Source organism: Mercenaria mercenaria, chromosome 3 (genome assembly GCF_021730395.1).
Source record: "Mercenaria mercenaria strain notata chromosome 3, MADL_Memer_1, whole genome shotgun sequence".
Classification (NCBI taxonomy): domain Eukaryota; kingdom Metazoa; phylum Mollusca; class Bivalvia; order Venerida; family Veneridae; genus Mercenaria; species Mercenaria mercenaria.
This window is the reverse complement of record NC_069363.1, coordinates 45,259,695-45,403,873: the sequence shown is the minus strand read 5'-3', so window position 1 is coordinate 45,403,873 and position 144,179 is coordinate 45,259,695. Positions and strand designations below refer to the sequence as shown.

At 34.3% G+C, this 144,179-nt stretch overlaps 6 protein-coding genes and 2 long non-coding RNA genes across 8 annotated transcripts; 1 reads left to right on the top strand and 7 right to left on the bottom strand.

Annotated features, from left to right (window-relative positions):
• Positions 1-465: 465 nt before the first annotated feature.
• On the bottom strand, positions 466-6,728 carry LOC128555589 (scavenger receptor class F member 1-like). Its single transcript, XM_053538337.1, has 5 exons — positions 6,548-6,728; positions 4,771-6,176; positions 3,901-4,003; positions 2,838-2,935; positions 466-2,550 (listed from the first exon to the last, which is right to left on the bottom strand). The coding sequence occupies exons 2-5, from the start codon at positions 6,065-6,067 to the stop codon at positions 2,063-2,065; spliced, it is 1,986 nt and encodes a 661-aa protein (XP_053394312.1). The 5' UTR covers positions 6,068-6,176; positions 6,548-6,728; the 3' UTR covers positions 466-2,062.
• Positions 6,729-19,892: 13,164 nt separating this feature from the next.
• On the bottom strand, positions 19,893-23,860 carry LOC128555882 (cell death abnormality protein 1-like). Its single transcript, XM_053539673.1, has 5 exons — positions 23,833-23,860; positions 22,587-23,009; positions 21,899-22,001; positions 21,613-21,713; positions 19,893-21,132 (listed from the first exon to the last, which is right to left on the bottom strand). Exons 1-5 carry the CDS (start codon positions 23,858-23,860, stop codon positions 21,035-21,037), a joined length of 753 nt encoding a protein of 250 aa, XP_053395648.1. The 3' UTR covers positions 19,893-21,034.
• An 8,477-nt stretch (positions 23,861-32,337) lies between these two features.
• LOC128556028 (uncharacterized) lies at positions 32,338-37,446 on the bottom strand. The gene is made up of 2 exons (XR_008370401.1): positions 37,314-37,446; positions 32,338-33,837 (listed from the first exon to the last, which is right to left on the bottom strand). It is a non-coding gene; the product is annotated as an uncharacterized LOC128556028 (long non-coding RNA).
• Positions 37,447-42,112: 4,666 nt separating this feature from the next.
• Positions 42,113-46,109, bottom strand: LOC128555881 (uncharacterized). The gene is made up of 5 exons (XM_053539672.1): positions 46,056-46,109; positions 45,698-45,899; positions 44,248-44,350; positions 43,748-43,836; positions 42,113-42,894 (listed from the first exon to the last, which is right to left on the bottom strand). Exons 1-5 carry the CDS (start codon positions 46,107-46,109, stop codon positions 42,404-42,406), a joined length of 939 nt encoding a protein of 312 aa, XP_053395647.1. The 3' UTR covers positions 42,113-42,403.
• A 4,546-nt stretch (positions 46,110-50,655) lies between these two features.
• Positions 50,656-135,743, bottom strand: LOC128555588 (uncharacterized). Its single transcript, XR_008370201.1, has 3 exons — positions 135,546-135,743; positions 51,189-51,309; positions 50,656-50,809 (listed from the first exon to the last, which is right to left on the bottom strand). It is a non-coding gene; the product is annotated as an uncharacterized LOC128555588 (long non-coding RNA).
• Positions 57,581-63,927, bottom strand: LOC128555586 (multiple epidermal growth factor-like domains protein 10). The gene is made up of 5 exons (XM_053538334.1): positions 63,800-63,927; positions 62,115-63,161; positions 61,792-61,894; positions 60,947-61,041; positions 57,581-60,353 (listed from the first exon to the last, which is right to left on the bottom strand). Exons 1-5 carry the CDS (start codon positions 63,864-63,866, stop codon positions 59,743-59,745), a joined length of 1,923 nt encoding a protein of 640 aa, XP_053394309.1. The 5' UTR covers positions 63,867-63,927; the 3' UTR covers positions 57,581-59,742.
• LOC128555587 (multiple epidermal growth factor-like domains protein 11) lies at positions 73,061-77,973 on the bottom strand. The gene is made up of 4 exons (XM_053538336.1): positions 77,399-77,973; positions 77,076-77,190; positions 76,237-76,334; positions 73,061-74,316 (listed from the first exon to the last, which is right to left on the bottom strand). The coding sequence occupies exons 1-4, from the start codon at positions 77,961-77,963 to the stop codon at positions 74,147-74,149; spliced, it is 948 nt and encodes a 315-aa protein (XP_053394311.1). The 5' UTR covers positions 77,964-77,973; the 3' UTR covers positions 73,061-74,146.
• LOC123523535 (uncharacterized) lies at positions 97,914-113,953 on the top strand. Its single transcript, XM_045301202.2, has 8 exons — positions 97,914-97,997; positions 99,119-99,256; positions 99,981-100,429; positions 100,927-101,035; positions 107,976-108,071; positions 109,750-109,845; positions 112,626-112,721; positions 113,522-113,953. Exons 4-8 carry the CDS (start codon positions 101,004-101,006, stop codon positions 113,616-113,618), a joined length of 417 nt encoding a protein of 138 aa, XP_045157137.2. The 5' UTR covers positions 97,914-97,997; positions 99,119-99,256; positions 99,981-100,429; positions 100,927-101,003; the 3' UTR covers positions 113,619-113,953.
• Positions 135,744-144,179: the final 8,436 nt, after the last annotated feature.

Genomic DNA, 144,179 nt, shown 5'->3' with positions numbered 1-144,179 from the left:
TAAGTCTAAAACCCTTGATGGGATCTGGCCAGTTTTCGAAAGGAACCAAGATATTATTCCAATACAAGTTGTGTGCAAGTTTGATCAAAACTGATTGCAATGCGGTCTCTATCGTGTTCACAAAAATTGTGAACGGACGACGGACTAAATGCGATCACAAAAGCCTACCCTGTCAGCTAAAACAATATAAATAAAACTACTTGTAAACGTTTTTCCAAAAGTAAGAAGAAATAGTTTCAAGTCATATGTATGTGGGAGAACCGTTTAGAAAATCGTATAAATATATCATGCAACAAAAATAAATGACATTTTGTATTTCAGCGATGAAATTAGTATGTTAAATTTATAGTGCACTCTGGGTAGATCTCATCATTATTGGTTGCGTTGTATGCAGCAGAAAGGAGAAATATTTGGTACGATTTTTTGTTAAATATCTAAGAATTTATGAAATCGTAACTTCTGCTCTAGTCTAGCTCACTTTTAATTTATTTGTTACCTTTTCTTGTGAATATTCATTATTGTTACTTTAGACTTGTATTTACTGTATGAAACATTGTTACATGTTTTTGTCATAATGATTGTAGATTTATCTCCATTACCTAATCGTTTTTATAGAAACACGTGTATTCTAAATTCACTTACTTCTTCTAGTACCCTAAAATAACAGCAGATTAAGCATAATACCCTGAAAACCTCCACTGCTAGTCATTTGGTGCACACTTTCACAAACTGTCTTCAAAACAGCAGTATTTAAATACCTTGGACGGCCGAAAAATGTCTCGATGTTGCTATATGTTCTGGTCGTTTGGAATCGTTCAGTTCCATTTCTATTCGCGTATAATAGAGTTCCGCTAAAGCCCATGCTATGGGGCGTGAGAGGTGTTGCGTATTGCATACCTCTAAAGAATAGAATCATTCTAAACAGGTCTGCTACTGTTTGCTTTACTGGTTCTATGCTTCGAAAGGATTTTACAGACTTTGTCTTTAAGCATATTATATCAAATTTGTAAAAATGGTACACCAGTGATAAACACGATAGTATAAATTATTCATTTAATTTTGTTTGGGAAATAGATTTTTGTTTTGCGTGCTTTGCTGGCAAATAAAACATGGTTTTGAGTTCAGATGTGTAGTAATCTAATCACAAAGGGCGAAGGCCTGAGTGATTAGTTGCGACGCATCTGAACGAAAGAACGTGTTTTATTTGCCAGTAAAGCATGCAAAACTAAAATCTATTTCCATTCCAACACGTTCGAATTACACCAGGAAGAAATACTAATGCGGTTTAAATACGAGAGAGTAAATCGAAATAGCCTAAAGTAGGTTTTTTTTTCGAAACGTGTTCTAATTGACAAGACAATACACGGTAAAATCCTTCTCTGCCTGTATAAAAGAAAATCTTAAAAGTGTTTGAATATCTATTATTATATCACGCTAGTTTTTACGAATTGTAAAAGCTATGAGGTTTACACGTAAAAGAAGTATACTTTTAGAAGGATGTGGATCTTAGACGAAAATATCAAAAAATAATCCAAATAAAATATTGTCTGAGTAAAGTAACAACAATAAAAGGTGGAATTATGCAATATCTGTGTTTTCAAAAAGATACTGACTTCAATCTTTACTTAAAAAAGTTTCATTTGTGTGCGTTAATTTCTGATATATTTTTGTGTAAGATCCGGAACCTCCTTTAGTAAATACCGCAGTAACAAAATTACTAAAACAGTATATTGGTGATGATAATCGGGTATTGTTACATCTTATTTATATGGTATTACTTTTATTATAAAATTTGTAGTCATTTATTCCTGTTGGAACTTCTTTTATTTTTATTAACGAAAACAGTATTTAACGGTATGCTTGTTAGACCAGGGGCTACCAATTTTATTAATAGTCAAAACATACACATAGTCGGACTTCCTTTCCCCTATGGAAATGCTATTCAGAAACACTATGGGTCAAATGATAGCCTGGAAAACTCTAATATTGTGGGAAACTGGTAAAATATATGCAAATATCACACGCAAAACTTATTTCATAACTCAGAACAATTGTCATATCGTTATGTACATGGATGTATATAGAACGCACTATCACGATTTTCGCCGACGCTTTCAACAGGATTTTCACTGGAATGGAATGCATTATCTTCGTGCCCGTTCAAAACAGAACTTTTAAGTTTTATACCTAGACACTCAAACGTTCTTACATAGCTTTTGCTTAAATCTGAGCAATCTTGCTGTGTTCTGGACAGCGGTCCAATATTTCTTATATTATCCGTACTACTGTATGTCACACTTGAGATTTCGATTATACTGTTACTTTGATTAAGGTGAGAATTGATTTCTTGGTTCATTTCATAGTTATTAAGACTTTGTGTTCCTGACAATTCACTGTTTGTTGCATCTACAGCTATCATTATATCTGCAGCTATCATGCCTGCCCTCTCGCCTGGAACATTGCTAGTTACACTGAGGTTTGAACTGCTTTTGTGTAAGTGTGTGGAGTCGCTGTCAAATTCTATGTATAATGGTTGGCTAGTTGCGCTATCTGCAAAATGTATATTACATTTCTATCATCGTTTATGTTTGGAAAGCAAAATGTCCCTTTCTTTTTTGTGATAAAAACTCACGATCAAAATCTACCAATATAACATCAAATTTAAGCTTTACTCTTGATATTGTTTCTATCTTCTACGGAAAGAAAACATGAATAGAACACGAATCAAATGTTCCAAATGATTCTTCATTCAACCAAAATAAAAGTGTCAATTCCAACAGGAATAGATATTTCTAAGTTATCTAGATGTAACTGTAAAGCTTCGCGTATTTTCTTACCATTTGTGTCGTCTATTTCTTCATAAAACGGTTCCGAGGTATGTAATGCGGGTAGTTCAATGCTAGTTTGAAAGTTTCTTTTTCTGTAAAGAATACTCCTGAAAATAAAAATTCTTATTCAGAATTTTCCATTTTCGAGATTGAATAAATAGATAAGCCAACGATTTGAAGCCGAGCAATATACTAAAGTTTATACTTTTAGTTTAATTTTTTTATTCCTTTTTAGATATTAATTAAATTGCAGAAAGCAAAGATGTAGATGCTAGAATCCTAAGAGGGGTTTAGAAGAAATGAAGTGTACACTAACAGTCATTTAATAATGAATCAATGATCTTAAGTTGACATAACCTGGTTATTAGTATTTTGTCAAAAGACATAGATATTCATCTATAAAGTGTATATAAATACATGTGTTCCGCCCGCTTAGCTCAGTAGTGGGAGCGCTGATCTACGGATCCAGGGGTCTTGGGTTCGATCCCCGGGCGAGGCGTGTGTTCTCTGTGACGACTTGATTGTGTATGAAATCATTCGTCCTCCACCGCAGATTCATGTGGAGAAGTTGGCAGTTACTTGCGGAGAACAGGTTTGTATTGGTTACTTCAGTTCTGAACATGGTCCTTCTACCTGTGTTTTGTTACAGGTTAAGGTGGCTGACTACAAATCACTTGCCCCACACTGATGTGGGTTCCAGCCTCACTCGGGGCGTTGAATTCTTCATGTGAGAAAGCCATTCAGCCGGCTTACGGAAGGTCAGTGGTTCTACCCAGGTGCCCGCTCGTGATGAAATAATGCATGAAGGGGTACCTGTGTTCTGACAACAATCTCAAAGCTGGAAAGAAAGTCGCAATATGACCTGTAATTGTGTCGGTGCGACGTTAAACCCAACAAAATAACAACAACATAATAAAACAAGTTATAGAGAATCACACAGTGCGATTTAAATGTCATCATCTAAATGGATATCTGTAAAGACCTATTAACTTGATGTTTATGATTGTCTTTGGCCAACAGTATTTGCATTTCACAAGCTTATTTAGTGTTCTCAACTAATCGGTATTCCTACCTTCGTATGAAACCAACAGTAAACGTACAGGCCAAAGCAGAAACGACTCCGACTGTACTGTATGTTATTATGGTATCGGTAGAATCGTGATCATTAGTCGAATCTGAAATTAAGTAAATAGTTACAGTAACTTTAGTAACAATACTCACATTCAATTTTATTGTAATAGAATTCCACTAATAAGTTAAGCTGAAGCTGCTTGGTTGTGTTCTATGCTTCCAAAGAATTTTGTCATAGACTTTATTAACTATCACAACAGCAGTCTTTAAGTGCCATGGGCGGCTCTAAAATATCTCAAAGTACTTGGACTCAATGTTGTTATATTTTCTGGTCTTTATGGATCATGGATGGAGAACATTCAATTTTACTGTAATAGAATTCCGTTTAAGCCGGTGCTAGGAGGCGTGACGGGTGTTGCACATTTCATTACCTCTCATGAACAGACTCTGTGCTATTTTGTTACTTGGTTGTGTTCTATGCTTCCAAAGGATCTTTTCACAGATTTTATTATAAGCGTAACCTTCTTTATTCCTGTTTTAGAATATTAGCATGCTTCCTTACAAGTTTATTTTTGTATGTCAATCTTTAAGTAAAAATAATGTTTAGTTTATACTAATTTGTTTTAGATCGATAGTGATGAAAGCGTCCACTCTCGAGTCTGCTCCCTGGAAAAACAAGTACGGGTGTCATATGAGAAGTCATGATTGTGACCCCAGTGGGGCTCGAACCCGCGACCCCTGGATTAAGCGGCCGACAACTTATCCACTAGACCACCACTCCCCTTAATAATAATGTTTGAGTCTATATAATGACATTTTATGCACCGGATTGTAAATTTACAATATAAAATACGTTAACTTTGTGCATTACTTTGGGTCCAAGGGTCTCCGAAAAAGCCTGGCTCGCATCCAGGGCACCTAGCTGTACTGTTGTCACATATTCTGAGCACATGAGCTTCACTGCAGTTTTTCTCACATTTTTCACCATAATATTCTAAAATACACCCTTTTTCACAAAAACCTGAAAAATTATCACATGATTTGTTGAAACATGTTTCGCTGCAAGGGTCACCGCAGGTGTTACCGAACCAACCGTTGACGCAGCCAAATTTACAGTGACCACTTATTTGGTTGCAAGTATTTTTTAAGCATGTGCTACTACACGTCATTTCGCACAAGTTACCATAACTGCCAGGAACACATCCATTTTCACAATGTCCGGATGTTTGGTTGCAAGTTCGGTTGAGACACAAATTGCTACAAGATGCTTCACACTTGGGACCATGGAAGCCATAAAGGCAGCCATTATCGCAGTGACCTGATAGTTGGTTACAAGTGTTATTGTTACATGTACTTCTGCAAATCTCTTCGCACTTGTCACCATGTCTACCAGGAATGCATCCATTCATACAATGACCTGTATATTGATTACAAGATTTGTTGGCACATGTTTCACTACAATTCTTTTCGCATATGTCGCCATACCAGCCAGAAATACAGCCGGCGTTGCAAGTTCCAGATTGTTTGTCACAGGATCTATTAAAACACGTGTTGCTGCAAGTGCCTTCACATGTGTAGTTATATCGGCCAGCAATGCAGCCAAATACACAGTCACCTGTGTGTCTATCACATCTTCTGGTTTTCGTTTCGTGATCGAGACAATTCTTATTGCATTTCTTGTCGCAGCGAGTGCCATAATATCCATCCATACAGTCACCTGGACAGCTACCGGTATCAATATCACATTCTACTTCGCCTTCTTTATCCGGGCGACAATTCCCACACTTCTTGTCGCAGTGTGTAAGTCTGCCGTAGAACTCTTTGGAACATTTCAAACAGGGACCATAGAATTGCGAGCAGTTTGAACAAGAACTGTAAGGTGGACAGAACATGCAACATTCATCACCAACATTCTCTGCATAGCACCCTCTCAAGAGTGTTCCATGGGGAATGTACGATACGACACAACCAATTTTACACTTAGACCTACACGAACTTCCCGAAGCATTTCCTTTGCACAACATGCATGCGTTATGTAATGAACATTCCACACAATGTTTAGGACACAAGTGAAAGTCCTCCATACTAAAAGAAATGTCCTTACAGTTATAACAGTCTGCGACATATGGACACGAAATACACAGTAGAAATTTTAAAACTGTAAACATTCTAATGGCCTGGGAAGTAAGGTGACTTGATTCTCTCGACCCTAGGAAAATAAGATCAGTTTAAGGCTTGTCACGTATTCACTTTCCGTCAAGTCTTCTTACTAGTTTACTGAAAAATCAAAGTAAATTTTTTCATCATTTTATCACCATAATGATTTTACAATATGAACATAATAAAACCAAGTTCACTATTAGTTTTATTTCCAGATTTGATTACTTCTGCCATGACAGCACCAACAGTTAAAATAATAGCATTTCAACTGATACGTAAGATTAGTATTTCCTTTTTATAGTATGATCGTTTTATTTCTACCCTCGTTAACGACGAGCGGTACTGTATTTTTTATTATTTCGAATGTTGTCAAATCTACTAGCCGTTTACTGAGCTAATCAAAATGCGTACTAGTCATCGAGTTCACTCATTTTAAAAGATTTATGAAAGCATTCAATAACTGTATCAAAGACGTATTTAATACATACCATCTTTATCATACTATGTCGTTATCCATTAAGAAAGCTCATATCTTTATTGAAAATATACGCGTTCAATTGAATAGTAAAAATAGAAGTAATATGGAATTATAAAATAAGCAATCATTTTCCATTTTCCATTTATAATAAACTTTGGATAACGCCTCATGTCCTTTAAAACGGAGTCCAATTTTACAATATGCGACGAGGAAATAAAATAACTTGTAACTGTGGATGACAAAGACTTTGTATATGTAGAACATGAAAGCGAGTTTAAAGTAGTTTCTTATGGCCCCATTGTACTAGTATTACTGGATGTAGTATACAGTTTTAGTCATTTTTCTTCATTTGTTTTCAAGGGAAGACTAGAAAAATTAACCGGATGCATAGATATGCACTAAAAAGGAATGATGATTCGCCTTGGTCTTCTTTTACCAAATATGTTAAAGTATAGTCCAGCTTTGCAAAGTCAAAAATCACTTTTTTTTATTACCGCGAAAACTCGTCTTTTGCAACTAAATTCGTAGTAGAACAATTCATCACGCGGCATGCTGCTAGTGTAAAACAAATCCGGATTCTGCATTCAGTCGTCAGCCCAAGCTATTTGCCTGAAACATTTGTCTTGACATAAACTTACACTTTTTATTAAAATAAAGGGACTTCGCAGAAATTAAAACAAAAATGACTGTCTTAGGTACTGTTGTTCAAGCTTTGTATTATATTTGATCTGATTTACTGTTATGATTAAATTGAAAGCGGTGCCTTTAACAAGATTACAATATATTTGTCTTTCATTGCCTATTTACAGGAATGTTGCTGTGGAGAATATACAATTTTGTGAAACAGAAATAAGTTTCCATTGATTCACGAGCATAAGCACGCCCTTGTTAATGTACGTAGTAAGAATGGAAGGAAATAACAAGGAAGTTAAGTAATATTTAAAGGTGGTCAATCGCTTAAAAAATTTCACTTTGATTACTTTAAGATTTAAACGAAACAGAACGGTCAGTTACAAAAAGCTAGACCCCAGAAATCATTATTTTATTGTTTAAAACGCTTTTGCTGAAGATAATTAATATAACCTAAATTCAGATGATCAACTCATCTTCACAGCTATTATAACAAAATATTATTTTAAAACGATTCAGAAGAGACGCTTCAGATTAATACTATACTAGCTGAGTATAATAATAAAACGGTACAATTCTTACTTTAATGTTTGGCAGAAAGTGTAATACTAACGCCGGAAAAACCTGAGTCAAAGCAGCTTTATTTGCTTGGTTGACATATGGTAGGGGAGATAAGCTGTTGGATGCATAAGGTGGTAAAGTTGATGTGTGAACGGTATACATATAAACATTAACATAGATCAGAGTAAAATAAATACAGTGGAGCTCATTTATTATCCGCACCATGTTCCACAGTTACAGGACAATAAAATAAAAATTACGCCGACAGGTGAATGCCTTACATACGTATTGGTAACAAACGTATGACAATAACAGACGGCAATCGCTTTGACTTAGAAGAATCTATATTGATTAATGGGCCAAAGAAACGTTACGTGTTTTGTATCATATGACAAAAATACAGCACATACCTCTTTCGTAAGTTTAGGTTTTACATCAGGTTTTAACCATTATGTTTCGAAGCTAAGCTTTATAAAGTAGTAAACTTATACCCAGGAAGCATTGTACCGTTTTGCTGTCACAGTGGTGTCATCGGCAAGTAACAGAATAATTATATTCGCAAACGTCCCGTCTTAACATGGAACACAGCCAAAATAACCGTTCCCTGATCCTTTGTCGCATTTACTCAAGTTTGTATTTAAATCTGTGTCCTGATATTTGATGTTGCATTAGTCGTTACAGTTACTACCAGAGTAACCAATGGCACAAGCGTTAGAACATTTTCCATTGTCAATGTCACATACCATAACTCCTTAATGTCCGACTGGCAATGTTCACATATTCTATTGTAACAACTAAGGCTTCCATATAATTACATTTATTTAGAACATTTCAAACATTGACCATTTAATTTATGTTTCTAAGTTCGTGCAACCACTCTTGCAATGATCGCCTTGTTTTCCTGCAATACATTCGTACATAAATGTTCCGTTTATGCCACGCCAATCGTTTATTTCTCCTTCTTGTACAACAGTTTGACTACAGTGACAATTCCAACATTTTGACTACAGTGACAATTCCTACCGAATCAGCCTTCATTGCAAGATATCAAAACTCTGTATATGTATATCATATAGCCGATACACGAGCCACAAAATATAAAGTAGTTCCAAAGTTTTCCGATTGAAGAATATTGTCTTTTTCGGAAATGTAAACATATTGATTCTTTAATGTACATATTGTATTTACAAAACGAGCAAATTCAGCGGCAGCAAGACTGCATCACACTGTCCTCCGAAAGAGCCATACTAACATTCTCCGCATACACCCTCGGACATACATACCTTGTGTTTATCCCCGTCATCTTTAATTACCTTTGCGATTACATAGTAGGCAACTGAAATGCCCTTTCTCCGGGTTAAGATCGTTTCGATTTCAGTTTCCAAAGCAAATTTGTTCTTTCAGTTACTTACTTTTCTTTCGTTATTCGTCCGGATTAAAGTTTTAAAGAATTTACGAAGCTGGATAGGGAAACTTTGGGGTTTGAACGCGTTTAGGGCATGCCAACCTCGCACTTACCCTATTTTCAATAAGTTAGACAAGACAATGTATAAAAAAATCACTCCCCGCTGAGAAAAGCTCTAACATTAGTGACAAAATACCAGATCATATCAAGTCACATTAAATTAGGGTCAATCTAAGGTATAATTACACCAATGTGCTCAACAATTTGTCTGAAGTCAGAGCACCAAGAGCCTTACTTTTAAGGGCACGACTAAACAAGCTGCAACACAAAATTCCACTTCCTCCGTCCTTTTTGTATGATTTAGGAGAAAAACATCAAGGTGTCTTACACTTTATTAGTCATCGCATCATCAAATAGGAAAGCGTAGGGGGTCAATCACCAAACATGCACTGTGCGTAACGATTTTCGCATTGTATCCTCTTTTGATAATTTTTTAAACACATTTTACACATATTTGATTAAAATAAGCATTATGTTTAAATTTCAGAATTTTTTAAACTACATCTCCATAGTATACCGGTTGTGTAAGACTAAGTTTTAAGTGTTTAAAGGTTATTATTATACTTCTTTAAAAGTTCGGAGATCTGTAATAAAGTTCTAATAATATTTTGGTGATATGAAGATTTCTATCAATAAAATCCTCTAACTTTGAGCAAGCTCTTGCGAATAAGTTGCGACTGATGATAAAACTTCATAATATATTCAAAGGAAATGTGTTTAATAGATATATTCATCAATTCAGATGTTATTTCACATCAAAGAATTTCTTCCAGTTGGTGTTACTTATGTCTTACTATTGAGTGGCTTTCTCAGGTATCATCATCCTGATACGGTCCCACGGTCAAGGCATAAAGTTTTGAACGTCTTTTACCGCGTGATAATTGGTCTCAATTAAGCATTTATGACTGTTCAAAGATCATCCGCCCCATCAAAAATCAAGTGTCAGGTCGCTGATTTCTAGTAAACTCTTCAATATTCTTATCGTACCTAAAGAAGAAAGTCACTTATGTCAAAATGGAAGATATTTATGTCACTTGTCTGTCATGTTCAAAATAGATCGCAATGACAAATAGATTTGGGTATTTTCTTGCATTATTTATAATGTTTATGACGTCATAACAGTGCTTTTACTATGGGACGTCACATAAGTGCACGCTATTTTAGACAAGGCTTTTCCCTGTGGAAAGACATGAATATCTGTACCTGGCGCGAGCTCAGACAAATGTATACTTTCCCCTCTAGGTAGGCAAGAAAATATTGTCGCGGCAGCTTCATTACTTATCAGTGGTCGCAAGGGTATTTGAATAAAGCTATGACATTGCCTGTTATTACCATTATTTCTGATTGATATAAAATATAAGAAAAACATACTGAAATCTAAATATTAGTTACAGAACAATTTAAACGCTGTGGTGTCACTATTTAATCCGTTTTTAATTCGCTCCGAACATGAACTTCATGTTCAAACTACTAAGCACAATGGTTTTGATACGATATTGATGTCTTCATACTTTTACGCTTGAATCCCGAGGTCAATCTTATTTTGACTGACATCATATTCTGAACTGTTATCTTAAGAAGAGTGTAATCTTTTAAGTAAGTGATCGTATAATGTCAAAAAGAACAATGATGTTACAGTGGCCAGATCTTCAACATTTGCTACTTCTTCATGTTTTCATTATAACTAAAAAATTTGACATGATTTGCTGAGTGGTGTTTGCAGCACACCGTTTGTGTTTGTTGTATCTTTCCATAACAGTTTCAAATTGTTGTGAGTGGGTAGGGGTCGGCCTTACGTTATGTTATGGTTTCGTTTACCATGGTCAATTCCTTTTTGATATCTACTTTTACCATTATTGTTTAGGGGGCTGCGTCCTTTGAACGTGGCTTTTTCCTTATATATATTTTTTTTTTTGAGTTTGATCATGAGCGGTAATGGAAAACACAACATACACACGACCTGTATACAAGCTTTAAAAGAATGTTGAATGGGCACCATGATCCCAAAGTGGAATAAGAACTCAAGAGCCCAGTTTTCGACAGACATAATTGCACTTTTAGTCTGCTGTTGTGATAGAGCTACTCAGATTACAAAAATTTCTTTACTTTCCGACATCCTTTTGTTTTAGTCAGCTCCAATTTCCATACCCCGTATGATGCTGTAAGTTTTATGTTTATGTCCATGGTTTATTTACTCTATTTTTTCATATTTGTCAATCACGATTTTTATGCTTTGTAACTATGTATCAAATAGAATATTTAAAATGTTTTCTTCAAGTATATGTTCCGGTATTATACAGTAATCAAGGGAGACAAATTCTCATGAAAATCAAACTTTGTTGTTTTCCTTTGTAAAACAGCAGATTACACGATTGAGAATAAGCTTTACAGTTTCACTATTAACAGGTATTTCAACTAAGAGCATCTAATGAACATGTCTTGACAGACATTTTTTACACCATGATAATTTATTTTATTCTCTTTCTTTGGATACAAATTAGGCTTGATGCTAAGTTATATTTCTGTCGAAATAGCTACAACAAGAGGCTTGTTGCGTTCATTCTAGCACGAAACAATTGACGGAGTTCTGTATATTTTTTGGAGCGAATAAGACATCGCCATTCAGGCACTAATACATCAAACAACTGAATTGCTGCTTTCCGAGGGTTTTCATTTAATGCCCATTTCCTGAATAAATCATATGAAAGAATTGTTCAATATTTGATTTCCACTAACATCAATATGTAAGTGTTGTATAACGATCAGTTCTTGCTTTTCAACTTGATCTCTCCACGTACTATAAAGCATCACCTTTTCTGGAATTGCGACCATACGTGAAATAAAGTTATACAAATTTGGAATCCTCAGGATAATAGCTCTTCCCTCTTCCAAAAATTCAGAAAGCAACTGTTTGCTTTTCTCCTTTTCCTGCCTGGACACAACAGCTCCCAGAAGATTTCTCTCTGGTATCATATAATTTGGTAAATGATTATTTTCGAAACAGGCTTTGATGAAAATCAGTGATGATTGCAACATGTTTAATATATGTTTCGGATTGTTTTCACAGAAACGTGTTCTTTCTAGCAACCAGAAAACCACATTTTTTACAATATAAGAAGTAATTGCTTTACAAACTGGTTTTAAAAGTTTTAGCAAGACGTACAATTTTATCTGTACATCATTTAGAGTTGATACTAATTTCTTTTCAGCAGTAGTAAAACATATTCGCCACTCAAGGGTTTCATTTTCACTTTGTTTATGCCCAACAGGCACAATATATCCGTCCATTTCCGAAATTTCTTTTACATTCTCGCTTGAAGGCCAACCACACAGTCTATCCCTGATTATCCACTTACGTAAGTATTCGCCTCCATAGTAGTATACTGAAAATACAGCGTCTATTTCACAGTCATATGCCGAACATTTTATACAATTTGTTACAGCAGGACCATTTTCTGACATACTGTATTTGGTGTCCAAACCATCATACCATGTTCTTGGCAAATAATCTCTTCCTGCATAACTTCCTTTTCTTGTTTCTTCACTGGCCATGTAATGGTACCCTAACTGAGAAATGTACATGCTTGGATTACCGAATAGTAACATTGAAATCGGATTGGCTGTATGCATGTTTATCAAAACTACTTTTGTGTACCCAGGAGCTGTATCAGTGTAATCAGATTGTAGTAGAGTTAAATGTCTATCGACACTTGCCTCGTCTAGACATATTACATCATTAAAAACTAGCATCTGGTCCATATCACTCCTAGATGTGTTGACACCTTCACCAAAGCTGCCAACACTTAAAACTGTCATTGGTAAGCCATTCCTTTCAAGATCAGCAGAAAATCTCTCCAATATGGAATCCAAGCATTTTGATCTAGCAGATATATTTATTCGTTTATATACAAGAATATCAAGTGCATAGCAAATTAACAGAGATATATATTTATTTTCTTCACAAGACATGGTTTTACTACAGGAGAACAATGATGGTCACTAACATGTCTGTTGATAATACTGTAATACAGTATCCGGTTTCCGGATAATATCTGAAACATTGTGTATCAATACTCAAGTTGTAATCCGGGTATCATAATAGACACCGTGTATACCAGGAAAATTGTTTGTCGTTTATTTCCACCTGCACAAAGAACACTTGTAATGCATGCGGACCATTTCAATAACGTAACTTAATATAGCGAAGCAATTTCAGTTATAAAAGTGACAGGGAGGTTAATAAATCAAGTCGAAATATGAACCCTAACACTCCCACTAGTACATTTTAGGCTAGATGTATTTTCTTGTTAGTATTATTGACAGAATGTTACAAAAATAATTTCACTGTAATCAAAGACGAAATTAAATTAAAGGATAATTAGGCATAAAACAAGAGAGATTATTCTAATAAGAAACATATAAAATTGATGGAAGCTTTCATTTCAGAATACCAAACAAAGTGGTTACAGACAGGGCATTTATTAGAACGGATGAGAAACAAACAAGATAAACTGTACCCGGGGATGTTATCATCAATAAAAAGTCAAAATGGCTCTTTAAACAGAACCAGTTTACGTTTATATTCTTATTTTGTGTTGCCTCATTGTTTTTTTTCTATTTCATGGAACTTTGTACCAGATGAATTAAATAAACTCTGAAGAATGGTTGTTTTTATCGAGAAGGGACTACTTTTGCATGACTCGTCTCGTGGAATTAAACCTGTCAGTTATGCAATTATACGAACCAACTGAACCTGCCACAAATTAGCAAAACAAATGTAAACATGAACAAACAATAATATTAGATTTTTAATTGGCAATGTAAAGGTTGCTACAGACGAGAAAATGTAGAAAAAGAATTTAGATACATTTTTTCTTTTATTTGCAAATGTACAAATTGAGTTTCTTCCCAATTTTTGAGGAGCACATCAATACAATTATAGGTCATAAGTCTACTTTCAAAGGTGCCGCTACGGGCATTGTTTCATCGCGGACGGGAACCTGTGTAAAAAACAAAGATAAGTATCAAACAGGGAATGCCACGCACCAAAAACGCAGCCTCCCCAAAACGAAACCCACAGCACGCAAACGCGAAATCAACAGCACACAAACACACACGCACGCACGCACACACACAAACACACACACACACGTGCGCGCGCACACACAAAGCCAACACACGACGACAAAAACGAACAAACATAGGAACACAGTGGGGCACCGCCTTGGAACGGCCAGTGGCAAAAACACCACTGGGGAGCTTAAACCGGTTTATGGTGCGCACCCAACCTCACTCTTACCCCCCACCATGTTCCAAAGACACGGGACAGTGTAAATAAAAGTAATCCCCTCCAGGTGAATAAACCTATGACGTTTCATAAACCAGTTAGACGGCTTCCCCACATTAAAGAATTCTAAATGAGGTTTTCAAACCACAGGAGTGAAGGGCTAAATCGAATTTATTATGATACAGGATAAATTCGTGTTTTCAATATTCACAGTCTTTTTTAAAGTTAAGATATTTCCTGTATTGACATAAAAGATCTAAATTGGAAAAGATGTTTTCCACAACAGAAGAATCAAACACTTTGTATTTCATATATATTCTGAGAGACGAAATTCCGCCGTATAAGAATGTTGTATTATTTTAAAATTTCAACTCCTGCGAGATTATTGGTGTTGGACGCCTTATTCGGCTCGTCTTTTCCAGCCTTTATCGTCCGTATTATTAACATCCTGTTACACATTTCCTGTTGTAACTGTTATATTTTAGAAGGTGAAATAACGACTATTTTAAACAATAAAGCATTTTGTTCCTCTTCACGGAAAGTGGATATCCCTGCATATAATACACCTTTTTCCTTGATTGCAAGAGGCATTTAAAGACAAGGAAATTCACGGGTACACCGCCCATTAAAAAGAACTATTCAACCAAATTTCACCGTCTGTACATTACTAGTGTAGTTCACTGCGTGCAACATACGCGATGAAACAGCAAACAGAACATGCTCTATTATCCATTCCAAGCCACGCAGACCTCCCAGAATGATAAACCCTATCATCCTAAGTTATCGATTTAAAATGTTCTACTTCAAAAAAATTCTACAACAGATAAAAGAGTTGTATATTACCATATTTTCATCAGTTTCTGAAAAAATATATTTTAAACTTATATTGTTTAAACTTTACCATGAGTAAGGTGTAATTGATTAATAATTAATTGATTAATTTATTTATACTTAATAGTTATATTATAAGTACTCTGACAAAATTGCAGGGTAAAGAGTCTGTGTATTATGGAGAAGATTTAAGGTTGTAGAATAGAATTCAGTTAAATTCATTTATTCTATTTGCATATGTCGAAATTGTAATAAACACAGTAATCAATACAAAGTGAGTTCAGAAAGATACAGGATAGCCTGGTGATTTCAAATTAAACCTTTTAATTAAAGCTATTTTGTGTTGATAAAATATATCTACACTGTGAAAGATAATGTGTGTATTCACAACAGAGCAAAATGTTTGATGTTTGCATTTTCATGCACATTCTGTATATGCAGCTGAGTACAAACGACTTATGGTTCATGACTGAGCAAAATGTACAACAGAAACCGTACATAAATATTTATGCATAGAGTACTCGTTAATATTTACAGTCCAAATGCATTTCCATAGACGAAGATATCCATAACAATTCCCATGAATCATAGGTGGTCCGATGGTCTAGTGGTAACGTGCTTGACTGTCTCTCCAGAGGTCCGAGGTTGGAATCCCGGTCCAGACACTGGAAATACCCGAGACGCTCTTGAATGTCTCCCACCTAACTAAGAGGCCAGAACTGGCTCCTCCCAGGAAAGACGGTTTCACGTGTTATACATTGGGCACGTTAAAGAACCAGACTGTCTATTCGCAAAGAGCTATGCTAAGTTTGATGGACAGGCCTGTATCTTAAAGGGATTTCTCTCTTTCTGTTCTGAATGGGTCTCATTCTGTCCCTCTGGTCAGATCGCTCTGTGTCTGTACTAGTAGAAAATGAATTTGGCGCCCTGAGTGGGTTACTGCCTTTAAGCTAAGTAAACGCCTTTGAACGTTTTTTTTTTTCATGTAAAGGGCGCTATATAAATCTGGTATAATATATTATATAATATATGCCCCACAATTTCGAAGCATTCCAGGGATCACAAAGCTAAGATTATTTTTACAAACATCACTTCGTCTTGCCTATCAAAAGAGTGAATAGTGATGCGACTTAAAACGCTTTTCTAACAGTCGCTCTGTTGTTTCAGAGATATATTACGTTAGACGTATTCACACTAATGTGAAAGAAAGAGAAAACAAAATTTGAAACGTAAGTAAATGGAGATTCCGTATTAAAAACCGAAATTGAGATAATACGAAGACAGTGACAAAATCGATAAATTTTAATAGCTAATCTGATTGTTATGCATAAATCAAACAAAAAATATCAGGTTGTATCGCCGATTCGGGCCATTTTATTGTTTATAAAAGGCTTGAAGTGTACAAAATCTTGTGCTTACTTATAACATCAACAAGCTTCCGGTGTGTATATTTATAAAAAGCAATAATTAAAAGTAAACGAAAACAGTAAATATGTTGTTTGGTCTTCTTTGTCTGTGGAAGAATGGACATTCCTATTGACAGAGGCTTTACCTGGAATTTAAAACAGGGTCTTGAAGAAAACGATTAGGGTTTCATGATATCATAATTATTATGATGTATTTTTGCCCTCTTTAAGGGAAAAACAGTTGTACTAAACTAAGTAGGAGCTTAAAAGATATTACATGAATATAAAAAGAACAATACCTTACTACCGCTTTGAAAATAATCTAATCAACATTATGCATGCTTTATCCTTGCTGGATTTTCCTCTTTATAATGTTAAGTTTTTCAAAATGCGTTCAGGAGATGGTATATAATCTGTACGTATATTTATGTTTATTTTTCAAACATAATTCTGTATTCCGAGGGGCTAATGCAATACCCCAGCATTGACATCGGTGTCATCTATAGGCACCTTGTTAACTATTAACGACAAGCTAATATTTGTGTCAATACTCATTACAACTGATAAAACTCAGTGCAAATCTATTCGATGGTCATTTCAAGAGAATGGCCTAGGTTCCATAACTCTTGCTATCATTTTAGTGACATTATGCCCCTTTTTGTATGTAGACATTGTAGAACTTTTTTGTTTTTGAAAATTTTACGTCGTTTTCAAAGGGCGTTTTACTTTAACATTTAAATATATAGGTAATAAAAATAGTAAATAATAAGATATGAAAGAAGATCCATTGGAAGCATAGAATGCAATCAAGCAAAACAATAGCAGATCCAAAGGATAAATATAAACTACCGGTATAACAAGTCACTTTTATTTATTACCAACGTTTCGGCTACATTAACCTTTCTCAGGGAACACAATAAGCATGATCAATCATAAGGGAAACGGCGTCAACGTCAAATGTCGTCAATAACGAAGACGTCACAATTTAACAAAACACTTAGCGTATGAAACAGATGCAAAATTAATATATTACAAAACATGCTGTATTTAACAACAGATAATTATAAAAGACATTAATATAGAATGTAGATTTCTTTCCTTGGAGTGACATAGTATACAAGTAATACATCCAGGAAATCTCTTGTAGAAACATTTCCCAAGGATTCATTAGTATGTCAATAGACATAAAAGAGAAGTCCTCGAGATTATGTCCTTGAGAGTTAAATTGTTCAGAAACGTTACTAGTTGCTCTGTATAATACTTTATATAAAATCTATGACTGTTTCTTTTTTGTGAACATTACTGATGTGTTTAACCAACATACTGTTTCAAACACTAAGTACATGTTCTAACGTATATTGTAAAAAATGTCAGTTGAAATGTTTCAAACACTAAGTACATGTTCTAACGTATATTGTATAAAATGTCAGTTGAAATGTATTCATAAGAAGAAGAGCTAATGGTACTAGAAAATGAATTAGATTCATTTATATTTATACAATGGGTACAATGATGAATATAATACATTGTATTTACATACATTACCAGTTCTGTTTTCCTGCCCAGCTTAGAATGATCTAAACATCTGGAATATTCTTAGGTCTTTTATATGCAAACAATAGGTTTATAGACGATTTTCATTTGGAGAATACTTTAGAAAATTCCAGTAGTGATTTATCATTTAACCAATATAAGGCAAAGATAGGTTGTAAGTCAATGAATTATCAAGAGACCCAATCTGACTTGCTGGTCAGTGGTCTATCCTGCTGCGGTGCCGCCTGTGCCTGAAATAAAGTCCGATGGGGAATCTGGGGTGTTGTTCCACCATTAGAGTATGACATTCATATGACAGTTATCCAAGAAACGGCCCTTATACTTCTTTTCAGTATGGCAATTGTATCTTTGATAATTTATATACAAAGATATTTTATGCTGTATATTTGATGAGAGTATAATACATTATTGACTGTGACCTAAAATGTTTCGAAGTGAACTAAATTTCAATAAAAACATAATAGAATATATGCTTCACTTTGGTGTACTTGAGCGACGGAGGCACTCATCTATAAATAAACAACATGAATCCAGCAACACATAAAATCGTCAATTAAAACTTGAAAAAAGACCATTTGCTGACATTTATAAAAATCAAACCTGCATTATCACGAGAAAAATGTCCAGTAAACTTCTTTATATGTTGTATAATATAAACGAGTCGTTCCATGACAAAACCTGTATTAGTGACGAAAAGTCAAAATTGAGACAACAAAATATTCATAAAGAACATTCTTTTACCTATTAAATCAGAAAATATGAAGTAAATATCTTCACTATTTCAAGACTTACAATACTTTTGAATACGTCACCGAATGTATTTAGAGACGTGACGTTAAAACATTTATATTTTGACTTAGTTAAAACAAGGATTTGAAAAAAATTATGTTACTACTTGACGAAATAAATTAAGAGCTGCAGTTTGAAAGATAGTTTGTTAGATATGACTGCGGCTATTGTGGATAGTATAGGCGAAAGTGTTGGACTCTCAGACAGTGATTCAGATAATATGACTGTATTTGAAAATGCGCTTACAATAATATGATATGTTGTGTTAGAATTCATTCTTGGTTTTAACTTTCTTGTTGTAAGCCTGTTAATTGACAACGAACGAAAAGTGACGTACGGAAGCTACATGGAACAGACGCACATTAATGAAGTGAAAAACATCGATTCGCCACTTCAGTGTTTGAGAAATCAGCATTGATCACATGTTGCTGTGTAGGTTGGCAATGAATTTAAATCATCTGTTCATATCACATGTCATTGAAAGAGGTATACCACTTTGTTTTAGAAAGATAACAATCTAAGACCTTATGCTCACGGAGATATCTACACAGTTTCTCGAAAAAATATTTGCGTTTTAAAATTTATTACAGTATCCATATTTTCGTTTTTTAACTGTTTGTTGCAAAAGAGGCCACACCTTTTGATGTCAGTTAACAAACAGACCTGCATATTCTTCAGTGAAAAGACATATCTGCAAGTGTTGATAAAATTTCTTATAATAAATCGCAAAGCCATTTCCTCCATCCATGAGTAAAGTATGTTAAGAAAATAAATATGTTTATTTCCCTGAATTGTTACAGCTCAATATTGAATAAATGAATCACTTCCTGCGAAACAATTGTGAAGTTTTATTTTTTCATGCATATACTATACATACATGTACATATTGTGAGATACATTTCAACAATAACTGTTTTTAATTCAAATCTCGTGTTGTACCTTAAATTCCAGGTCAGGCTAGTTACACTTTCATCGACAGTTCAGTTACGTAGAAAGACAGCAATTTAAGGTTCTGATCTAGGTTTCGTTATGAAAAATGCTACAACTATGTGTCATATTTCTTTCTTTTTTTCATGCATATACTATACATACATGTACATATTGTGAGATAGATTTCAACAATAACTGTTTTTAATTGAAATCTCGTGTTGTACCTTAAAATTCCAGATCAAATTAGTTACACTTTCATCGACAGTTCAGTTACGTAGAAAGACAGCAATTTAAGGTCTGATGTGTAAAGGTTTCGTTATGAAAAATGCTACAATCATGTGTCATATTTCTTGTTTCTTTTCTACTTGAACCAGTAAAATTATTTAATTTTATTACACGCTTTAAAATATCAATTATAGCTCAACATGTGATCACGTTAAGAGTCTTGTCTTTTACGCCTAATTAATGACTCCATTAGTGGACTGGATGTAAATAAACTGCGCCTGTCTCATCTTTGAAGTGCTCATTTTCCACTTGCATTTCTGTATTGTCTTCGTGCTTCGTGTTCAGACTATTAACAATAGTGTCTGAAACCATTGTTGTCTTACACAAAGTGTTGGAACAAGCCTTGCGGATAGGGTTATTCCGAACGGAATGACATGTACTAGCACAGTTTTCAGACACGTTAATACAGATTCTTGAAATACAAGTATTTTCTGTTTGGAAAGGTTTATCTATAAGGCAACATCCTGTACTAGCATTTGAATAATTGCCATCTGCATATTCAAGGATGTTGCTTCAATCATGTACTAAACATTCTTCAGTTCGCAGATATGCGGTATTGCGGGATGTATTTCCTTTGACTGGGAAGCAATGACAGTGTGTATTCAACAGCGATATGCCTTGTATGGTTTTGCATTGTTTGGTCTCTGACGTACCATTTCTTTCATTTACACCAGGTTCAGAAAATAGAACACTTCTAAGGTTTGTTAAATGGTCACTGTTCGTTACTGTGCTAAATTGCTACTACTGTCGACTTGATGATCACTGAACTTCATCATAATCATTGCTGCTTGAACCGGATCCAGTTTGGTGTGAATGATCAGTATCAATAATATGGTGATAAATTTCTACTGTGTTACCTGGAGATAGATGATAGTGTTCAACATGTGTTAGATCAAATCAAAACCACATCGGTAACATAGTGGCAGAAGGCCCGAGGTCAACGATTTAATCCCAGAACGCGACATGCTAATGGTGTCTACGTTAGAGCAATACACTGGTTTGCTGAATATTATTGTATTAAGAATGCAAAATCCAATAATTGTGACAAATATGAATTATTTATCTATTTTCTAAAATAACTGAGAAGTGATAACACACGACAGTTGCAAACTACATCAGTATATGAGCGATGGTGTTGTTCAACGGAAGTCCATTACTGTCTTCATCGCATGTAGTATTCTGAATCGGTGTAAAACCTAAAAGTATGACCATTTCCATGACAACTTTACATATCTGACAATTATTGTAAAGCGCTATTTTAACCCGACCGACATGCAAAAATTAATGCCTTTAATAAGTATTGATTTTCGACTTTTTACAAAAAAAAAACGTCTTACCTAAATCCTCACTATCACCATCGAAAAAAGGTGCGGTTGTCACTGGGAACGACACTTCAGAATTACATTTGCTATTAAAACATTTGCCACTACATACTCCTCTGGAAATAGTTAAATATTTAATTAATACTGTGTATAAATATGTTTGTAAAACTTTCCATATTTCAAATACAAGTCAACGTTTTGTTTAAAACATAATACCGGTATTAGAAGTATATAACATTAAAAGAATGCCGTTGCCTACATGTCTGATATATTGAATTGTGTATAAATGAAGTGCGTTTACCTTTTTATAAACCATATCGTAACTGCACTAAAAAGTATTATGAAACTTCCAATTAGGCATCCCACAATCGTAAACAAATTATTTGAAGTTTCAGTTTGATCTGCTGAAATGAGATAAATGTTTTTGATTGTGTGTATTCGCAGCAGTTTATATATCATCAAATATAGCTTGTAATCCATGTCCTTTTTTGCTAGTTATATGTATCAACAGAATACAAGACAGGCTATAGAGAGTTATTGCTGTAACAAGGACAAAGGTCCAAAAATACATAGATCAGAATGAAACAAATAGCCAAGAAATGACAACACAAACATTTAGGAACGCGTTGGGTAGAACAAGCTCATTATCTTAACTATGTTCTAAAGTTAAAGAACATTGCAAATAAACGTTATACCGACAGGTAATTCCCTTACACACACATTGGTAACAAAAGCCTGGCTGCTCCATTGCTGTAATAACAAACAGCAGTTGTTTTGATTTTAAAGAATCGTACAGCACTGGCACAACTAACACTTCCTCTACTTAGAAGAGTCTAAATAACTGGGTCAAAGAATCGTTAAGTGTTTTGCATTAAATGCCATAAATAATGCACAGACACAACAAATACTTCCTCTGTTTGGACTGAGGTTTTATATGAGATTTAAACTACTAAATTTAGAAGGAATGTTTTCCAAAATATTAAACTTACATCTAGAAAACCATTGTGCCATTTTGCTGTCACAACTGACCCTTCGGCAAGTATCATTACAGTTATATTCACAAACGCCTCCGTACCGACCTGGTACACAACCAAAATTACAGTGTCCCGATTCTTTGTCGCATGTACTCAAGTCTGTGTTTAAAACTGAGTCAAGACAGTTGCCGCTGCATTCCTGGTTACAGTTACTACCATAGTAACCATTAGCACAAGCGTATGGACAATTTCCAGTGTCAATGTCACATACCACGACTCCTTTACTGTCCGACTGGCAATGTCCACATATTTTATCACAAAGTCTTCCATATAATCCATTAGAACATTTCAAACATTGACCATTAAACTGATTACATTGTAAGCAAGTGCCTATGTTCGGACAGTCGCTGTTACATTGACCACCTTGTTTTCCCGCAACTCAACCGTTCAAACACGTTCCGTTTATGCTACACCAATCGTTTATTTCTCCTACCTGTACACAGTTCTGACTACACTGACAATTTCTACCTAACCAGCCTTCCTTGCAAGATATACAAGACTCCTGTGATAAACATATCCTACACAGTTTTTAGGACACGGGTGAAAACAGTCTGATCCATAGTAACCTATTTTACATTCTGTGCACATCATATAGTCGATGCACGAATCACAAAATGTAAAGCAGTCCCAACATTTTCCTTCCGCAGAATATTGACCTTTTGGGCATCTTAAACATACTGATTCTTTAACCAACACATTGAATTTACAGAAAGAACAAATTTTAGCGGATGCAAGACATTTTTGGTCACATTGTTTTCCGAACCAGCCATATTCACATTCTCTGCATACTCCATCGGACGTACATACTCTGCAAGCTTCCGGACATGCATCTGAAAAAAAATCATGAAACTGGGGACGGGTACGATCACCGTCACTTTTTCAGCTAAAATACAATTCTTAATTTATCAAGTTAAAATGTTTTTTCTTTATTCTTTTATGTTATTTCCTGGTTCTCAACTTTCGGTAACATACTTGTTATTATTATGCGGGTTGCCTAATTTGTAGCAAGCCACAAATTCATAATCTTAATAGATTAACCATGTGAACCGCTTCGCCTTTCAGTACTACTCGGGTGGGATCAGCAGTGTAGACAATGAAAACTAATTTCTGAAAGCTAATACATTTTCAATACCCAAATTTTTAAAACATTCACAACCAAAAATAGTAACTTTAAAAGCACCGGAACGACAAATAAACGTACCGATACGACAATGACGGTATTTAATCATATTGGCGCGCTAGTTTGTCGCTCTGGGTTGTTGGCGCTCTACATGCCAGAATGAAATAATAGAAATCAGCCGCCATGCATAATCTATTCAGCTAGATACGATTATTAATTGACTATTAAATGAACCGTTCTATGACAAAACCGGCATCAGTGACACTGTCAAACTTTGACGTCCCAAGCATTTACTTTTTGACGTCAATATTTTGCTACTCTCAGTTTATTGATGTTTACATGTTTTGAAATACACTATATTGTGTTGTTCTCTGTACTGGCAGAAATCTTAATTTGGAAAAAAATCTCACAAAAATGCATAAACAAGTTTAAGTTTGTTCATTCCCATCATCTTTAATTATCTTTTCTACTGAATGATTAACATCTCAAGTGTTTTTTCCGGGCAAAGATAGTTTCGGTATCAGTTTTTATTGCACAATTGTTCATTCAATTAATAATCTTCCCTGTATTATTCGTCCAAATTCCAGATAGTTATGTTCGTTTCAGAGTATCTGCCAAGAGGCCTTTCTGTGGTATTAAATGTTTAAAGGTTTTAAGAGTTTCATTTTCTATTGCGGAAGTGTCTATTTAATTAATGGCTTTGCGGTTTGACCCAGGATGTATGGCAAATATAATATTTGCATATATATATATCTTAACTGAAAATGTCAGAATAAAAGAAACATATTAAAGTGTTTTTTTGTGATTTATATACAACAAAGGGTGATTGTCAGCTAATGCAGTCTAAACTACATTTGGCTTATTTGTTACCGTTGAAACTTTCCACTGTTTTTTCTCCAGGTCAAGTGAGGTCAAATCCAACACGATTAGATTTCAAAAATGCAAATGCTTAATACACACCTGTACTGTAGAATTGTGACCAGTTCGTAACCAGGTTTAACGAAAGCGGATTATAATGTTTGAACTACTAGTGTATGCCTATTTATCGTCATTATAACTCATGTGCAGTTGTCATTATTTGTGAAAAAATACTTTAAGATGAAAATGATCGAATTCGCTTGAATTGACCTATTGTCTATCAATTAGCTTAAACTTAGTTTGACATTTTAATAAACACATTAACTGGAGAGATCTTATATTTAAATGTTATATTTGATTCAAACAGATCGTAGACTTTTACTCGTTCGTTTAAACGCAAACCATGATGACGTTGAGGTTTCCTGTTAACTGTGGATCTCATATTAGATCCATGCTGGAACTAGATAACAACGTTAAATCACGTATTAGTTAAAGAATAGAAAATTAAACATCTATTTATCTAAAGAAAATGTAAGAACGAGAAGTTTAAATGTTGTTAACTTATACAAGTTTTCCAATGGAACAGCCAATATATAAAATGTTTTGTTTATATGAAATGCGATTATAGCACTTTAATTTCAGTTAATTCTATACTTGAAATTTCGTACATATTGTTTGCCTATTAATACATTTCTTGTATTTTCAAATTATTTTCAAACGCTTTCAAAACATTTCCCATTTTTTGTACGGCAAATTTCAAATACACTGGTTCTTAATATATCAAAATGAATACCAAATTAAAAATCATTCCAGACACATGAAACATTACCTGCATACAGAATGGAAACCAAAAGCAAAACGAAACATATACATGCCATATATTTTCTCTTAACACAGGCGATCACCGAACATTTATTCACAAATAGATAAAATCAATGAACTTTGATGTAAGCTGATGACAGATATATATATGAGAAATATTCATTTCAAAAGTTTTAATTTCCTTTTTATTAGTCGGTTCCTGTCGTTTGACAATTATACATAGAAAGTTTAAAGAAAAACATATGCTCGGTTTTCACTTCTTTATGAAGAATTTTATGAATGTCGATACATATTTGGGAAAGGACGTCGTGTTTCTGTTATGTGTCTTCATGGTACGGTTTTGTTTAAAAATTCACACTTCCTGAAGGTTCAGGATATAACTTCTAAATTTATTCCCCCGAAATCTCCAGTTGAAATTAAAAACAGGTGTTTTATGCATGTAATACAAACTCATAATTCCTGGTATTTATGAATTATTAAATTTATAAAAATGCCAGTAATTGTATGTTCGAGGGAAACGTGATTAATATATATATCACCCGGTCATTATCTCAATTTTATTAAACATCAAAGAATTTCATCCCGTGTGTGTTTCTTTATTGCTATTGATTAAGCCGCTTCCTCAAATAACATCTTTAAACGGTAACACGGGCACGGTATTAACCTTTGAAATGTCATTTTTCCGCATGATAATTGGTAACAATTTAACATTTGACTTTCTAAGAACATAAATCATAAACAAGTGTCAGATCTATTCGTTTCTAAAGTATAAAGCCATTTACTAGTATGTCAAAATGGAAAAGATTTAATACGTCATTTGTTTTATCAGTTGTCAATAAATTTTCTTTAAATTTGTTCTTTAATAAATTGTGATTTATGCGATCTCCTTAAGATTAAATAAAAAATTTTAAATGATGATAGAAAATACACATATGAGTTTTACAGGTATATAGAGAGAAATGCGGCAAAAACTGACTTTTGTCAGAAATAACAGTAGATAAAGGAAATGAGCCAATTTGAGACAGCATTTAGATGTACAGACAAGGATTTGGTGTGATATGTATTGTCAGTAAGGGGAAGAAGTTTTTGTCTGGTTGTCAAGAAATTTTCAGGGAAAATACGGATGGGATAAACAGGCAAGTCCCCCATTGCCCACTTCCCCTCAACATTCAAAATCCAACGCCAATGACTTGTTCTTTTTCTGCCCATGCAAACACATTTCGGTATGGAAACTTCATACCTTTTCTTTCGGTTTATAGATAGTACAAAGTCATTTCATTGTGAAATTAACTGGTGGTCAAGTCATATGAAAGTCTTGTATTTACAAGGTGACTGAAATTGGTTCAGATTTGCATTTAAAGTATATCTGTTTCAGTGAAAATCGGCTGTTTCTGGTGTATGTATTATGTATCTCTTTGATTTCCAGAAACGGCAACTTAAGAATGTGCAAAGATGTCACCTGCATTAATCATTATTACATTATAAGCGAAGGACAATTAGTAATATTTATTATGTTCCATTTCTTGTTCTAAGGCATATGTCAGGTATGTATACAATCCTATCTATTTGTTTTTCGGAAGCATGAAACAAAGTACTACGAAATATACGGAATATTATAAGGATCTCACAGCTTGTCATCTGATCAACGTGTTTTGTGTTGCCTTTCATCAATGATACTTTTCATTCATTTTCAGCTTCTAATAATTGTTTCAAGGCAGTTGTCACTTAGCAACGCTTTTCCTGTTTTACTCCATGTAGATGTGTATTTAATGTTTGTAAGTATATTTATTATTCTGTTTATATAATGTACTTTTTGCATTCAATTATAAACTGTGATAGTCTCTATGTTTCCAATATGGAATGCAATATACATTTGATATGTTGTAAATATACAATAACTACTTGTATCATATGTATGTATATAATTGAGACTTAAAAAATGATACATTACTATTATTGCTATTGTGTAATACTATGTAAGACAAAAGTCTTGCCCGCCCGCTTAGCTCAGTAGGTAAGAGCGTTGGTCTACGGATCGCGGGGTCGCGAGTTCGATCCTCGGGCGGGGCGTATGTTCTCCGTGACTATTTGATAAACGACATTGTGTCTGAAATCATTAGTCCTCCACCTCAGATAATTCATGTGGGGAAGTTGGCAGTTACTTGCGGAGAACAGGTTTGTACTGGTACAGAATCCAGGAACACTGGTTAGGTTAACTGCCCGCCGTTACATGACTGAAATACTGTTGAAAAACGGCGTTAAACCCAAAACAAACAAACAAAACAAAAGTCTTATTTCCAAACACACTTATCTCTGAATAGGATCACGAAACTTAATAGGGAGGTTGATCATGGCCAGCAGATGACCCCAATTGATTTTTAGGTCAGAAGATCAAAGATTTAGGTCTCATTGACCCCAGAACTTTTGAACATTTTTTTGTTGTTTTACTAAATGCTTAGAGAAGGCTTTTGTCTAAAATCACATTTGATACGGATGTCTCTTATGACTGGTAAATGACCCATAACTATTGATTTGAGGTCAGTACGTCAAAAGTCTAGTGCACAGTGCATACTTTCTGTTTCTTGTGCATTTACTGAATGCATCAAGGAGTGGTGAGGTGGCGGGGGTGGGGGCAGCATTTCGTGTTCTACGAGCTCCTGTCACACTTTTCTTTACCACCAGTTGTACACTTTGCTCTAATACTAATTTATCCAATAAATGTTCACCTTAAACGTATGTGTATAATAGTACTTATTATATAAATTGTATGACAAAAATTATCCATTTTAAGTTCAGTTTATTGTTTATACAAAACACAGGTCTTTGGGTCCCTGTCTTTCAGACTAATAAGGTAGATAAAATATCAAGTAATGTTTTGCGAAATGAAGTACTCTGAAATGTATTTCTATGCAATATCACACCCTATAAACGACTGTATTTCCCCTCTTCCTCTTGCGAGTGATCAAAACAATAAAATGACAGCTAAACGTTGAAAAACAACATTTTAAAGTGACTGATTAGCTTTAAAGGTATATATATTTTCATTTTATTAGAACCTGAACATGACTTGTTTCTGTATATAATGTGCTAGTCTGATGACAGGTAGAATTATAGCAAAAACTCGATTGATCACTGATTTTGTCCAGAAATTATACATTGTCGGCGTCACAAGTACTTATTTTCTTGCTGGAAGAATGACCTATATGTAAATTCCACTGTTTCATGGATAAAGAAACAATACTAGTTTGGTAAAATTAAATAAAATCATTGATAAATTCTCGAATTTGTTTATAACCGTAAAGGAAAGAAGATTCATTGCTATTTCCTGACTGTATGCATGCTTGCTTAATTTCTGTACAAGTGCTTGCGAGTTCGGTAGATAGACTGTATGCCTGTTTGTGAGTGACTTCTTTACAAAATGTCGGCGTTTCCTATGCTCCTGTAATATTTCTTCATATTTAGAACCCGCAAACAATGTTTGAAGGAGGGCGGTATAAAGCAGTCACCATGCGGTCTGTCTGTTCGATCTGTTTGTATATGTGTCCTCATATATTTGGTCGTGCAATTACTTCAGTGCTATTGCACCTACCTCTCTCAAAGTTTTCATACAAACATCGGCCATATGTAGTTAATGCCCATCTTATTACTTTCCTTTTTCTTTTTAAAGTTACACTTAAAGGAGAAACATGGTCTGTGTTTCGTGTCAGTGCCATAACTTCTTTATACATTAAGGGATTTTGAAATAACTTGGCACAAATGTTCACCATCATGAGACCGTAATGCGATGATGTCTCATACAAGACTATATTTTCTAGAATTTCAAACCAACTAATATATAATCGCAACTGCAATTAATAACATGTGAGAAAATGAACAGTAAATGGGGTGAAGCGGCGCCAGATTGAATTCACTAATCCTTTGTGGATCGCTTTCTTGACGGCGTCGCACAGTAATCAGCTTTATTTTAGGTTTGTCTTTGTATTTGCCATAAACACATGCACTTTAACATAAACCTTGTCTTAATGTACTGAAAATACATTCTGAGAATGAAATAAGTCCCCATTTTACAAGCAGAAGTGCCATTAGAGGAAAAAAATGAGGGTCTATTACCTCACCTGAGCAAGAAGTGCTCTAGAAGAGCTTTTGTGATTACCCTGTGTCCGTCGTCTGTCGTTGTCGGGTATTTTTCCCGATATCTGGAGTAATGATGTTATTTACCTTTGTACAAGAACAAGGGTAGCATTAATAACCCTGACAATTACAGGAGCATAACTATATTAAGCTGTTTTGGAAAGTTGTTCACATCTTTATAAAACACTAGGTTAAACACTTTTGAGGTCAATAACATATTGTGTGAAGAACAGGCTGGATTTAGAACACATTATAGCCCTGTTGATCAAATATTTTCTTTAAAGTTGTTAATAGATATGTATTTTGTCAATAATAAAAAACTCTACTGTGCTTTTTTGGATTAACCAAATTTCCCTCAACTCAGTCAATCGTATTGCTCTGCGGCGAAAGATTCTAAGTTACAATATTGATGGTAAATGTTTTAAAATTATTCTCAACATGTATGATAAAGCGAAGACTTGTGTATAATCAAACAATACTCCAGACAAGACAAGGTGAAAATCTCTTTCCTATTCTATTTTTTTTTATTCTGGAATGGTTAATAGCTTTTTGTCTAGTAAATTTCATGGTTTTCAGTTATTTTCTGATAATGCTAGTCATATGTTAAGTGATAACGATTTTGAAGTTTTCTTCTTCAAGTTATATTTGCTATTGTATGCTGATGACACAGTAACCTTAGCAGAGACCCCTAATGACCTCCAGTCAGCTCTTAATGCTATTTCAGAGTATTGCACCTCATAGGGGCTTAAGTTGTCATATTTTTGAAAAATAAGAGAGGTATACGTAATGCTTCAGTATTTCAATTTGAGAGTGGTAATATTTTAGAAATTGCTGGCTACTTCTCATACCTAGGTATTCAATTTTCATTCAATGGCAAGTTCGGTAGAACTGAGGCTCATTTAGTTGATCAAGCACGCAAAGCTATGTTTGCAGTTATTAGTAAATTCAGGGAGTTTTTGAAGTAAGTTAATAAGCTCCAAGGAAAATAAAATTTGTAATATTTTGTACAAAACTTCTCTCACTGTCTCAGAGGCAAAACAAGAAATTTAACTGGTTATGTTATTTTAAAAAAAGTCTTGATTCTCTTGGTATATCTAATTAGTCGTTAGATCAGAAGATTCGCTCTTGTAACTCCTTCTAAAATGCTGTTAACACTTGAATTAAAAATCAGTTTATACAAAACTGGAACTATTCAGTTAATAACCCAAGCAAATGTTTAAATTATAGAATGTATAAACACGAATTTGTATTTGAAAAATATTTCAAGCTTTTACCTTTTGACCTTAGCATTTCACTTTGTAAATTCAGATGCATGAATCATGTTGCCAGTAGAAAAGGGTAGATTTGAAAACAATGCAGGAGAACAAAGTACTTGTCATCTGTGTAATTGTAACATATTTAGGAGATGAATTTCCTTTTTATTACAAATATATATTTCAAAGTTGATAAAAAATGTAATATATTTTTTTTCTATCAACATAATATTCATCTATATATTTAATATATAGATGAATATTATTTTAAATATCCAGATACTCTCAAATTGTCTGACCTTATGAACAATTACAATAAGAATACTTTGTTAAAACTGACTGTTTTCTGTAAAAAAAGAAATGATGTCTACTTTTAGATAAATAGTTAGTTCTCATCCTCCACATCATCAGTTACTTCTGCAACGATTTGTCAGATTTTACATGCCAATCTGATTTTGTTACTATGACTTGTTATTGTTACAATTGTTGTCAGAGGCCCTTATGGGCCTTGACTTGATTAATAAACTGTAAACTGTAAAAAGCAATGAAAACGACCAAATCCGCAAGGACATATTCCTGGCGTTTGTGCGTTATCACTATCAAATGCAAACTATTTCTAACATCAGAAATAGCGGTAAATCTTGACAGTCAGTAAACATGTCGGCTGTATTTGTAACGATAACATGTTTATCAAAGTTTATTATTGAGAAACGAGGTTAAACCATTAGGCCATTCGGCTATTTTGTGCTGCTTTTGAATCTTGTTGACTGATTCACCATGAAGTTAACTCTGAATTACTAATAAGGACTTAATCGACTTTTCCGATAATATATTCGTTATCCTTTTCTATTTATACGTTCATTCGCATGATACTTGCGGGTGAAATAGTTTTGTTTGTTGTTTTTAAATCAGAGGATCATTTTCTTGCAGACGGACAGACAGACGGGGGTCAACCTATAGTCCTCTCCTGTCTCATCTCACTGATATTTTGAAATCGTAAGGTAACATTACTTCTTGCGATTTCCATAGGGGATCGACGATTAATTTCTTTCAAGACATGGTAGGGACCTTGTGTATACATTCAGTTTCTAATTCGTATTTTATGATAGTATATGAGTGTAAAGCCAACTCTGAACACTTGCATGTAAACGATGCTGAAACATTCAATTAATTATTTAAGTAGGATAGCGAGTCACAGACACTCGAATCCAACCACCCAAATGGATTAGTTTAAGCATCGCATGGGGGGGGGGGGGGGGGGGGGGGGGGGGGGGGGGGGGGGGGTCGACATTTAATGGCAGTATAAACATTACGACTGATTAAAAGAAACAATTTTATATGCATATTTTTTATTTCATTTACGCATTTCAAGGACATAAATCGCCTTTTGTAATCGCAAGATGGAATACAGTATCATTCGCAAATACGAATTCAGATCAAATATCAAAATTGGCAAGCCGGCATACAGTAAATGTTTTTTTACCGACTAGAGAAAAATTAATTTCATTTAAAAAACGCAACAGAAACAAAACATTTTATTTACATACATTTATGGAGTATGCATACTTATTACAGAAAACAAAATGGATAATTGGATTACAAATCAATTTGGCGTGATATTCATCAATTTCTTGACATCGTCGAGAGAATTTTCATGCAATGAGTGTGATCAGTCAACATTTTTTAAACATTACCTGTCAGTTGCATCTATTATATCATCATATACACATATTTATGTTAGACTTACCGTTTAACTTAAATACACATAGAGTGTAAAGCCAAATAATGAATTTAATGACGATTCGTACCTTTTCCGTGTCATTTTATTGTTTTGATCACTCGCAAGAGGAAGCGGGGGATACAGTCGTTTATAGGATGTGAATATTGAAACTCAAATACTTAAAGGTTCTACCTAATACATTAATTGGGACTCCATTACTATTTTCTATGGTCTCTTTGCATCTCCATATAGCACCATGTTGTAATCGGTCTACTCTTTTGAGAAGTACAGAATAGGTTCCATTACCGTTACAAATACCATCAAAAAGGTCACTGTTGCTCAAAAATCTTGTCATTATGCATTTCCCATTGTACAGCACCAAATTTGCGTCTTGGCTTGCAATTTGTGAGTTAGTCCACCGAGTTTCTAAGAGTGATCCATTTGTCTTTGAACACGTTAGTGTAACACTTGTATTCTCCACAGCGACAACATTTGCGGGTGACAGAGTTACTGTGTTGGTATATACACTTTAATTGCAATAAAAAGTTTAATTTTTGTGCAGAAAGTATACCAGCCTTTGAAGAAAATTGAACTGTGTGAAGTCAAAGCATTTAGTGTGTTACTCTCCTTCTCATGTTTTTGTTTGAAGTTTTATAGAATAAGCGCTGCGATAAAACATACGAAAAGATAATTATTTCATCTCACATATAAAAACCGATATAGGCAATGACCAAATGTTTGATACAATGTATATCATACATTTCAAAATGACAAAAACTGTAAAGAATTGTTGACGAAATACCACCTTTTCCAATAAAATGTGTGGTTGTAAAACTACCCGACTTCATTGCAGCTGGAACGTTTATATTTGCATCTTATAGGACCTTACATATATAAATGTATGTAGTGCGAATGTATAGTAACTGAAAACTAACGAAATTGCAAAACAGAATTTCTTTAAAATCATTTTGTCAGGAAGGTTAGAAAATAGAGCTAGCTTATTTTGAAGAAAACATTGACACAAAAAAAGACAGACATGAAGACAGACTGGAATGTATGGTGTCCTTTATTATGAAACTGCGAACAGGTTAAGATAAAAAAGCGCATAACTTTTATTAACTTATTGTAACTGTAACATGTGAATAACACATCAAAATAACTTGCTGCTACAGTTATTAATTTCTGAATAATAAAATTTTTGAAGTTCATAAATACCTTTTATCTCATTTCCGCAAAAGAAGTACAACAATATACAGATAATCATTTCGCTCGTCGTTCAGTCAGAGAAAGTCCTCTCCCCAGCTGGAAAAATATTTATAATATAATAAAAAAATGTCCGTTTTATTATATACATGTAACTATATTGTAATTATATAACTATATAACTGCATTCTTTAGAAACACTGTCTGCGGCATATACTGTATATGTACCGCTGTGTTCTTTTTATATAAATATCTATATAGAACAATTTGATATTCAAGCACAAACACATTTTAGATAAATGACCTCAGTATTCTTGTTAGTGTCTATTTCAACACTGAATAAAGAAACGATCATCCATTATTTATATAGCTTTAAAATTGATACACGTGTATCTAAACAACATTAATATGTACTTGGAAAGTTAATTTTGACGGTTACCGCGAAGAGTCCGTTTTCTTTATTAATTTAAAAATATAAAAAAGAAACTTCTGATCAAGCATCGAAAGAGATGGAAGAGATGGAAGATTTCTAAAAATGTCATTGTATTCTCTTACATTCATGTGAGTGTTCATGATTTTGTTCTGGAAAAATCGTTATGATTTTTATAAAAGGTTACTTTGTTCTTGCGGTAAGTCTCTTTTCATTAAGCTTTTTTTTGTTTACTTCGAAGATGTGAAGAGTATATGCATCCAAAAGTGAGATTAAAGAAAAACCTTGTTCATATAGTAGGGTTGCAATCAGATATTGAAGATACTTGAACCCCGCCTCAATTCTTAACAAATCAAGTTATATAAAGATGTCCGTAAATGTCTGAAATTTATGTCTGCTGGTAAAATTTGGCATAAATGGTTCCGAGCTGAGAAATCCAAGATGGGGTCAAAAATGACCACCACAAAAGTAAAGGGGATCGTTTTGTCTATCATAATAAACTGACCATTATCCTGCATTATTTTATTTTCTGTGAACTATTTTACTAAAATATGTCAAATTTCATGAAGTACAAATTGTTTAAATTTATGATGCAGAAAAAAATCAAAAGCTTAAATAATGATAAAATTTAAATGTCGGAGAAATAAAAGTATGCATTTAGCATTATGATTTCAATATAATGTTAACATTTCCATTGTATTCATTGAAGGATTTTAGATTCTTTAATTCGGAACTTTTGCACACTAGCTAACTATTCATGAAATGTATTAAAACTTGATTATTACAAAATGCTGCAAATCTCAATTATTATGCTGTAAGCAGATCCTAGCTGAAGAACGGAACAAAAAAGTTATTCTTCATGCTTTATTTTTACATTTTTTCCAAAGCAGTATACATTTAATTCAGCAGAATAATCTTATATTAATCTGTTCTAGTTTTATCCAGTTATTTAAAGGTAGGATTAAATATCATAGATATTATTTCTTCTTGCTTGTTCAACACAACTGTTCTTAAATAAACGAACAGGAGTCCTTTACTGCTGTTTAGGTGGGAATGGACAAAGATTTGATTTTGTTGAGTTTACTTATTATTATCAATTAAACAGTCAAGAAAAACTACACAAATAAAATTGTGTGTACATGAAAGTGCCGAGTTACTTCACAAATCAACGTTTACACTAACATAACCCATTCTTACATTCTTCATTGATATCAAAACCACAGTGCTACAAAAATTGACTTTAATTAAGTTTATTTTTTTCTCTAAAATGTTGTAAAATGAGAAATTCCATCTTATTTGTTTCACCAACATGTCATGTCTTTCGAAGTTGTAACATCTATTTGTTCCATTCATACATACATATATTATTCTAGTTTAATACTATTCTATTTGACGATAAGATAAATTTATGTACCACATTTTTAAATACTAAATTTATATAAATTCTGATAAAATACAAACGACCCTACCTGACCGTGACCATTTGACCTTAAATATATGTATGACACACTGAATGGTAATATCTGCGTCTAGCATTAGGTCATGTACCCGTATTTGAACATTAAAATGATTCTGCATACCATATCTGATGAAGATCAGTCAAGAAGTCGTTTATTATTCATTATTTTAGCTCTAATTGCCCCTAGAAGGGGCCAAGTGCCCCTATTTGAAAACATTTGAAATGGGAGTGTCATACAGTGATTTCACAGACCGAGTTTGATGAATATCCATTCAAGTGATTCGTGAGAAGATGTCGTTTGAAGATTTTTCTATGCAACTCCTTGTTGCCTCTGAAATGGACCAAGTGTCCCAATTTGAAAGAACTCGAGAGAATACCTAAAATGATCTACATACAAAGTTTGATGGATATCAATCTAACTGTACATGAGGAAAATTCATTAAAATATAATTCTACTTTTAGCTCCAGTTGCCAAGTGCTCCACTCGAACAAAATAGGCAGTATACCTATTAATGATTCTACAAACAAAGTTTGAAGAAGATCCATCAAGAAGTTGTTTACAGATTTTTTCTAGTTGCAGTTCTAGCGGCCCGTAAAAGGGGAAAGGCAACTCCATTTGAATACAATATAGAGACGATCTTATAATGCTGCAAAACAAGTTTGATGAGGATCAGTCAAACAGTTTATACAAAGAAGTTGTTTACATTATTTCTGAGTTTACCTATAGCGGCCACTGAAAGAAGACAAGTGTCCCAATTTGAATAAATATGAGAGAAGACTTAACAATGGTTCAACAGATCAAGTTCGAAGAAGATCCATAGAGCGATTCATGAGATTCCAAGGTATTTCTATTGTTAGCTCATGCGGGAAGCGCCCCTCTTTGAATAAAATTGAGAAAGGACCTTATAATGACGCTACAAACCAGATTTATCAGAGATCCATCGGGCGGTTAATGAGAAGAAGTTGTTTTAATTTCTATGTTTACCTATAGCGGACCCTGAAGCCAAGTGCCCATATGAACTTTAATACTGACCTTGTCAGGATGCGGCATTCCTAGTTTGGTGTACTTCTAAACAGTTGCTTTGAGGAAAAGATATTAAAGTAAAAATGTTGACAACGGACGCCGGAAAACGGAAGACCGACTATCCACCTATATTAATAGTTTAACCCATGGTAAATGCAGAAGTATTGATTGTCTAAAAAAAATTGACACTTAAATGTATAAGTTACTTAGATATGATTATCTTTCTACACATCTTACAGGTTGTTATCCTCTGTGATGGTTTTGTACATGTAACATTTAGCTATAATACTAAGCAGAACATTTCACCATAGCGCATAAGGTCGCTAACATCGAATCACTAATGTGGATTCGAACTTTCGTTTGAGATGTATAATTCTTCTTTCATCTGAGGAAGCCATCTAGCTAACTTACGGAAGGTCGGTGGTTCTAACAAGGTACCTGCCCGTGATGAGATAATGCCCGAATAGGACCATAAGATTAGTCAGTCGCTATATGACCTATATTTGTGTCAGTATAAAATAATACGTCCATATATTTCTACTACATTTGTGTACATTGTTTTATCTACAAACATCATTTCATTTGAAATAAATTTCCTATTATTCTTCCATACATTAAAAGTAATTGATTTCACGAGATTTAAGTGTTGAACATTAACTTACCTATACTATCCATTACTATTCCACATAAGAAAAATAAAACGTTTTATTTTCAGATAATTAAGTTTTGAAGTCATTCATAACTTCCGGGTATGTCGACATGCATAAAACCAGTTTTAAGCTAGCGATTAATGGCTATAAAGTGTACTAAACATAGATTATAAATAAATGAAATCTGTAAGGAGGTCATTTGGACGCATAATAAATAATAATTGTAATGGAAAGTTGTACCCCTCATGCCTCCTATCACCGGCTTACGTGAAACTCTATGTGTTAAACCAACGTATTAGAAATCTAACTGTTTTGATTATATCTTTGCTGTCGGTGCAGGATGTAAATGCAAACATAATGCAAAGTCAGGACTTCACATCGTTTTTGTGATTTCTTACCATTTATTTATAATAATTTGTAAAATATCTGCATATTAAGCTTTATGTTAAAGATAAAGGATACTACAGCCTCACCTTAGATTCGTTAATACTTCTTGAAAAGAGTAATCTAATAATTGTTTCTGCAAAATTACTTTAAAAACTTGATTTAGCAGCTTTAGAGAAGTGTTCAATAGAACACCTAGAATAGAATGCCTTCTCTACCTAGCCAGTTTGACAAATCAAAATGGCTGTAACGATTTCAATTAAGGATCAACCAGTAACAATTTCTCTGAAAATTATTTAAATTTTGACTAATTGGAAATGGAAGATATCTTATTTATATATATAGTACTGACGGCCATGCTTTGTGACAAATTAAAATGATTTGAACACGTTTGTCAAGCAACACCCGTTATTATACAGCACAATATTTGGTAAACGAACAACATCTTTGCAAACAATCTACCTGTCCAATTCATGTTGCACAGAATTGTCCCGTAAGACTGGATACTTAAAATATTCTCCCCATTGGACTATGCAGGTGGGTCAATAATTCTTTTTTATTGTTTTTATATCAGGCTAAAAATCTGGCTGCAGTTTCCGAAGAGTGCTATTTTTAGATAAACACAACCAATGACTTGAACAGAAGCCTGGCATCTTTTATCAATTAACGATATCTTATGGAAATTTATTGATCGATATGTTCAGCGTTCTTCAGATAACCTAGCTGAAACTTCATTACTATGAAATTTGTAAAAAGGAAATATTGAAAATAAATTGATGACGTCACAATATTTACGTTGTGTACACATGTGTACGCAAAAATAACGTTGCTTAGCAATTACAAATTTTACGACGTCATATTGTATTATTTGCCCTGATGAGTAATAAACGCTACCGGTAGGCAAATATTAAGTAACTCATGTAAAGTTGTTTATTTTTTTTTTATAATGTACTTGATTCGGCACAGATTTTTACATACATAATATCTACAGTCCTATGCCAGATATCATTCAAACAATTATATCAAAGTAATAATAATTTTAAATGTATAAAAGCAAGATGTTTGAATGTTTTTATTAAAACGACAAAAAATGTAATTTACTATGAGATTTCCTCAGTGGAAATACTTTGATTTCAATTTAAAAAGACAACCATCACAAAAGTAGAAGTCCTACAATGTGTGTTTTATTACATAAAAAGAACAATTTTAATTTGTTTTCTCCTATAAGCAATTAATATCAAAAGAGAAATAGTCAGTATAAATACATGACTCGCGAATTGTACATAGAAGAATTAGGGCAAAATATGTTTTTATCCATCAAGTTTACTGTATAATGAAACTTTTTTATCATATGTTTGACCTTGTGAGGGTAAAATAAAGCCCTTACATAAGTTTGTTATTACAGTAGTGTAATAAAGCTTTGGCGTTGATGTCGCTCTAAGTATAGGAGACGTTAAGCGAATTGACTTGATCTATAATAGGTAAATAATGAAGAAATTGTGGTGTTTCAGCAGTAATAGCTTACATGTAATACAAAGAATATTACATTTGTGTTTTCAACATTGAATAAAATAGATAAAATGCTCAATAGAACCTCGCCTTTTATTCTTTTTAAACACGAAAAGACACTCATGTAATAACCTCTATTTGTGGCTTGTAGTAATCTGATTTTCTTCCATTTTATGAAACATTTTTATTGCATGATTAATACTTTTGAGAGTTGTCTGCATGTTTCTCTGACTGTATAAGCTTTCTATTATTTTGATATTAGAATAAATAACTCTGTTTGGCTGTGTTTGAGTTCATTATAACCAAAATTTACGGTATATTTGAAAATAAAACTTATTTCTGGTAGGTTTATAATAAATTGAAATTTATTAAGCAATTTGTTATTTGAATTATGATGTCATAATCATAATATTTATGCTTAGTATCTATTTTTAAGCCTATACCGAGTTTAGTATTGAAAAATATATGTTGAGATTAAGAATACACAAAGTACAATTTTGGTATTTCTTCTCCTCTTATTGCAAAAGACAGCACAGTATATTAGCAAAACATTCCGCAGTCTGCCCTGTGGAAGATAAATGGTCCGAGAGCAGATTATGCCTACAAATTATGAATTCCTTATAATCAGTTATCATGCTAATTAGTCAAAATTGCTCATTTTGAGCAAGGTAGTTGTGGCCGTGTAAAAGGTTATAGGATCATTGATTTGATTGTATGCTACCCTTGAAAAGGCTTTTTAACAGCCGAATGCTCTCGGGTTGATAATTAAACCTTTGACACTGACTGGAGATTCACTTTCTCATATCCTATAATTATTTTCATGTTATTTCATCCTTCTCGGATCCAGTATGTTTGAAAGGCATTTCGTTGATGCTGGACTCAGATAATTAATGATAAAGATTTTCTACATTGAATGTTACCATCTTACATTTTTTCTAATGGCAAATGGGCATAGTCCACGGGTGGTAATTTGCGCTGGGAATACGCTTAAAACGGGATGCACGATGTCCCGGAATTGAGTTGCCCGAAGGAAAAGACGAAATTCAGGTATTTGCTCAGTATGCGTGCATGGTGCATCAGGACGATATTACCTATCATGTAATTAACTCCATTGATATCTTCTTACAGAAAGAAATTCCAGAATACTAATGCATAATTAATACGGCTACGTTGATTTGTTGTATACTCAGCAGTGACTCTACTGAGAGTATATCAATATAAAAATGAAATTAGAAATATTGGTCATTTTATCTCGTTTTTGCATTTTCTCAACCGAAGCAAAGTCTAACATGTACACATTGTATTCCGCTTAAGCCTGATATGAGGGGTGTTGCTCATTTTATTACCTCTCATGCTCAGACTCATTCAAACTGAGTCTGCTTTTAATTTGCTTTGCTCGGTTCTTTGCTTCTAAAGGATCTTTTTACAGATTTTATTGTGTATCAAAAATATAAATGTTAGTGTGAATTTTAAAATGTAAGTATATTTTTCGATAGTTATGCGTTTGTACACTGCCTAATTTCAAATCTGAATACTCTGTGCTCAAAGCCTTTTTCAGTTGTTCCTAGATCAGACATACATTGTATGTACGTTCATTCATAATTATGATATAGCCAGATAACAAGCATCCCCCGAGTGCTCACACTATGACTGCAAATACTAAGGTTGGGTGAAAGTGCCAAACTCGTAATAACGTTTAATTCTTGCATACCACTCGGGGATTTCCGGTATTTTTACCGGTGCTGGAAAAAACCACCTTACACCCCTGGATGTAAGATGACTCTCGTGCTTTAAATGACGTATTACGAACTATATATATGTAGGAGATTTATGTAGTTATTTATATTTTCTTTCGAAAAACGGAATAAAAAGCCAGTACCTTGACAGTTCCTCTTTGTTCCTGATAGTATATTTCTCGATTCAATACACGTTATTTTATCAAAAATTCAAAACGTTACGCTGCAACTGATAAAACAAAACCGGAACTAAACATTGTTATTTGTCTTTGAAACGTCATGACGTCTTTCCTGTTTACGGACGTTGGTTTACCGCGCTGTGTTTAAATACGCTGCTATATGAAATAGTTCTAAAGAAAGCCGTTCAACTGATTTTATCTAAAAAAAAAAATTATTATTTCTTGATATCGGTATGCAAGAAAAAAGATTCTGTCACTGGTTATAGGTGCAGATGGGAATATCCGGCTCTCGGGTAACTGTTTAGGCGGTAACTCGGTAGGAGCCTCGTTACCGCCTAAACAGTTACCCTCGAGGCCGGAAATTCCCATCTGCACCTATAGCCAGTGAAAGAGTCTTATAATACGCGACAGTAGTCTGGAGGATATAGCACATTAAACTAATGCGTAATACGTTATTTCAATATGAAGACATTCGAATAAAATCCCAAGTAACATTTCGTATGTTTAGGAAAAGTTATTAAACTAACTATTACATTCAGACTGCCACCCTGTAGTGACAAAGTGGTTTTTGTAAGATATTTATTCGCAATGAAACAAAGTAGACAATTGCGTTCAAATTAAATTACAAATAGCTCGGATACATTACTTTTGATACGATCGAATGGTTCACTTTCACATTTTTCTCTTTATCTATAATCAAATGAAAGTACATCTATATGATTGACAAGAAAGTAGTCTTATATGTCATTTTCAAATATGTATTCTAGCATAAAACTGCTGTTTTGTCGTTTTAGGAGTGTTTTAATTAACTAGGTACTTATGTGCATTACAGGGACAGTTTATGTTGTTAAAATAAAGTTTTGATGCGCATTTCATGGGCCCTATAAGGAATAACTAAAACTAGTTTGAGAGGAAATGTAAGGTATGCATAACATTAGTTTCAGGATAGAATACCGTTATCACAAGGTTGCTTCTCCTTTCCAACTAACTGATGACAGTTTGCAAAAACAAGAAGAAGAAGACGAAGAATACAAAACAATAATTTCAACGTGTGGGCCATAACGTCAGTGCATTTCATTAATGACAAACGCTTGTCATATTCCTTAGAAAGACGTTGTATTGAAATGATAATAAAACATTTGTAAACTGAAAATATGTCTGCATAGATTTGTTAACACATGTTGCAGAAAAATATGTAACAAGGGAATGAAAATAAATTCATAGAAAAATACCTTTCACATCTCACATGCAATTTTCTAGAACTTCTTTATACTAAAAAGTACGGTGTGTAGTGTTAACTGATTGGATGCAAATAATAGACGCTTCCACTATCTTCTCCCTCATTTCTACCCATATGTAGTTGTACTTGCTCAAAGGAGTTACATTTCATATCCCTGTAATTGATACAACTGTCTCGTGCGCCATTATCTAAATGTGTTATACTTCTAGATCTATTTACAGAACTAGCTGATACGTCACACTTATAACTAAGATGTTTTGTTTCTTGCTGTTTTGTCAATGTTGTGGGCCATGAAAGTGCGACACCTCTTCCATCGAGACTGTCTGTATTTACCCTAGAACTCGTACCTACTACATGCTTATCAGAGTGAATAATGGCAGCTTTGTCATCTATCTCTAGATGATGGCGTGGGACTGATTTACTAGTTCCAATGTCTTGTAGTTCATAATATCTGCTAAAACGAGAGCTAGATTCTTCAATGTTTTCTACTGTAAGTTCAGACCGAATGTCCGTGTATGTATTGCTAATTGATCCCAGAGTGCTACCTACAAATGAAATGATAAATACATAGCACAGTCGGAGAATATCTTATTTTAAGGCAGAAAATGCTGGCATTTCTTTTGTACATATTTTCACTACTTGCCAAAAACATGCACTGAGTTAGTTTCTTACAAAAATATTCTAGATCTAATCCTTTAGACAAATGCTTATGGATAAATCTTGAAAGAAAATGTCAAAATAAATGACCACGTTTCATCAACGAATAGTTCCTTGAATTCAGTCCAATACTCTCGTCTAAGTACGCGATTACTGCGACCTCATAATGACCTTCTAGTCAAGTGCTCGAGACCCAAACCTATGTACACATCTTCATCAAAATATACAGATTATAAACTACATTTATTTAAGAAATAATAATTTCCAAAACGTGGATTATCATAGAATAACCCGTGTTTTGAGTTCTTATGCGTAAAAATATATCACGAAGGCCAACGACATTAGTCCTCCACCTCTGATTCATGTGGGGAAGTTGGTAGCTACTTGCGGAGAACAGGTTTGTACCGGTACAGAATCCAGGAACACTGATTAGGTTAACTGCCCGCCATTACATAACTGAAATACTGTTGAAAAACGGCGTTAAATCCAAAACAAACAAACAATCTACGATAAATCACACTTGGGAACTTATTATTTCGATTCTAACACGACATACTAGTATCAACAGTGTTAGAAAAAAATGGTAAGTACTTTTTACGACCGTGCTACGCACCTGGATCGGATGACGTCATTGCACGCGAGTGGGTTATTGCAGAATAACCCGAGACAGAGTTTGCTCTACATGTATGTAGGTTATATTTGCTGGTCGTGTTAGAATTGAATATAATGTTTATTTCTTACCGCTGCTCAGCACAATTTCGTCGTAAATTTGGGTTGAGCTTTCTCTCGCAGAGGTGTCAAAATTATACCACCTGCGTTTTATAATTGCTCTGAAATGAATCATACCGCAACACATTAATTGACACGGGATAAATAACGTAGATTTTTAAAATTAAACATTCCATTTCCAGTATGTCTTACAACTTTAAAAAATGTACGAGATTTTAAATATTATTCCGTTTATTTATCTTATTTTATTTACTACTAAACCAACTAAATATTTTTTTCATAGATCTATAATGTAAATTATGTTTGATAATAAAAAATCAAATACATTCACTTATATATGTATAGACGAATACCTGTCGGCTTAGCTTATCTTTTTAGCCTGTAACTGAAAAAAAGACCGAAAGAAATAATGCATACTACCAACACTTTCTGAAGTTATTTTACTTTTATTGATAGAATTTTGTTGTGTAATACAGTAATAGTCTGTCCTTTTATTTTCGGAATATACTCACTTCCGTATGTAAACAATTATGACTGCACATGACAGTGATACTATAACTCCAAACAGGCAACCACCAACAGCATACACTACTGGATCAATACCTGAGTTTAAGACTGAAAATTACGAAAATTAAAACAATTATGTTTGTTTGTTGGGTTAAACGTCGCACAGACACAAGTATAGGTCATTTGGCGACATTCCAGCTTCGATGGTGGACGGAGACCTTAGGTGCCCCTCTGTGCATTACATTACGAGCGGGCACCTGGGTAGAACCACCGACCTTCCGTAAGTCAGCTGGATAGCTTCCTCACATGAAGAATTCAATGTCCCGAGCGAGGCTTGAATTCACATCAGTAACGGCAAGTGATTCTAGGAAATGATTATACCATGCCTGAAATGTGGAGGTAAATGAGTGAGTGGTAAATAAATATAATTTTTGGTTCTTTTGTTCTCAATGTTCATGAAAATTTAACAGTAACATGATAGATTTCTATTAATTATTAATAAACTAAGAAATATTTGCAATAATATGCTAATTGCCATGGAGTCGTTAATATTTGCTTTCTCTCGACCAATACAGGATTTTCTGGGCCAAAATATTGTTTTAAATTTGTTATCAACTCGGCTAAAAGCGATACATACTGATGGGTTCAGCCAACTCGACCAATATCAGAATCCGTTCTTGGCAGAAAAATAGACACCATCTTGAATTTTTTTAAGTTTCGTCACCACATTAAAAACGTTACTAATATTTGATGAAGTATACAGAAGAAAAATGTTTAGTGCGCCATAGCCTACAGTTATTTGTGATCACCACAAGATGTTAAAATTATCGGAAGACGAAGGTATATTGTAATTGGATTTAGGAAGGACGGTTGATGACCGGAGGATTTAGTAAACGGGCATTCATTTTCCCATTTAAGTGGCATTCTATCCTGTATAACTGAACCAGGCATTGAGTTTACTTTAATCGTGCATTAGTGTCACTGAACTTGATCTTAGCCCATTTTCGATCGCAAAAACAAAAATATTAACACTACGGTTAGTCAAATAGAGGTTTTCTTCTTTGGATGTAATCATAACAATAAATTACTCGTTTGATACATTCATGTATCAATAGAAAAAAGGAGAGAAAAAACAACAGTATACTCTTTTGATTATAATTTCTAGAAAAGTATAACAGGGACAAAGGCTTGGTAAAATAACAATGATTTTATAATGTTTCAAGATAAAAATCAAGAAAGAATAGATATAAACCTAAATTTCTTTTTTCCTTTTCTTCGGAGCCATCTTCAATACTTCTATCAGTCATAGATACATTGCTAAATTCTTTACATCTTTCGTCACACATGTCACCTTGAAAACCGTCAGCGCAACCAAAGTTACAGTGCCCTAACACTTGGTCACAAGATCTATTGATACACGTGTGGCTGCAGCTCTTTTCGCAGGTATCACCATACCAGCCATACAAACAACCATTACTACAATTACCGGAAAGTTGATTGCATGACCTGTTATGACAGGTATTTGTGCAGACATTATCGCAGGTGTAGCCATACCATCCTGGAATGCACCCGTTGCTACAAGCCCCCGTAAGCTGGTCACATGATGCTTTGGTACATTAATCGTTGCACTTTTTCTCACAGTTGTCTCCATACCAACCTGCAATACAACCTATATCGCAATATCCGGATACTTGATTACAAGAGCGATTCAAACATGTGTTACTGCAGGTTTCATTACATGTATCATGAAACCATCCGGGGACACAGCCGTAAACACATTTTCCTGATGGTTTTTCACACCTATTTGAGTTACCTGATGTAAGGCAATGTTTGCATTGTCTTTCACAGCGTCGACCAAAGTATCCATTCTCGCACGCATTTATGCATTCGCCAGTGTATGTGTTACATTTAACCAAACCTTTATTATCTCTCAGGCAGTATCCACATTTGTTATTACAATGACTACCATACATTCCATTGTTACATTGTAAACAGCCTCCAGTTAATTGTAGACATTTGAAGCAACTTTCCTTGGTAACACATAGATTTGGTCTGTAAGGGGGAATATCGCGCAGTAAACTACACCCTCCCAAACAAGTTCTGTTCAGAATGCACTGATCTCCACACCTGGAACTGCACACATAAGAACCAATATCTGCGAAATTTAACTGTGTGAATATACACGTAAGGCACGAGTCTTGTGATGAGCATTCCCTACAGTTTAGTGGACAGGGTTGCCTACAAATAATTTCAAACTCTACAGTACATTTGGAACAAAGCAAAAACCTCAAATGACAAAGACAAAGATAGAAACACAACTGTAATACTAATGACTGGTTAATGAACACGTTGATCATTTTAATTGAATATGTCCTTTACAGCACTGCAAGTTTTTGTTCTGTCTTACGTGTTGACACTGTCTGCAATTCTGTCTCTAACTATCCTGGAAAATAAAATTTAGGTATTTGAAAAATTCCAATAAGGTGAATGATTCATTTTGTCACATTGCTATTGACTTTTAAAGATCTTTTAAAATCTATATAGCTGACAAACAATTTCTAGACTGTAAGCTGTAAATAACTATTTTGGAAAATGCGTAACAAACTATATCATGTTAGAATGAAAAAACACTGGACAATGTTATATATTCCATCTTGACTGAGCATGAATCTTAAACCATTGTAAAACACATGTCACTCTAGTTTAAACATAACTTACTTATTTACCGTCTTTTTTCCTGAAAGAGAGATGTCACATATAACACTGTATCACACCATTCCTTATAATACATTTGTTTACATAAACATGCAACTAAATGCATCATTTCCTTAAAGTCTTACACTGTATAGTCATGTAGATCAAACTCATAAAATAATTGTATTAATTTCCTTGTTAATGGACACAATTACCTTAAACATGTTTGTGAGTAATTTATTGCGACTCAGTCTACCGTGACAACCGTTCCAGCCTCATTATCAAAATTAATCAACGTTATCATCGGCGAACAAGTATTAATCACCTACAGAAGTACGCCACGGTCTTTCTAGCATAAGTCACTCATTCTATATTTTATGAGCATTTCGGCCTTTTAGTTTGAATTAATAAATTAGAAAAAAAATGTATTCCAACCAATTTAATTCAGTTTCTACTTTTGAGCATCGTATTTTATTCAGTTCAACAATTCTCACAAATTATGTAGTCAGCTATGCTAGTTTGAATATCAAAGGGTTAAAAATTTGTGTCATTTCCATATAGCATGACTGATGTATTGTAAATAACAGTTTACGGACGACTATATTTTATTTCTTTTTCGTTCGTTCTTGTTTTCTCTCTAAATTCCGTGGCTTTGTGGTGCTTTTTCTTTTTTTTTCTTCCCTTTTTAGCTCACCTGTCACGTAGTGACAGGGTGAGCTTTTGTGATCGCCCTTCGTCCGTCGTCCGTCCGCAATTTCCTTGTGAACACGATAGAGACCACATTTTGTATTTGATTTTAATCAAACTTGCACACAACTTGTATGGGCATAATATCTCGGTTCCTTTCGAAACCTGGCCAGCTCCCATCATGAGTTCTAGAGTTATGGCCCCTTAAAGGGCCAAATTTGTTATTTTTGGCTTGTGAACACGATAGAGACAACATTTTGCAATCAACTTTAATCAAACTTGCACACAACTTGTATTGGCATAATATCTCGGTTCTTTCGAAAACTGGCCAGATCCCATCATGGGTTCCAGAGTTATGACCCCTTAAAGGGCCAAAATTTGCCATTTTTGGCTTGTGAACATGATAGAGACCACATTTTGCAATCAAATTTAATACAACTTGCACACAACTTGTATTGGCACAATATCCTAGTTTCTTTCGAAAACTGGCCAGATCCCATCATGGGTTTCAGAGTTATGGCCCCTTAAAGGGCCAAAATTTGCTATTTTTTGCTTGTGAACACGATAGAGACAACATTTTGCAATCAACTTTAATCAAACTTGCACACAACTTGTATTAGCACAATATCTCGGTTCCTTTCGAAAACTGGCCAGATCCCCTCATGGGTTCCAGAGTTATAGCCCCTTAAAGGTCCAAAATTTGCTATTTTGGCTTTTGCAGCCATATAGAGACTTCATTTATGGTTTGATTTGATAAAAACCTGCAAAATATCTCCAACAACAATAAGTCTTGGATTCCATGATGAATCTGTCAGATCCAATCATAGGTTCTGGAGTTATTTTATATCTGATTACCTCCCCTGATTTTAATCAAAATGGATTTATATCAGTAAGTACTTATAGGACTCATTTAAAATTTCATTATTGTTATTAGTTGGACTCAGACAATCAGGGTAGATAACTATGGACTGGTTTTATGTCAAATTACCTCCCTTTATTTCAAATTAAAATGGGTATATCTCCTTAACTAATGAAGATACTGATCTGAAATTTCATTTATGCCATCAGATGGACTTGGACAATCAGTGAAGATACATATTGACTGAATTTATGACAAATTACATCCCTTTATTTTTATGTAAATGAATATACCTAGCAGCTTCTAATGAGATTGGTTTGAGACGTTATTTATGTCTTCCATGGTAAGAAATGTCTACTTTTACTTACTTTTCTAATATATTGTTGTAAAGGTTTGTAACCTGTATCTTCTACAAGAATGCATGATTAGCTCCCCTGATTTTAATAAAAATGGATTTATCTCAGTAAGTATTCATAGGACCCATTTGAAATTTCATTATTGTCATTAGTTGGACTGAGACAATCAGGGTAGATAACTATGGGCTGATTTTATGTCAAATTACCTCCCTTTGTTTCAAATTAAAATGGGTGTATCTCAGTAATCAATGAAGATACTGATTTGAAATGTCATTTATACCATCAGATGGACTCGGACAATCAGGGTAGATAACTTTTGACTGAATTTATGACAAATTACCTCCCTTTATTTTATGTAAATGAATATACCTCAGCAGCATCTAATGAGATTGGTTTTAAATGTTATTCAAGTCTTCTAGGGTAAGGAATAGTCATGCTAGTACAAAAATGCAGCATTTGAGCCTACGACCCTCAAACTTGTTATGGAGATTGGCCCTGACTAGTACGTGATCCACAAGAAAATATTTATCCTGATGATATTTAATGTGTATGCCTATGTGATCTATATCAAAACTTGATCTTATCATTAAGAGCAATGGTTCTCAGGTGAGCGATATAGGGCCATCATGGCCCTCTTGTTTGTTTATAATAATACAAATTTTTAAGGAATATTTGTACCAATTTGTACCAAAACAATTGTGTTTTGTTTACATATAATACTATAAAATCATTAATTTTCGTTTTTACGACAATTCACTAACAAAAAGCCATACAAATAAGCAAATTTTTCATTCATTTCATCTTTAGAATTTGAAATCCACGAAAATAAAATGATTTCACAGTATGTTTGTATTTTATTTTATTGTTGAACCATATAATTGTAATGTATTTGATTCAAATATACGTGCTACCATTTTCATGTAGGGAGCCGATAAATTTATAGTTTATACTAATTTAATTGAGGTCGATTGTGAAGCAAGTTCTACAACTTATACTAATCACTCTCGACACCTCATTCCTGATGGAATTCATCGCCACGAGGGTATGAGAAAAGAGGCCAGTTAATGCTGAGCGCCAAGAAAGGGAGCTACTGGATCGAACCCACGACCTCCCGCTTTCGAAGTCTATCGAGGCGGTTTAATTTGACAATTTAGTTCCCGTTTTATATTAAAAAAATGACAAGTGCATGAAATAAAATTACATATCTTTTATTTTCTTTTTATACTTCTAATTTTAAAAACACTGATAAACTGTAATATATAGTTTACAAGGATTTCTTCCAAATCTTATTTTCATTTTCATACATTCATGTAATAACAAAAGCGAAAAACAGTCTACCTTGTACTGGACTACATAATCCTTAAAATACAAATTCACACATATAAAACAGGCAAATTGAGACACATGTTGCACTAGTATAATAAAGATATAATATAAAAAATAAAGATAAAACAATAATATCATGATCTGAGGGTGTAAAGTTAAATTGTTTCTTAACTGATAAATAACATTAAAACCAAAACCATACAACAGTCAATAAAAAAAGCTTATTATATAATAACATCTTAACTATTAAAACAATGTGTCACCAAAATACAAAAACACATTAAAATATTTGCCCATTTAAAATATTCTCTCTCCTAACAATTCCCGCTCGCAAAATATTTCCTTAATAGTCTCTCTTCACATGATTTCTTGTTTTACTCTAACGATTAATTTATATTGTGTTTTGGTTTGACTTTTATTATCTTTTCACGTTTTAAATTGTTCATTTTCTGATTCTAATCATCAAAATGTGGCCATGATTTGATAAGATCGTAAAATTGATCTCCTGGACATTCAGTAGTACTTTTCACTTGTAGGTGGAATTAAGCTTTCTTTCATTTACAGCCATTTCCAACAGACTCTTTACAGCATCCTGGGCTGCTGTAGACGGCTTTTCGGTCATGAAATTTCCAATGACAGCGATTCCTGTAAATATTCAAGGTGGATCTTCGTCATTTATATAATATAAAAATAAAATCTCGATGACGAAGATGATGACTGTGATTACAAAGATGATTACAATCATTATTTTCATTTTCATAAATTCATCTTATAACAAAAGCGAAAAGCAGTCTACCTTGTACTGGACTACAAAATGATGATGATGGCAACGACGACGATGATAATGATGGCAATTATGTAGTTGTTTGATGATTATTATAAAATGATTGCAGTATTAAAATAAAACTTTAGATACAAATAATTAATCATAATAATAAAATAATAATTACGATGATGTTTCAGGTTCCATTGAAACTTAACGGAGGTTTTAAACTAGTATGAAATCAGAAGGTTTATATCTTACCAATACTGTTTTTATTAATTTTCCATACACCAGCATGATAGCCAACTTTATTCCATCCTCTTCCTTCGTAAACGTTTCCGTTTTCATCCACAAGAAAGTTGTAAGCGATATCAGATCCAATCTGTTATATAAATGTTAATACACCACATATTTGTTTCTATTCTAACATGCAGCCTTCGAGTTATTGTCGTATAAAACGCTAGCTGTTCTAACAAGTCTTAATTAGTAATTTATGCAGTAGTAGAACAAAAACGAGTCTTTCATTATATGATAATTTTCAACTGAGCTTCATGGTATGAAAAGGCAGTACATTTCGTCTAAAATATTTTAACGAAAACACGCAAAGCGAAATTTCAAATTGAATATGATAATTTGAACAAAATCAGAGACAATCACTGCGAATATTAAGAGCTTTTATAACACTGCAGGAAACAAACACGTATTGATGAGCATTTAATATAAGCTGCTTGTGTTTTTCTTATATCAAACACCATTTAACTATACGAAAACAAAGTTACTAGTGAGATTTAAGAAACTTGATGATACCTTTGAACTTTTGATGTGATCAGCTTGTGTATTTTTGATATACACTTTGCAGTCATCGGTAGTTGAACAACTCTGGGATGCTGTATGTCGAATTAGTGCGTAATCAACCGGATGTTTAAGGTTAAGGATGTATTTACTAGCAGATTTAGCACCCCAGTCGCTACGGGATATATTGTGGATATGAAAAGGCCACACTGGTGAAGCATAAAACCAAAATGAGAGTAGCGATATGCATGACTGCGAATTGAAATGTTAGTAAATAAAATTAACATAAAATAATTAAAAATGCCATTTAAAATTTATCAGTATAAAATGAACTTAACAATATGAATCATCGCCCACTGAAATAGTATTATAAAACCATGCGAATGAGTAGAAAATGTAGCTGTATATATAAATTAAAATTATACTACATTAAAAATTGTAGATACTTGTTAAAATAAACTTTTTTTTCGATTTTGTAGTCTAACGACTTGTAACTCGCACAACATAGTAATTTGTCTTTCAATAATCCAACTACCTATTTATACTATACCATACATCTTCGTCAAACCATGTTGTTTTTGATAATGTTTAATATTTGCCTGACAACCTGCTTGTGTTTCAGCACATCCTGATCAACAAGACGGTTCACACTTTTGCTTTAACTCTTAGCCTGCTAATTTTCTACAGTGGACTGGCCCATCATTCAATTTGGGCAATACCATTTATTATTCAAAGGGGTGTTCACTGAAAATTTACTGACTGAATAGCGAACAGTGCAGACCATGATCAGCCTGCACGGATTTTGGTCTGTACTGGTCGCAAAGGCAGACTCACTTGCCGCCAGCAGGCTAAAGGTTAATTTAGCTTCAGTATCATAGCGAGTATTCAAAATGTTCGTACATGCTATCGCACATGAACGTTTTCTATCCTACCTGAAAAATGTCCTTGCACTAACGTAAATATAAAAAAACGATGTATATAAGCCACCTGCAAATAAACACGAGTATTTTTTAGAAGTAATGAATAACTTGACGGATGTAGTTATTGGTGAAAAGCCTAAATAGGATACTACTACCAATGGTAAGAGGACACGACGTGCTGAAAACAGTTGTTGTCGGAATGTTATTGTTTGTCTGCTGTCGAAAATTTGTGCACCAAATGGCTTTATGAATGTGATTTCAAATTTAAAACTAGTACGACAAATCTATATCGTCATAATAATTGTACTTCAATTCAATTTTGAATCATTCCTGAAATATGAAATATACCATAGGATATTGTACTGCGGGAATGTGAAAGTGGTGGTTGTTTCTTTCTGTTTTTAATTATAGTATGTATATACCTGTAATGAGGTGTCTACCAACAAAGTTGTAAATAAATTATTAGAGGCGAACAGAATATAGGGACAATACACGTTTGTTTTGTGTATTAACGTCTGCGAAGGCCCAAGGAATTGTTAGAGACTGATGGTTCAGGTCACAAACATATCCCAATGCATAAAACACTACTGTATTAATAAAATGTGATTTTAATACTTTTTCTTGACGCATTATTAATCTGTACTCGCAATTTCCTGGAGTATGTTGACTGACAAATTCCAGTTTTTTAAACCGCTTGGCACAGAGTGAAAATCTGTATGTTAAACGATTTAGCGGGTTTTAACCCGGAGCTATAGCTTCGTCACAGTTCGGTGAAACATGTATATAATAAACAAGTAATATATCCGAACAAATCTATTCATCTTTATTAATGGTGTCCCTCGGTTTCTGCGTTCCATAGAATTTTAGAAGCTAATGACTATAGATCTAACCATACATCAGTATCTTGTTTGTTTAAATGAATGAAGAAGTTTTTTTTTGCAATGAAAATAGACTACAATACGTTTTGTCTTCGTCCACTAAAGTCAGACTCCGCATGACTAAGTGTACACATTGAATCGATCTACGCTATAGTTAAAACTAACTAATGATTTCTAATTAAAACAAATGACGCACTGTTTACTTATTCTTTTTTCAGATTGTTTAAAAAACTATAAATCTTTTTGAAGGACAGAAAAACATTAAAATAGCTGCTGTTATTGTTTTATGTTAGTGAAGGTCAAACCGCTTCGACTTTAGACAAGATTAATTTCCTACTGTCTTACTAAAACGACAAGGACAATATTCATATATTAATTCAAGGTTAGGTCATTGATTTAGAAAAGTAGTAACGATGATAATATTGACAAATTCAATATATAAGTTCAACTAAGATATTTAAAACAGGTATTCTTTCAGGTTTCATTACATTTGTCATGCATCCATCCAGCACTGCTTGTAATTAACTACGTTAAATGCTTGTTGATTCTTAACTATTCTGCCCAAACAAAATTTAAGTATATGAATTTGTTCAATAGGGTAAATGCTGCATGGATTTTATACTGTGAAAGCATACATTTTCACGAGGGTTTAAATTTCGCTAAATTCGCGAGGCCCTACATATCGCGAAAATTAATCCTCGCGTACATGTATATTCACAATTAGTATAATTCTAATTCAAGTAGGATACCATATTTACAATTTCGTGGATATTAAACCTCGCAAACATACTCAAAATTTCAAATTCGTGAAATTTTGACCCAGCAAAAAAATATGTGCTGTTACAGTATATATAATTGTTACTGGCCTTTGACAAAGTACTTTGCTAGTGCATTAGTTCTAGACCCGTCATCAAAGGAGATGTAAGTAACATTATTTATTAAATCATGTACGTTTAGATATAAGATTAGAATATGAGTACAGTGAACTGTGTCGTATTATATTTAGAATGAATTATAGACCAATTAGACTTGACATTAATAAATATGTTAGTTATGTTAAACAATTAAATATATAGATATTAAAACACTTATCACTATAGACAAAATACTTCTTACATCTCCTATGTTTTCAGAATTACTGTCAGCAAGTTTCAATTTATCGCATTTTAGGAGGTCGGTTAGAGAGACATTTATCGAACTAATCTAGGGTTGAATAACAATTATTTGAATCTACAACTGAAAGAAGTAAGAACCATTTTCTGCGTTGCACATTTTCCACCATCCATATCTTTTATAAGTAAAGTCTTTATGAACCTTCCAGTCTTTAAAATTCAATAATAAAAACATAGGTAACGAGATCAAGTATTACTAATTTCGATCAGCAAATTACCTCATGAAACAAAAGAAATGAAGATAGATAGAAACACTAATTTTACTTTATTTGATTGTTAAATGATATTTCTTAAGGTTAAGGTGCACTGAAAGAAAAAATGTGCAGCAGTGGTAATATTGGTTTAGTTCTGCAGTTGCACTTATGTCATTAGCATAAAGTTGTTCATATTCAAGCTGTATTTAGTCTTATGTTCTAGCCGACAGAGATGTGCTTGTATTCAGACAGTGTTTAGTCTCATGTCTTAGCAGAGGTGCTCACATTCAAGCATTGTATAGTTCTAGCAGGCAGAGAGGTGCTTGCATTTAAGCATTGTTTAGTTGCATGTGTTAGCAGACAGGTGCTCGCATTCAAGCCCCTTTCAGTCTCGTGTGTTATCAAAGGGGCCATTTCCGTTTCATGTGTTGTCAGATAGATACTCGCATTTAAGTCGCTTTCAGTCTCATATGTTAGCAGAGAGGTGCTTACATTCAATCCGTTTCGCAGAGAGGTGCTCGCATTCAGCATAGTCTTATGTTCAAGCACAGAGTTGCTCGCGTTCGAGAAGTGTTTAGTCTCATGTTCCAGCAGACATTGCTTGCATTCAAGAAGTGTTTAGTTCCATGTCTTAGCAGATAGGTGCTTGTATTCAGACAGTGTTTAGTCTCATGTTTTAGCAGACACTTGCTTCCATTCAAGAACTGTTAAGTGTCATGTTCTAGCAGATGGGTGCCTGCATTCAAGCAGTGTTTAGTTTCATGTCATAGCAGATAGATACTCGTGTAAACGAGTGTTTATTCTCATTTTCCAGCGGAGATGAGCTTTCATACAAGGGATGTTTAGTTTCTGACAGCTAATACTGCCAGTTTCAGCCCATTAAATTTTCTAAGTGTCGCCCCCTAATTGTCGGAGTGTGTGTTTGTAAAAACTGAACAAAAGTACAGCCAACAGAGAGCTTAAGTTTACACCTTTATGCCCCTTGTGTCGGAGACCCGGTAGCCATATTCCTGTTATGGAGAGCTGTTTGGTGAACACTTAAAATTCAAAGCAAATAAGCCGAGATATACTAACTACTTGGCATTTTAGGTAGCAATAAATACGAAAAATGTTTGACTATTGTCGTCTGTTGGTCTGTTCAGATGAAAGTCAAACAATAAGTTTCATGTTATTTTGTGATATTCATATATGGAAGTGGATGTGCCTTTATGAATATCCTTTAGTTGTTAGACTTTTCACCGTTATAACATTTAACGCAAGATGTTGTGTGGCGATTTGCCTTTTCCTATCTAAGTTCTATATGAGAAAAAGATTTCGGGCCAATTTATATGTCCCAAATAGTATAAGAACTTTTGAAAAGACATTAAGAAATCAAGAAATAATATGTGAATATTGCGATTAAAATTAAAACTGATCTTCTATTGCATTTGGAAATAATAACCAGTTTGATACATGCTAAATTTTACCACAGGAGATGTCTGATCAGGATATGCTGATGGCTTTTACCTAGCGCGTTTTGGTATATATGTAAGTATCTAACTTTATACGTATGATCACTACATCAGTCCGAGGACGCCCGACGCTCACTAGATCAAATAAATGCATCATTTTTGTATGTAAGAAATTGTTCGTCAACAGTTACGAGAGAAATTGTAAGTAAATTAATTGAGAAAAGGTTCAGATGATAACATGGTTGGCGATCCCAAAGAAAAACTGCCTATTCTCTAAATTGAGGGGTCTCTGAAACTAAATCACCATCCTGGTTGTAGGCTCTAGACATGATCGGTTAAAGACGGGCAGTCGATACAAGGAAGACTATTACCAAGGAGTATGTTTGGAGGGTCAAAGCAGGATAAAACGAGCCCAAATAGAATAGAGGTAAGGACAGAATGCATAATAGGTCGAAAACTAATTATATAGTTCGTTCAGGTACAGCTTGTTATTTATACTACACGGCATATCCTATTTCCACACCTTGTTTGTTCTAATCTCGATCTTTCGTAGATATTTACAAAGTTTACGTGAAAATGAGCCTGTTGATACATACTCCGGTAAACAATCCATGATTTATTTTGTTTTTGTTGCCTATTGAATCGCCTACTATGTGCCCGAGATATATGTTATTCTGCATGTACGTTTCCTAACACACACGTACCATAACTATACAATAATGAAAATAAAAACAGATTGTTTTGAGATTACGGCGAATGTCAAGCACAAAAATATCGTTGAAAATCATTAAGGAATAATTTATAGCAAAACCGTGCTTTAACTCAATTTATACATGATGGGCGGTTACACGTCGGGCGTAATAATCTCACGTGGACGTAGCCCGATTTAAACTAAATCGTACGACGCATAACCGCAGAAATAATTTTGCTTTTAATATGTCTTTTATTGTACAATTTAGGGTATAGATGTCAGAACTGTTTCTTTGCGCAAATGTGGCGCCAAAGGGTAGGTTGTCAAGCTCCTTTGTTTATACACGCCAGCAAAGGAAATGGTAATAGGTCTGCTTTTCATTAGAGCGCAAATGATGGTGAATTATTTTGCAAAGCAAATAACCTACTTTGTGTGTGTGTGTGTGTGTGTGTGTGTGTGTGTGTGTGTGTGTGCGTGTGTTTGAATTAATCAAGACAGATGTTCTACGTGACATGCTTTACATTTTGAGAAAACAATTCAAACAACACCAAATCATAGAAAGAAAGCGTTTTATTCACAAGAAAATTGAACAGCATATAAAACATGTATATTACTCTACAAAACAAGTGTCAGTATACTGATATAAACATTGAATTTCGGAAAAGGACTGCACAAAAAGGCCACACTTCCGGACAGTTTAGCGCATTTAAAATCTCGTAATTTTCAAAGAACTGTTACATATTTTATTTTCTATGCATTTGCAATAATATCCCAGTATTGAAATTTCACATAACAAGGTGAAATAGTTTTGAACAATTGGTTATTTCATATCTTTACAAATGGCATCCATTTTTAAAAGGGGGATGGGGGGGGGGGGGATATATTGTTGATAAAGATGACTTTTATTTATAAAATATTTCTGTGTTTTGATAATATACTCCTAATCCTTGAATAAAATATTTGATCAAATTTAAGCGCTATTTAATGGCGCTAAATAACAAGCATTGCTAGTCATATTAGAATATACATTACGTGATTTCGTTAAAAAAGCTAACGCAGAAATTAATAGCTTAACTTTGAATGGCACAAGACGGACACATATGGAAAAAGTTATAGTCGACATGTTACTGTTTGTCAGCTTAACTGACATTGCATATAAGAAAATATATACTAAATAATTAAGCAAGTGATGGTGTATTATTCAAACTTTTGAGGCTCCTTCGGCATTTAGGGCTGACAATTTTAAGAAACATTAAATTTATATTTCTTAATAATAATGCTTTCAATTACATTTTTCAAAAACATAAAAGGTAGCAAACGTGGTATATTTTCTCTGACATTGCAATGTGATGTTTCCCATCCGTACATAGTCTTCAAAAATCATTGATATATTCATTTTAAGTAGTTTGTATATAACTATATATAACTAATACAAAATGACTAAAGCCTATAATTTTATTCATTTTATTTTGAAGAAGCAAAAATAGACGAAAATAGAATATGATCAAGTGTGAGAATTTAAAAAATATTTAATAGTAATCATTGCCAGACTTAATGGATGTAATGCGTTGGAGGGTCACATCATGCATACCCATCCAGGCATCTCTATTCTTGATGTTCGTTTTTTTTTTGGGATCCTTGGAGCATGATACTTAGTTCTATATGAAAATAGTGACCGTAATCAATCTAAAGTGACACAGTCGTAAGTGGATGAGCAAAATGCTTTAGCTTTCTAGAGTTATAGGCCATCAAAACTTTAGCCAATTTGCTAATCTAAGGTTTAGTTCAACTGAGAATACTTCCCTTACTGTTTAAACACCTCATAGGGTAACAAAATCATACAGGAGGGTAAAGTGAAATGATGTTGAATAAAATCTGGAAAGAAGATCCCTCGGAAGTACCGAGAACAAAGCAAACAGTGAAAATTGCAGACTCGGTTTGATTGAGTCTGTTCATGAGCAGTAATGGAAAATGCAACACCGCCCACGCCACCTAGCATACTTGCCAGCAGAGCTAGAAGAATTACCATGGAGCCGTATGGGGAAAGCTAGAGTCACCCATAGCAGTTATGTTTTGTTTTTAACAAAGATGATTTCAATAATTTTAGTAGAGCGTCAACCAAAGAAAACGAATCGTAATATCTTGAGCAAGGTCCCGAGGAAGGAATGTTCTTGAACACAATTTTAACAACGTGTAACAATCCAATGAACATTGACTGTCAGAGGTTAGAATGCTTTGACATTTTAAAGAGAGGTTTCTGCCGCATAAAATAAACAAACAATGATACACAGTGACCAAGTGACATGTCCAAGCGACTTGAGATATCCAGGGTAATATATGGGTAAAAAGGAAAGCACAATGAAGGTGGTGATTTAAAAAGTCACTGGATGCTTGAATTCCCTTAGAGAAAATACTAAATATGAATTTGAAATCAAACTCGTGTACTTATTGGGTTATTTACTCCATGAATGTTACGGACAGTCCTACTTAAATTGATGAATGTTCGTCTAATAATTGGTAACCAATCGCGATTTTAAGCAAACATACATGCAAACAACTATTCAAGTAAGACATGATATAGAGAGATAAAACAATAAAGTTCCTGTTTAAATCTTTTTTTTGTATCTCGTGCAATCAGTACCATGATTGCTAAAGGAAACTGTCTCTGTTTTGTAAACAGAAAGTCCTAACTTTTGTCAAAGTTTATTATTACTTTATCATATTACTGGGTGTAAGTAATTACAACTATCATTTTCATTCACTATGATTGCTTCAGTTTGCATGTGTTTCAAGTTCTTGTCTGTTCCGAATGAATTCTTTTCAGTTTGTATCAAAATGCAACCACCGGTATACGCTGTCTTTCGATACTTCTTAGGCTCTGTATGTCTAACAACGACTGTTTCGGGAACATCATAAATATTATGGTTTTCATTGGAAGACCTTGCACTGACACATGCGCTTTCGGAAGAACGTAATGAATTAACACCCAAGCCTCGTATTTTACGACACCCAAATAAGGTGCTTGCACTGGATACCGCCGTGTTGGTGTTTACAGAAACTGGAGTTTCGTAACCTCTGTAAGATTCTTCAGGGTTGATTTTTCGGTTCAATGCATTCACACATTGAGGTTGTAAGTTCCCAGCCGTTTTAGCTAAAATAGATGCAAGATCAGTGTAACTGTTTGTTTTACTTCTCCTGTCAGCAAGAGTGTCGTAAGTTTCGTTGATATTTGTTATACTCCCACATTCATGCATAGTTCCAAGTAGAGAGTTAGTACCAACTTCCATATGTAAATTCTCGGCAGTGACATGTGTCTCCATGATGTCGTCTACAAAGAAACAGGACTCGTATAAATAAAAAGTGATTTCAATACTTTCTTTATAAACGGTGTTATAGTAATGTCCAAATTGTTTTCTGGACAATTTATTAGGCAGGGTATTTTACCATATAAATTTCTTATGCTTTAAATATTTCAAAACAAGTTCAATACACGTAAAACCGAACAAATATCGTTAGTATTAATGTACCAGTTACAGAATTAACTTATTTTTTTCAAGCATTCCATGTATCTACGCCGCCCATAACTACATTTCGAATAATATACCTAACTTTTAAGTATATGTTACATAAATATACTGCTAAGAGTGTTGTTATCATTTTAAGCGCTCCATGTATTTACATCGCCCCTGACTACGCTTTGAAATGTGCCCTGTTTGTTCCCTAATAAATTGGATGTATAGATATTCCAATCCCTGCATTAACTTGATAACCTTTCACCTTTTAAATAACTGTAGCAGTTCACTTCATAAACATTTATACAAATAATGAAATGACTATAAAATGTAAACTTGGCATGACCTGCTTATTTTACCAACTGACGAATTCAAACTTTATCATACTGATCATAATTCAGTTATTTACCGTGTGCGTCTTCAGAAATTTCATCGTAGACTGGCTCAATATTAACTTTGGAGGATGCATTTACAGCATGATAGCGCTTAGCACAGAGAGCAAACCTGCAAAACGTTATGTTGAACAATTAAGACGATTTTGAAAGGGGGCAAAGTTTTGTCACATTTTAATGTGTAAGGACTTGCTTAATAAAAACAACACATCAACCAATACAATTTAACAGTAGTAACTAGTACGCATAATTCAAACCATGCATCAGTGCTTTGCCCATTGGACTGACCTAGTCATATTCAGTTGTATGTAAGGTATATTATACTGCACTTTTAGTTCCAAGTGAATCTGTTTTTGTCGTCTCACGCTTTAGTCACACGCTATTTCAAATGGCAAAGCAATGAAGTATACTCAAGATTGCGCATTGAGCTCTGTTAAACAAGCCTATTGAGGCCTTGGTTGTTTATTTTTTGGATTAAACTTAGAACATCTATTATCAGCAGAGTATTGTTTGTTTTGTATTTGTGACAGTCAAACATCATCAACTTAAGACAGGATTAATTTCCTGCTTTGCTGATTTCAATGACACAAGGAAACTATTTGACAAATATAGATCTCAAGTCATTGTTTCGCAGAGAAGGAGTGGTTATGCACATCATATTTACAGAATAAGTAGGAATCAATAACTTAAAGGCATTGTTGGCGTTTTGACCAAATGATTTTCATCGTAATTCATATTAATTTTAATAAAATTATTCATAGTATTTGAATAAAACTGCTTTTGATGAGAGACAATGTGCTATCAAGTGTATTAAGTAGTATTGTTTAGAGGTGGGTTATATTAACCAAAGGACGGTACAAACCTTATTGCACACCAAGTCATCACAACACAAATTGATAATGTTAAAACTCCAGCAAAACCACTAACTGTTCCTATAACAACAGGACCAAAATCTGTCTGCATTGCTAAAAAGACAAAATAGTGTCAAGAAAGAAAATATTAAGTAATGCTTAAAAATACATACTTATCAATGTAATAATAATAGCAAACTTTTTATTTTTTAACGTAGGTTCAAGAATCTTTGTAAAAGCATATAACCACAGACCTTAACACGATGTCAATTACTAATATTTCATTAATGACGAACATACGAAACCAAAACAATCGTGCACTAAAATATATTACATTCATTACAGAACGTCCCTTCATATCCTGTATCGCATCCGGTCAAACAAAGTGACGTCTGTCTGTCACAAATATCGTCCCTGCAATTGCCAATACAGACGTGTTCACAACTTTCGCCGAAATATCCATCAGCACATCCATGTTTACAATGTCCTAACTGATGTGAACATGATTTATTAAAGCATGAACTGTTGCAAGTTTCATTGCACCTGTCACCATACCAGCCGGTAATACATCCATCGTCGCATTGGCCCGATAGTTGATTGCAAGACTTTTTAGAGCAGCGATTGCTACAAATAGTTTCACATATTTCTCCGTACCAGCCTGGTACACAGCCAAATATACAGCTTCCTGTTTCTTTATCACATCTAGCTGAGTCTATTTTGGAATCAAAACAGTTCCGACTACACTCTCTGTCACAATTTTGGCCATAGAAACCGTCGATACAAGTAGTATTACATTCCCCAGTGTCAATAGAACACTTAACCACACCTTCCCTATCTGGTAAGCAATGTCCGCACTTTTTGTCGCAACTACTGCCATGATATCCATAAATACAGCCATTGTTACATGTTCCGTTATCAGTGTCACATGTTTTTACATCAGAATCTTCCGACAATGGCATACAATTTGCACATTTTCTGTCACATCTGCGACCAAAGAATCCATCAAGACACCCATTGTAACATTCCCCAGTCTCAATGCTACAATTGATATCCCCCTCACTGTTTGGCATACACCGATCACACTTCTGGTCACAATAATTGATTCCATACAGTCCATCAGAACATTCCAAACAACGTTCAGAAAACTGAGCACACTTGAGGCAGATTTTCTTTTTCAGACAGTCGTCATTGCACATACTTCCACGTTTTCCATTAATACATCCTTTTAAACATGTCCCTTGTATACCGCACCATTCAAGCTCGTTACCTTCTTGAACACAATTTTGACTGCACTGACACATACTACCTACCCAACCCTCTTTGCATACAGAACACCCTTCGACAGATTTGCAAAGTCTGCAGTTGTCGATTGGACATTCACCTAGAAAAAAGATACAATGCGTTTTTCTAATACTGATAATCACATCAATATGTATCTCCTTGTCCTAGAACTGAGTTTAGCTATTTTAGCAAGTATATATATGTTACAGTAGTTTATGCCTTCATGTACATCCGTTCGTTAAATATGGCTTTTCCTGTAGGACCTGTATCATTCTGCTGTCCAGTTTTACTAAAATATGTTAACTGCTTTGTATACCGGCAGGATTATGCAATATGAAATGTTGAATGCTGAACATTTAATTCGTTTAAATCAGGTTCGCTATTGAAGTATAGAATTATATATGGATTGCAATTCTTTTGACACTCGCTATCAGAAGGTATACCAGTCGATTATTGATGACCAGATAACATATTTAACTTACCAACTTAATCAATTTTCAGTATTGTTGAAATGTGCACTTGAATACAATTTTTAACCATTGAAAAACAAATCTCGTGTCAAAACATAAACATAAATAGTTTTAAATGCAATAGTATAGTATATACATCTGCAATCATTAAAGTTTGCAAGAAGACGTTTAACTTTGACAACTACGTAAAATATTATCTAACAAACTTATATGAAATAGCAACTAAGAAAATAGATAATGTCAAAGAGAGAATAATTAAAGAGAATACCTGCATTATATAAATTCATATTTTGTAAAACGATAATTGTAGTCAACAAGAAAGCCATGCTCAACATTGTTGCCACACTTACGTATGAATTATTTTCTTCATCCCTGAATGAATCAGCTATTTTTTTGTATCAGACAATTTACATGTAAACAAATGTATGTATCATATCCTGCAACCAATTAGTCTTTTGTAGGAAAACATGTATATAAAGCATGTATGACTTTCTCGGTCATTTTAAATTGTTCACGCAGTAAAAATAACTATCACAATACATTAATTAATTCTTACTAATTTCCTTCTATTGACTCATGAGGAAAAATTATTTTAAAACGTCATGAAAAAGAATCAGGCTAAATAAATTCGGTTGTTTTGCATTTAAAAATACAAAACATCCCAATGACAATATGTTAAGGACAGTAATATTTTAGAATTATGATATCTTAATTACAAATACTGTAATCTTTCGTATCATACCTTAGATGAAGCATAGAAATTTCTCTCCGTAATTTCAATCATTTCGATCTGTTAAGATCGTTCAGCATGCCATTTATGTTCTGCCCGTTGTTTTCTCGTTTCGGGCAAACCAATTATTTTAAGTGGGGACCATACTCCGCTTTTCATGGAAATGCACTCTGTTTCTATGTTCACCTCCGAATGTAAACACCTACAGGTGTCTCTAAATATATTTTGGTACTTGTTACATGTGCTAATGTTGAGTTATGCTCAACCCGGGGCTAGAGGGCATGGACTGTAGCTTACATTTTCATTTATAGTGTGGATTTTCCAGTCTTTCTATTCCGTATTTTAATTCAATTCCTTTCTATTAATGGGAAATCATTAGTATTCGAAGGCGAAACACGTTTGTGAGCCTGGTGTTTGCATCAGTTTGCGAAATCAAAACCAAACGAACAATTATATGCCAATTTATTTTATCTCCAAAAGTTGACGAGGTCAAAAAAGGCGTCTTTGACAAAGCTCGATGATTTCAAAGTATGCGCTGAAGACAATACTTAACTTGCTGGCATTTGATGAAGCAGATCATATATCGTGTGATCATGTTAGATATTTGTTCACTGTGACAGTATTTTGTCATGTCAGATAAGTCTTTAGTTATTCTTTTATAATATGTTTAATCTTTTTAGAGAAGTATGATAATCAAAAAAAAGAAAACAAATAACTTTTCTACCATATATGTAAATGGACCATCCATCCATAAACTAAATAAATAACGTATGTACTTTTATTATAATACAATTATGTTGTTATTTCTTATTGTTTTCTTAGTTTTCTTTGTTGCTGTTAGGAGAAAATTGTAATGCTATAACAGAATTATTTAACAGAATGATATCTATAAAAAAAATCCTAGATACACAGAACACAATCAAGAAAAAACGTTAGCAGATACGAGGGCTGTTCAAAAATAACAAAGATTTTGTCTGTAGCTTCTAGATACTGTAACGAAGCAAAACAAGAAAAAACATTATCACAAATCAATCACAAATCAATCGCAGCCCTTCTACTAGCTTCTCTGCACACTTGACAAGATTATGATTATACTGTCATAAGTTATGATTCCTCGAAAGCAGTTACTTACACTAAATCGGTGCATGGTGATAATATTTCAATGGCGTTAATAACGTCTTGACATGAGATGCTTGGGTAGCCATGGTAATTAAAACGTTCTGCATCGTTTGACTATAAGAAAACATGTTACAAAACGTATATGACCAAACAACACAGCGAATTACAATGCTATATTTCACATTTTACCATACCCAACAGACGGCGTATGAGAGCAAAATCACGTAATTTTAACCCTAGTATGGCTAAAGTGAGCTTGTTTCACTGTTTGAAAATTAAACAAATTTATTCCTAGAAATTGACTGCAATAGACCACCGGACAAACGGCATCTAGCGTAACGTCAAACATTATGCTTGACGACGCCACGTCTTTGCGTTCTAAGCGTTGACGGTAAACAGCTCGTATGCTGAGGATTTAATTTCGCATCCAGATTTACGTCACACTTAAACAATTAAATAGCTGCTTGTAGTTCAAGAAAGGAGTGGTTTTAACTACTGCCTACTTTATATATTTTTCTGCTATATTCTTTTCCATTAAAGCTAGAATGAACGCACTGAAGCAAAAACAAATAAATATTTATTTATTTTAGAGTAAAAATATGTCTAAGATTTTGTCAGCATTTAGCGGTAATCATATCTAAGACTCAGATAAGTACTTCCGCTGTTTTATTTTATGCTAACTGATGAAATACTGTGTTTAATCAGTGAGATATAATCCATATCACTCACTGCATATCACTAACTGTAAATGCCGATGTATTTGTACATTGTGTATGAATTTTAAACTATTTGCTTAAAACGGGATGAAAATTTTAGTCGCACTTTGTTCTTTATAGTATATTTCTCGATTCAAATTATTTTACTTAATGAGAATTTCATAACGTTATGCATAAAAAAATGAATAAAATGGAACTTAATGTTGTGTGCGTCTTTCTAACGTCATAACACGTCTGAAGTCATGTCTGTGTCTGAAGTCATGTCTGTTTACGCGCGTCGGTTTCCCGCACTGAGATGAAAATTTATTTCAAAATGCACATCTCAACGTAATTAAGCAAAAAATAAAAAGTTCGTGAATATGGAATATTTCTCACCTCGAAGTGAGAAAATTTCCGCATAATATTTGAATGAGATATATTCCATATTCACCCAAAACAAACAAATATCCTTTATCAGTATGTGTAGTTTTTCAAATTTGAATAACGTGAGTATTTTATAGCTGGATATGGCCGCAAAACCGCTGTCCTTGAAACAAAGCCGGGTGATATGAATGAAATGAAGTATAAACTTTTACGAAAATATTTAGAACCCGGGTCCCTCGAAACATGATCGCTCAGAGTCTGTTTTAAAACGGCACCATAAAAATAAAAATTTAATATGAATTAACGGGAGCGGGTAGTGTTAAAAATGAGCTTTCGCATTTTAGAAATTAATTGCTAACTTCATTCTTTTTAATTTAATCACATTTGATGGCTCTTTGTTTCATACATACACTAATACAAGTATATCTTTTCAACACAGAAAAAACAAACAATTAGATCGGGCTAAAAGTTATCTCAACATCGGCAAATTACCACAATGTTAACTTTCATCTTTCAAAAAATGAACATTTCAAACCATGGTTAACAAATATGTGCAATTCAGGTTTTAGAATAAATCCCGTTTTGAAAACTTCAAATACAACTCAACTTTAAAATAGTTTCTTGTCTACTAGGAATTCATCTAGTCTAAAATGACGCCCACCCCTCATGTCGGACCGAATGACACACTGGTTGGAGCCGTCAATCGAGCGGTCATAGGTTTGGTGTCCGGTAGGTCACTTTGTCCGTGACTAATATTTTTCAATGGGACAGTAGTAAATTACTGTGAAAAAGGAGTTTAGTGCTTGTAAAAAATAAAATGTTGACGAAAACGGGCGTAAAACCCAAGAACAAGCAATAAATATTCCCGGCTAATTCTGACTTTAAAACGGGAAATCATTAGTATTCGAAGGCGAAACGACATGAAGTTAGGGTCAGGCGTTAAAATTGTACGGACATGAAATAAATAAGTTATTGCCATTATGCATTTGATAGCCATTAATTGTGTTGGGTTTACGCCGTTTCTCAACAACCTTTATCTGCTCGTGAAGATGGGGGTAGGGGAAAATTTAAAACAGTGCAGTGAAAACGAAATCAGAGCTTAATTTTGTCGAAACATATAAAGCTTATACAAATATCCATTTATTTCTTAACAAGAGCACCGCAGTGCGGAACAATATACGCCAAAGGTATGACCTTGGACCCTTACGTGTGACATTGACCATCTAGCTAGCCATCCAGAACTTGCGCTCTGCACATCGTCTCGATGTAGCAAACATTAGTGCCAAGTTTCTTAGCAATCCTTCAATGGGTTCAAGAGTTACAGAGCGATGGCCTTTGACCCCTAAGTGTGACCTTGAAGTCAGCATATCGTCTCGATGTGGTGAACATTTGTGCCAAATTTCTTTACAATCCTTCAAGAAGTTCAAGAGTTACAGATCGGACACGAAACACATTGATATGACTATTGACCCCTAAGTATGACATTGACCTTGAAACGAGCCATCCAGAACATGCGCTCTGTACGTCGTCTCGATGTGGTGAACATTTGTGTCAAGTTTCTTTGAAATCCTTCAAGGAGGCCAAGAAATACAGAGCGGACTCGAAACACACTCATATGACCTTTGACCCCTAAGTGTGACCCTGACCTTGAGGCGAGCCACCCAGAACATGCGCTCTGCACGTCATCCCGATGTGGTGACAATTTGTCTTAAATTTCTTTGAAATCCTAAAAGGGGTTCAAGAGTTAAAGAGCGGACACGAAATTGTTAACGGACAGACGGACACAAAATGATTTCTTTTTTTACTTTTTTTCAGAGCGACACCATTTTGTTTTTGAGAACAACTACTTAAGCAATTGTGCTCAAACGATTTTATGAACGAGCTTTTATTAGGTACATGAGACCGGCACGAAAAATGTATACTTGTAATTCCACAAGAATTTTTTAAAACGGACGGAAGATTAGTCATCCAGAGCTTTTGCGAGGTCTTTTTTTTATTTCTGCATTTTAATCAAGGAATATTGCATTTGGAAAGAAGTTTATTGAATCAGATCGTCGAGGAAACATTTATCAATCTAACTATCAAAATCAATATGGCTTGTCGATTCATTTGACCCAGGTCTAATGTTGGCTTTGTAGAAATTAGTGTCCGGCTTGCAATTGAACTTTGGATAAGACTTCACTTTGTAGCAAATTCAAGTTATGTCACCATGTTTACCCGTACACAGAAGTCGGGTACAAATTATAACGTTAGTTCTAGTCTTTCCTCTTTTAATTTTTGTTAGGGATTTAGAGGTAGAGCTTTTTCAATTCCAATTAACAAAGAGTCTGTGTAGATAGGCCGCATACATTAGGGGCGTATTGAACTTTAAAGTGTTGTTTAAGGCTGACACATACCTAGTTGGTGGGTAATTTTAATTCAACATTATTTGAGATAAGAAGGTAGGATAAATAGACCATTAGGGTTCTATCAGTATAAAAGATAAAAGGTAAGGATAGATTTCCCAGAAGCCTCGACTTTAAAATTTCCTTCGACTTAACCTGATAAATTTATATTTATTAAGACAGTGACTATTCTCTTTGGATATTTTTCTATTTTGGTTTAATTCATTTACACTCAACAGTGACTGGATTGTTAAATTAATGGCTGAGTATACTGAATGATGAAAATACATTAAATATAGTCAAGAAATTGATTTCTAAGTCCTTGAAATAGCCAAAAATAATTTTACAAATGTGAAATTTATGTAACCTATGTTAATATCAATAACAGAAGTTTTGATATTTAATATAAGGCTGTGATCCGGAACGAATGACAACTCTTGCCTTAGACCAGTATTTATAAACAGAGATATTTCCAATACCTATGCAAGGCAGTGTAAGTGCACCTTTATGTTCTGTCCGGCTACATTACGTGAACTGGAACTATTTGGTGAATATGTCATGTTCAGAGTACTCCTGATCAACGACATATTGACATATTTACGCTAACCGCAATTTTCATATAAACAAAAATTTTAATCTAATTTTCTACCAAATATTGGCCAGGTATCTCGTACGTGTTTTGTAGAGTATGAACTTAGTAACTGGAGGTGTCATTTAAATACAACTTAAACCGAACCTTTCGTATTAGTCCTTTTAGCAGCCGGGAAAACAGCACGGTTCGTACAACTTTCAAGAATGATTCTATGAGTTGTGATAAGATTTCAATCGTTAGGAAATTACAGTGATAAACTAAATACCTCACTACATCACACAAATACATAAGCATACATTTGCCAGTTCATGTACATCGGTATGTTGACAAACTCTCGGTTGTTATTCATTCCTTCCAAGAGAGAGAGAAAGAAAAAAACATTGTAAGAATGATTAGTTACATTTACTCGTTAACGGTGCACGAATAAATAACAGTATATTTTCATCTTAATACGGTCTCTAGAACATGGAGTGGTGCTCTGCAGCCATTGATAAAAATACTCCATATAAGAAGAAAAACTAGAAAACCACAGGTCATCCACCACGACAGAAATGAAAATATTGCAGGCTTGGTTTGGATGCAGTGTTGATAATTGGGATCATGGTATCTATTCACTATCTGTATAAAAGAATTTCGCTTATGCCGATGCGAGGGAGCGTGAGGGTGCTACACTTTCTATTACCTCTCATGAACAGACTCAATAAAACTGATTCTGCTATTATTTTTGCTTGGTTGCATTTTATGCTTCCAAAGGATCTTCTTACATATTTTATTAACTATCACAATAGCAAAGTTTATTTGCGTGTGGCGGCAGTAAACATATTCCCGTATGTTATATTTCTGTTTTTCTTTGTTTTTTGTTGTTTTTTTTTTTGTGGGGGGTTGGGGGATCACGGAGTCCTTTCATTATTCATTTATTAGAATTGAGCTTATGTCGCTGATGTTTCAAGGGTAATTTCCATTACCTCTCATGAACAGGCTCAATCAAAATTCCATATTGTGCTAATATGAATTGCCAGTTGTGAATAAAAAAAAGCACCAAACAAATTTTAAATGAAAAATGGCAAAGCAAATAATCAGACTACTGTATAAAGATAAAAGGTAAGGGCAGATTTCCCGGAAGCACAGAGCTCCCCAAACACAACCATAGAGCCATGCAAATGAAATCTATCTAGTGTATCATTTTCTAAATCAATTGAATTTTAAACGTTAAGATCTCATGAATTTTTAGTGGCCATTTATATATTCCATAGTAACGTCATACATCAATGGGTCGGTCACTGGTGGGCCCACACGCTTAGCTCAACAGGGAGAGCTCAGATCTACGAACTGCGAGGGCCAGGCGTATATTCTCCGTGTCGATTTCATAGTTGTTCTTTTCACATTAAATCCTGTTTGAGCGGCTTACAAATATAAAGTTGTCCATCTCAATGATTACACAGCGATTTCTTTTTACAGTCAATATATTACCATTTTATATCACTCAAAACGTTGCTTAATAAAGCAGCACTATTTCAAAAAACTAAATATCGATTAACAATCTTCACATAAATGTTCAATGTACCCGGTTTAAATGAAGGTCATGTGATATTTGTACACATATATAGTAAAATGAATTAAAGATGTTTTAAGCAGGTCTAAATGCTGCAGTTGTTAAAAGATAATTAAGCCTATAAGAATAATAAGCTGATTGTATTTATCAAATATATCTACACATTCAGGGGCAATTATCAGTAGAGGACAATTTCCTATGTAGCTACAAATGTAACCCTTTTCTAGCTTTCATACTTAAGGGCTAAGGTATTATGCACTAAGCTTGCAAAATCAAATTGTGCGATATATTTCAATTTTTGAATATGCCGGTAAGGACATCGGACATTATGCTAGGGATTTTGCCCTAAGTTCAATGCTATTTCTTGACTTCAGTAGCTGATAGTTTTATATAACAGCTTCAAATACTGATAAATAAGTTATATTCCTATCAAACTGTCACAAAAAATAGTTTTATTTTATATTCGTTTTCTTGAAATTCGAACAGTTTGTAACTAAGGGTCATATTTTTGAAAAATTTAAAATGTGTATTTTTAGTTAAAATAAGCATTGGTATTTAAGGAATGTCTGCTATGAAATATTTTAACACAATAAATTAACTGATACCATGCAGATTATCAGTTTTATTGACATTTTTGAAAATAAACGAAACGGAAAAAATAAAAGTAGAACAAAACATTTGGTCCCTGACTGTACTTCAGTTATTTCCACCTGAGTGCCTATGATAACACTGATGCATTGATCATATCCTATTGTTTGTTTTCTATACATCTATTGCTATACTGTATTTATACACATGTACAATACTGACCGGGCATTATGTGGAGGATTATTATTGAATACATGCAGTGGTGTAGCTGGCCATACATTGGCGTAGTTGGCCTTTTTCAGTTGAAACGGAGGGGTGCAGGAGACTGCCTATTCCACTGCGGGTTCAGGGATGCCTTATTTTCAGCATTTTATATCAGTGAAACTTCACTAGCTAGTATCAACATTTATATAGATATTCTTGTGGTGTCTGTGTTAGTTCTTTGAGGTCCTTACTAGTATTTCGGTTGGCTTCGAAATAAGTTTCAGACGTGTGAGCGAATTGATGTTAATTCTGGGGGTGTCAGTGTTAGTTATGGGCGAGTCAGTATTAGTTCTATGGGTGTCAGTGTAAGTTCACGAAGCAATTAGGTTAATTAATGAGATGGTGTCTGGTGTAGTTCTGTTAGGGTATAGGATGCTGGATAGAATAAAAGCAAATGTTGCTCTTAAAATGCATTCTAGGTTCGCTTCAACTGTGTCCTACAAAAGGTAAAAAAATTGCACCTAAGTGGCACTATTCCCATAGAAGTTCGTCTGTATTTCTTTGTCATGTTTACGTTGAAGACACATATGTAATATGTCGAAGCCACTTGCTTGGTTCTTGACTTATGACAGATGCAGTTGTCTCATCCTGATAACACTCAATCGACGGACTTAGACTGTCAAGAGGTAACAGATCTGATTGAAAAATTCATAAGATATACTTATAAGGATCTGTCTGCTCTAGCTTCACTTTCTATGTCCCCTATTTATTTAGTTTAGTGTTTTCTGTGCTTGAAATATTTACAAAAATGAATAAAGCTGTATATATGTAAGGTTTAGGAAACACATGCAATAAGTGTCAAATATATATGTAAAAATTTATTTGCTGACACCCTGTACGTAGTTTTTTTTCAATTTTAAACACTTTCCCACCTGTGACCAAGTGCCATTTTTGCAGCATACGTATATAACAATTATTTACAAAGGCATGTGAACTATTTTGTTGCGTCACTGGTGGGAAAGATGTTTAAAACGTAAAAATGATTTATGTTCATATTTTAATAGAAAAGAGAATGAGAAATGTCTACAAAGTCTTCTTTTTTATTTATAAACTTGTAAAATGAAGTCGCATTTATCAAGAAATGGCCTTCAACTATCATAACTATGCAATTTCAGAAGTCTATCTCTATGTCACTTTTTCCTTAATCGGTTAGGCAATCTGAATAAGAAAATGTCCGAGGTCCTTTTAAAATGTGCTAAACAAATTTATTGCCTAAGACATTCGGTCACTTTGTTATCGTTTTGCAACAACTTGAATCAAGTTGTAGAACTAAAGTCAAGTCTTTCTTATCTGAACTTTTATTATTTTAAAATGCATTAAAATTAGAATCAAAGTAACATTGAGATCTCTCTTTCAAGTTTAAGGTACTGTATTATCAAAGTTAACCGAAACTATTATGCTTTTTCAATGACGGTCATGTGATATTTGTACACATATATAGTAAAATGAATTAAAGATGTTTTAAGCAGGTCTAAATGCTTCAGTTGTTAAAAGATAATTAAGCCTATAAGAATAATAAGCTGATTGTATTTATCAAATATATCTACACATTCAGGGGCAATTATCAATAGAGGACAATTTCCTATGTAGCTACAAATGTAACCCTTTTCTAGCTTTCATACTTAAGCGCTAAGGTATTATGCACTAAGCTTGCAAAATCAAATTGTGCGATATATTTCAATTTTTGAATATGCCGGTAATTTTAAAATGTGCTAAACAAATTTATTGCATAAGACATTCGGTCACTTTGTTATCGTTTTGCAACAACTTGAATCAAGTTGTAGAACTAAAGTCAAGTCTTTCTTATCTGAACTTTTATTATTTTAAAATGCAATAAATTAGAATCAAAGTAACATTGAGATCTCTCTTTCAAGTTTAAGGTACTGTATTATCAAAGTTAACCGAAACTATTATGCTTTTTCAAGTCTCTTCAGATATCCGACCTTACTATTTCCACCAAACACAAAAAATATTCAAAGACTCTAAACAGTTTACACATAGTCATATCTGTGGATGCAGGTAAAGTATGCTTTCTCTATTAGCAATTGTAGCAGGGTTTTCATTCGGGTGATTTTCATCACCTTGGTTCTCGTTCACTCCATCATATGTGTTATCCTTTTCAGTCTCTTCAAATTCGCTTGTAGAGCTAGAATGGAATGAATTAATAACTTTACATTCAAACTCTCTTTCAAAGTCATTACTAATGCCTGAAATATCTTGATGATTTCTATGTTGTTTTTCATCAATTCCAGCAACATCCATTTTTCCATACATCAAGGTTACACTTGATACTGGGATTTCATAGCTTCATCGGCAGGGGCAAACAGGTTCAGCTCGTTTCAGTTCATAACTATGAGATATGCCACATGCTGATTTTGCAGTTATCATGCTCTTCTCATCAACTGAAAATCCGTCAATCTCACGATTAGAGCTTGTTCTAGAAACGTGAATATGGTCGTTTTCAAAAGTTGGGCTATCTGTAAAAATAATAAAAACAAGTAAGTGTATATATGACGAAACAGTTGATAACACGTCAAGGATACTATTTTAGATTTATTACCTAACTACATAGTACTATGACAATTGCAAGCATTACTTTTGGATTTACTGAAAATGTACAGCAAATCAATAAAATACACATCAGCTCACGCGGAAAACCCACTTTCCGTTTTTCCTCGAAGGAAAAATCTTACATAGCGAGGAATTTCTCCGAGTACTGCCTAATTCTGACTCGGAGTACCGACTGTTATAGTTTTACTACTTTAGCGGAATTTCGTCGAGTCACTCCGAGAAATCACTTGACGGAACTCCGAGTCGAAAATATACAGGTATAACATAATGATTTCCGGTATTTTATGGCCACTTCGCGCGACTCCGAGTTTGTAATAAACAATAAATCGGCCATTTCAAGTGCCGCGAGATGATTTGACGAAACTTCGAGGCAGTATTTCCTTACTTACGGATTGTTTTTACATAATTAGCTTTTTCTTTTTCTTTTATTTGAATGTATGAAACGAAACTGTTGTGAATTTTGATATTGAAATAGTTTCTGACCATGCAAATTAGATTAAGAAGTATATTTCTTTATAATAAACTAAATTATTAATCATACGAAATTAAACAAACTTTGAAATCACCGCCGTTAAAGGAAAGTGTTTTTATTTTTTAAGTTTGATATTTAAATAACTTCTGACTTAAATTTAGGAAAAAAGTCGTGTAATTATTTATAATTTATGCACTAAATTAAGAATAATTTATAACTAGATAAACTTTAGAATAATACCCGCTGAAAGTAAATTCTTTAGTATGATATTGAAATACATGCGAATTAGATTTAGAAGTAATTTTATGTAGAACGGAATAAATTATTAATGAAATATAATTAAACAAATTTCCAAATGAGCGCCGTGAAAGGAAACTGCTTTATTGTATGATGATATAGAAATAATTTCATAATTTCTGACATTGCGAATTGAATTTGGAAATAAAGTCATAAAAATGCACTAAATTATGAATACTTTATAACTAGATAAACAGTTACTTTAAAATTACGCCCGCTAAAAAGTAAATTAAAAGTAAACAGAATTTCAAATAACTGCCGTTAACGAATAGTGATTTGTTAAATATAACATTGAAATGGTTTCTGACAGTACAAATTAAATTTAGAAATAAACTGATGTAAAATAGAATAAATTAGAAACTATATGATACTAGACAAACGTTAAGATAATGACCGTGGAAGAAAAGTGACTTTTATTAATTAATGAAAATTATAGGAACAATGATTAATTTCAATCATGCAAGTGGTCTTTCTTTTATTCATTTGGAAAGAATTTTAAATAGGATAAAATACTACTGCCGTATCCACTCAAAAAGAAATAAAATATCATAAGTAAACAAAGTAAGATAAATACTTCAGTATTATTTTATTTACAATTCAGTATCATTTTTACTCGAAGGCTCATTAGGTAATTAATTATTCGTCTCGGAGTCACTCGAAGGAATTCCGTCAAGTGGCTCGGAAACAAAAGAAACCAATATACAAATGTAGGTGTGTATTCCACTTATTGGATTTCATCTCGAGTCACTTCGAGGATTTCCTTCGAGTGACTTCGTATTAATCCTCGGAGTCAGATAGCGGAATTCCTTGACGGAAAATGGCTGACTCGAAGAAACTTCGAGTCGGAGCCTTGGTACTCGTTTTGGCCATCCTCCGAGGATCGAGTAGAATGGGTTTTCCGCATGAGCTGATCTGTATCTTAATTAATTATTATCAACATTTTACATACCATTACTCTATCATGCAAGTGTCATTTACCTCTTATTGGACAGCAAACTTATAATATACATTGCGGCGATATTCATATTAACTAACGATTTCAAACATAATTCCTTACCATAAATGTCATCTATTTCTTCGTATATTGGCTCCGTAGTTTCTATTGTTGGTAGTTCAAGATTATTTTGGAGATTGTATCTTCTATTTAGTACGGTCCTGACACAAAAACAAAAGATTATTAGAAACAGCGATTTTCATCTTAGTTTCCAATTTATAGTACTAGATAAGCAATTGAGTTGAAGCAAAATAAAACTAAATTATACACAACAAAGTGGTTGTGCAAAAAGTTTTGAATATTGATATGAAAAGCGTTATGGGTAACGATTGTATAGTAGTCGCAACTTGACCGCGATGGTTGACCTTAGGCTGATTATTCATATCGATTATTTCATTATAGTAATCAAGGGTGCTTAGGGTAGCCGTGTATATTTATATTGAACTAGTTTGTATACATTGCAGTATCAAAGTATATATACTTGCATTTGATCAGTTAAAACTTTCCAATACACTAATTTATATTTACATAAATTTATATTTCCTTTTTCTCGTGCAGCTCGTGTTTTACGTACACTCCTATTCAATAATATGTTGTGCCTCATTATGTATTATAATACAAAGGTCAACCATCGGGGTCAAGTTGCGTCCACTATATAAACATCAAAAAAGTTGACCGTCCTATATGAAATTTTAATGTGACCTATAGTTTAATAGTTTTGTGGACAGTTATGAAAATATATTTTGAAATGCACATCTTTATTCATAAGTGTGCAATTAGGATAACATTAAAATGATATGTATCAACAATTAACTTTTACCAATAAAAGCCGCTTCCAGTTCTATCATTTCACGCATTCTTACTACCTATACATTACACAATATGGACACATGTAATCCTACCTTCGGACGAAACATGTCGCTAATGCAAATGTTATTGCAGAAACAACTCCAGCTAGAATATACGTGCTAACTGTCAAGTTGAACGTAGAAAACCGGTTGGTGGATGAAACTGAAACTTAAAAAATACGACAACAAGTTGTTGTTGCAACAAGATTTTCAATAAGTTTGTTTTCTGTATCTGTTTTAAGACCTACTTACTCGTTTACTTATAACATAACAATTACAATATATCTTTATTTAGGGAATATGCATATGCTTGAATTACATTTATAGCTTGTACATTATGCTTTTTCTATATGTTATAAAAGTGATTAATGCATTACATTTGTTCCAGACGCCTTGCATAACCATTGTCGTGCATTCTCGTGAACACTGCGACGCTGTACTGCTGTCACATAATTCGAACAAGACATCATAACTGCAGTTTTTCTCACAGTTGCTACCATAATAACCTGAAACACATCCTTCATCACAAAGTCCTGAAAACTGGTCACATGATCTGTTGAAACATGTTTCGCTGCATGCCTCAGCGCATGAGTCACCGAACCATCCACTGGCACAGCCATATATACAGCCACCGCTGATTTGGTTACACGTCTTATCGTGGCAAGTATCGTTGCACTCTGTTTCACACATGTCGCCATAGCTACCTGGACTACACCCATTTTGACAGAAGCCTGACGTTTGGTTACAAGTTTTGTTTGAACAGGAACTACTGCAGGTTTTTTCACATGTGTCCCCGTACCATCCAGCTGAACAGCCATTATTACAGTATCCAGACAGTGTTTTACAGACGTTCCCGGAACATGTGTTACTACATTTTATATTACATGTTTCACCATACCATCCCGGTAAACACTCACTATTGCAGTGGCCAGTTGTCTGCATGCATATGCTATTTTGACATTAGCTGCTACAATCATCTTCACAAGAGTAACCGTACCGACCAGGAACGCATCCATGTGTACAATGGCCAGTCGTTTGGTTGCAAGATAAGCGAGCACATGTTTCACTACAATTCTTTTCGCACACTTCACCATAAAAGCCATGAATGCAACCAAAAATGCATGTCCCGGACTGTTGGTCACAAGAACTATCTAAGCAAGTGTTGCTGCATATGCTGTCACAGTTGTCGCTATATCTCCCAGGAACACATCCATATATGCATTTTCCTGATTGCCTATCGCATTTTATTCTGTTTGTTTTAAGGTCAAGGCAATTTTTACTGCATGTCTCGTCGTAACGACGACCATAATAACCACCGCTACAACCATCTTTACAATCACCGGTGTTAATGTCACATTCTACAATGCCATTGCCGTCTGGCTGACAATGTCCACACTCTTTGTCGCAATAACTTGAAGTTTGACTACGATAAAATCCAGAGGAACATTTCAAACACGTACCATTAAATTGAAGACAATCTGAGCAAAAGCTATAGTGTGGACAGGTCATACAACATGTATCGGCTAGTTTCTCAGAAGAACATCCTCTAAGTAACGTTCCATTGGTAACGTAAACTTCAGCACAACCAATGGTACACTTTGCCCGACAAGAACTTCCTGAACTATGTCTCAGACAGTGTATACATGAATTGTGTAATGAACACACAATACAATTTTTCGGACACAAATGAAAATCTTGTACTCCGAAAAAGATGTCCTCACAGTCAAAACTAATGGCATTTTGAAAGATAAAACATATAAGAGAAACTAGAGTCATAAACATATCTAAGATTATATTTTGTGTAATCTGTTGAGATTATTCCCTCGACGTCAGGAGAATATTATTTAAAATAACAAGCGCATATACAACCACCACATCCCTTCTTCAAGTCAGCCAGTAATTTCTACATCTAATCCAGAATACGTTTGAGCAGTATACTGAAAAAAGAAGATTAAGTAACACATGAATATGGTCTATCAACTGATCGTTCTATATTCCTCATTTGTATGTTTTGTCTCCGCAGTCCATTTTACTCTATCTATTATACATAGCTACTGGGTACGGTTTTAGTAGGTTGAGGTATTAAGAAACAACTTTTCCTGTTGGCTATTTATGCTTAATCCTTAAATGTGTGTAATGATGAGGTAAGTAAAGTATTTTTACATATAGATTGTGTCGAAACTAAAAGCTTGCGTTTGAAAAGTAAAACGTCAAATTTGATATTAAGGTTTTAAAGTACCTTCGAAATGCCCATGTAGATTATAAATTCAATTTGATTCCAAATTTCCAATAAAAGACAGAAGACATCATAACCTTTTGTTGCACAGAATGTACTAGATTTCTTAACATTTTATCAGTTTTTTTTTCTTTTTTCTACGAACAGAAGAATCAAGTGTTAAATGAAACTATATCATGTTTCAGAGCAGAAAGGGTTAAAGTATAACCTTTCATTTTCCCAAATGTTTAAATGAAAGTCTAGTCTTACTTTGAGAAATGATAACAAAGTGAATTACGGTAATTAAGTATTAGTGGAATAATCTTGATTTCCTTATTGCTATATCTAATAATGCTTGAGGATGTTTACGGTATTTCAAGCTTTAACAATGACACTTTTATATTGATACTTTGCAAATATATGTTAATTCAAATTGACAAAAAGATCTTCCTTTCAAAAATTATAAGTATTACACAAAAAGTTGTGAAATAGTTATACTTGTATAGATATAGTTGATAATTGTTGCCGTTTCTTCCAGCTATGTCAATGATCTTTGACCAAAAATATTTTAAACACACCATATCATTTTATTATCCGTTATGAATATTTTCATTTTTGTCTGTAAAACCCTAGATCATATTAAAGAAGCATATGTAATAATCACTAAGACATCAGGTTTATTTTATACTTCTATATCATATTTTAGCCTTTTACGTCATTCCACTAAAACAAATATAGGAAACGAAAGTAATGAATCAGATATAAAATCAGATAATAGCAAAGACAAACATATACTATATTTGTCATATACTATATTTGACGATTGATGACAAAACTACCGTGCTTTCAAATAACGTTCACATTTCAGCTGTATTTGTTGAAATGTATCAGTCTGAATACCAATTTCTCGTAAGGCAGGTTACAAAGAGGTTACAACTTGATGCAAATGTAAGGGTTTTAAAAAGATGGTGTGTCTGAAGCTTGCAACAAACACAAATTAACGGATTTCAAGGCAGTGCAAATATCATCTGGAGTAAACAATCAATTCAAGAAATTGTCATTGGCAGAATTGCATCATTTTAGAGCATGTCCGCCGTTGACAGAAGAAACCTTATTGCACACAAATCATTACTGTCATTTCTATATTATTTGTACATGTACAAATTAACACTTGAGAATACTATTCATATATATATATATATATATATATATATATATATATATATATATATATAAGAAAGAAAAAAAAAAAAGAAAATCGTGAAGGAAGTAAACGTATTTATATATAACCGTTGAATAATTATTAAAGCCCTTTCCTCGTGCATTTTGCATTTTGCATACGTTGAGCTTGATATTTGGTTGCCTGATCATGATTATTATGTTATGATTTGTGAAAAGGTAAACATCCGTATTTTTCTGTAAAACATAACGAATTATTTTTTGTTGTTGCTTTCGAAGTCACAGTCAAACGGTAGACGAATAATCACATAGATCATTATACATTGGATTTACAGCAAGTATACAGAGTGTCATTATTTGCTTGTTTGTTTGTTTTATTAGCTCACATGTCACAAAGTGACAGTGTGAGCTTTTGTGATCGCGCAGCGTCCGTCGTCCGTCGTCCGTCCGTGCGTGCGTCCGTGCGTAAACTTTTGCTTGTGACCTCTCTAGAGGTCACATTTTTCATGGGATCTTTATGAAAGTTGGTCAGAATGTTCATCTTGATGATATCTAGGTCAAGTTCGAAACTGGGTCACGTGCGGTCAAAAACTAGGTCAGTAGGTCTAAAAATAGAAAAACCTTGTGACCTCTCTAGAGGCCATATATTTCAAAAGATCTTCATGAAAATTGGTCAGAATGTTCACCTTGATGATATCTAGGTCAAGTTTGAAACTGGGTCACGTGCCTTCAAAAACTAGGTCAGTAGGTCAAATAATAGAAAAACGTTGTGACCTCTCTAGAGGCCATATTTATCTTGGGATCTTTATGAAAGTTGATCTGAATGTTCATCTTGATGATATCTAGGTCAAGTTTGAAACTGGGTCAGCTGCGGTCAAAAACTAGGTCATTAGGTCTAAAAATAGAAAAACCTTGTGACCTCTCTAGAGGTCATACTTTTGAATGGATCTTCATGAAAATTGGTCAGAATGTTCACCTTGATGATATCTAGGTCAGGTTTGAAACTGGGTCACGTGCCATTAATAACTAGGTCAGTAGGTCAATAAATAAAAAAACCTTTTGACCTCTCTAGAGGCCATATTTTTCATGGGAACTGTATGAAGTTTGGTCTGAATGTTCATCTTGATGATATCTAGGTCAAGTTCGAAACTGGGTCAACTGTGGTTAAAAACTAGGTCAGTAGGTCTAAAAATAGAAAAACCTTGTGACCTCTCTAGAGGCCATATTTTTCACAAGATATTCATGAAAATTGGTCAGAATGTTCATCTTGATGATATCTAGGTCAAGTTCGAAACTGGGTTACGTGCCATCAAAAACTAGGTCAGTAGGTAAAATAATAGAAAAACCTTGTGACCTCTCCAGAGGCCATATTTTTCATGGGATCTGTATGAAAGTTGGTCAGAATGTTCGTCTTGATGATATCTAGATCAGTTTCGAAACTGGGTCAGCTGCGATCAAAAACTAGGTCAGTAGGTCTAAAAATAGAAAAAGCTTGTGACCTCTCTAGAGGCCATACTTTTGAATGGATCTTCATGAAAATTGGTCAGAATGTTCATCTTGATGATATCTAGGTCAAGTTTGAAACTGGGTCACTTGCCATCAATAACTAGGTCAGTAGGTCAAATAATGAAGAAGCCTTGTGACCTCTCTAGAGGCCATATTTTTCATGGGATCTGTATGAAAGTTGGTCTGAATGTTCATCTTCATGATATCTAGGTCAGGTTCAAAACTGGGTCACATGAACTCAAAAACTAGGTCACTATGTCAAATAATAGAAAAAAAATGACGTCATACTCAGTTCCAAACTGGGTCATGTTGGGACAGGTGAGCGATTCAGGACCATCATGGTCCTCTTGTCTATCGAAATTGTATTGAAACACTTGGAAATTTTTTTTGGAGAATGCTCGTTCTCTTCGCCGTTTTTGATATATATATGTACTCGAAAATAAGAATATTTCCGTCGGCATTTCGGACATGTGTGTCACTATTTAGTTGAATTGTTTGACCAAAAATAGTGGGGAAATTGAGATACGAAATAGTATATTTGTGAAACGGGATGAAACCAGACTGGATGAATAGTCCTCGAATGAATTGTTTAGCTATGTAGATACAAAGTTTGTCACTTTTTAGTTTTGTATGGCCGCATGTTACAGAACAGACCGGAGACATTTGTATCAATTCGGTTCTGTAGTCTGCTAGTACTAGTCTATTCTATGTTACAGTTCTACTAAAACCTGTGCTATTGTGGAGGTAGGGTTGAAGGTGTTGCATCTTTGAGAGAGGCTTAATCAGACCGAATCTACAATTATACTGCTTGTTTGCTTGATTTGCTTAATGTTATTTTTAAAAAGTTGATTATGATATATATGCATAGACATGTATGTGTCGTTACGCTTTCTTTCTATGATTATTTACCAATTTAATTTTGTGTTTTGTGTATTGAGCTGTTTGTTACTATAAAAGTTTTGTTATTGGGACCTTCTGGGGGACTGGTTGAAAGCGGTCCTATTATCGAGTCGCTCTTTTGTCTGGAGCCTACCTGGTAAAATATCTAGATTTGAAAAATGCCAACGGTTTACCAAAGAGATAACAAGTAATCAATAAGATGTATGTACATGATACAGTATAATCATCAAAAATTAAAAAGAATAAATATCTAAATTATTGCGACAATAGCAACACATGGGAATGTTTTGTCTAGAAACGAATTTCATAATTTTTCCTAAAAGTAAACTCGTATACATATATTCTAAAGTCTGTGAAATATAAGATATATCAACAAAAGGTCCAAATGAATTGTGAAGAAAAAAGAGGTCCCATCATAAAAAAGGAGGGCCAGGGGTCACTCATGTTGTACGCTGACGACTAGATTCTCAAAATTTATATAATTCTCAGGATAAAAATGGCTTTGATGAAGAACATTAAGTTCGTGCAATATTACACAGATATTTATTAGAAATCCCTCTAAATCAGCCATACAATGAATTAAATGTCAATATCATAGCTGTACATAAAGAGGAATCGGGATCCATGTATACTATACGACATTCTTAAGTACACAATCGCTCTTGCAATGTCAGAAGATACAGGACGGTAACCAACAGATACAGCAGACAGTTATATGCTCTTTCCCTCTGGATTGTTTTTCAATGGGCAACATACAAATGTTTGAAGCAAACGATGAAAAGTGCCCCAATATCTGGCGATCTGAACAATGTCATACACACACTGGGATTTATTGTTTACTATGACGCCTATTCTCCAACCTGCTCCAATTCGCTAGAAGCGACTTCTTTTTAAAACATAAATAAATCAGTTGCATTTTCATACATACATTGTACACTGCTAAAAGGTTATGGCTCGTGCAGGCTGTGTTTTTTTTTATTTTATTCTTTTTTGAAAAATAGGATGTTCCTGTCCCTGTGCGTTAGTAACATAAAGCTATTCTTATTCAAAAGGTTTTGTTATTGTAAAATTTATAGGCAACAACATAAAACATAGGATACATAGAAATTATAATAAAGTGCACATTAGTAAAGGCATTAGTTAAACATCCAAAAGTCCAGTTTAACATTAAATTAATTGCTTTTCTTAAACACTTTTAAATTATAAATGTAACTTAAAAGATGGAAGATTGTTTGTTTTCCAAACATAATAAAATAAAACATGTAAAACTGGTGCATTACGAATTAAGAAAATAAAACGTTATCATTTCGATCATTAAGTAAAGATTTGTTTCTGTTTAAAAAGACATTAATTATGATGATACACATGTTATCCATGACATATCTAATGAGAAACTATATATATTCAATTTGGAAGTTTAATTACGATATGAGAGATATATCATTCTATTATACTGAGGCATCAGTAGGGTAATATGAATGATCAGAAGGTTTCATTTTTAAAACCATCTACAAATACTTTTTATATGTTCAAATGTAAAAACGAAATTGATGAAAAGGTCGGGGCGAACATATGAAATTATGTATATTCCCTTCAAGTAGATATTTCGTATCATTTATACTCAAAATGCGTTTCCGTTGATAAATGTATATGGGGCCTTCCGTGAGAAAACATATATTAGTGACAAACATTTCAAAATTGAAACAACAAAATATTCATGAAGAACATTCTTTTTCCTTACCAAGCTGAAAATCTGAAGTGATTATATTCGCTATTTCAAGAGCTACATTGCTTTTAAGTAAGTCACCGAAGGCATTTTGAGACGTGACGTTTAAAACGTCTTGAAAGCAGTATGACGTCGTTGTGCATCTCATGTATGTTTCAAGTAATAAGTGGAACAAATTATGCGTAACACTTACTAAACATCATACATTTGAATATTTAGGAACAGTTTAAAGTGATTTTACTGAAAAATAACTTAACCGTATAATTTTGTTTCATCAAGGATCTTTTATCTGTACACCCCTATATTTTCATGATGCACGGATGCTTTGGAATTTCCGTTGCCATGACAACACAAATAACATTTACATGAAAAATATGGCAGAATTTTATTTAATAATAATATAAGCCAGGTCTTCTTATAAAGACATGCATTTTTCCTGAAGTTGCTATCTGAATGCGTGCGTTATGATACGTTTGAGTGTTTGCCTTTCCAACAGCCGCCGTTAGCTGACGAGCTTTGTTAGTTCCGGATATATATATTGCTTTAAACGAAAGAGAAATGAAAACTGTACATAAAAAGAATAAATGATTGCGGTTATGTAGTTACAGCCTGGATGTATAATACATTGGCTGTTTAATTTACGTTAGGAAGTTTTCGGCTTCCACTCTCCATCCCAATGTATTTTATATCCTGATGGTAACAACACTACCACCATTTTTTATGTACTTGTTTGTTTTTGTTTTAACGCCGTTCTTCAACAGTATTTCAGTTATGCACGGCGGGCAGTTAACCTAACCAGTGTTCCTGGATTCTGTACCAGTACAAACATGTTCTCCGTAAGTAACTGTCAACTTCTCCACATGATTCAGCGGTGGTGGACCAATGATTTGAGACACAACGTCTTTTATCACATTGTCACGGAGAACGTATGCCTCGCCCAGGGCTCGAACTCGCGAACCCCGCGATCCGTAGATCTGCACTCTCCTTATTGAGCTAAGCGGGCGTAATATTTCCTGTTATTGAATGTGTAATACCTCATACCCTATATTGAAATTTAGGGAAGACGTAACAACGTTGTTAAAATTTTTGCCTTGGGTTTACTGCTCTATCCTCTTCAGATGTAAATCACTGCCATTTGGCGTATAACCCTACCGAAACTTGATGAACAGCTTTCAACCCTTATTATGCTGGACACGGCTGATTCTGCCTTTGCGACCGGTGCAGATCATGATCCGCATGCACATCCGTGCAGTCTGATCATGATCTGACTGTTCGCCATGCAGTCAATATCTTTCTTGTATACACCCCTTTTAACAGCTAATGGTACTGACAGTGTCAAAATTAAAAGATGGCACGTTCATTATAAAAATTTAGCAGGATAAGGGTTAATCATTTAAGAGTTGTGATAAAAGTTACGCCTGGAGTAAAAGTCATGGATCACAAAAACGCGACAGTCCTACGCGAAATGAGATATATGAAGGGCTGTTTGCAATAGTTTAAACATTGACTATCTCACTATCATGCGTTATGTTTATTATTTTATATCATAAAATTACTGTTGCTTTTCATATTTGGACATGGTCTTATCTTTTTATCTGGCATAGAGATAATTACCTATAGGAACTGTTTAACGTGTTTTCTTTTGCCTTATTAAAAAGGTTGCTTAAAATCAATATATATTATAGTCATCTAGTTTAATGGAAGAGTTAAGGATCATGCAGCTGAAAACAATTGCTGTTTAAGCTTTTTAGATTTAATTTGACCTAACGGATGCATTTTCCATTGCTATAGCTAAAATTGATTTTACACATAAAGTAGAAAACAATCGGTTTTTGTATATTTTTGATATGTCTAAAATTCTTAGATAGGCATTTGTTTTTCGGTTTATATTTCTTAATTTTCAACGTAAATTCCGTGCTATAAATATAAGGAATTGTTCTTAGTAAGCGTTATACCCCGCGGTGTAGAAAATATTTAAAGTTATATAGGGACTATTCGTGAAAATGCAAATACATCTTAACTAAAACACTACTCATGACTGTTGATCAACATTATTATATTTTCTTCTTTTGTCAGCATAATTTTGTGTAGAAGACAAATACCATCACACCTGTGTAACGTCTTCTTGTGTCTAAAATCAAACACTTCTGAAGAAATATTGTTTACAGGAAAGATAACATTACAGTAAAGTAACACTAAATTTATCATATACGTAATCTTCATGCAAATTTAAATAAAATGATTAATACGAAAGGAAAACCATATATTCTTTGTCCATAAAAAGGCATACAAATACATTTGTCCATAAAAAGGCATACAAATACATACCAGCTATATCAATCTTATATCTTATTATTCTTGACGAGGAAATTATCTAGATGAAACAGAAACTAATTGTTTTCAATGAGTCACTGACATAGAAGCATTGTTAAGTTAATGCGTGTTTGTTATTTCACTATATATGATTACCATTCGGGACATCAAAGAAAATAACAATGTCAAGGAAAATAATGTTGTCTCATAATAATGTTACTCCAGTCACACTCTAAATGATATCCGTTTTAACAATATTTAGAAAGACATTTTCTGCAAACTCTGCAAAAAATCTTGCATCTGCATTTTCCTCATTTACTATAACTGATGTAAACTAGAATTATAATTTAGTTTCATAACCAAATATGTGATATCTGTCATTAAAATATTCTGAATTGACTTTAAGCTAAACAATGAACTAAAACATCCATTATTCGTAACGGATATATTCTAAATTCTGAGTGCCACAGAGGAAACCAATCAACAAACACATACACATTTTATAACATATACTAAACGCCATACGAAATACACACTTGAGCTAATGTAGTGATTTCGTGTTTGGCATTACAATATCCAAAACAAAACATTGCCATTACCTTAATAATTTACGGTTACAATAATACGGCCATTATTGGTAATTATTCTGCAGTACAGTCACCACCGTGTTTGTTTGTTTGTCATTAGCATTTGCAGTCTCTTCCAGACAAAGCAGAATTGTTAGAATACTTAACATGTGTCTGTCTCGACCACAGGTCCTTCTTAAAATTGGTGACATAGACCGAGTGTGTTGGAGAGACGTGTTAATCATGACATGGCGTCGACACGCACGGCTGACAAGGACGCAGACGTCACGTACTAATGCATTTAGGATTGAGACGGGTAAGTACGAAACCAATATAGCAAAAGTTCTGTGCGTACGATCAGCCTTAATATAACCAATTGTTTTATATGATTGCGATTGCTCTCAATATTTGTCCCTTTTGCGTAACCATATGTCTTTCATGAAGAATTATTGATGAATTTAATGCTGTGTGAAACCTAAGTGAAGGTGATGGCTGCTGTTAAAGTGCATCGTATAGGCTAAGTTTATGCTGACACTATATTTTGAGTCATGACAAATGGGCGTCCGCAGCTGAGAGGAAAAGTTTGCTGGCTAAGTTTCATGTGAGGTAGCATCAAACTTGCTCTTGAATGGTAAGTGTTTCTTACCCAGGTACCAGCCCATGTTGAAATAATGACCTGCGTTGCATTTTGAGTCTTCCCCCCACCATCAAAAGCTGGAAAGTAACAATATAGCAAATCATTTTATCGGTGTGACGTCTAACTCAACTAACATAAGCTCCGCAACACGGGGAATTATACGCTAGAAGCTTGATAATAATGAGATGAGGTAAAATTTGAAGATTTGTGCGCGCGTGCGTGCGTATGTGCGCGCGTGCGTGCGTGTGTGTATGTTTAATAGGTGATCTAATGTGGCGGTTGTGGGGGATGGGTTCAGGTGATTCAGTATTCATAACAAAAAATGTGACGGGTAGGCTTGACATTGCTGTAACATTGACCTTTGACCTACCGACATGATTCATGAGCTCGAATACTATCTAAAGGCACAAGAATATTATATTAAAGTGTTCTTTTCCGGGCGGGATGGAAATGTGGGGGTCAAGTTTGTGAAATGAAGCAATGTGGATTGGTGCACTCATCAAGTCTTTTTATATAAGGGGGATTCAATGTGGGGTTTGGGTATGAGGATGGAGTAGTTGTGTGGTTTTGTTGCACCCCTCAAACCACCTCATGTTAATCCTCAATAGATATTACCTAAGCCCATCGAATGAGAAGGGATTTACAAATAGACATGTTCTTGAGCTTAGTTTTTAATCTGAATTATTTTGAACATTGAATGTCAAAGTTTGATAGATAAATTGAAAACTAAATAAATGATATCTTAGCTTAAATAATTATATTCTGGCCTAACAATTAAAACCTGAAACGTGACTGAAGCATTGTATTAAACCGAACGATTCCTCACTTAGTCACAATACAGGGTTTAGGGTAAGCAATAGTTCATGTTTATTACAAAAACAAAACCATTTAATAATCAATAATGTATAAACAGGTGGAAGGATAATACACGAACTGTTTTTCAGCAGAATTGTCTTATTTTTGTTACTAAAGGAAATTCAGCAATGTCATAAGTTAAACGAGTATTGTACAATAAGTCCGACGGCACTTTATGAAATGATGACTTTGACACATTATGAGCTTTTAAATCGTCCTATTTAATAATGCATAATGTGGAAGTAATGTACAATATATGAAAATTATAGTTACATTTGTTTTGTATTAAACCTATAACTAATATAAAATGATATAAGATTGTCTTGACCTGTTGTTTATAATGTCTTACATTTTATTGATCTTTTAACATTAGCGTGAGATAGTTTAGAACACCAGAACAACTCGATGAGATAAGCTTGTCAAACGACAAGTGCCTGGGAAGTAACATAAGATATCATTCACCTAGTGATGGAATCTACAATAACTTTCTATAATCTTGATTAAGTTTGTAGTAATAGAAAATGGGCGCTTTGTTGCTGGGGAGTTACAACTGTGTTGGTTAAATATACTTCGATCTGAAACAATTCATATGACAAAATATGAAATGATATTATTTAACTGCAGCTCTAAATTTTTGTTTGTTTGGTTTACAGTCATACACACAAAAACACACACATACACACACACACACAGTACCAACACACCTTGATTTTGTAAGAAGACCTTATGTGTCCCTCCGGGAAAATTTTCAGATGTGAAAGGGCAACTGAGTGGAGCCGCAAATCTTCCGTATAACATCAAGAACCTACACAATATACAAGGTTTTATCAGGTTTCCAAACATTTTTTCCACAATATTTTCTGTTTAAGAATAGTCCCTTATTTACACTACGTTTAAAAGTTTCAGGAAAAAGGAATGAACTCGGATTTTCAGATATTGTCTTATGTAGCTCGTTTTATTACTTAACGCCATAATTCATTGTTTATTACTATGTGGTCAAACACAACTGTCTGTTCAACTGCTAAATATGTCTTGTCATGAAGATTCACAAAGAATACAACTTTATATTGCATATCCGTTTGTAAACGTATTTTGCATTTACCTGACATGGTACAAACTGCATATACAGTTTGGCGATTTCGCAGCCAGTAGTCAATATTAACGTATCGTTTGTGATATTAAATGCTTAGATGCATTAAATGCAATAATGAGAAGTAATTCTAAGTAAATTAACTTCTAACATAATTGGCCCGGTGTAATCTATTTTATCGAGATAAGTTTTTAGATGCTTTTATATTTTTGTTGCTTGTAAGCGTTTCGTCTTTCCAAAATTTAAATTTACTATCGCAACAGCCATAAGTGCCATGAGGGGATCGTAAACATCTCCCCGTACTTGAATTCTATGTTCCCATTAGTTCCCTACAGGTCCTCTTCCTTAGCATGTACTCAGACGTTGACAGTTAATAATTCTACACTTTGTGGGGTTCAAAATCCGCAACTGTATGGTTTAGAGGGTAAAGTTGTTGATTAGGTATTCTTAAAACGTTGATTACATTGATTAAACACTGATACATCATGCCGTGAGATCAAGGCCCATGGTGAGTATTATATCATGCCTGCCAAACACAGACAACATAAAAATATATGGAGTTCAGTACACTGGATATAGTTTCTTATTCACAGTATTTAAAAGGATCTTAAAAGATGTTGCTTTCCTATAATTTACTATTATTGCTTTTATGCAAGGTAAAATTTGAACGCTTATATCTATTGTTGATTTACATAAAAAAATAACCCAAAATAAGCTCTGCTAGAGAGTACCGACCGGAGGAGGCAGCAAAGAATTTTTTTTCTTTTATTGTTTGTTGATATCCGCAAACTTTCTTAAAACATTTTATGAATAATTCAATTTAACCATACAATATCTTTTGTGACATATGTACATTTTCATTTAATTCTTTTAGGTTACATCAGTACTAGCAGACACGCCAGCCCAAAATTATAAGATGTGTGGTAGCTTTAAATGTTTACACAATGCAATGTGCTCGGACGATGGTTTGACATGCCAGTGTCGTCATGGATACCAGGTTAGTATTTTATTAACTTCAAATGTTGAAATGACACCCAGAGTATCAGTAACCGGTGATCGTGCAAACCGCTTGAAACATTGGAATGATGCAAAAAAAAATCGTAATTTGATATTAGTGGTTACAAAATAACTATAATATTCTACCTGGTACTAAAATATCGGCATCTGATAGTCTTTGTCTCACTATTATAGAGAAAATGATTTTGTTTTGATGTAAGATTGAAATATATTCCATTTAATGAAGACCATATGCAATATTTTCGCGAATTTCGAAGCCTAGAGTGAAACATAAAAGTTACTGTTCACGACTGAAATATATTTGATCTTACATGTAGAAAAAACCTTTCTTTTACTTTATGTAGAGATAGTAACTAAGTTTTCAAATCATAGGTTTGAAGTTAAAAAGCTTTGAAATGAAGACAAATGTCCATATATTTCTCAAAAACAGAAATATAAACAATATTTTAACCAAAAGTGTGGAGTTATGAGCATTTAATATTTTCATGTTAACGAAAATTTTGTGATCAAGGAAATGTAACTCTTCTTGAACATGGAGAGCATAAACATCAAAGGGACATAATATAGTCAATATTTTCTAATTGGGTGCATTTGATTTAACGTTCAACTTTGATCTGGATTGCTAAATAATGATCCATGATACTGTGTGCTAAAAATTTAGAACATCTAGAACAGTCTATTAACAGCAAAACTATGCTTTAGCAGAATCTAAATAGTTAAGCTCTAACTGGGACTCGAACCCAGGACCTTTCACACCTAAGGCAGACACTCTACCACTTCCCTATAACAGCAGTAGCTAATAGCTATGCAGTTTAATTGCTGGATTACATTGCGGGAACTGGAACAATAATCGGTGAACTCCGGATTATCGGCGTATTCGCTTTGTTACCTAACGGCAATTTTTGTGTAAAGAAAAAATATAATCTAATGCTGCCAACGTCATAATCGGTCAGATCTGCCCAAATTTCTCTGACGTGTTGTTCAGAGTATGAACTTACTAACTGGTAGTACCAGTGAAATATTACTTACACTAAATCTTTTATATTTGCCCCTTTTTTTGCAGCTGTCGAACGGCAAAGACGGTGAGTTTTGTCCAAATATAAGTAATTATTTTACCAGTTTTGAGAGGATTTCAATTGATGGGAGATTACAGTTACAAACTAAATACCTTTCTGCAACACACGGAGTCATTAGCATTCACTGTCAATCAGTATTATGACTAAGATCAACTGTCATTCATTCATTTCAAAGTTTACATTTTTATCGTAACCGGTGCACTTGTAAAAATCACTTTAGTTTGAAAAATCAAAGTATGCGAAGAGCTATGGTACGGTCTCTATGTATTTTCAATGGTTTTACTCGCATAATGTCGCTCGTATTTCATCATTACGTCACGATATCTAAGTTGAAAAGTAAATGTTCAGTAGTTCTATTTGATTTCTAGATTTCTGTAGAAATTAAATACCTTGGCGCTTATGTCCTCTTATTAGCGAAGGTATTTATATGCATTTGTATATTTATCGACATAAAGTTTGTAAAGAATTTCCGACTATTTATTATTCAATGTTTTTCGCACTGAAGAGTTGTTTCGTACTAGTGAGAAATAGATTTTCTAAAAATGATATTTTCCTTATTTTGAAATAGAGAAATTGTAAAAGCAGTTTACATGAAATATGGTTTGAGCTTTTAATCAAAATGTTGTTCTTTCTTCATATTCAACGGATGTTTTTTGTAGTGCAAGTTAGCATAACCTTAAAAAGAGATGCAGGCAAACCTGTGTTAAAGACCACCTCTGAACAGAGGCCACCTGACTCTAAAGACCACATGTTTTGTTTCCAGTTTAAACATTTATTTAGCATGTGACTACCTCCAAATAAAGACCACATTTTGGCTCTACCTAGTCTTGTCTTTATAGACAGGTTTGAAAGTATATGTAAAAGTACACTCGAAGTTTTATCTAGCATTAGTGCAGTGACTGACCCATAAATTTTGGTCTGTCCGTTTGTCTCTCTGTATGTCACAAAGTATAAATGTGCATATCATGTGAAACAGCAATGCGGATTCACACCAGTTCATTGTTTTGTGTTTTATAATACTTTATATTCTAATGGGCCCGCTTTTACCAAACTTTACATGACTGGCCAGTGCCTATAATTTTCATTGGAGTTATGGCCCTTAATTTGTCATATCGTACCCCGTATTGGTAAGCTCATTTTAAGCGATATCTATATACTAGCACGTGTTTATACCAAGCTGCGAAATCTCTATATTCATGAAGTTATCATGTACATTTTTTCGCTGATGAAGTAAATGTAATAAATATACACTTTTATTTAATAATAATATATATTTATCCACAATTCAAGTGTAGACCTGTACCATTGAAAAGCATTACTGAGCAGACATATTTCATCCATTTACTTTCATAATCTACTAAAATAGATGATATAAGCAATGTAATTGTACCCTGGCAGTGCAGTGGATATAATATCATAATAAGAGTATGGTTACAATACATTCCAGAACTCGAAAACTATTCGGTGTGATATAGCTGTTGAAAAGCAGAGAGGGGCACGCGAAGTCTTACTCCACCAAAGAAGGCTGAAAAATCGCCATATGAACTTAATTTCTGCGATGTGACCAAACAAAGAATTAACTGGAAAAAAAAAACAGAAATTAAATGGCGATTTTATCGCAAGAAAGTAAACAGTTAATAACTCCAAATATTCCCTATCAATTAATTTTCTTTCAAGGATGACGTGAACTAACGTGTTTTTTGTTGTTTTTTTGTTTTTGTTTTTTTTTTTTTGCAGCGTTTCAGCGGAATTACGCTATTCTCAAACTTGAAAATAGTTTCCTCATTCAAAATGTTATACTTGTCCGATCCACTTTTCATGTGTTGGAGTAAGCGAATTATTTTAACATACAATTATTTCCTAACTAGCAAACGTGTGCTATTTACACTTTATTCCAAGGGTTTAAATCCTATTCGCTCTTAGCGAAATTTCGTTAAGAGGAGGACGTTGCACTGCAAATATACTCTTTCCTCAAAATGCCTTAGCGAAATTACGCTATCTATAGATTGGATGAACCATAAACTTTATAGTATTGTTTGCGAGGAACATTGTATAAACGTTGATGATTATTCTTGTCTAAGAAGAAAGTAACGAATTCCTTCGATACGTACATACATTAGAACTCTAAATGAAGTAGCAACAGTCTCGATTTTAATGGTTAAGTTCTGCATTTTTATGGCAAGTTGATAATACCGCTTAACGATGTTGTAAAAGTAAAGAAAACATTATTCCAAAATGTCAGGATAAAACGATTTGTATACCAAATTGGCATGTTTTTGACATAACTTGACAGTTTGGAAACTGTCAACTGCAAATGGAACGTGTTGAATCTAGAGAAGATTTCAATTTTTTTTTCATTCATATACTCTAGTGCTCTATTTCGCTGAACAAATAAAACCATTCTATTGTTCTGTAAAAAATAATGTAAGAATTGCCATAATATCAGCACCAGATAGATACAATGTAACCATTCTATTGTACTTCAAATGTCGGAATAGAATCATAACATCGCCTTCCGATAGTCGTGGTTACAATTTAACCATTATATCGTATTTTAAAAATAGGAATGTTACCATAATATCGGCACTCAGTTGCTGTGAAAAAAGTAACTATTCTATTGAAACTGCACCATATTAAAACTAGCTTGCTTATCGTGGATACAGAGTAACCATTTTAGTGGAATGGTACCATATAATCGACACTCCGTTGTCTACGATACAAAGCAACATTTTAGACACTGTACTTGAAATGTAAGAATGATACCAAAATATCTACACTCGGTTGTGGTGGATACAAAGTAATTATTCTATTGTTTTTAAAACATCAGAATGGTACCACAACATCAACGATAAGTAGTGATGGGCCATGAAGTGTTGTATTGTATGGACAACAATAAAATGGTTCTGGAAACCCAGAAATCGATCGTCATAAACTAAGTATTGTATAGTAGTCTCACACAACGTACAATATTGCGATTGAAGTGAATTGTCGCTGCATTTCTCATTTTAAATTGCGGTACTGTAAAGGTAGTAATCATATCATCAAAACCAGTAATATAGCGCCTATGACTTTGCCGTTAAGATACGTAAAAACACGTGCATATTTAACGTAACGGTGACGTTTCAAAACGTCCCTGCTACCCAATCCCTTGTTTTCCTATGCTAACAAAGTTGTTCCGCTATATTAACAACAAAGTGTGCGATGTAAAAGTTGGTTAACCATCGAAAGACACGCACAAAAACTTGTACATGAATGTTCAACATAAGTATCTTACCTTCGGCGGGTATGTATTTAACACCATATTGACTATTCTGACGTTTGTACACAACAACTTGTGTTACGTCAAATATGTAGCAGTCCTGCTAAGAGATCCTATAAAGTGCATGTAATCCTTTGGATAATTTGTGTTGAAATAAGTTTAACAGCATTGATTTGTAACAATTTCAGATTATTTAAGTATTTGTCTTATCCATACTAATCTGTGTAACTGATACTTTTGTTAATGTATAAATTAACTTAAAATCGAGACTTACCCTAAAATCTCTTTACACAAGGGTAACAATTTGTTTATAGAATGAATTTGTTTAGTAAACACTAGTTTTAATCGTACCCATGTTGTGCCAGGGCAATGGAAAGGTAAGCTATCAATGTTTCCTGCTATACTGGATGACACAGTCATACATCTAAGCCCTGAATTTTGTTACCCTATATATTTATATTAAAGACAATTCCTGAAATCTATTCTCTTCAGAAACGTATTGCCAGGTTTTTAAAGAATTTTACAGGCAATAGAATTTGGTGACCCTCTATTAAGTATTTTGTAATTGTTATGATTTATCTAAAATCATGCTACAAGATACAAGATACAAGATACAAGAATCTTTATTTTACGTCGGATAAAATATAACAAAAAGCATTAGCTCATGAGCTATTTCCCGACAAACAAAGAAAACAGAAATTAACAAGAATAAAGCGCCTAAAAAGAAAGATAAGCGAAAGTTAGGCATATTAAAACATAAATTAAATGACAGCGGTTTAGAATGGCTAGATCATGCTGCCAGTTTCGTTTCCTTATATGTATATGGTGTGAACTTTTGATAAAATCTTTGCAGAATCTACTTGACCGTTCAGTGTTGTTATATTTTCTTGTCCTTTGGGATCATGGAGTCCATTCAATAGATGTGTAATAGAGTTAAGCTTAAGCCGGTGCTAGAGGGCTTGAGAGATGTTGCATTTTTCATCACCTCTCATGAACAGACTCAATCAAACCGGGTCTGCTGTTATTCTGCTTGCTTGCATTCTATGCTTCCAAAGGATCTTTTTACAGATTTTATTATTTGTAGTGTTTGCTTTTTGGTTTAAATATGTATTCAAAGGGAGAGGTCATATGAATATTACAATTCATTATTTAACACTGCAAAGTGCTATTTCTATCATTACAACGCCTCGTGATTGACCAAAAGGCCTAGAAGGTAAAAAGAAAAAAACTGCATAAGGTTAATACCAACACATCAAAGTATGTAAGCGTTGAACTGATTCACACAATCACAACATTTCGTCCTGGCAGTGCTTTAGCTATGTTCAGCATCCGATCATCACTGTGTAAAACGTCAACATGTAATGCTTCTAGACCGATGTCAAATCATTCAAAATTCAGAAATATATGTTGTTTTATTTAAGCGTGAGTGTATATAAAAAAATCAATATATTTAAGTGAGTTATAAACGCGTATATAGTACGCAATTTACAGAGAAAATCTTTCCATAACGAAAGTCAAGCAATAACAGAATGTAGCAGCACTTCACATCATGCGTGGCTATCAGTTTGAATTGTTTTGATATGAAAGGATCTTACATGCCTACCAGTGAAGGACAGTGTTTAGCCAACCCGAGGGACAGGGGGAATGAGAAACCGAGCACTAGCATATAAGGCAAAACCTTTAAACAGTCAATTTCAAACACTCCACTGGGCGGTTAAAATCGGTTTGCATGGAACCTTATTCTTAATTCCACCATATTCCACATTCACAGGACAGTGTAAATTTAAACAACACCCGCCAAATGACTATCTACAGAACGAAATAATTACACATGTAAGACATAAACATACACGTGTAAATTTATATAAAAAAGCAAGCCTAACGTAGAATATACGTATGAAATCATTGCCACAGCCGAATATAGAGCGTCATGATCTTGCCCTAATATGCTCATAAGATATATTCTTCCAGGCCAATTTACTTACATTTGGTGTCGAAAACTTTTATATTGTTTGGTTCAACCCATTGCAGCACAAGTACGTTTATTGTCGATTCTAAATCAGTACAAACTTGTCATAGGCATGTAACAGAAAAGAAATCGTAACATTCCGACTTATATACTTTTGCAATACCTACTGAACTAAACTAAGTCTACATGACTCTGTAACTCTGGAAGTGTGACCTGCTTTCACTGAGACCATACCCTGCATCCGAGAAAAGAAACCGTAACATTCCGACTTACATACTTTTGCAATACCTACTGAACTAAACGAGCGAATAACGTATACATGTTCTATGAAAGCATAGTATTTTGCGAGAAAATAGTTGTCGTTGATTTTATGCCACCCTCAACCTATGAAGTACATTCAAGCAAACAAAATGCATTTTCCTTTTATTTTGATTTTCTAATTTGACATCTTTGAAAAAACCGTTCTGTTATAATCATCACAATTTCATGCATCTTTTGCTATGATATCACATTTATTTTCAGAGCCAAATACAGCCGCTTATAAATTTTATTGAAAATATAGTTACGACATTTCAGGGATATTCATGTCAAGATGATTTCAATGAATGTAATCTTGGAAATCCCTGCTACCATAGAGGATATTGCACTAATACATTTGGAAGTTATAGGTAACATATTTGAAGGTTAAAAGTATGATTTACGCTAACAAAGAGACAACGTTTGTAAAATTGAAATCAAACGTGACATATTCTTCTATGATAGCGACACAGCAAAATAACCTTTCAAGAACTCAAAACAAGGCAGATTTTTACGGATTTGATTTGTTTCTCGCAATCACAGACATGAATTTAATAAAATCTGTAAAAAGATCTGTAAAACATATTCTTGTTGCATTTTTGTCTTCTTGCAGACGTTCAAATTAACGCCTGTGAAATTGGTATACATATGTTTTACTTAATAAATGGTTATTTGTGACATTCAATTTGATAGAGGATATAACATGAGTGTCTTTTCATATTGAATTTATTAAACAAATTGAATAAAACAATAAAATTAAAGGAGTTTAATAAATTCAATATGGAAAGACATAAATGTAATATTCGTTTTATCACATGTAAGCTTTTCCTGCTAAAACATTAAAATTTCCTCTTTCTGTACCCATTATAGACCAAGTAAATTCGACCAACATCTCTTATACTTAAAACGACGTCAACGTCAAAACTTTTTTACACTAGTGTAATATCAAATTTATGTAGTGGTTTTATTTCATTCCCACGACGTCAAACATATGATAATTTTTTATACAATATGCATACTTTTACACTTTCCCCCCCCCCCCCCCCCAAATTTTACTATTCTAAAGAAGGATGGACAAAGTATTGCATATGACCAAATCTTTTAATTCACTATATATATCAGAGGTAAATCTCTCACTAAAATAGTTTATATTTAGATACTGACTTTATATAGAACATCCTCACCATATGCAGTTAACTTGATTAGGTATAAACTAACCAAACGTCATTTGTAACAGTCATTCCATTTGTTTAGTGGTAGTACACATTTATACTGTGCTTAGCTGGCTGTCCATGTAGTGTGTACCACTTTTACCTAACAAACAGTCCTGTGTATACACATAAATTAAAAATGTTAATTTTATGTTTATACCTCTACACTGAAGTAATTGTCATATTTTCATTAACATTAATTTGTGTCTAAAATATCTAATATAATCTATGTAGTATGTATTCAAAATCAAAAGCTACAGATTTCTTCCATAACTTTATAGCTGTGACTGTTTGCCAGGCTGGAAAAATAGAAATAGTCCAACTCCACACTGCAGCATTAAAACAAATCCAGATATAAAGTTTAGAATGTGTGTTCCAGGATGGATGGGTGATCAGTGCCTGGATCAATGTCTAACAAAGTACGTGTTAACTTTCACACTTTATGCGGGGCCTGAGATTCCGTGGTGTTATGGCCAAAACAGCTAGTTCGTGGGAATATGAAGTTATCAGTGTATTTATATGAAGACATTTTCGAAGTCACTCAATATCATTGGAGTATTAGCTGGTTTATTAAATAAGGTTCTCATAAATAAAGGAATTTTGAATCTTACAAACATTCTAGTTTTCTTATTTCGGAAAATCTCCAGACCTTAATTTAAACGTTTATCAAAAAAGCTAACAATACAATAAAAGATGTATGTCATTTTCGTCACTCCTTATTAATAAATAAGTCTTTCATAAAAACAATATTTACAAGAAAGCCGTATTTGGCAATGCTCTAAAAAGTTTAGCCTTAACTTTACATCTCAACCAAGTGTTTCGTTGAAAACTTAATTTTGTTCTACATTATTTATGAATATTCAAAATATATATAATTTCCTGACCAACTTAGGACAACTAAGCAAAGCATGAAGGCAGTCCACATACTGCAAACAAAACAGACAATATACATTTTAATTAAAAGCTTAAATGTAAGTTTGATATTGTACGTTTTAATATTTAGTCTCACCTTAAGCTATCTTATTTGATATAACAATCAGGACTAAGCTTACAACTCATACTGCTTCTTGGTTGAATCCAAATTGATTAAAATAGAGACTCTCGCTCCTTTTCCTGTTTAATTAATATATTCTCTCTCTTCAGTGATATGTGTACAAAGAAGCAAGTTTGCAAAAAGCGGGGGAGAGGAAAACTCTGTCAATGTTTAGATGGATGGACAGGACCTGACTGTTACACAGATATTGATGAATGCGCGAATAACCCATGCCTAAGTTACCAAATATGCATAAATACCGAAGGTTCATATAATTGCACGTGTCCATTGGGATGGCAAGGTGCCAGTTGTTCGGACGATGTTGATGAATGTTCCATTAATCCTTGCAAGCATTCTGGAATATGTACAAATACTGCTGGTTCATACATCTGTACGTGTCCAACAGGGTGGCAAGGGGTCAGTTGTTCAGAAGATACGAATGAATGTTTGACGAATCCATGCAAAGATTCTGGATCATGTATCAATACTAATGGTTCATATATATGCAACTCTACTGATGGGTGTAACGGTAAAGACTGTCAAGAGAGTATTAATGAAGGTAAGGTATGTCGTCTTTTTATATCTATAGTGAATACAGTATATGCACAATTTTATGTCATAAGAAGCATCTTATTATAATATATACATGTACAAAACAAAGGTCGTTGTCGTATCATCAACAAAAACTGTTTTATTTGAATCAAAGGTGTAGAACAGTTTTTAAATACCAGTGGCCGTATTTGAGGCCATACCTCATGGGTTTAAGTTCATTTGTGTTGTCATTTATACAGTCACTAAACCATTCAGCGCCTAAATCAAGATTTTCAAATATTTATAGATTTCTGCAGATATCGTCTTTTCAAACGGAATGGCCAATAGCCAACCTCTTGGCGGCTCATTTTTAATATGAAAGAAGTAATGAATGCATGAGTAATAACACCTTTATGTATCAATAGGGTATTGTCTAATTTCTGTTCTTGAAATATGCTAATGCACAGGTATTCATTTTCATATATTGCATAAATAAAACTTTAGAAATGATGCATTTTTGTACAGCCTCAAATGATGTTGCTTCTTTGAAGACCTTAACAATCGCTTTGGTTCTGGGTTCGTCAGGTCTTTAACTTAAATCAATGGTTGCAATAGTTGTGGCAAAATATAAATGGTAAGTTAAGAATAGCAGAAAAATGGTTTCGGGCAAGTACATACGAGTACACTCCTCAGGCATAAATCATTAGAACATACACTAGTACAACGAAACAATTTTTATACCAGTTTAATCTTTGTAAAATCAGATCAAGTGACAGATGTGGCCAAATACAATAGTGTTACAGACACTTGAAATTTCTGAAATTTTCCCGAGCTTCTCCCACTGAACATGGAGGCCAGTACCACCGGGTCTTCACAGGAAGACGGCTTCGCGGGTATCAGTGCTACACACATGACATGCAAAAGAACCAGACTGTCTATTTGTAAAGTGCTAGGCTACGTTAGCCGGTCAGGCCTGTATTTAATAGATTTCTTCCACTCTCTCTCTCTCTTTATTCAGAGAGTTTTCTCACGCTCTGTCCCTCAGGTCTGTCCCTGCCCCTTTAATTCTTGTGAATCATCAGAAACACACACAAAAAAAAAAACAACAAGAATACGGGTCCACTGAGAATAATGACATTCAAAGAATGCAGCCTCACACAATTTCAACCCTAAACCTGTATGTATACACTAGGTTAATGACTGTATTGTTTGCGTACACAAAACGGACGTTTTTTCAGTTTCAATAGATAAGTTTTTTAGTTAAAACATTAATTATCATCATTAAAAACATAGGTGTCTTTTCATATTTAATTTATCAACACAGTTGAATAAAATAATAAAATGTGAGGCTCTGTCGAGCATTTTATCAATTTAAGTAAACGAGTTTAATAAATTCAATGTGGACAGACACAAACCTAATATTCTTTTTTTAACATATAAGATTTTCTTGCTGAAACATCAAACTTCGTTTTTTCCTTACCTATTATAGAGCAAGTGAATTGGACCAACGTCTCCTATACTTAAAACGACGTCAACGGCAAAGCATTATTTTACACTTGTCTGTTTCACAATCTATTTAATGGCACGACGTCAAAAATGTGATAAAATTTGTATAACTTACGAAAGCGTTGATTATAAGTGAAATGCAAAACATGACGTGACACAATATTTATTGAGTGTTAGTCATACAATTACCATACGTAGACAAAGTTTATATTATTAAACACCGTAGGATTAAAGTCGAACCCTAATATTTCATAAGTAGACAAAAGTCCTTGACTTCATTTGATACATTGACCACCAAATGAAAACGCATTTCTATTCTATTTATGGTCTTATTTTCTGTCACAAATGAACTTATTTTATTGGTGACGAGAAACTAAAAGGCAGTGAGCCCAAAACTGCATTTTATTTCAAATTAACCAAACTATTCGTTGAAACCTAAACCTATGAGATGAGAATGTGCAATTAAGAGCTCGCTACTTTTATAAGATAATATAGATGTAAACCAGAATTTATTTAAAATAAGATAATTAGATTAAAAGCAACTCAAAGGTCAGTGGGATAAGGCCATGACTTTATTATTAAAAGTATATTATTTTCAAGCATGTATAAATTTTAATATATAAAATGCTATACTGAATAGAAAAAAAAAATAACATGTCTGAGAAAGAAGTATCGCCAGCTAAAATGCCAAGCGATATAATATATGCGCAAAGTGGCAGCAGTATATAAATAAGCTCAGAATGTTGACCTGGCGAATGGCAGAGAGTCAAAATTCATTGCAAAAGAGAAAGCAGGGCGAAACAGCACAAAACTATATCTTGAAACGGTTTCCTATCAACTTTAAATATTGCCTTATGATGATAGCCTGGCAAATATGACACATACCGAAATGCATTTTTAGTGTGTTGAGGGCCACAGCATATTTTATGAAAATAAAAAAGACCCAAATAAGTGATGGGGAAAAAGAAAATTTCATTCAAATACTGCTTTTAAGTTTCCCGACATAACTGATTCAAAAGCTTCCTTGATTGATAAATTAAAAATGTCAAGACCTATATCAGATAAGTGAATACCATCTGATCTAAATAAACCAGGTGTATCTACAGTGATCTGACAATGCTTGATCCAACGACCGCCTAGTCTAAAAACTTGTAAAGCTGCAGCACGGTTTATTTTTTTTCTACAGTTTTCGAGTCTACCAACATAAATATTTGAAAGCCAGTTTAATCTAGGCAATATATTAGACCAAATCAAAAGAGTTGTTGGACCAGCTAACTTGCGTATTTCAGACAGATCATCTCTTACTTGTTTTGTCAAGAAACCTTTTGGTATCTTACCAAGTGAGTTGCCGCCGCAGTGGATGACTATAGCATCTGGTCTGTATGTACAGTCCTGAAGCTTCCTCGAGACTAAAGGAAGTACTTCTGGCCACGTCATCCCTCTTCTCGTGAACCACGAGACTTTGCAGTCTTTAAGGCCAAAGGAGACTGTAGACCTGTAAGCAGCCCTTTTATCTGCCCAGTGTGGTATAGATGAGCCAACAATCCAGATAACTGAAAAATATTAATGAAAAGGCCAAAACACTGAATCACTAACGGATATAGTTAAGATATGCATGGGATGACCAACGGCCTTTTTTCTTGATGATGTCATGCGGCACTCCTTGGGCATCTAGGTATGTTGCTGCACCTTTACGGAAGCTGTGTGAAAGTAATCTGTTAGCTGGCAAACCTAAATGTACCATGCATTTTTTAAGAACACTATTAAACTGATATCATGTTACTGGTCTCCCATTTAAGTGCGAAAACAAAAAAAGGCTACTTGGTTTAAATCTTATGTATTCCAGCAAGGCCTGTACTGGGCACTGTTTGGAGTTTGCTATTGTCGACAGAATAATTACCTGAGGCGAACCACACTGATTATATTTTGAATGAGTAAGACGCAGCTGTGTGAACAGTGTACCATTCGAACATGTAAATTTGGCGTCCACAGACCTTAGTGGATGGCTGCAGTATGAAGGTGATGTAAGCACAAGAAAGACAGAAAAATGCTACTAAAAACAAAGACTTATAAAGTTTAGCTTCATACACCGAAATACAAACTGATGCTTAATATTTCAATAGTTTTCTTTTGAAGCCATCCATGATCTTTTTGAAATAAAATGAATTTGTAGGGTCGCCCCAATTGTGCATTTTATGAACATATGTTATTGCTGCTAGGTACGAACATGCTGTTTTAAATGACAGACCTTTTTGAAATAACCACGCAATATAGAGGGAGACAACCCACTTTTGTACAGGCCAGAAGTTCACAATACCATATGTACTACGAAGAAATACTACAAACGAGCGCAAGGTAGTCTGATAAGTTCTTTTTGTATTACCCGACAATCCTTCAGAAGCCAATGACTTAGCTAACTGCCAAAGATGTCCAGCAGAATTGATGGTACCTTTGCCGGAGTTCTGTCTGACCCTGGAGCCAAGTCCCTGAAACGCTGAAATTAGAATCTTGAAAGCGCATCATAAATGCCATTAGATATTTCAGGAATATGCCTGCTTTTAAATAATATGTTAAATTTCAAACATTGAAGCACAAACTTTCTTACTAGAAAGGAGACTGTAGACCTGTAAGCAACCCTTTTATCTGCCCAGTGTGGTATAGATGAGCCAACAATCCAGATAACTGAAACATATTAATGAAAAGGCCAAAACACTGAATCACTAACGGATATAATTAAGATATGCATAGGATGACCAACGGCCTTTTTTCTTGATGATGTCATGCGGCACTCCTTGGGCATCTAGGTATGTTGCTGCACCTTTACGGAAGCTGTGTGAAAGTAATTTATTAGCTGGCAAACCTAAATGTACCATGCATTTTTTAAGAACACTATTAAACTGGTATCATGTTACTGGTCTCCCATTTAAGTGCGAAAACAAAAAAAGGCTACTTGGTTTAAATCTTATGTATTCTAGCAAGGCCTGTACTGGGCACTGTTTGGAGTTTGCTATTGTCGACAGAATAATTACCTGAGGCGAACCACACTGATTATATTTTGAATGAGTAAGACGCAGCTGTGTGAACAGTGTACCATTCGAACATGTAAATTTGGCGTCCACAGACCTTAGTGGATGGCTGCAGTATGAAGGTGATGTAAGCACAAGTTCACTTACACGAAAAAGACCGAAAAATGCTACTAAAAACAAAGACTTATAAAGTTTAGCTTCATACACCGAAATACAAACTGATGCTTAATATTTCAATAGTTTTCTTTTGAAGCCATCCATGATCTTTTTGAAATAAAATGAATTTGTAGGGTCGCCCCAATTGTTCATTTTATGAACATATGTTATTGCTGCTAGGTACGAACATGCTGTTTTAAATGACAGACCTTTCTGAACAAAAATTTAGCCAAATTTTCAGATCCTCTTTCATCTCTGAAGTTACCCTTAAATGATGATGTTTTTCTGGAACCAAGCCAACTGTAAGATCAATGAGCCGTCTTAAAAATGGTCTGCCTACTGGGATTGCTTACAAGCAAACGAAAGACTGTCTATAAGACTGGATTTGGTGTAATGTTGCCTTTGCTTTGGACATTAAAACTTTGACTTTTTCTGTCAACTCAATGAGTTTATCAACTGGTATTTTAATGACCATTTCAACAGAGTCCAGTTCCAGGCCAAGGAAGGTTAAGACAGTAGTTGGATAAACAGTCTTATCAACAGCTAAAGGAACATTCAAATCAGAACACAGCTGCAAAAAAAATTATCAAGTAAGAACTGACAGTCTCTAGACTTTTCCTCCCCCCCCACCCCCCCAAACAGAGAATAATTCAGATAATGCTTCACATTTTTAGATTTCGCCCTTTTCTTTACAGACCATTCCAAAAAACTGGAAAACTTTTCAAAAGTTGCACATGAAATAGAGGCTCCAAACGGTAGACATTTATCATAATAATGTTGTCCTTTATGTTTGATACCAAGTAGTTCAAAATCTTCTGGGCTAATTGGTAGAAGCCGAAAAGCTGATTTGATATCCGTTTTAGCCAAAAGGGCGTGTTTACCAAGATCTTGAAGCATTTAACAGCCTCATCAAAATGTGTGTACTGTACAGAACTAAGATCTAAAGGGATGAAATCATTTACGGAAGCATTTTTAGGGAAACTTAAGTCTTAAGTGATGAATTAGACGAAAATCGTCTGTGCCTGTTTTTCCACTAAACCTATTGGTGAAACTCTAAAATTATCAAATGGTGGTGTATCATAAGGCCCGCTTATTCTACCTGCTTCAATTTCTTTAGCCAATTTCTTTGTGATTAAATCTGGATGTTCATATGCAGACTTTAAAGTACGTGAAGAAAAGGAGGCTCTTGGACCAAAATAATGTAAAGAAAAACCATGTGAAAAACCATCAAGTAATTCTTTTCTGATGTTTTCATTTGGATAATTATTCAGTTCATTTTCCAGTGAAATAAGATTCAGAGGTGAATGACCTAATGTCAATTTTTTACTTTGGCTTAAATGCTGATTTTTGTTGGGGTACTGGTCTGCCACGAAAAGTATAGCACTTCAGTTTTGGATGTGAATTGCCACAATTTGAGCACACATGTTTATATTTACAATTTTGGGCATACGGGCATTGGCATAAATTGTACTGTGTAGTACTGTGTACAAACTCCCTAGCGTTTATTTGTAGCAACATTTGGCTGCGGTAAACTTGGTGAATTACTGAAAGACTGAGCTGCTGGCATAGTCATTATTTTAAGCCATAAATCGCTATTAAGTACAGACCATTTTTGCAAGTGATTTTCTTGTCTCAGCCTAAACTGCTCATCATATGTCCTCCAAGCATAATCACGCCTTCGGAAAGCTGCTTTGCGAATAGTGGCCATATAAGAGATGAGCTCAGAGCAAGCCTTTGGGTGTTGAATAATATATATATCCATGAAAACAAGGAATGCGTCAGACCATTGTTCAATATTTTTAACCTTTTCCATACCTTTTTGACGAGTTTCAATGAACCCCTCACTAGACAATACGAGTCTTGCATCATTGTAAGAATTTAACTCCGAAGAAGATTTTAAGAGCAAATTCAAATTTATGTATTTTCCCGAACAGATTTTTTCTTTCAAGTGAAGAGGTATTTGAGCACTCACACTATCATGGCTGTTGATATTATGGGAATATTAGCCTGCGATGAAAGAAATTCTGTCTGTTGGAATTGATTTTCAGGCACAAACCCACCAGGATTGCTCTGAGCCCCAATATTCCTCCCTATGTTACTTAAATCAAATTTTTATGCATTTAAACATGACTCACCATATTCATGTAGGAAGGTGACCTCTTCATGACCACCATTGGCCGTGTCGTCCGTCTGAACTTCAGCAGAAGCAAACTGTCGGACTGGTTGTTTTGGTGGTGCTGGTCGTGGTGGACAGTTGCCCCTGTCGCCCGCTTGCGTGCCCTCTTTCGTCTTTCCATTGGCATGATAATAATATTGTCAATTTGACAGTGACACTTCAGAGTTGCTGAAACTAAACAAACAAAACAAAGGTTCAAACGAGCAAAACACTTGTAAATTTTAGTACGAAACAGATAACAAACCACGCGACAGCAATAATGCAACGTCAATTTATTGAGAGATGTTTCCCCTACAAATTCTGAAGCAAAAATGGGCAGATTTACTGTTAAAGTCCACGAAGAGCACGAAAATTGTTAATTGCGGCATACTAAAACTTTGCGACAAATATTACACTAAGCGAGATGAGATGAGTAACAGAAACTGGTCATCACTGCAGAATTCACCTATAGCATAAGCGTTATAGGTCACCAAAAATAAATGCATTTATGCAGAAAGTTAACATAAATGATCTTCTTATAAACATGAGTTTGGTTCAGCAATTTTTAAATGAAAAATATTTATGAATTTCTAGATGGTCTTCATATGCATTCATCCTGTAACTGTATGAAAACAATGGCATATAAATGTTTTATACTAAAACACATTTTAAATCCTTCCCCACATATCTGAATTAAAATGTTAAACATAACTGAATAATTGTATTTGTAGTAAAAAGAAAACGGAAGATCAACAAAAAGAGGACAACGAGTCAGTGATTTCCAGTAGAGAAAGGATTCCAGCTTGGAAACATGGTGGCCAAGACATGTAAGAAAAATAATTTGATTTAATACGATATTGCAAACTTAATGACATGTTTTTAAACAATAAAATGCAATACCTTTAAAACTGTGCAACAGTTATCGGCGTTCATATCCTGGTTTATTTGTGTGTATCCAGGAATAGATCGGAAGACACGAAATTTTATCATCATAAGTTTTGTTTGCTCTTGTAATTTATTTGATACGTTATAGCAGACTTACATTATTGTCCGTAAGTTTTGACCTGACACTCATGAATATTCCTTATATTTCCGTAAGTTAATTTTCGGTGTCCGAACATAAATAGCGATATAACTATTACATATATACTTCTTAATTGATATACTGTCGCATATGCACTTAGCTGTGCGGACAAAGCGTTTACTTGCCAATAGCCGGGTTAAGGGTTCGAGTCCTACGTCTGACCATATCTTTTTCAGCAATTTTTTTGCAAATGGTTCATTTACTAAAAGTTATCATATTAACCCGTTGTAAAACAGTGGAATAAAATTATTTTAAAAGTATCTTAAATAAAAAGACAAATTACCTGTCACCAGCGTTCCAGAAAATACATACTACAAGAGAAAACATATAAAATTCATGAAAAATGATACATAAAATAATGTAAAAATAAAACGGGTATCAATAACATTACACTACATTTAAAAATGATCTAACTAAAGGTGATTTCGAACCAATATTAACGTGCATGGAAGTCAAACACCTTACCACTACGCCACCGTGGCATTGGTTATCTGTATATGTTACTTTATTAATACAGATTTTTTCAGGATACAAATATTGCGTAAGTTAACGAAAACGCCCAAAACAATTTGCGATGATTATTGAGCGCCAGTTCAATACTTACGGACAATATATTCTTGCGATTAATCTTGAGATTGTTCCTTAAGGTTTTACATTATGTTCTAGTTTTCGTGCTACGTTTCAACTTCGACAGAGACAACATCTAACCATAGCGCACATACACAAGGACATAATCCAGCGAATTATTTGCATAAATACTGTCATGTTTTTAATGTAGCTATTTCTGTCAAAGCATTAAGAAACAACATTGGAAATTAAACTCAAAGATGTATTATCCCGTTGAACGCATTTATGTTGTTTCTAATACAAAATATGAGGGTTTACAAAAACCAAAATGTGAGAATGAAGTTCAAACTTTGTCAAATGTTAGGTATAATAGTAGTAATATGAACATTTATCAAATGCCAAATGTCAAATATATTAATTTCAACAACTATACAATACATGATACATTGAACATTGGTCGGTCCTATACATGTAACTGATAGAAAGCACCGGCGGAATATTATTCTTTTGCACCTGGCGGGATGACTCTTATTTGGGGGCTGACTTAGAGTGAAGTTTGTGGTACACCATAAAACGGTTTAACCTCTCAGTTGTGTTTGTTGCGACTGCCGTTCATAACGGTACCCATTGACTTGTCCATTGTGTTTTTTGTTTCATGTTGTCTAGTAAGTACCCTTGTAAAAATGCATATTACTGTACGTTATCATGCTGAGAGGTCATTATATTCCCATCTAATCTTTATCTTTGTTTTAAACGTAACATCTTAATGTGTAATCTGAACTATGTGTTTTAACCGATGCAATTATAATCATTTTTCAAACAATAATAAACATACTTAAATTTATGTATGACAGTATAGAGCGAAACGAGTATCAACCAGACAAGGACTTAGTACCCGTGATACCAAACAAAACAAGAGCTTCAGCATGGGAACACAACCGCCAATACAAGTAAGCGGGATACAGAAATGATTTCCTCTGTTATGTAATACATATTGTTGTAAATACACAGATTTTCTGATTATAATACATATTAGAATAACTGAAACACATTAAAGATTAAGCAGTTGTTTATTTCATGATAGTTTTGTTCATTTGTGTAATGGATCGGATTGGTGCGAAATTAAATAATCACAAGACTTTCCACTGAATAACTTGTCTTCTTTCTCTTTTAGTTATTTATTTGATGTAAATATTTCTATTTGAAGTGGTCATTCTTTATGTGTTTTATTATTAATTCTTTAAAACTGACTACCTGATGTGTGACATAATGGTATCAATCAAATGCCAGTACTTTAATAGTTACTTGTTCAATGCTATTTGAAGTGGTCATTCTTTGTATATTTTATTATTACTTCTTTAAAACTGACTACCGGATGTGTGACATAACGGTATCAATCAAATGCCAGTACTTTAATAGTTACTCGTTCAATGCTGCAAATGGTAATCAATTTTGAAAAGCCAATATAGTCAATAGTTACTTGTTCAATGTTGCAAATGGTTTGTCAAAAGTCAAATACCAATATAGTCAATAGTTACTCGTTCAATGCTGAACTTAAGGTTATCAATTGTCAAATGTCAGTATAGTCAGTAGTTACTCGTTCAATGTTGCAAAAGGTTTGTCATTAGTCAAATATCAATATAGTCAATAGTTACTTGTTCAATTTGCAAAAGGTTATCAATTATAGTCAAATGTCAATATAGTCAATAGTTACTCGTTCAATGCTGCAAAAGTTTATCAATAGTCAAATGTCAATATAGTCAATAGTTACTCGTTCCATGTTGCAAAAGGTTATCGATAGTCAAATGTCAATATAGTCAATAGTTACTCGTTTAATGTTGCAAAAGATTTGTCAATAGTCAAATGTCAATATAGTCAATAGTTACTTGTTTAATGTTGCAAAAGGTTTGTCAATACTCAAATGTCAATATAGTCAATAGTTAATTTTTCAATGTTGCAAAAGGTTTGTCAATAGTCAAATATCAATATAGTCAATAGTTACTCGTTCAATGCTGCAAAAGGTTTGTCAATAGTCAAATATCAATATAGTCAATAGTTACTTGTTCAACGTTGCAAAAGGTTTGTCAATAGTGAAATGTCAATATAGTCAATAGTTTATTGTTCAATGTTGCAAAAGGTTTGTCAATAGTCCAATGTCAATATAGTCAATAGTTACTCGTTCAATGCTGCAAAAGGTTATCAAGAGTCAAATGTCAATATAGTCAATAGTTACTCGTTCAATGCTGCAAAAGTTTATCAATAGTCAAATGTCAATATAGTCAATAGTTACTCGTTCCATGTTGCAAAAGGTTATCAATAGTCAAATGTCAGTACAGTCAATAGTTACTCGTTTAATGTTGCAAAAGGTTTGTCAATAGTCAAATGTCAATATAGTCAATAGTAACTTGTTTAATGTTGCAAAAGGTTTGTCAATAGTCAAATGTCAATATAGTCAATAGTTACTTGTTCAATGTTGCAAAAAGTTTGTCAATAATCAAATGTCAATATAGAGAATAGTTACTCGTTCAATGTTGCAAAATGTTTATCAATAGTCATATGTCAATACAGTCAATAGTTACTCGTTTAATGCTGCAAAAGATTATCAATAGTCAAATATCAATATAGTCAATAGTTACTTGTTCAATGTTGCAAAAAGGTTATCAATAGTCAAATATCAGTAAAGTCAATCATTACTTGTTTAATGTTGCAAAAGGTTTGTCAATAGTCAAATGTCAATATAGTGAATAGTTATTTGTTCAATGTTGCAAACGGTTAATCAATAGTCAAATGTCAATATAGTCAATAGTTACTCATTCAATGATGCAAAAGGTTATCAATTGTCAAATGTCGACATAATGTAGTTCAGCAATTACATGTTCAATGTTGCAAAGAGTTTTTCAATAGTCAAATATCAATATAATCAATAGTTACTTGTTCAGTGCCACAAAAAGGTTATCAATTGTCAAATGACAGCATAATTTAATTCAATAATTACTGGTTTAATGCCGCACACAGCCTTTGCTTATCATCCTTTGCATCTACATTAAATTCTCTTACTTAAGGTAGTTCTGCACGTTCGGATCAAAATCTTTTCTACGATTAAACTTGATTTTTCAAAACTTCAGAATATACTTAGAAACTTCGGCAAATAAAAAAGATAGGACCGTGTGCTCTATAGGACCGTGTGCTCTATTTTTTTCTGCTAGACTGATTTAAAACATTTTGACTCGAGTCGAGTTTTTATGATGGGAGCACAATTTTAATCACATATCAGCAAATTAATTTTTTCTACAATGTAGATTTAATGGAACTTCTCACAGTCGTAATTAAACATGTCCTGTAATATGTTAAATAAAATGAATAGGCCTGTATGCTTATTTTGAGATATATGCACATTATAAAAGAAATCCACGCATATGAAGCTAATATTATGGAATAATTTAACGTGTAAGAATTCTTAATTTCATATTTTAACTTTCGAAAGATAGTAAACTTGCCGTTGCATCGGTTGCAATTGGCTCATAAAATGATTGTCACTTCCGTGCGCCGAATTCGAGCTTTTTTCTTTAAATGACAATTCACCATTACTTCCGGTTTTACAAACGTGCAAAGCTACCTTAAACTTTAAAATGCGTATTGAGAATAGTATGCTCTTTAAAAACACAATTGGAATCCCATATTCGAATATCTTGACTGTATCTTAAAATGAACTAAATGTTATTATTTACAGTACAGAGCGAAACGAACACCAAGAGAAAAGGGACATTGTGCCAGTAATATTCAATAAAGCAAGGGTTTCAGTTTTGGAATACGACGAGCAAGACAGGTAAGTGGCTGGCAAAAAAGCGGATATCTCTTAATGTAACAGACTGAAAATACTTCAGCCCTGACCGGGAATCGAACCCGGGACCTCTCACACCTAAGGTGGACACTCTACCCTACTATATACACCACCTTCATTTTAGAATTCTTCCTCGAATTACAGGAGTTTGAACCTTTGTGTGATGTTCTAAGTTGTTTATTCATATCTACTTATTAAGTTATTTACGTTGGGCGCCAAATGTAATAGACTGAAAATACTTCAGCCCTGACAGGGAATCGAACGAAGGACCTGCCACACCTAAGCCGGACACTCTACCACGTCGCTATAAAAGCTAGCTCAAAAACAAGAAGGTATAAGTGCACCCTTATACTACCCTATAGTGCCCTACTACATTAATCTTATTTTTGGTACTTGTAAAATATGTAATTGTTGGGTTCTGCTGAATCCGGGGTAGGTAGCCAGGATTTCCACAATCGTCCATGAACAGGCTCAATCAAACCGATTTATATAGTGTTGCGCGACCTGTTGTTTTCCACCTTTTTCCATTTTGAACTATTATGCCATATAATAAGATGCTACGAATAAAAGACATTTGGAGCACAATTCCATAATCTAACATAATGAAAACATAATGGATAGTTTATCTGATGTTTGTTTGTTTACTACGGTAAGGTATTTGTCAAATATAGAATAAAATAGAAATGTTGACTGAATTAGTTGTATATGTTTTATCATTTATTTCATAAGTATTTTTTTATCTAAAACATTTCATGTTTAATGCATATAACTGAATGTATTTACAGTGAAAGCCGAAACGCTGACCAAACAAAACGAGATACAGCGCCAGTAATATCAAGGATTGTGGGTTGGGAATTCTCCAGCAAACGAATAAGCGAGTGATACTAAAGAATTGTAACTTTACACCATATATATTGTTATCCACTAAATTCAAATATACCGACGATATGCCATTTCTTTTTATGGTGGTTTGTCCGATAGTTTGACTGGAAAATTTTGTCTGTTCAATTTAGGCAATAATTGGTGAAGATTATTTCTATTGTTGTCTATTATTGTTTTAGTCATTTATTGAATGTTTCTTTTTTATTACTCTTTCTTTTCACAAGTTGTTGTACATTTGTAAAACTTCTCTTTAGGCTGTTGCTCTTCTTTGAAGTTTTTATAGTTACATAGACATCATCTGACCTTTAAACATGTACAACACACATTAACAAGCCTATGAATGATTATCATTTATTAAGTTTCCTAAGCTGGAACACAACCAAACAACCGGACAACATTAAAAATGAAAATTTCCAGTATTGATATCATTGCAAAAAACATTGATGATGCTTTAAATTTATGTTTTATTGTACTATAAATTTGTTGCATTGGTTAAGAGAGTTTTAATTCTAAATCTGCATTTTATAGATGTTTGATGATACTACTGGGCCTCGATGTTCGCATTTCGAATAAAATGTTTAATCCGCACAATCTGTAAGATGTATTGCATGAATTGCGGATTTTTAGGCATGATTTGGGTATGAGTTATTATAATTCATCATATTAAAGTTCTTCGGGGCGGTAGTAGGATCTTTTTTTCAATGTTCAGTTATCTTTGAATTTTATTTTAAAGCTAAAACAAATATTTTCCCATGGTAGACTTCTAACTCATGAAACCTTTTGAAAAACTATTTAACATGAAATTTTTGGTTATACTGTCGAAGATATCCTAAAAAGTTTATAACAATATGTGAACAAATAAAGTCACCATTGAAATTTAAAAAAAAATAGGTGTCAGTTTTATTGTAGGAAATAACCCATCATGACTGTTTTCGACGATAAATTCAAAAAAGGTCCTAATATCATCATAAGAGTAGTACGGGAAATTGTTTATAATTCATTAAAGAAACTTACCAAAATTTCCCATTGATTAGTGCTAATTGTTTGATATTATGAACATCTGGGGTATATCTAGTTTCAATGTACTACCGATAATTGATTTTTATATAAATAGCACATTTAAAACGTGATCTTGTCTTTGCGTGTTTTAAGACCCAGCACAACCTTGTGAACACATTGGTCGAGAGGGCTAAGGCGTTTTCCTACGGAGGTGAAGGCACCGGGTTCGATTCCTGGCTACTTCCATTGCGGTGCGTCCTTGGGCAAGGCACTTTATCATGATTGCTTCAGTCGGCCCAGCTGTAAATGGGTACCAGCAAATTGCTGGGGGTAAGGTATAATTGGTTTCAACTGTACTTAAAATAGGGTCGCTCAAAAGCTCTACAGAAATTTTGTTCATTGTTTCACAAAGGACGGTAAATAAAATATACCTTTACCTTTGTCAGAGAGGATAAGGCTGCAATGCCTACATAAGAGAAAATCCCGTCGTCCTAATGGTGCTCCGCTCCATGAGATCATTGATTTCATATAACTAATATTCTAAAAGTTCCAAACTTTTAGTCTACTCCCATACATTTGGATATGTTTTAGATATTTCCCCCAATTTTCGAATGGTGCTATTTGTAATTTAGAAATTTATAGGCCCATATCGTCTGCATGTATTTTGTGTTAACGTCCGAAGCACATTGCTTCTTGCATATCTCTTAAATCATAACGTCATGCACATGAACCTCAGCACAGGAGCTGTACAAGACGGTTCTTTGATATCCAACTAATTGACCAAGTAGATGAATCAACATGGAATCTCGCAATAATTAAACAAATCGACCTTATCCTTCTTGATTTATATAGCAAAGCTCCGACAAGTCACCCTCTTTAAACTGGTATAGAAGCTTCGAGAGCACGGAGCTTTAGGCGCAATTGTGACTTGGAAACGTTCATTCCTGATCCCACTCAGTTGTAGCTGACGGTATCACATCAGACCAAAGTCCTGTCGTATCCTGTGTCCCCAACATCTGTCCTACGTCCCCTCCTCCACCTACATTACAAAAATGACCTCTACGACTTGGTCACGGCTATTTGTCACCTACCTCACTGTCGTTTCTTATAAGCATGCAGCGGTCAAAGATAGCAGTACGCAGACATGCGATCACAAATCACATGAACATGGACAAAACAAGGTTTACTAGGTTCTCGAATTTAGATGCAACATTCTATAGATATTTTTCAGAAAATCATATATTTTAATAACAGTGTGCATTGCATGTCAGACCATCACAGAGTGTATTGACAGACTAGAATACATTGTTGGTGAAAAGTTATTTTCACTCACCGGGATATTTTATGACAATATACTTGTTTTAAGTGGTGTGTATTACTAAGTACTTTCAAAATTCTCGTTCTAACAGAGGTCAGGTATCCATTAATGAGATGTTTTTATAACAAGAGGCGAGGGATTTAAAAAACGTGCTTACTTTGAATTAGTTGACCAATTAATTGCCAATGTGGTACGTACGCCTGCCCGTCCGTCCGTCTACTTTTGTCCATATCATAACTTCTTTGTACATTAGAAAAATACTTAATGATTGCCTCATTGAGACTGTTTCTAGTGAACAATTATAAGATCCCTATCTAAAAATCCAATGTCACTTTTGGCTGAAGGGGTTGGACAAGGGTCATATAAGTGTTATGCTGGCCGCAAAATTTGTTTGATGCCGCAGATAGTAGCTACCAGTAAAAAAAAGGTGCACTCATCTTGTGACTGTTTATTTTTGGGTTACATTATAGCAATTGTCAAGGTTCAATGAATCTACGTACAATAGTTGTCGTTGTTATGTTTTATTCAACTGAACTAATTATTAAACAATGTATCCAATTTTTATTCAAAAGCTGCTGTTAAACAGAGATAATAACAAAAAAATATACACGTGTGAAATTAGAAATTAGACCCTTTGAGTATATAAGGTTTGAATACTTTTTTGTGTTTTTTAGACGAGTATAGCTATACTGGGACGTCTTGTGTGATAGTCGCAATTTGGTTAATATACTAATAAACTTTGATAATGTGGCAGTTGAGTCCAATAAGTCCAGGGATGTTCAAAGATAATCCGTCATAGATCTATTGTAAAGCAAATACTGGATTTACCTGTATTGGAAAATATTCAGTGTCGATTGGATTCAGATCAACTGCCACATTATCAAAGTTTATTAGTACCCGTCTAAACGTTCACAAAATAGCATTTGATTTTTCAATGAAATTTGAATATAATTATATAATGTTAGGTGTATATCCACGGTTAAAACGACTTATGATACACGTCAAAGCTCATGTTTGTAAATAATAATAATATCATTTTTTGTATTTGTTTTAAAATGTTTATGTTTTCAGCAAAACGAAAAGCGTTTGATAACTAAAACAGAACAGAAGGGGGTATCTCAGTTAATGGCACATGCAAAGCAGTGTGCTTTATCAGAGCTATCAAGTGTTTGCATTGAAAGAGCTTACGGCAATGATATATACAAAAACATTTATTCGAAAATAATTTCTTTTCATTTAATATAGATATATATCTACAAAGACGAATACAGATAAACTCAAATTAGCACAAAAATATATGAAGTTCATAACCGTTTTATACTGCATACTTCTAAATAATTCTAATGACACTTGATATAGACACTACACAAAAACAGCAATTAATTGCAGCTATATGTTTACCTGTAACATAAAAAGATCAATTGCTGAGTTTTATTCAATTTTCAAGTAAACGTATTTTTATGATCTTGGTAGAATGTATATGAGTTAATATACTACTAATTTGACAACAGTCACCATTTTAAACAAATACCTTGTAGACAAACAGTAAAGGTTTTTAATAAACACTTGAAGAGTTTAAAAGATGTAATCAATTTTATTTTATGCTAACTAACGAAATACTGTATTCTATCAGTAAGATATTTTTATATCTCATCACTCACACTGTGAAAATATGACATCTATATTTTCACACTGTGAGAGATATAGCTCCGCCCCCTCATACATTGTGAATGAATTTTAAATTATTTGCTTAAAACTGGATGAAAATTGTAGTCGCACTGTGTTCTTTATTGTTTATTTCTCGATTCAAATTATTTTACTTAATGAGAATTTCATAACGTTATGCAGCAAAAAATAAAATAAAATGGAACTTTATGTTGAGTGCGTAGTTCTAACGTCACAACACGTCTGACGTCATGTCTGTTTACGCGCGTCTGTTTCCCGCGCTGAGAATAAAACTGTTGCAAAATGCACATCTCAACCTAATTGAGGATAAAATAAAAAGAAAATTTGTTTGTTTTTCGTGAATATGGAATATATCTCACCTCGAAGTGAGAAAATGTTCACATTTTCACTCGCGCTATGCGCTCGTGAAAATATTTGAAATTTTCTCATTTCTCAGTGAGATATATTCCATATTCACTTAAAACAAACAAATATCCTCTATCTTTGTTCACAAATTGCTGTTAGTTTGATATTTATATATAATATCATTCTGGTACAAGGTCACCTTGTACATGTACATCTGTTACATGTTCATCTGCTTATACGTCGTTGTCACCATATTGCCAGACTGAAACCCTTGCTTTATTAGAGTTTACTGGCATCGTTTCTTTTCTAGGTGGATCTGAAACCCTTGGTTTATTAGAGATCACTGGCATTGTTTCTTTTCTAGGTGGATCTGAAACTCTTGGTTTATTAGAGATCACTGGCATCGTTTCTTTTCTAGGTGGATCTGAAACCCTTGGTTTATTAGAGATCACTGGCATCGTTTCTTTTCTAGGTGGATCTGTTGTTTGCTGCTTTCTACTGTAAGAAAAACTGTTTAATATTTAGTAAATTATTTCATTTGAAGATTAGGTTACACATCCAAATTATGTTAAGGGAGAAAACAAAACGATGAACAAGCTTGATTATTTTGCCTAAAAACGGCGTGGCAAAGAAGTATGTGTTATCTGTGGTCATACATGATCTCCATTCGATGCAGATATTTAATAGAATTCCACTGTGTTGCTGGCGTAAGAAGTGATGCACGTTCCATAACTTCCCACGAAAGAATTCAATCAAACGAACACTATTGCTATTGTGTTTGGATACATGCTCCTCTAATAGAAAGATGCCATTTTTATTCACCATTTTAGACGAATAACTTATGAGTTGTGAAATTGGGTTCTTCTCTTAATTAATAAGTACCCTAAAGGGAGCTTGGCTTTAATGTCATTTTTAACGATTTTGACTTACCATTTTTGTTTTGCGACAATCACTGCGACAATCAAGATGATGAAAAACATAAATGAACTAACAGCCAGCGCAGTAATGAAAGTCTTCAAGGATGTAAAATCAGCTGTGTATAGAAAGAAACATGTTTTACGGTTAAAACTTATTTAACATTTTCAGTTTAGGTCAAAATTAGAGTATTTTGAGAAGCAGGGATAGTTTGTAACGTAATATTTTGACAGCAGTAACCACTAAATAAGTGTTGGTATTCATGTTTGTATTATTATTATTAGTAGTAGTAGTATAAGTAATAGTAGTAGTAGTAGTAGTTCAAGTAGTAGTAGATTATTATTGTTATTATTATTATATGACATATGTATGGCCAGTTTGAAAAAATCAATCGATTAATATTTATGATTTTTATAGCTGTACTCACGCCAAAATAATGAAAAGAGCTAATTATTTTGTGCCTTGAAATTATTGTTATTATGTAATGTTTCTACGTTGAGAAAATTTATTACCGATATAAACTGGCAAGTTACGCTTGAGCGGAATGGCAAGTTTTTTGTGCTGATCGGACTTTGTTTAGCAGATGTCGGTCGGTCAGTCGGTCGGTCGGTCGGTCTGTATGTAGACCAATTCGTTTCCGGATGATAACTCAAGAACACTTTGACCTAGGATCATGAAAGTTGAAAGGAAGGTTGGCCATCACCAGCAGATGATCCCTATTGATTTTTAGATCTGTATGTCAAAGGTCAAGGTCACAGTGACCCTGAACAGTTAAACAGTTCACGGATGATAACTCAAGATTGCTTGGGCCTAGGATCGTGAAAGTTGATAGAGAGGTTGGTCATCACAAGCAGATAACTCCTATTGATTTTGAGATTAGTAGGTCAAAGGTCAAGGTCACAGTGACCAGGAACAGTAAAAAGATTTCCGGATGATAACCCAAGATTGCTTGGGCCTAGGATCAGGAAAATGGATAGGAAGATTGGTCATGATTAGCAGGTAACCCCTATTGATTTTGAGGTCTTTATGTCAAAGTTCAAGGTCACATTGGCCAGGAACAGTTAAAAGGTTTCTGGATGATAACTTGAGATCTCTTGGGTCAAGGGTCATGGAAGATGGTAGAGAGGTTCATCATGACCAGCAGATGACCCCTATTGACTTTAAGGTCAAAGGTCAATGTCACAGTGACCAGGAACAGTTAAACAGTTTCCGGATGATAACTCAAGAACGCTTGGGCCTAGGATCATGAAACTTAATAGGAAGGTTGGTCATGACCAGAAGATGATCCCGATAGATTTTGAGGTCAGTAGGCCAAAATTCAAGGTCACATTGACCCGGAACAGTTAAACCCTTTCCGGACTATACCTTGAGAAAACTTGGGCCTAGGATTGCAAAACTTAATAGGGAGGTTGATCATGACCAGCAGATCACTCCTGTTGATTTTGAGGTCAATAGGTTAAAGGTCAAGGTCACATTGAACCAGAACAGTAGAACTTTGTTTACAGTGAGCAAATAATTTCTGTTCCTTGTGCAATTACTGAATGCATCAAGGGGGGCATTTCTTGTTCGACGAGCTCTTGTTTCAAATTAGACTGTGATAATGAAAGGGATTTCTTAGCTGCAGCATCAGCATCCTCGTTCCATGAATACCAGCATGACTGGGAATCCAACAAAATATGATGGACTTTTATGTAATTTGCAAAATAGTCCTTTTAAGTTGACTTGATTACATTATATTTGGACTTGAATATTTCAGGGTTTGTTTCAGACTTTCTAAAGCCAGTTTTCATATCAAAAAGAACTGTAGAGGAATTAAGGCTCCATGGTAGTGTATCTGGAATTAAATTTTCTTTAATGCCATCGAATTCAAAGTCAGTTTCATTCATAGAATATTTTATGCAAAATCTAAACGGTTTGATTTGTTTTGGTTTCTTCTCATATGAATCGAAGTACTTGGGTTTAAAAATGATTTTATGAGCAGGATTAGATTTATTTGCAGCCACTCTCAAAGCATATTGCAATGCAAAGTTTTTCGGCGTGTGTAACCGAGAACAATACGAATACCTTGATCATTATGGAATGTATCTAACATTTGTAGGGTAAAATGGGGTATCTGGGACAGTGGGGAAACTGGGACACTTACACTTTTCAGTAAATTGGGGTAAATATTGATTACGTTCCCTAAATAAGATCATATGTTGAAAAAGAACATTCAGTGTTAAAGCCTATTATGACAAAACATTTTCTGCCGATGGATTGGAAAATATTTTAAGAATCGATTTTCTTAGACATATGTTGAGAGTATTACTAATTAAATAAAAATAAGAAAACATAAAATTACACGCTGTCAATAGTTATGCCTATTTTTTTCAGATGGTGCTTTAAAATATTCTCGTTATGTTCCTGTCTAGTGAAACGCACAATGGAAATAGTCGTTTGACTTTCTAGATAAATTTGCTTATATGTGGTCGGTATATCAATAAGATCTTAAAGATATTTAATTTCGGTACCGTAACGTCTTGATCATAAATGTGACGTCAATTTTGACGCAAGAAGCTGGTTCTCGTATACATGTAATATCGCATTTAACTTGTTTGAAATATTGAAGTGTATTATGTATCGTTGCAAATCAAGGACATGGCATTATTTTTTTTTTAAATTCTATAAAAAAGTATAATGATTTTGTTTTTTTTGACTTTCATTTTGAATAATAAAGTGGCCTGTCATGAACCGTTGCGTTGACGTCAGACAACGACGTTATAAAACAGGTGCTTGTTTGTGAAATATGGCATGTCCAAAATATTTATATTGGTATGTGTTGATACCTTCAGTTATTGGAAGAGTTGCAAAACTGTAGGTATCACATTACTATTTCATACAATGAGATTTGTTTTTGAGAAATTACAACATACTTTATTTTTGAACGTTCCTTTTCAAAAGTGTCCCACTTACCCTAATGTATTGAGGCAAGTGGGACACTGTCGTTAAGAACAAAGTTCTCCGTGATTTTATTTTTGAACAAACTGGATGCTGAAAGAAAAAGGGGATATACTCCAGTTGACAGTACATAAAACGTTGTACATAACTGGACATAACCACTATAAATTGTCAACTTTTAATCTTTTTCCACAAATGAAATGAAAATAGGAAAGAAAGTCTAGTAATGACGAAACTCTGATATTTTGTAAGTATACCACTAGTTCACAGGCATGGTCATAATATATATTAGCTTAACTCTGGTGCAACTACTGAATTTTCTACCCGATACCAAGTTTACATGATCTAAGTCACTGTTTAGTCACATAAGTTTATTTAAAGGGAGATCGTTCCGTGAACCCCTCCCACTCATTCCGCGTAAAATCTGGTGAGTTTAGATTTTTTGATAGTCTAATAGGCTAATACTGATATTTCTTTCATGTTTAAAGAAACTGTCGGCAAATCTTATATTAATAAGTAGTATTTATACTAGGTGAAGCGCAGGAACCAACTGACAGTCAAGCCAACATGGTAGTTCTTTTAGTTAATTACTCCTTTAAAATATGACATTGTGTCAAATATTCAGGCTAAAGCAAACACCAAATATTGGCCAGACAACACATTTTAGGTACAGTTGCCAATAGTTTCCGAGAGCGTATGCCCATGTGTCCCTCTAGATCTCCTTAACCCTGCCTTCATTCCCACACATTTCATCCCCTCCGAGTTTTCCTGTATGCAAACAGCTAGTTAATGTCCTTATTTCTTTGTGAAAAAAGACACACATTTTAATTGTCACGTTAATATTTGATAAAATCTATGTTTTAAGACTGTTTAAAATTTTGATCAGTTTCAAGTTTAAAAATCACACATATAAGTACATAATGGATTATGTCAAGTTTATGTTTAATTCATACATAGTTATTTACACTTATAACATTTTTTTATTTTAAATGATTTATATAATAAGCATATATTGAAACAAATAATGACATAATTTAGGCAAAAATTGGACATATTGATTTCTTTATGCATCCTTGTTTTACAAAACAGACATAAATTGTAATTAATACTGAGCTATATTTTCAGTTTAGAATTCTTTTTTGATCTGTGGACATGAATGGTTTCATTTGTCATAAATGCGACTGTAATATACATAAATTCTAATAAAACTAAAATGTCCCAAGTTACCCCAACTGGGTGGGGTAACTTGGGACATTTGACCAATGTTTAATTAATTTATATTTAATCACTGGTTATCAGGTATTTGTAAAAGTTTATATTCGTCATATATTATATAGTTTGCGCATACTGAAATATCAATAAATCAAGTTTATATTTTGTCTTTCTAAAATAATACTCAACAGTGTTTCTTTAAGTGTCCCAGTTAACCCATTTTACCCTACGTATATTGATTTTTTAATGGCCGCTCTATGTTTTCTAGCAGCGGTCTTACAATCATCATAATACCATGGCTTATTTTTAGTTTTTCCATTTCTTGAAGTTTCGGAATAGACTTGTCTGCAATATCTGATAAAATAACAGAAAACTGATGAACAGGATCATAAAAATTTGTGAAATTTTCCAAAGTCAAATCATTCTTACATAAAGACTGATACTGTTGCCAGTTGGCTTTATTAAATCTAAAACAAGAGGAATGATCTGACGTTCGTTGAAATATACTTGATAAGATAATCGGAAAATGATAACTTCCATGTAAGTCATCGAGCACCCTCCATTCAAAGTCAAGAAAAATGCTTGGTTGGCAAACTGATAAATCGAGACAATAATTTTGTGCAAACGTACTATGAAGTTTGCTAAACGCAGTAAAATATGACGATAGGAGGAAAGTACATTTGATTTTGTTTGACGTTAATTTGCCAAAAAAGATAAATAATTATGCAGTGTATAAATGATAACATGGATGCAACTTGATATGACGAATAAGATGTAAAGCTAATTAAAGTGAAATTTCCTAGGGCTTGGCATAACTAGCCGATTGATCGCATCGGGCCAATACGGGCCAGTACGACCGCTAAAACGTCTAGATCGAGTTAGAGGCCAAAAATGTGTGTTGGCAACCACACCCCGAAAAGGGGATGCACACATGTAAACAAGCATGCATCACTTCCCCGGGCTGCTATGGGGCACCTCAACATCCAGAAACCTCCTCTCCGGCTAACGGGCCGCCACCCACGGCAAACGGGCGGTTCCATTATCGGGGGAGTCGTACCCCGCTGGAGAAACAGCCGGCATTTTCTTTCCCCCCGCCGGCAAGTGGCAGAGGATTTTGATAAAGTAAAAACTTCAATGGACGTTTTGCACATTTAGTCATACTATGATAGAGGTATACAGTAAGTCATGTCTACCATGTAATGAGATCATAGCAACTTAAAAAACACAAATAAAAATTCTAGTATATTTCTGCGTTCAATACGTTACATACAGGCAGAATTTACCTTAACGGTTTTGACCACGGTATGCTGTCTTCATAAGAAGTTTCGTACTGCGACGATCGGATATATATTTTAGTAGTCTTAAAAGAACTTTATTCCAATGGATTATACCTACAAAATAAACAGCTACACGGATGAATTATCAGGTTAATGTAACACTAAGTCTTTAACCGCAAATATTGATTCAGTATTATTTAGATTTACTCATTTAGATTTGAAGATTGAATACTGCTTAAGCCGGTGCTAGGGGGCGTGGGCAGTGTTGCATTTTCCATTACTGCTCATGAACAGACTCAATCAAACCGAGTCTGCAATTTTCACTGTTTGTCTTGTTTTCGGTGCTTCCGAGGGATCTACTTTTCAGATTTTATTTACTTCACAACAGCGGGTGTTAAGTGCTGTGTGGCGGCCGTAAAAAGTCGCCCGACTTCATCTCAGTGTTGTTATATTTTCTGGTCCTTCGGGATCATTGATTTCAACTCATTTAGATTTGAAAATTGAATACTGTTTAAGCCGGTGCTAGGGGGCGTGGGCAGTGTTGCAGTTTCCATTACTGCTCACGAACAGACTCAATCAAACCGAGTCTGCAATTTTCACTGTTTGTCTTGTTTTCGGTGCTTCCGAGGGATCTACTTTTCAGATTTTATATCTGGCAAATTTATCGAACATTACTTAAATTTCTTTACTGATCTGTCTGAATTATAAAATGATATCAAACTATGTAAATCTGGCATCTATATATTGTAATAGTGGTAAAAACATTTGTTGATTTTTTTGCGTTGATGATAAACCTGTATGAAATCATATCATTTGAGCATGTTATTTTACCTGGTGCTATTATTGCATGAATAACAACTGCTACAACAGCTTTTGGAGGCATGGATATATTACCAAAACCTGCATTAGACAGATCTGAAATCGATATTCATACCGTATGCTAAAGTTTCAGAAAATACGCAAAATCAAATCACTATGTAGGTGACACTAATCTTACAGAGTTTATATATCTCTTTAATAAGCAAAAACATGATCTACTGATGATAAAACGACCCTTTTGTGCCTTTTGAAAGCTATAAACTGAGTTTAAATGTGGCAAGAACTATATTTTACTATCAAAATTAACGAACAATATCTGCTTATTAGCATATTATCATACTACTTACAAGGAAAACACACAGCATCAAAACAAAATAATATACGTATTAACTTTCAGAATTGTATTTATATCAATCCTGAAATACTGCTGATTTCAGAATACCGCGCCGATTCAGTGTTTGCATCATACACATGTAGTCACTGACTGATATCGATTTTCTTATCGTAAGCGGCTAATTTTGTAACAGTCATTTACATAAACTCCGTCAAAGACGCGAGTCAAGTTATGAACATTTCATTTTGTTAACACATAAACTGAAAACTCAGTCATATAATGTATTTATGGTTTTTAGAATTGATGATATTACAGTTTTAAGCCGTATCTCAGAATCAGTTTCAAATCAAACATTTTTTACAGGATCTATTCAAAACGTGCAGAATAGACATCTACAAGCGATTCTTACCAAAGACTCGGACTGATTACATTATGTCATTCGATAGCTGTTGATTAACGTCGCATTATCTCGATTATTTCACGTATAAAAGTGTTTTTTTTTTCTGTCACCGATGTTCATCAATTTCCTTGTGACAAGTTGACAAATTAATCCCTTCTAGCCTCACTACAAAATGCAAATTAAGTCAGCCGGAGAATAAAGATCAAAAGATATGTATTTACATGTAAACAACATGTGTATTTTATCGCTTGGTCAGGGATCTAAGTAGACTGGCATCAGTCGTTAGAGTCATAAAATGTAAAGCACTGGCCATAAAATCAATATCCTCCCTGATACCAATTTCTGAAAAAATTTACAATATCTCTTGCCTCTGTCTCTAACGACTGGACAAATGCGATTTTGAACCGGACAGATTTCATACCCGCTAGTAATCACCATCTCATTACGATCATTGCAAACCTGTTCATGATGTAATGTAACCTTTGGCCGACTGCCCCAAGACTCTTGGGCCAAGAGTTCAATAAGCAGTTTTTGTGAATGAATTAAATACATTTTATTCAAAATATCTCCAAAGTTTTTTGTTGTTTTTTACATAACCTCAGAATCGCATTTTATAAGTCTGTTGAGATGAGCCTAGAGAGAAAATGTTTTTCTTAGAAAATATCAGTGTCAGTATGAAGAAATTAATATTATTACAGATTATTTTGATCTCAACAGACTTTGTAAGTCTAGGATCTAAGTTTACAGTAGTAAATCATAGCCTGATGGGCATCACTTTTCGTGTTAAAAAATAAAATATTTAATTTAAACATAAATGCCCTGTTTATATACATTACTCAAGTTATAAAGGTAATGCACATTTTTGTGTGCTTGAGAATCTAGCAAACATGTGATTCTAAAGACAGGCTTGAATTAACTGGAATCTTTTTTTTTTCGAACATTGAGCATGTATTTAGGTCCTACTTATTAATAATTCAACATCCGGTCATGTAGCCGTTGTACATGAAGTTAAAAGCCTTAAGTGTTGGACTCCTTCATTTGACTTTAATAGCGAATTGAAACTTGATCCGGGATTCATGACTAAGTAAGTTTCCTTGCCAAGAAACTTGCTCACGACGGAAATTCAATTATTTATTTTTTTGGGTTTAACGCCCGTTTTCAACAGTTCTTTTATTATGTCGGGTGGGCAGTTTACCTAACCATCCCTCCTGGGAAGAACCAGTACTAGACTCCTGCCCTCCGTAAGAAACTGCCAACTTTCTCACATGAAGACATATGGTCGGTAGCAAGGCCCGAACCCATGCCCACAATCAGTGAGAGGTTACAATGATTTCAAGTCAGCGACTAACCACTCGACTACGGGGGCGTTCACACGATGGATGGATACTACAATTCGGATTCTAGAAACCATACGAGCATGAAGTTGTAATAAAGCAGAAGTCGGCATAGACCTCTCAAGATGATTAAGGGCGATGGGTTTGACTAACAGGTTATTTTTATACTACTTTTTATACGCCCGTCTCTGAAAGAGCGGGGCGTATTATGTGAAACCCCGTGGCGGGTGGGAGGCGGGCGGACGGCGGGCGGGACTGATAAATAATTGATATCACTAAGAGTTAATCTTTCACGGGCATTACTCTGAGAATAAATATACAAAATAGTCATGTCTGTAGTCTTGTATATTGATTCTATTTAATCCAGGAAGACAAATCTAAAATAGATAAATTCAATGTTGATATTATGATTTATCAGCTTGGATTCCGATTGGTCATAAAACAAAATCTCAAACGTGATTGAAACTGTTAAAATGAAAGAATAATCTTCCCTTGAAAAATGACATTGTGATTCATTGAAATAATTGAAGACAGAGAGATAACATTAAGTGTTAATATAATTGTAGGAATTATGGTATATCAGGAATAGGCATCAAGTGTTAGGATAAACCAAATATTATGTTTTGACAATCATTAAATCTAAAAACGCCCTTTGGCCATAATTTGATCTAAAATGGTGGACTTACTGTTTACAAGAAAACTAAAAGATTACACACCAGAGGAATTACTACAGCTACACTTTATTGACGGCTATCCAGGGATTTTCCTATTATGTGAAATTTGTGGACAATCAAGCTTCACACGTCAACAATTCAAGAGACACCAGAGTACACACTTACCTACAATAACTAAATACCAATTTTCATGGTGCTAGAAGTTATATGCGAGACGGGACATCTTAAAACACCATTCACGCAAAATACACGGATTTGAAGAAGAAATTTTTGCAACAGTAGAAATCAAACGCACAGAAACACAACTACTAAATACACCAAGTAAGAACTACTCAACATTACTGAAAAAAACAACAGATTTTAGAATAGTGATGGGGAAAACAGGGACCCCCTCAGTCAAGAAAACAACCTCGATGAAACCTGGAAATTTGGACCTTATAGAATTGACGGCCAGACAAAACATAGAAACCCTAACATTTAGCATTTGCTCCCCAATTTCGCCATTACCATCAACACCCTGCTCCATCCCTGTACCAGCATCTCCAGAGACGTCTCCAGTGATGGTAATGCCAAGCTCAAGCAATGACACTATCTGCCTTGATGAATTTTTGATGTATAACTCAGTGAATGAACAGATCATAGAAATCAGTAGAATTTATGGAATTTTTAAACCTAAAGACTAGAACAAACACTATAAAGTTTTAATTCTTTATTTGTTTGATTCAGCCAAAGGACATAAACATGAACTTGGCACAGTTCCAAAACCCTTCTATAAATAGTAACATGTGTTACTATTTTTAGTAAGTCACATGACATTTTGTAACCGCTTTATCATGTACCTTAAGGGAACTTTTTTCACTAAAAATTGTCCTGATGAAGATCATCGTATGATCGAAACTAGTAGACTACAATAAATTATAATAAACGACTTGGTGGTGACGTGTTGTTACTCTTAATTATTAACTTACTTCTGTTTAATCTTTAAATTTGTTTAAAAGGTATAAAGTATATGCTATAAAATAGTTTTGTATACATTTGGACTCGATCTTTGAAGCAAATTCATTAATAATAGACTTAAAGGTCCTTCCGTTCTTGGAAACAATATTGCTATATATAATAACTAGTCCTTCGGGATCTTGGCATCCATTCCCATTTATTGTATGAGAGTTCCGCTTCAGACGATACTGGAGGGTGTTGTACATATCGTAACCTCTCGGTAACCGACCTCTGTAAATTATGTTTGGTCGTATGCTATGCCTCATAATCTTATAAGAGAGTTGATTAACTAAGCACTTAACCAAGAGTCATTACATTAAAGACGGTTAGGTTTCAAATAAACCTTTTAATTTTTTCCACATCTTGAATAAAAAATAAACCATTTTTATTGAAAGCTAATCCATTTGCTTAGATAGAACAAAATCAAATGTAATTACAAATCTAACATACATTCTATGGGATCATTTCTATCTAACCAAAATGACTTAAGGTGATTTAAAAGCCTTTTGAGTTCTTCATTTATTATTCTAACATGGCTCGATTTGACTTTCAGTTAAACAAAGAAGGAAATCAAGCTTTGTATATATCGCGATAAACAGCGGTTGACGCGCGGACCGGTAAGAGGGCATTATGACGTCAATTATGACGTCAAATTGCCGCATGACGTCCGATACATTACTCCTCGGGTAAATGAAGTCCAGCATAATATTTATTAAATCATGTCTATGAGCATGTCAGAATGAAAACAGTCAAGGCTTTCTTGTGATTTATCGTCTAATTTACCATGGTTCATGGTTCAGATGCTTCGGTATTTAACCACTCGGGCTAACGCCCTCGTGGTTCAATTCCTTCACATCTTAACTTTGAACCTCGGTAAATTAGACGATAAACCACTCGAAGGACTTGATTATTTGTTAATTTTATACGTCATTACTGTAATAAGAAACAATTTACCTTGTATCCACGTACACACTGGCAAGACTTTCCGTCGTCTGTACAAAGTGCATTATGTAAGCATCTGAAACTACCGCACAGTTTATAGGTTTGACTTGTTGAGCCGGCCGTCAGTAGCGGAATCTAATAATGAACAATAAGTATCATGCATCTTATAGAATATGTGAATTGTTACTGTAATTATTATTATAATTATTATTATTATTATTACTACTACTACTACTACTTTCACTATCTTATAATAAATGTTATATTATAGCATGTGTCCTACTCATATTAAAAGCAAAACGGCCAAACCGTGAAAAAAAATAACAACAATACAGTCTCTGTCCATTTTGTATAAACATTCCTTTCTAAAATCTTACCTCATATAAAAATAGCAATAACATATTATTAAATAACAACATTTCCAAACGTTATTTATCAAAAGCTGATTTTATACGAATTTCTGGATATTCAATGTCCAAGATTTTGAAATGGTCAGCGAGTGTCTCATTACCTTGCTTTGATAGAAAAGTCATTAAATGATAGTAAAGGTTTAAAGGATTTTAATAATGTTTAATGGTAGCGTGGTCTATCAGTTTCTTATCTCCATATATTGAACCGTTTACACCTCGCTGTCAGTTTTGTTGATTTGGTGAACTAGAGGAAACGAGCAACCTTTGTTCCTGTGAGGCATTGAAAAGTATATAGAATTCGAAATTTGCTCATTTAAATCAAGTCTTGTATCATTGGTAATAACAACGCTTTACCTTTAAGAATCTTGTTTACTTAGCTTGACTAATTGTTATATATGTTTGTGAACTTTAAAATGTATCTGATGATTTTAAATGATCATACACATTATTTCATTTTATTTTAATTGTGTATCGAACACTAATGAGTATTTGTACGGTTTGCACTATTTGTTTTTATTATATATTCTAAAATAACCTAACTTTCATTGGCCGAAACCGCTCATCATCTTTTGAAATATAATTCATGTTTAATAGTAAGTGGGGTTTTCCCCCTTTAAACATGACTTTCTAAAAATAGAATGGAAGTTATATATTGTTACTTTCAAGCAACCAATATTTGTTACTTATTCATAAACCTGAACCCATATGATAAAACAGTTATTGACTCTTGAGCCATTGGGTAGGATGTGATATTCACTATATTGCCCGTTTCCGTTGAATATCACATCATACTCAAATACTCAGGAGTCAATAATTGTATAATGTAAAATACTGTTAAGAGCGCTAAGAGACTAATATAATCCAAAAATAACTCTACAAGTGGAAATCCTAAAACACAGTACGTATAATGCTGATTTTGTAAATCACTTGAAATTTGCCCTAGACGCTTTACGCCTTTCCAATCATCATTTTTATTATTATTATTATTATTATTATTACCAGATTTATATAGTGCTCTTTTCATGATAAACACGTTCAAAGGCGCTTTACATAGAGCAAAGAGAGAAGGAGGGAGAGAGGAAGAGAGAGGGAGAGAACTCTTTTAGATACTGGACTGTCCGGCTTACTTAGCCAAGCTCTTTTGCGAGTAGATAGCCTGGTTCTTTAACGTGACCGGTGTATTGCACCACTTCACGTTAAGTCGTCTTTTCTGGGAAGAATCAGTACTGGCCTCTCAGTTAGGTGGGAGACACTCAAGAGCATCTCAGAAATTTACAGTGCATAGATCGGGATTTTAACCTTACAAAGATGAGTTTAGTTTAAAAAAAATAGATATTCGAAATTTAAACTAATGCCCATTGTTACAAAACTACTTGTAACCAAGCTTGCGAGGACCTCAGAAGAAAACAGAAGTACAAGTACATCTAAACTTAAACAGAAACACAGACAAGAGAAACGGTTGTTCTTAAAGTCAGACAGATCGTACCGACATATTTAGGAATTCTTAGATGTTTATTAAAGACGCGTCACAGAGTAACTGTCTTCGTTTGTATTTCCAAGATTTATATTTACACGACTTGCATGAAAAATATTGGGGAATACAAGTATTTTGTTACAACTTGACAGCGATATATGTTAGGCCAAGCCAATGTGTTTAAGTGTTTTATGTCTTGACATTTTATTAAGATGATATAGCACTACGCAAAGTACTTGAGGTATTGAGTTAAGACCACAGTGTTCTACAGTGTAAGGTAAGTTTTTATCTGTGTTTCTAAAATCATACTGAAAAAGATTGGCTGAATAAGTTTGCAGATGAAGTTGTGAAGACAAATTTATTCAGGGAGAGCCTAAATTGTCCGACTGTCACATAGGAGTAATACGTAGGGTGGATCGTTAAGAGCAAGAACAAGTGAGTTAGATAATTAAACACTTGCCAACACTACAAGAAAGTCTAACTGTACAAGGAACCAAATAGATACACTATTAAGCAAATTGCATTTGAAGAAACACACTCCTTAAACTAACTACTTTCATCTCATAGATGGCAATAAACTAAAATGTCAGCGAATGCTTAACATATAGGTGTACAAGAAATTGTTAGTCTGAAATTTACCTAAGTCACTGTAACCGTTGTGATGAAGACCATGGAAGTGTCAAAAATTTACACCTTTCCATTCATGTGTCAGAAGATTTTCGAAAGAGTTCCACATACTGCCACTATAATCATACACAAAAGTATCTCATTCCAGATTCGCTTACAAGTAAACTGGACTATTCAAAGTTGTATCTGTTTTAATATTTCGAACGTACTATCTAATTTTCTCTACTGCAGTATAATATAATGAATTGATATCTGTCAATAATATATAAACAATATTGTACTATATATATAATATATTATAACGAAACACTTGGATTAAAATTTGTATATATAAAAACCTATAATTGTTTTCATATATTGTAGTAAAAAAAATCTATATAAGTCCACACAAAACTCTTTACCAGATATAGGTCAAAATACATCTAAAATAGGATGTAACATGCATGTTGTACCACAGAAAACTGATCTCGATTTTTCCCTAAGGCCAGTTATAAATAAGTTACAATATAAGCTATTTACAGTAAAACAAAGGGACATAATTCTAAAATCAAGGGTGCCTCATGGTGGTGAAAATTTGTGCCAAGTCACATCAAAATCCCTCCATGCATGAAGAAAAAATGCTCCAGACAAAGTCATTCTTGAATTTGGCATTGGCATTTGACCTCTAAATGTGATCTTGACCTTAGACCTAGGGACCTGGTTCTTGCGTACAACAATCCTTCTCATGGTAGTGAACATTTATGCCCAGTTACATCAAAATCCCTCCATACAAGAAGAAATAATGTTCCAGACAATATCATTCTTGTATCTGACCTTTGGCCTCTATGTGTGACATTGACCTGCAACCTAGGGACCAGGTTCTTGCGCAAGACACTCTGTCTTATAGTGGTGAACATTTGTGCCAAGTAATATTCAAATCCTGTTTTGCAAGACAAAGTTATACACCGGACAGGAAAAATGTCCCATTGACATTTGATCTACAAGTGTGACCTTGACCTTTAAGCTAGGGTTCTGGGTTTGCGCATGACACGTCTTCTCATCATGGAGAACATTTGTGCCAAATGATATTAAAATCCCTTAATGAATGACAGAGTTATAGACCGGACACGAAACAAACCCTGTTCATGCCATGTTAACGTTTGACTGCCAAGTGTGACCTTTACCTTTGAGCTAGGGGTCTGAAAGTTGTGCATGACACATTGTCTTATTATGAGGTACATTTGTGCCAAGTTATATTAAAATCACTTCATGGACGGCAGAGTTATGGACCGCACAGGAAATTTCTACGATTTTCATGTAGGGAGCTGATAAATTTATATTTTATATTCATTTATTTAAGTTCGATTGTGAAGCAAGTTCTGCAACTTATATTAATCACTCCTGATGGAATCCATCGCCACGAGTGTATGAGAGAAGAGGCCAGTTAATGCTGAGTGCCAAGAAAGGGAGCTACTGGTACCATTTTTCACGTCTTTGGTATGACGCGGCCGGGAATCGAACCCATGACCTCCCGCACTCGAAAGGGACTCTCTACCACTAGGCTATCCAAGCGATTTCATTTGACAATTCGTTCTCATTTTATATCAAAAATGACAAGTGCATGAAATAAGTTCACATAACATTTATATTCTTTTTATACTTCTAATTTTAAAGTCACTGATAAACTGTATTATATGGTTTACAAGGATTTCTTTCAAATTTTATTTTCATTTTCATAAATTCATTTAATAACAAAAGCGAAAATCAGTATACTTCGTACTGGACTACATAATCCTTAAAATACAAATTCACACATATGAATCAGGCAAACAGTTAAAAATGAGACACACGTTGGACTGATATAATTAAACAAACAGAAAGATATAATATAAAAAGTAAAGATAAAACAATATGATCTGAGGGTGAAAAGTTAAGTTGTTTCTTAGCAGATAAATAACGTTAAAACCAAAACCATGCAACAATGAATAAAAATGTTTAATATATAATAACATCTTACCTATTAAAACAATGTGTCACCAAAATACAATAACACATTAAAACATCTGGCCATTTAAAATATTCTCTCTCCTAACTATTCCCGCTCGCAAAATATTTCCTGTATAATTGTCTCTTCACATGATTTCACATCACGATGACCACATAACTTGTACTTGGATTTAAGCTTTCCTTCATTTACAGCCATTTCCAATAGACTCATTACAACATCCTGCTGTAGACGGCTCTTCAGTCATGAAATTTACAATGACAGCGATTCCTGTAAATATTCAAGGTGTATCTTATTCATTTATATAATATAAAAATAAAATCTCGATGATGAAGATGATGCCTTTGATTACAAATATAATGATAAAGAATGATGATGATGGCAACGACGACAACGATAATGATGGCAATGGTGTAGTTGTTTGATGATTATTATAAAATTATTTCAGTATTTTAAAATAAAACTTTTGGTATAAATAATCAATCATAATAATAAAAGATTAATTACGGTGATGTTTCAGGTTCCATTGAAACTTAACGGAGGTTTTAAACTAGTATGAAATCAGAAGGTTTATATCTTACCAATACTGTTTTTATTAATTTTCCATACACCAGCATGATTGCCAACTTCATTCCATCCTCTTCCTTTAAAGTTGTAAGCGATATCAGATCCAATCTATTATATAAATTTGTTTTTATTATTACATGCAGCCTTCGAGTTATTGTCTTATAAAATGTTAGCTGTTGTAGCAAGTCTTAATTAGTAACTTATGCAGTAGTAGAACAAAAACGAGCCTTTCTTTATATGATAAATGATATTTTCAAATTAAATATGATAATTTGAACAAAATCAGCGACAATCACTGCTGATGTTAAGAGCTTTTATAACATGCAAGAAGCAAACAATTACTGATGAGCATTTAATATAAGCTGCTTGTGTTTCTCTTTTATCAAACACCATTTATTAATAATAAACAACTCTATTCTATACAACGTTTCGGCTTTATTCGCCTTTATCAAGTATAAATGTGAAGAAATGTGTCGTAACTATCACATTTCGACCATGTTCATTGCTTTCTCAATAATAATAACAACAACAATAATAATAATAATGTATAGAACAGAGTTGTTTATTATTAAATGATATCATCAATCTCTTTGAATTTTATACTTACTTATTAAACAGCATTTATTTACAATTACGAAAATAAAGTTAATAGTGAGATTTAAGAAACATGATGATACCGTTGAACTTTCGATGTGAGCAGCCTGTGTATTTTTTTTATATATTCTTTGCAGTCATCGATAGTTGAGCAACTCTGGGATGCTGTATGGTGAATCACTGCGTATTCAACCGGATGTTTAAGGTTAGGGATGGATTTGCTAGCAGACTGAGCACCCTAGTCGCTACGGGATATAATGTCGGGATACGAAAAGGCCACAATGGCGAAATATGAAACATAAATGAAAGTAGCGATATACATGAATGCGCACTGAAATGTAAGTAGAATAGAATTAACATAAAATAATTAAATATGCCATTTAGAATTTATCACTATAAAATAAACTTAACAATATAAATCATCGCCCACTGAAATAGTATTAAACCATGCGAATGAGTAGAAAATGTAGCTGTATGTATAAATTAAAATTATAGTACAGCAAAAAAGGTAGCATACCTGTTCAAATAAACTTTCTTTAGATTTTATAGTCTAACGCCTTGTAAACTCGCAAAGCAGAGTATTTTGTCTTTCATTAATCCAGCTCCCTATATATACTATACCATACAACCTAGTCAGACCCTGTTGTTTTGATAATGTTTGATACATGTATGACAATGGACTTGCATTTCAGCACATCCTGATCAACAAGACGGTTTACACTTTTGCTTTAACCCTAAGCCTGCTAAATTTATAAAGTGGACTGGTCCATCTTTCAATTTGGGCAATACCTTTTATTATTCAAAGGGGTGTTCACTGAAAAGTTACTGACTGAATAGCGAGCAGTGCAGAACATGATCAGCCTACACGGATGCTGATCTTGGTCTGTGCTGGTCGCAAAGGCAGAATCACATTCCTGAAATATGAAATATACCATAAGGTGTTGAATTGCGGGAATGTTAAAGTGGTGTTTTATCCTGTTTTTAAAAGTATGTATATAACTGTAATGAGGTGTCTACCAACAAAGACATTGACCGCCTCATTAGCCTAGTGGTAGAGCGCTCGCTTCGAGTGCGGGAGGTCGTGGGTTCAATCCCTGGCCGCGTCATAAAAAGACGTGAAAAATGATACTAGAAGCTTCCTCGCTTTGGCCCTCAGCATTAAGAGGATAGACTGATAGTGCTAGAACTGGTCAGCCTGGTGTCAGTGGCGGACAGAATATAGAGACAATACACGTTTTTGTGTATTAACAAGGAATTGTTAGAGACAGAAGGTTCATGTCACAAACATATCCCAATGCATAAAACATCTAACAAACACTAAATATATCGTTTTCATAGATGAAAAGTATCAGATTCAGGCATAACTTTTATTTACCATTCTGGTTGATCTTGGAAACAGTCGGCATGTTTTAAACATCCATATTGCCGCTCACAAGTCAACGACACTACCAAATTCATGGATTCGATCATGGATTTCTATTTTCATTTATAACAAAAATGATATTAACGATAATTTTGCAAATTCTTTGGTGCACGATCCATCAAGTTGTTCACAATATTTTTTGTGAGAAATTATATGACAACATACCGGTTAGTACTCCTCAGTATCATTAATATTTTTCCTAAAAATAAACAAGTGAATTTATTCTTTGTTATTGATGAAAATCCAGTTGTCTCGTTAATTCAATATATATGAATTAGCAGTAGTATGAAGTAGTAATCCGGAATGAATGACTTGCTTGTTACTCCTGATCTTCTTTATTTACATGGTAACTCTTTTTTCTTAGCATTTTCGATCTCTCTGACATGGTATTTAGTTTTCCTATAACAGTAAAACATACATAGTTTGTTCAAAGACACAAGGGGTGAGCAAAATGATCATTGTATCCCGGATTTAGAGCTACCAAAACACTGGCAAATTACATAGAAAAATTTCATGCGGTTATCACGACAAAATTACATGAGGCAAGTCACACTGACCGTCAAAAACGTTTGACACCTCACTCTAGTTTGTCTGAAGCAACAGAGCATATAATAATACACAAGTATACCCAAGCTATCGAGTTATTGATAATCAAGACAACCAAGGTTGATATAAGAAAAGCAAGAGAGATCACAGTAATTGCTCAAAAGAGACGGGTGCTCGTTATGGATGGTCAAGGGGTCAAGGGAGCGTTGTTTCTCTTTAAATGCGACATTTTAGACCTTGCTAAATGTGGTTACTGGTGCAAGCAGCCATTTCCACTTGGCTGTTTTACATAGAGAGCCTCTGCATGGCTATCAGCTGAAATGGATCAAGATCAGCATATCGGTATTTTTTACTGCTCCTGTCGGCGAGAACTGATGCGTATTCTGCTCACACATGTGCACATATTACTGAATTGAAAATAAGTAGCTTTCTTTAGAAATATGCATTTCTATGATCTCTAGAGAAATATAGGACTTGTGTTAATAAAAAGTGATCTTGATACTTTCTTTGATAACGGTATACAAGCTCAGCTTTGTAAAAAGCTAGTATGCGGTCCGTTGTTACGGTGGTATGTTTAGGACATGCATTTATTTCATAAAGATTAAATTATTCCATGCACATGACATCTTATCTCGTGCGCTCGACATCGTATCTCGTGCCCACGACTTCTTATCCCGTGTGCACGACACCATATCTCGTGCGCACGACATCTAATTTTGAGCGAACGACAACAAATCTCAAGTGCATGACATCTTATCTCGTGCGCACGACAACCTTTTTCGTGTGAACGACATCTTATCTAATCTCGGGCGCAAGACATCTTAGCATTTGGAAATAAGCATGGCACACTGGCCTTCCAAGGGCTCATTACAATACTACAGTGTTGTCTTTTTCTATAAAAACCCGCTCATCAAAAATGAAATTAATGAATAGAAAATATATTAAGCTGATGGCTGTTGTAGTTTATTTGTGCCATTACGTTATTTCGTTCTGTTGCAGCGACATAATGACAAACGTCTTTATGCCGCCCTACCGATCGTCGCCCCAACGAACATGATTGTCTTAATCTAATTGGAGATAAAAGGTGGTCATAGTTATGAATAATAACGATAAATATGTCGTCCTCAACAAAGTGTTACGAGACGAAATTGCTCACTCTCATCCCACTCCCCTGAACCCTTCCCCCATCCTTCAATCCGTCAGCGAGTCCACCAGTGACACGATGTGTAACTTTTGAAAGAAAATTCTTTTCATGACATATAAATACAGGGCAATATGCATACGTGCGTGCGTGCGTCCGCACGAAAATAGTATATTGGATCCTATATCTGATACAAAATTACTATATTTACACCAATTTAAGGCGAATCATAAAACATTCAATTTAGACATCAGTCCCCACATCTCATTCATGCGAGATTACGAGATTTTAGCCGCACCAGAGAGAGAGAGAGACAGAGAGAGAGACAGAGAGACAGAGAGAGAGAGAGAGTAGCTTGTCCAGCGAAGGGACTTTATTCCTGAAAGATAGATCTTCAGGTGACGATAAAGCATTTCAGCTGGTCCGACGCAGAGAATTTATTCTTGATATACATGTAAGCAAAGCTGCTGGTCGAATGCAAGATATTTATTCCTTGGCGGGAACCTTTTAATCATTTTTCTTTTCTCCACAAGCAAGATTTTCGGACTTTATCGTAGATTTTATATGAAACTTTTATAGTAATATCGTCCCGCCGAGGCGGGTGAAATTAATTGAAATATCTAAATTATGTTCTTGATCTGTATTCACAATTTCCTGGAATATGTTCTGTCTTTGCTTGTTCTTTAATATAATACCTATTAAGTGTTGCAAAACAAGTACATTTAGACCACTTATGACCTGAAAGTGACATGTAACAATTGCCGTCATAAACATTAAGAAAAAATGTAAACAAAAAGGTACTAAAACATATTGTATGCAAAGTCCAGTCGGATTTTTTATTTCACCAGCTGGCAAACTCCAGTTTTCTAAACCGCTTTGCACAAAGTGCAAGTCTTCAATACGACATGTTAAATGAATTAGGTGAGACCGAACATGCATACTGAAAATGCATACTTTTAACAAGTGCGATATCCGAACAAATCTACTGACCTTTATTAATGGTGCCTATTGGTGAATTTTAGAAGATAGTGACCATAGTTCGAACCATACTTTAGTGCCTTGTTTGCTCAATAGAACGAACAAGTTTTTTTGTGCGTGAAAATAGGCTACATTAGTTTTTATCTTCGCCCACTTTAGCCAGACTTGGCATGACTAAGTATACAAATTAAGTCGATCAACGTTCATGTAAACAAGTGACACACTGTCTACTTATTTTCATATTGTATCAAAACAATCAATGTCTTGCAGCACAAGATAGAATTAAAATAGCTGTTATTTTTGTGTCAATAACGGTCAACCTGCTTCGACTTTAGACAAAATTAATTTCCTACTTTATTGATTACAAAAAAAACTAGGAAAATATTTGTATCATTAAATGCAATGCCATTGATTTAGAAGATAATTTATAGTCACGTTAATAATACTGACAAATTAAATATAGGTCAATGAAGACATTTAAACATATGCTTCTTCAGGTTTTGTTATATTTGTCATGGAAGCATTCAGCACTGCTAGTTGATTACTTTAAATGTTTACACCTTCTACCTTTCTGACACCATTTATATATGAAGTTCAATATGGTAAATGTTGCATGGATTTTGCTATGTTATTTTTACCGACTTTTAAAAGACATTTTCTGGTGTACTTTTTCTAGACTGTAAGCAACGGAATTATAACTAACATTATTTTTTAAAATCATGTATGTATGTAGACAAATTACTTCTTACATCGTTGTACCTAATAACCGGCTGCTTTCCTAGAGAGACAAAATAATGACGAAAGTCAATTACAAAAAATTGTGTCAATAAATTGGTATCATATACATGCAAAAGAATGCATGATTTCCTAAAAATGAAAGAAGCATTACATGTTTCAAATTCTGACGTATTTTCTAGACATGTCGGTCAAACTAATACAATAAGTGAAATAAGTTCCTTGATAAAGGAAAAAAATGAAGTTGATAGTTTTAAATTAAAACGTGTATTTATTGTAATAACGTATATGTAATAAAGTTATCAAAAATACCAATCATATAAGCACAGTCACTAAAGTAAATCGTTACACCCTCTTTATTAACTTAAATTAAGATTATCATCAACGTTATCATCAGTATGGTCAACATGATCATTGTTGCTAAAAATCCTGAAAAAAATCCTTTATTTTTGTACTGATTATTATTCTGTTAAACAGAATACATATGGTTTTTAGGAAAGTAAGCACATAGTTTAAATATATGACATTTGTTTAAAAGTTCTAGAAAAAATGTCGACAAACTTTAATGTATAGCGATTTAATGAGGTCGGTTGGGAGAGAACTTTGTCGAACAACTGAACTAGAGTCGAATAACAATGTTTAAATAAAGTTAAGACTGAAAAAAGTAAATATCACTTTCTGCGCAGTATATTTTCAATCATCATTCATAAGTCAAGACATTATGTACAGTGTTTCAGTGTTCAAAGTTCTATAATAAAAACTAGGTATTTGGCAACTAGATCAATTACATACCCCGATTAGTTAATCTCAGCTCTATCAGGATATAACTTCGTAAAACAAAAGAAATGAGGACAGAGAAGAAAAACTAATTTTTCATTATTTGACTGTCGAATGGTAATTCTAAAGGTATACTAAAAGAAAGGTCATTATGTTGATAAAATGCTACAGTTTTTATATTGGTTTAGTAATGCAGTTGTATTATGTCATCAGCAGAAAGTTATTGTCATTCAATCAGTCTTTAGTCTTATGTTCTAGCAGAGAGATGCATGTATTCAGATAGTGTTTAGTCATATGTTCTAGTAGAGAGATGCACGCATTCAAGCCAAGTTTAGTCTCCTGTTGTAGCAGGCAGGGAGGTGCAGTGTTTAGCCTCATGTTCTAGCAGGCAGAGAGGTGCAGTGTTTAGCCTTATGTTTTAGCAGGCAGAGAGGTGAAGTGTTCAGATTCGTGTTCTAGAAGGCAGGTAGGTGCAGTGTTTAGCCTTATGTTCTAGTAAGCAGAGAGATGCAGTGTGTAGGCTTATGTTCAAACAGATAGGTAGGTGCAGTTTTTAGCCTTATGTTCTAGCAGGCAGAGAGGTGCAGTGTTTAACCTCATGTTCTAGCAGGCAGAGAGGTGCAGTGTATAGCCTTATGTTCTAGCAGGCAGAGAGGTGCAGTGTTTAGCCTTATGTTCTCGCAGGCAGGTAGGTGCAGTGTTTAGCCTTCTGTTCCAGCAGACAGGTAGGTGCAGTGTTTAGCCTTATGTTCTAGCAGGCAGAGAGGTGCAGTGTTTAGCCTTATGTTCTAGCAGGCAGAGAGGTTCAGTGTTTAGCCTTATGTTCTAGCAGGCAGAGAGGTGCAGTGTTCAGACTCATGTTCTAGCAGGCAGATAGGTAGGTGCAGTGTTTAGCCTCATGTTCTAGCAGGCAGAGAGATGCAGTGTTTAGCCTCATGTTCTAGCAGGCAGAGAAGCTCAGTATTTAGTCTCATGTTCTAGCAGACAGGAAGGTGCAGTGTTTAGCCTTATGTTCCAGCAGGCAGAAAGGTGCAGTGTTTAGCCTCCTGTTCTAGAAGGCAGTGAAGTTCAGTGTTTAGTCTCATGTTCTAGCAGGCATGAGCTGCAGTGTTTAGCCTCCTGTTGTAGCAGGCAAAGAGTTGCAGTGTTTAGACTCATGTTCTAGCAGGCAGAGAATTTCAGTGTTTAGCCTTAAGTTCTAGCAGGCAGAGAGGTGCTGTGTTAGCCTTATGTTCCAGCAGGCAGATAAGTGCAGTGTTTAGCCTCATGTTCGAGCAGGCAGAGAAGTTCAGTGTTTAGTCTCATGATTTAGCAGGCAGGTGGGTGCAGTGTTTAGCCTAATGTTCTAGCAGGCAGAGAGGCGCAGTGTATAGCCTTATGTTCTAGCACAGAGAGAGGTGCAGTGTTCAGCCTCATATTTTTGCAGGCAGATATGTGCAGTGGTTAGCCTCCTGTTCTAGCAGGCAGAGAAGTGCAGTGCTTATCCTCATGTTCTAGCAGACAGGGAAGCTCAGTGTATACTCTCATGATTTCGCAGGCAGAGAGATGCAGTGTTTAGCCTTATGCTCTAGCAGGCAGTTAGGTGCAATGTTTAGCCTTATGTTCTAGCAGGCAGAGAGGTGCACTGTTTAGCCTTATGTTCTAGCAGGCAGGGCGGTGCAGTGTTCAGACTCATGTTCTAGCAGGAAGGCAGGTGCAGTGTTTAGCCTTATGTTCTAGCAAGCAGAGAGATGCAGTGTTTAGTCTTATGTTCTAGCAGGCAGGTAGGTGCAGTGTTTAGCCTTATGTTCCAGCAGGCAGGTAGGTGCAGTGTTTAGCCTTATGTTCTAGCAGGCAGAGAAGTTCAGTGTTTAGACTTATGTTGTAGCAGGCAGAGAGCTGCGGTGTTTAGCCTCCTGATGTAGCAGGCAAAGAGTTGCAGTGTTTAGACTCGACTCATGTTCTAGCAGGCGGAGAAGTCCAGTGTTTAGCCTTAAGTTCTAGCAGGCAGAGAGGTGCAGTGTTTAGCTTATGTTCTTGCAGGCAGAGAAGTGCAGTGTTTAGCCTCATGTTCTAGCAGGCAGAGAAGTTCAGTGTTTAGTCTCATGATTTAGCAGGCAGGTAGGTGCATTGTTTAGCCTTATGTTCTAGCAGGCAGGTATGTGCAGTGTTTAGCCTCCTGTTCTAGCAGGAAGAGAGGGGCAGTGCTTATCCTCATGTTCTAGCAGACAGGGAAGTTCAGTGTTAGTCTCAAAATTTCGCAGGCAGAGAGGTGCAGTGTTTAGCCTTATGCTCTAGCAGGCAGGTAGGTGCAGTGTTTAGCCTTATGTTCTAGCAGGCAAAGAGGTGCACTGTTTAGCCTCATGTTCTAGAAGGCAGGGAGGTGCAGTCTTTAGCCGCATGTTCTAGCAGGCAGTGAGGTGGAGAGTTTAGCCTTATGTTTTAGCAGGCAGAGAGGTGCTGTGTTCAGACTCATGTTCTAGCAGGCAGGTAGGTGCATTGTTTAGCCTTATGTTCTAGCAGGCAGGTAGGTTCAGTGCTTAGTCGTATGTCCTAGCAGGCACAGAGGTGCAGTGCTTAGTCTTATGTTGTAGCAGGCAGAGAGGTGCAGTGTTTAGCCCTATGTTCTGCAGTGTTTAGCCATATGTTCTAGCAGACAGAGAGGTGCAGTGTTTAGACTCACGTTTTAGCAGGCAGAGATGTTCAGTGTTTAATCTCATGTTCTAGCAGGCAGAGAGGTGCCATATTTAGCCTCATGTTCTAGCATGCAGAGAGGTGCAGTGTTTAGTCCCATTTCTAGCAGGCAGGTAGGTGCAGTGTTTAGCCTTATGTTCTAGCAGAGGGTGAGGTGCAGTGTCTCATGTTCTAGAAGGCAGAGAGGTGTAGTGTTTAGTCTTATGTTCTAGCAGGCAGAGAGGTGCAGTGTTTAGTCTTATGTTCTAGCAGGTGGGTAGGTGCAGTGTTTAGCCTAAACACAGCACCTCTCTGCCTGCTATAAAATAAGACAAAACACTGCACCTCTCCGCCTTCTAGAACATGAGACACTGCACCTCACTGCCTGCTAAATCATGAGGCTAAACACTGCACCTCTCTGCCTGCTAGAACATAAGACTAAACACTGCATCTCTCTGCCTGCTA

Coding starts and splice junctions, on each gene's coding strand:
- LOC128555882 (XM_053539673.1), bottom strand. CDS start 23,860: ATGATTAAATACCGTCATTGTCGTATCG. Junction 21,714..21,898: donor ACGATATGGTTTATAAAAAG/GTAAACGCACTT, acceptor AACTATTTCCAG/AGGAGTATGTAGTGGCAAAT. Junction 21,133..21,612: donor TGGTGATAGTGAGGATTTAG/GTAAGACGTTTT, acceptor ATCTATCTCCAG/GTAACACAGTAGAAATTTAT.
- LOC128555589 (XM_053538337.1), bottom strand. CDS start 6,067: ATGTTTACAGTTTTAAAATTTCTACTGTGTATTTCGTGTCCATATGTC. Junction 4,004..4,770: donor CGGAGACCCTTGGACCCAAA/GTAATGCACAAA, acceptor ACTTAATTTCAG/ATTCGACTAATGATCACGAT. Junction 2,551..2,837: donor AGAAATAGACGACACAAATG/GTAAGAAAATAC, acceptor TACATTTTGCAG/ATAGCGCAACTAGCCAACCA.
- LOC128555586 (XM_053538334.1), bottom strand. CDS start 63,866: ATGTTGAGCATGGCTTTCTTGTTGACTACAATTATCGTTTTACAAAAT. Junction 61,042..61,791: donor ATGACTTGGTGTGCAATAAG/GTTTGTACCGTC, acceptor AACGTTTTGCAG/GTTTGCTCTCTGTGCTAAGC. Junction 60,354..60,946: donor AATTTCTGAAGACGCACACG/GTAAATAACTGA, acceptor GTTTCTTTGTAG/ACGACATCATGGAGACACAT.
- LOC128555881 (XM_053539672.1), bottom strand. CDS start 46,109: ATGGATACTTTGGTCGACGCTGTGAAAGACAATGCAAACATTGCCTTA. Junction 45,900..46,055: donor CAAACATTGCCTTACATCAG/GTAACTCAAATA, acceptor GTTGTATTGCAG/GTTGGTATGGAGACAACTGT. Junction 44,351..45,697: donor AATGGTTGTTTGTATGGCTG/GTATGGTGATAC, acceptor CGTAATTTTCAG/TCTTAAACTCAGGTATTGAT.
- LOC123523535 (XM_045301202.2), top strand. CDS start 101,004: ATGGTTGCAATAGTTGTGGCAAAATATAAATG. Junction 108,072..109,749: donor AAACATGGTGGCCAAGACAT/GTAAGAAAAATA, acceptor TATGTATGACAG/TATAGAGCGAAACGAGTATC. Junction 109,846..112,625: donor GAACACAACCGCCAATACAA/GTAAGCGGGATA, acceptor TATTATTTACAG/TACAGAGCGAAACGAACACC.
- LOC128555587 (XM_053538336.1), bottom strand. CDS start 77,963: ATGCAGACAACTGGCCACTGCAATAGTGAGTGTTTACCGGGATGGTAT. Junction 76,335..77,075: donor GCGACATGTTTCGTCCGAAG/GTAGGATTACAT, acceptor TTTTTGTGTCAG/GACCGTACTAAATAGAAGAT. Junction 74,317..76,236: donor AGAAATAGATGACATTTATG/GTAAGGAATTAT, acceptor TTATTTTTACAG/ATAGCCCAACTTTTGAAAAC.